The 112,809-nt window shown below is 43.1% G+C and overlaps 10 protein-coding genes and 1 long non-coding RNA gene across 12 annotated transcripts in view; 2 read left to right on the top strand and 9 right to left on the bottom strand.

Moving 5' to 3' along the window:
* Positions 1-3,151: 3,151 nt before the first annotated feature.
* tc2n (tandem C2 domains, nuclear) lies at positions 3,152-10,418 on the bottom strand (the record flags this gene model as incomplete). The annotated part of the gene is made up of 11 exons (XM_080850665.1): positions 3,152-3,262; positions 3,470-3,669; positions 4,064-4,178; positions 5,997-6,188; positions 6,849-6,956; positions 7,481-7,581; positions 8,030-8,105; positions 8,768-8,853; positions 9,651-9,818; positions 10,057-10,242; positions 10,349-10,418. 11 exons carry the CDS (start codon positions 10,416-10,418, stop codon positions 3,152-3,154), a joined length of 1,413 nt encoding a protein of 470 aa, XP_080706791.1.
* Positions 10,419-11,100: 682 nt separating this feature from the next.
* fbln5 (fibulin 5) lies at positions 11,101-20,219 on the bottom strand. The gene is made up of 11 exons (XM_080849594.1): positions 19,830-20,219; positions 19,570-19,624; positions 19,309-19,357; positions 18,914-19,201; positions 15,538-15,660; positions 15,233-15,349; positions 14,748-14,864; positions 13,776-13,898; positions 13,236-13,362; positions 12,618-12,813; positions 11,101-11,989 (listed from the first exon to the last, which is right to left on the bottom strand). The coding sequence occupies exons 1-11, from the start codon at positions 19,871-19,873 to the stop codon at positions 11,828-11,830; spliced, it is 1,401 nt and encodes a 466-aa protein (XP_080705720.1). The 5' UTR covers positions 19,874-20,219; the 3' UTR covers positions 11,101-11,827.
* Positions 20,220-21,209: 990 nt separating this feature from the next.
* On the bottom strand, positions 21,210-39,255 carry trip11 (thyroid hormone receptor interactor 11). Its single transcript, XM_080850104.1, has 21 exons — positions 38,635-39,255; positions 37,422-37,498; positions 37,149-37,259; positions 36,665-36,985; positions 36,487-36,555; positions 35,713-35,878; positions 34,720-35,004; positions 34,430-34,470; positions 34,222-34,320; positions 33,762-33,971; positions 30,614-33,637; positions 30,165-30,305; positions 29,672-29,853; positions 29,270-29,433; positions 28,704-28,807; positions 28,477-28,576; positions 27,424-27,505; positions 27,182-27,296; positions 23,906-24,028; positions 23,615-23,753; positions 21,210-22,778 (listed from the first exon to the last, which is right to left on the bottom strand). The coding sequence occupies exons 1-21, from the start codon at positions 38,771-38,773 to the stop codon at positions 22,567-22,569; spliced, it is 5,904 nt and encodes a 1,967-aa protein (XP_080706230.1). The 5' UTR covers positions 38,774-39,255; the 3' UTR covers positions 21,210-22,566.
* A 2,897-nt stretch (positions 39,256-42,152) lies between these two features.
* On the bottom strand, positions 42,153-48,845 carry golga5 (golgin A5). The gene is made up of 13 exons (XM_080850567.1): positions 48,694-48,845; positions 47,425-48,063; positions 46,577-46,771; positions 46,256-46,475; positions 45,846-45,969; positions 45,411-45,614; positions 44,954-45,124; positions 44,389-44,517; positions 44,140-44,238; positions 43,650-43,869; positions 43,233-43,338; positions 42,804-42,867; positions 42,153-42,680 (listed from the first exon to the last, which is right to left on the bottom strand). Exons 2-13 carry the CDS (start codon positions 48,053-48,055, stop codon positions 42,600-42,602), a joined length of 2,244 nt encoding a protein of 747 aa, XP_080706693.1. The 5' UTR covers positions 48,056-48,063; positions 48,694-48,845; the 3' UTR covers positions 42,153-42,599.
* Positions 48,846-49,554: 709 nt separating this feature from the next.
* Positions 49,555-61,071, bottom strand: rtf1 (RTF1 homolog, Paf1/RNA polymerase II complex component). The gene is made up of 18 exons (XM_080850550.1): positions 60,926-61,071; positions 59,595-59,705; positions 56,234-56,387; positions 55,269-55,473; positions 54,941-55,064; positions 54,642-54,753; positions 54,408-54,549; positions 53,881-54,058; positions 53,626-53,708; positions 53,318-53,405; positions 53,120-53,227; positions 52,400-52,477; positions 52,082-52,203; positions 51,886-51,943; positions 51,572-51,649; positions 51,276-51,377; positions 51,077-51,191; positions 49,555-50,987 (listed from the first exon to the last, which is right to left on the bottom strand). The coding sequence occupies exons 1-18, from the start codon at positions 61,007-61,009 to the stop codon at positions 50,881-50,883; spliced, it is 2,049 nt and encodes a 682-aa protein (XP_080706676.1). The 5' UTR covers positions 61,010-61,071; the 3' UTR covers positions 49,555-50,880.
* A 739-nt stretch (positions 61,072-61,810) lies between these two features.
* ndufaf1 (NADH:ubiquinone oxidoreductase complex assembly factor 1) lies at positions 61,811-64,300 on the top strand. Of its 2 annotated transcripts, none has more exons than XM_080850702.1 (5): positions 61,811-62,049; positions 62,171-62,707; positions 62,867-63,052; positions 63,149-63,223; positions 63,399-64,300. In XM_080850702.1, the coding sequence occupies exons 2-5, from the start codon at positions 62,201-62,203 to the stop codon at positions 63,537-63,539; spliced, it is 909 nt and encodes a 302-aa protein (XP_080706828.1). In that variant the 5' UTR covers positions 61,811-62,049; positions 62,171-62,200; the 3' UTR covers positions 63,540-64,300. The 2 variants fall into 2 exon arrangements, with proteins under 2 accessions (XP_080706828.1, XP_080706827.1); XM_080850701.1 differs by having other exon boundaries at positions 62,167-62,707.
* On the bottom strand, positions 63,865-67,113 carry nusap1 (nucleolar and spindle associated protein 1; the record flags this gene model as incomplete). Its single annotated transcript, XM_080850700.1, has 12 exons — positions 63,865-63,956; positions 64,158-64,269; positions 64,356-64,475; positions 64,577-64,740; positions 64,986-65,149; positions 65,326-65,403; positions 65,503-65,615; positions 65,785-65,877; positions 65,979-66,147; positions 66,286-66,462; positions 66,598-66,663; positions 67,039-67,113. The coding sequence occupies 12 exons, from the start codon at positions 67,111-67,113 to the stop codon at positions 63,869-63,871; spliced, it is 1,419 nt and encodes a 472-aa protein (XP_080706826.1). The 3' UTR covers positions 63,865-63,868.
* Positions 67,114-67,663: 550 nt separating this feature from the next.
* Positions 67,664-70,453, top strand: oip5 (opa interacting protein 5; the record flags this gene model as incomplete). Its single annotated transcript, XM_080850669.1, has 5 exons — positions 67,664-67,892; positions 68,107-68,173; positions 68,290-68,412; positions 69,832-69,913; positions 70,041-70,453. The coding sequence occupies 5 exons, from the start codon at positions 67,664-67,666 to the stop codon at positions 70,110-70,112; spliced, it is 573 nt and encodes a 190-aa protein (XP_080706795.1). The 3' UTR covers positions 70,113-70,453.
* Positions 70,454-70,760: 307 nt separating this feature from the next.
* LOC308374528 lies at positions 70,761-75,484 on the bottom strand. The gene is made up of 3 exons (XR_013968872.1): positions 75,347-75,484; positions 74,867-74,952; positions 70,761-74,762 (listed from the first exon to the last, which is right to left on the bottom strand). It is a non-coding gene; the product is annotated as an uncharacterized lncRNA (long non-coding RNA).
* Positions 75,485-76,451: 967 nt separating this feature from the next.
* On the bottom strand, positions 76,452-87,120 carry chp1 (calcineurin-like EF-hand protein 1). Its single transcript, XM_080850014.1, has 7 exons — positions 86,787-87,120; positions 83,471-83,543; positions 81,845-81,925; positions 79,337-79,464; positions 78,979-79,040; positions 78,212-78,334; positions 76,452-78,019 (listed from the first exon to the last, which is right to left on the bottom strand). The coding sequence occupies exons 1-7, from the start codon at positions 86,851-86,853 to the stop codon at positions 77,966-77,968; spliced, it is 588 nt and encodes a 195-aa protein (XP_080706140.1). The 5' UTR covers positions 86,854-87,120; the 3' UTR covers positions 76,452-77,965.
* Positions 87,121-110,118: 22,998 nt separating this feature from the next.
* Positions 110,119-112,809, bottom strand: part of runx3 (RUNX family transcription factor 3) — a gene marked incomplete at both ends in the record, with an annotated part of 54,860 nt that continues 52,169 nt past the window's right edge. The window contains one exon of the mRNA XM_080850350.1: positions 110,119-110,639. Within this exon, the coding sequence (XP_080706476.1) occupies positions 110,119-110,639 (521 nt within the window). The remainder of the gene's footprint in view (positions 110,640-112,809) is intronic.

Below are 112,809 nucleotides of genomic sequence, written 5' to 3'. Positions count from 1 at the left end.
CTGAAAGAATTGTAATGACGACACAAGAGGCAGACCGCAATGTTTTCATTACACAATGTTCTGGGTACAGCATGGTGTAAGGTAGACATATTAATCTGCATTCTTGTCACAACTATGTTGGAAAAATGTTGGTAGAGTAGTGAAAAAAAAGGAGCTAAAAAAACAGTCTGCCACAGTCTTTTGTTATCTTTTATATATCTGACGATCTGGTTAGAACAGCCTTCCTTACAAAACTGACACCTCAGCATGTGCCCAAATGAACAAGGTAAAACTGCCCTCCTTCAACACTGGATGGCAGTATTTGTTCAGTGCATTCTGCTGCACCATGTCAGATGAAGTGCGTTCAACTTTACTGTTCTCTATGAGTTCCCCTCACTTTCATGTTTGTCACATGTATACATAAGACCGCTCAGAAAATGCATGTTGGGATGTTGGACTCAATTGAAATTCAAAAGTTTTGTAAACACATGCCTTTGATGATAATAAGTCATAAGGATTCCCACAAGTGCAAATGTGGGAGTCCAGGAGTATTTAACACTTACGATCTACAATGTACTTTACCATGTTTGGTCTGTGTTTGTGTGTTTGTGTCTTTGTGCATTTGTGCCATGGGGTCTGTGTTTGCACATCTGTGTATACTAACTCACATGACAGCTTTCGGACATGTTTGTGCATCCGTTTTAATTGAATTCTTCCCTCCACGGCGACTCTGTTTTCCATTCAGTGGAGCATGTAAAAAAATCCATATCCTGGAGATGGCAAGGCCTCCAAGGAACTCCCACTCAGACCTCCTGGTCCGCTGATCCCCTTCAGATGAAGGCACACCGCTGGGGCTGACAGCTGGAGCCAATGGGAGAGAGGGAGCCCTCTACCTACCCTCTGTGAGCAGAGCAAAAGGTCAGCGGTGTCAACTAGGAAAGACTAAGCTGTTATGGGAAAACCCTGACTGTGAAAAGGTTTAACTGGAGGGTGGGGGAAAGGGCCCAAATTGTCTCTCAGTAGTTTAAGTTCAGACCTTATAGTCCTTAGACCTTATTTTTCAGAGAAGGGAATGTGTTAAGCCGTATAATCCTCTAAAAATGTCTCAAACCTATCAAGAGCTCTCTTGGTGTTTTTCTTTTGTACTTCGTTACTTTTATATTTTGATATGATCTCATGCGACTTGTGCCAGTCATTTGCCAAGACTGGCATAGATGGTTAATTGACTCCCAGATCATGTAAACATCTGAAAATGCCGCCAGGAACTCCCCACGCCCCACCTTTCCCCAAACACACTGACTCAGCTGTCAGATGAAGGAGGCACGCTGGAACTGAAGGCAGTGCAGACGTGTCCAATAAGGTGTGCCCTGCATGCGTCCTACCTGAGTAACCATTAACCTTGATCAAACACTGCTTACGTAAAAGAAGCTGTCTGGCAAGAAAAAAAGACCAGGATGTGGAATGGGGTACTCATAACATTGCTCATATGGAGAAAACCATTGCTATGGTGATCTCCTACAAATACTGACACACACGCATGCACACGCACACGCACACGCACACACACACACACACACACACACACACACACACACACACACACACACACACACACACACACACACACACACACACAGAGTAAGTTAAAGCTGTAAATTCTGCTATACCTCAGGACTGAACATCCATTTAAGTAGGCTGACAATGAAAATATCAGTTAATTATTGTAGATTATTCCATTGTAGAGTGCCGGGCTATACAGTGCATGCATATATGAACTCCATCTCTCGCGTGTAAATGTTGTGAGTAAATGCATCTTGTTTTAGTGTACACTCCTTCCACCAGGGCAAGGTTGAGTATTCTTTGGCCTGAAATCACAAAGGCCATTGTGGTTCTTCAGACAAAGGTTTTGCAAGACAGCTATTGTAAAGACAGAACACAGTTGCAATTGGACAACCCCATTAAGCCGTGGTGGTTTTCCACCAGGAATCCTTCACCGCCTCAGAAATGGCTTTGGTACACTAAAGAAATGATGTAATAATGGGGTTGTTGTTAAGACAGGTCACTTAAAGTGTTTTCTTTATTGTATCGTGGTAATGAACATTTGACATGGGGTAGAACAAATATGAAGCAAAGACAAAATTGTTCCCACAGTTTCTGAAAGTAGGCCAGAAAAAAGTGTATGTTGTGTTTAGTGTTTGTTCAGGAGAGAGCACCCTTTTCTTCGTACCCTCCATTTCTAGAGGAAATAATGCATTCCTGCTACACCTTAGGTCATGCTTTGTTCTATATTTGGGAACATCTGATTCCTATTCAGTTCTGTTGCGTCAGTTTTAATCTACTTTATCCATCAGTAAGTATTTACCCTGTGTACGGTGAGCATATGCATCAACCAAACCTACTAATACAAAAAATACAAAACACAAGTAAAACTACAACACCAACAGTTGCTTAAAATGCATTTAAATTATATAAAAAAACAGACAGTGGTACAGTGTTTATGAAGGAGGAAATGAAGGCAAAATATAATATTACAGTATTTAAATATTCTTTGTTTCCATGCTTCATAAAAAAAAAAAAAAAACAGCAGCAATGTTATAAACATCTCTAGCACAAATATAATATAATTAACTTTGGTCTAAGCGTCTGCAGGAATGCTGAAGCCCATATGCTGGGCTTCATTCTGTGAGTGTCCGTCAATACCTCAAACCTCCCACAAACACATCTTATGTAAGGTAACACAGCTGATGTCATGGGGCCAGGCTTACATGTGGCACTAGATCAAACTAAATATTCATAACATACAATGTCTGTGAAAAGCACCACAGAGCGAGCCATTCATAGAATGTCTAAAAATGTTTTATTATACTACATAAAGCTTCAACTGTAGTCAGACTACTACAAATGCTAGCTGGGCTACTGGACTACTGTAGTACAGAGTAATGGTAAGCTGTGGCCCTGTGTGGAAAACAGCTATCATTCCCTCTCTAAGGTATTGGCCCTTAATGCTGGCCATACTATGTTCTACATCATTAAACTACACAGAACATTTACTGTGATGCGAACAAAGTCAGTTTATATAACATAGCTGTGTTGGTGATGGCTAACGTTCATTTTCCATGTTTTACGAACTAGGCCCACTGTGGGATTTTTGAGGATAAGCGCCCTAGGCAGGTCAGGGAGCTGTGATTGTGTGCCAGTCAGCTACCACTTTCTCAGGGTTGACCATGGTATCCCTCCACTGCTCTACTGCTGTAGGTGAAGGGCTGCCATATCCCAGATGAACCTGCAGAGAGAGTTCGACACATTTAGCACCCTCTTGTAACAAAGGTGTTATCCAGAACAGAGAATTTTTTTTGGTTGAGACAACCTTCTGGGCGCTAACATAGTATGTTACAGACATAGTATGTTACAGAATGTCAGATACCGTCACTGCAGTTGTAAATGTATGCTTACAGACCATGGGATTACCATGCCTGCCAGCTGTCCTCACCTGTCCTAGAAAGTGTCTGCGTCTGACCGACGTACGGCTGTAGAGTTTCGTGTAGATGTGAAAGGAGGAGTCCGGCCCCCTTAGAGGGAAGTGGAGGGTCTCCCCCCACTTCACCTCCCCCCCAGACAACTTCAGCGCCCGCGTCTTCCTCTTGGTCACCAGCAAGTCCGGTGAGTGCATCTCCGCCTTGACAAAGAAACCTGTTCCAAGGACGGTACAAAAACAGCTCTGTTATAGGTGCACGTGCTTGATACAGCAATTATTAACTAATGGTTCCTTTTAATGATTTATAACCCGGAGTTAAGATAACATATTTTCTGATTGTCTGGCTGATGGCCATTAATTCTCTATAATGTGACACCTACAAAGTAAGTTTTGCCAAGCTGTTGAAAAGTGAGGAATTCCATGGTTGAATAACATGTTATTTTAATGACAACATAGAGTACATACGATGAAATCATAATGTTTAAAATCGTTTAATCATTGTTATGATTAAAATAGTGACAGACGTCTTGTAAACAAGGCGGGGAATCCCCCCTCACGTGCAAGCTGCCTGACTTGTGACTGTGGCGTGCAGTGCAAGACGAAACTCACTCTGGCTGAGCGGCGAGGAGGAGGAGGGCAGGTTGTGGGCAGACAGTACCTGCAGCTGCATGCGCCCGTTGACGGGCTGGAAGCAGGTGGTCAGATGCACCTCGGCATGACACGTCTGAGGAGAGACAGAGCCATGAGGTCACACTCAGGAATAGGAGAGGAAGTCACATTTCTGGACAGACAGCACTACACATAATGCATAGCTAGTACTGAGAGTAAACCTCAGAGAAGGTTTCCAATTGCATTAGTGGTTCAGTGTTCAGTGTGAGTTGTCTATTAGAATTTAAAACACAGATCTGACTAATCTGACTAGCTGAAATACACTTAATGCACTCAGAAGTATTATCACCTCCAGACATGCTCACAAGTAAGGTCTGGTTTAAAATAGACGCATTATTCAAATGTACAGACTAGTAATGAATGTAAACCCAAAGACAGGGGTCGCAGAGCGTGTTCCGAGCAATGGACCTCCAGAGGCTCGGCACATTATGTTGCCCCAGGAGGAGGCAGGGGCAGGTAGGACAAAAGCCTCCTGCGGAGAATAGGGTGATGATTCACCCTCCAATTTCTGAGCTGCATTTAGAGGCCATTCCCTACGACTCTGCAATTTCAACTCAAGTCTTGCTATTATCAACCAAATCTCTCGCTGAATGATTCGTCTGACCTACTTTTAGTTTTCCACCATAGGAGCTTGGAGGCTCATTTAATAAGAGGGGGGAAGAGAGAGGGGCAAACATGAAAGGTTTGTCACTATTTTTATCCTCAATATAATCTCTAGGTGTGTAACTCAACATTTAAAAATCAACACAGATGGTTGATGTGTTGAAGTGTTGAGGCTTCCTTGTGGGAAAAAGCCACAGTAAATGGCACCTGCTGGGCAGTAGTGATACAGCCTGTTCTAGTACAAGTGATGTACTGTTTTGCAAAGACAAACAGGAGTTTTACGAGGAGCATTTTAAAGCACTAAGGTACAATGACCGTAAATAACTGTGATGTAATAACTTATCACAGACAGATTAATGCTAGTGTTTAAAAATACAATCTAATTGTCGTGGTATTCTCATAGGAAAAAAATATTTCATATTGTAATGTAAAAGCCGCATATCAAAAACCTACTGCAATACACCAAAGATGAACTAGACATGTATCTACATAACACATTCAAAATGCTGTTGATACATCACTTAAAAATATTTCATATACATTGTACATATTTGTAATCTCTTTTGTGTGTCCTAACTGCATTATATAGTGCAAGACCTTTAACTTGTCATCTATATTGAACAGGCTAGAACTTACACCATGCTCTCAACATTTAACCCCTGGACATTTCACAAGCTACACCACTCGGAAGTCTACAAAGGTGGAAGGGAAGAAAAAAGTAATTTTCCAAGCTACCACACACTGGAAAACCAAATGCTTCCACAGGAAGTGAATCAGGCTAAAATGACGTTGAATTTGCATTTTAATGGCCAAACCAAGGGAGCAAGTGACCCTTCCCATCACGGATGACATTCCCTCTTAAGTATACTGTTACTAAGCAGCTACAGCCAACCAATAGAGTGCATTGACCTAGACCAAGCAGGAAGCGAAAGCACAAGAGCGTGACGTTACTCGAACAGAACCAAGCTAATGTTCTGATGCACCTGTAAACAGCCATTTGCTCACATGTGAGCCTCTACACCATTTTCAGTGCCAAGAGGAGCCCTTTGGGAAGATTATACAGCCAAATTGAGTTTGGACAGAGCGATTTCAAAAAGAAAGCTGCAGAAAGTAAGGGGAAGCTTTTAGTGTGGAATGTATGAGCAAAGGGTAGAGCTGATACTAAGGTGTGCAGTAATGGTCACTGGGTCTCGAAGGCCCTTTTTTTCTTTGGTCTTAATCACTTTCGACCAAAGAAAAACAGATCTGATTTCAAATACCACAGACTCACCCGGGACTTGGAGGGAGGCCTGAGCTCCAGCCAGTGATGGGTCTCCGTTGGGCTCAGCTGTCTCAGGGAGAGGACACACTCGGCCAGAGTGTGCTTGCGCGGCGTGTGTGTCTGCAGCCGCAACACCAGCACAGAGCTGCGCAACTGCTGCAGTGGCAGGGCGAAGACAAAGGTCTCCATGAGCACAGCATCCTGGGAAGAGTGAAGGAGACAGCAAAGGAATATTACAAAAAACACAACCCTCCATGACCATCAATGACCATCCAGTTGCTATAACCATGCTAAGCATGTCTTAAGGCTAGTTGACTCGAAATGAAATAACAAATAATAGTAGGTTGTACCATAAAAACACTGAAATATCCATGTGAAAAACAGCAGAAGCAGAAGCAGACCCAGTTTTCCTTTCATTCTACAGCCACTGTAGTAATACCACGTGGCGGTCTTGTTACATAAACAGCAATTTTCAACTCGTGTTTTTGCACGTGTGCTTATCGCCACAGATTGCAGTTTTATATATTTGCATTGGAATGAGTGTAGTTATTTCTATTGGATATTTATAAGAGTGATCAGATAAGAGTGATGAAGACAGGGGACGCCCAAAGTACCTTGAGCAAGTCACTTCCGTTGCTTAACTTAGTAAATTACTTAGCAATTAATTAGCAATGTTCAAATTCCAAAATACATTATGTAAATATTTGTTGTAGGACTGTTTTTAGTATTTGATGTTCCCTCGAACTAGCTCAATGGTTCACCCTGAGAAATACCCACCTGTAACACCTATATTTGGGACAACAATGATTGATGATTAACTAAGTCATTATGGGGTTTGTGAGGACATGATTTTAAACTTACTGGACATCCTTCTTTAAGGGTGCTCTTAAACTGCACTGGCTTGTCCATGGTGATGACTCCTTTAATCCCAATCTTGTGCTCAGAGTTCTCCACTGGGATGTCTTTACACTGATGGGATACACAAAAATGCATACCTAAATGACACGACCAATGACATCAATAACATTTTCATACAGACTCATTTAAACATAACATAACTCATGGCACATCTTCACAATCAAAAGAGGCTGTTTGTGTGGAAGTCATTTGCAGTTTAAGATGCAGGAAATATTATCTTTCACTGTAGTTCATATACAAAAAAAAAAAGCACGCCCCAAAAAGTCGGTCTGATAACAATACAGAAGAATAGAAAACTACAACCCTCCAGGAGGAGAGAGCAAGACACAGACAACCACACATATCTCATCAGAGATGAGATGCAGGTCCAAGACCCAGATTCCCGGAGACAGAGGCCCCATTGAAGGGGTGAGGGAGAGGGACACAAAGGAGCGTTTCACTGGGGAAACACACACAAATACACACACACACACACACACACACACACACACACACACACACACACACACACACACACACACACACACACACACACACACACACACACACACACACTAGCTGGGCTGTAATCCTACCTGGACCAGGGTGATCCACACCTGCTCTAGGGCCTCCTGGTAGCTCAGCTTGACACACAGCTTGCCCAGTTCCTTCTCATCTCCAGATAAGGTGATGGACTCTACAGTCAAATCAACAGAATATTATTTATTGTGTTGGGTGTTTCTTTAAAAGAGAGTGTGTGTGTGTGTGTGTGTGTGTGTGTGTGTGTGTGTGTGTGTGTGTGTGTGTGTGTGTGTGTGTGTGTGTGTGTGTGTGTCTATCGCTGTACTTCCTTTCAGGCATAGGAGCAAGAAATTCACCCCAGGGCTATATTTAACTCTAGGTGTTATGAGTTTGGGCTCTTTGGAATGGCAAATTAAATTGCCATTGTCATATTGTAGCTTGTGTTGTGTGAGTGTGTGTGTGTGTGTGTGTGTGTCTGTACAGTTCCACAATAATGAAATGATTAAACAAATTAATACATTTCAAATAAAATAAACAAACTGTATATTTAGTAAATACTTGGTTTTGTGGTTCTGTGCTTTCTGGAGAAGACTTGTTTGTGGGTATTGGCCATGAGTGGTTACCTAGGCTACGGCTGCTTCCAAAGGAATCTCTCACGGAGGATGTACTGCTTGGGACACTGGACACTGAGTCGTATCTCTGGAAGAAAGCCAACAGACATCACATTAAGTCAAGACATTTACACATTGCAATTAAAGGAGTTCCATGGAAAGGAAAAACACACAGGAACATTAGCCCAAGATACAGTGAATTGCAGTGCAGGGCTGTACAAGAGTTTAAACAAATAAGGAATAGAATTTGTTTGTGGCATTTCTGGAGGCGTTAAGGTATTGTAATCACATTGACGTATGTCTTTGAATGGGATATTGTTAGTGTTATCGTGCATTTGGGAGGGGCAAGCAACACAACGCCTATCCAATATTCCCAATAATTAATGGAGAGTTGGTGACAAGCTGACTCAAAAACCTTTCCATAACAAAACACAAAGGAACCTCACCTGGAGACGCCCAAACACATGCTTTTGTAAAAACTCTTTACATAACATCTCAGTGATTTAGAACTCTTTCATCTCACACGTTGCTGCCTCTTATTATTTATTTAATCGGAAATGTTTTCTTGGCATAGAGAATAGGGAAAATGTGACCAAGTACTGTAAACAAACTCTCACGGAAATTAGAGGGCTTTTAAATAACAGAGGGGGGAAAGGTTGAACAAACCTGGGCTTTACATAAAGTATATTTTCATCTGATGATGTCTGTGTTGTGTGTTCGGTGGGTGATGAGGAACATGAGTGAACTCACCTGTATGTAACTGTGGGGGTGATTATGACTAGACAGGTCATACAAGGAGCTGCTCAGTCTTTGCCTCACATTTCTCAGGTCTCGAGCTGGAAGACAAACAAAACTGTGAGGCCTTTACCTCAACAACATGGTCCTAGAAAAAAAGAACATTTAAGTAGTGTTCTTTACCCAGTTCCAACCTGTGCACCAAGGGATTTTAGGGCAAATAATTTGTTTTGTGTCTACTTGTAGCCATTCCTTTGCTTTATAGATTATTAGATAGCATATTATCTTTATACTCTGCTCACTGGAAACACTGTAAGGGTATTGGCAGTATGGCACTACTGAGCCCATAACATCTGAATGCCTGCTCTTAAGGAATGTGACTTACATGGACTTGTGGCCGAGAAAAAAAATCTGACTGGTTAAAGTAGAAGGTCAAAATGGTCAAGTGATTAAATAACCATATTACAGATGGATAGAGTGCCTCTTTGTCACAGTGTGATGGCAGAGTGTGGTCATGCTTTTCCCCATGTGTTTGCCCTGGAATCAGTACATTCCAATCTTTTGTTCAAATGCAAATGCAGGTACAGGAACTCTATTGGAGGAGTGTTTTCCCTGGACTGCCCATTCCCACAAGGAACAAGCTGATATCTCAAGTGTAAATAGCATACCAACCTGACTACAATGAGCAGTGCATCAGACACACTAAGGAAACAAATATTCTACAGCAGCTGTTTATGAGCATGACAGACAGAAGTATTTTTTTTTGTAAAAGGTACTTGACATTTCTAATAAGAGCTTCATGACACCAGGTCAGAACGAGTATGAGTTTGCTTGGCTAGGGATGTATGAAGTTGAAAATAAGAGGGATAGGCAGTTATGAGAAAACTGGTGCTGTTACCTGAGGTTGGACTACCATCTTGGTTTTCCAAGATAGACCGTCGGCCAGAACCAGGTGAGATGTGATTAACCATCTGGCCAGGGTGAATGGTTGAGTCGAGGTCGTAGGCTTTGTGAGTGGTCCCCAAGATCTCAGCTTTCCTCTCAGCATATGCACTCCTGGCTGTGTCTATAGTGAACATAGCAACATAACATGAGTATGCGGGTTCGCTTTGTATTGCCTTTGAATGTTATCAGCGATCTATGTATTCAGAGTGACCATCAAAAAACATCTGCAATATGAAACATCATAGTAGGCTTTGTCTGTGTTGCAAGGCTTTTATTCGGTTGATAAAGGTATAGGTAGGCTACCCCAGAAGGTTTTAGATGAAATATACAAAGAATTTTAGAATTTGAAAAACACGTACTCAGTTGTCCAGTCTGGTAACTGGCGTAGCGGGAGCCCTGGGGTTGGATATACGAGGGCTTGAAAGTGGGCAGCACGAAGGGCACCTCTTTACCATCCATAGGAAGTTTGGACATGAGGTAGTCCTCGGATACTCCAATCCCCTTCTTAACATCTTCCTGAACAACTACTGGGTTCGATTTTATAACTTTGAAAAATAATGGTATTAAATAAAACAATTATTAAATTATAAAGGTTATGACAGTACTGAGGTAAAAAACGTATAATACTTTTTGTTTTATTGGCGCACTTACCTTGAGGTTCAGGTTGCTTCCCTTTGGATCGGAACACGATGCAACAATTTTTGATGCACTCTGTTGCCATGATAGACAAATGCAGTGTCTATAGTGTAACAGGTTCAACAAAAAGTACGTTATTACTACTTTTAAACACAGTGTGAAAATAATAATAGAATCACTGTATTAAAATATTTTCTTTTCTTTCCTTCCCAATGTTATTATATATATGGCTATACCGAGCAGTCAAATATGATACAGAATGAAGAATAAGCCGTAAATACCTGCACCGCTGCCTCCGCCGCAGTTACCAGTGAAAGCAGGTGGAATTCAGAGCCACCTTTGAAGAGTCCATTACATTGAACAACTTTTTCTTGCAAATACTGGGTCACTGCGCCCGCCGGTTCACTCACTGGTGAGGCACTTTGGTCAACATAAACGTCACCAACGCGCTCAACAGAAGGCGTGCCTCTGGTTTAAAAGGAAATATATAGACTTTCCACTGAACCAGAGCTGAACCCAATTTTGAATATAGTTAAATATAGTCCAAAATATTTGATAGAGGAAGAGAGGTAGAGATATTTTAAGAGGATTTAGGCGTATGACAAGGCCCAAGGGCAATCGGTGTGGCTGAAATATCAATGTATTTAGTTAACAATGGGAAGACGCCAGAGTTAAAACAAGAGTCAATCAACACTAATCAAAAACATAAACCCATTATTCAGGTCAAGTACATCTTTATTTCACTGACCAGGCTCTCTGTGGGGTTGTCATCAAATACAAAATGTAAATAATAATAATAATAAAAAAAAACAATATACAATTGTTCACCACTTGGACTAAGCAAATGAACCTCTACACAGAAAACATTATTACAATCTGAATCATGTCAATGAAATGATGCATCAATGAAAGGAAAAGGCCTTTCAAGTTCATATTGACTACTAATGTTTTACTATGAGGCCACTGCCAAGCAAAGCCAAATTGTTAATAAGCTTTCACAGTTCGTTTACCCAAAAGGTAAGGGCTTACAGACATGGAGGCACGTCCCGTGTATGACAACACGAAAGAATGAAGTTATACATCAATGGCAAAAATTACAAATTTTTGGCTTCTCATAACTCTTAAAAAAAAAGCAGTTTGAGGTGTGGGGGTAACAAACACAAACAAACTTATGTTACTTATGCATAAATATCTTTCAGCATAGAAGATTAAGTGCTCTTGAGCAGGCAGCCATGTAATACAGTGTCCAGTTGTTGGGAGACTGGTGCGTCCCCAGCACTCACACTAACATTCTCACTCATACATTCACACAAAGAACATAATGGTAGTTGAGAAAAAAAATGTAGATTAATATATCATATGGACAAACTGAACTTCCAGATTTGGAGTGTAGGACCAGGTCCTGGCAGAGTTACAGACTGCAGTTGAGGGAACAACGTAGAGTTGTGAGTGTTAAAGGAGAACAGGGAGGTCAGACACACACAGAAGTGGGCATTAGAAGGCGTGAGCTGAGACGTATATTGTGAGCCGGATGATCGAGCTCCCTCGGAAGTTGATCACGTTGTTGACGGTGACCATCTCCAGGTCCAGGACAACTTCTCTGGGCCCTCGGATGGGTCGAGACAGCACCAAGGTGGCACTGACATTGCTGGTTTGCTGTGTCATAAGAAATAAAGTAGGGTGATCAGTACTTGTGAAATCCCCTACCACAGTGCACGTGTACCAGCACTGTCAACACCACTGCCACATACAATTTATTTTAGCACTCAAATACACTTCCTCAAATTTACACAGCCAGCTAGTTCCTCCTTGTCAACCTGACATCCACAAACACAGTTGGGGCACGAGCACAAAACACGCGACCAAATCTCAGGGTCAAAGTGTTCTTTTGATGCTGCTGCTTGCCTAAATGACTAATTATTTACCATTTAAATAATAAATATAAACCTTGACAAGTTCCCTTTTGTGTGGAAATCTCACTGATCCTCCTGAAACACTAAACGTGCTGACGACTCCACCTCCTGGCCAGTGCATTTAGTGCACGACTTCATATATCAGAGATTGCCTTACACCAAATCACTCACAGAAATCCCTGACGACATGGAAAAGCCAACAGTAGGGGTCATGAAAGATTCCAGAGGATATGTTATCGCCTCTCAAATTCTACAGAAGCTAAACATCCTTAGCAAAGGTAAACACCCTCCATAATCAAATTGGCTCCTTTATTTAAAGTTGTTTATGTTTCACACCAGGTGCATGAGGAGTGACTTGAATGTGAAATTACCCGCATGTAAAATTCTCGGCCTTCATTGCCCGACTTGATCTGGAAGATGTAGAAGGCCCCAGGGTAGCGTGTGGTGGCCTGCATCTGGAAGATGTCTGCGGGCACACTGCGACCTGAAGACAGGTCCATGTGCCGGTACAGGATAGTAAAGGCCTTATTCCTGCAGTCTGGGTTCTCAGCCGAGCACATACACTGACTGAGAAGAGGAGATAGAGAAAGAAAGCGATATTAAGTTTTGAACACAGTGCTTGACAGAGGTGGAGTTATTACATATTGTTATCTATGTCATGTTAAATTAAGCAGTGGCTGAAACTAACAGTGACAAGAAGACTCACTTTTAGAACAAGCCTTAAAAGGTTTTACTAAGAGGCTTCTGATGGATGATATGAAAATATATTTTCAGGTCTATATTGGTTGGTTAAGTAGTTCTAGTCCTAAAGAAACAGTCTAAGCCACAGTGTTGTGTGGAAAAAGTTGTATGGAGAATCCAAAACTGGAAATAAACCATGTCATACATATTAACATACGTGTGAAAAAAAACAGGGCATATCTATCAATGTATGTTATTAAATTCATATACACAATTGGCGTGACTATGAATGTCCAGAGAAAACTCACTTGTCACCAAATTCAATGTAAGGCGGGTCACATTGTAAAGGGTCCAGGCATGTATAGCCTCCCTGGAAATTGAAACACACTTGTGCTGTTGTACACGTGTTGTTACCAGTGTCACATTCATTGAGGTCTTCAGAATCAAACACACAACAATAAAGGTTGGATTAATCATCATCATCAACATCATCATCATCATCATCATCATCATCATCATCTTCATCATCATCATCATCATCATCATCATCATCATCAACAACAACAACAACAACAACAACTTCTGCAACAAGACCACCATCAAAATGTATTTCTGGGAAAAAATTAGCAACTATTTCAAATGTTTTGAATCACAGATTATCTGGAATACTTTGTGATTGTTTATGTTGCTCAAAGAATAAAAATAAGCTGCTTTCAACTACCACATTCATGCACTTTGCTTACAATTTTACCTAAACTCTCCCCAAAGCAAGGTTGTTAAGTATGGCATTTAAGATCATAAAGACCTGTTAAATGAGGTGACATGATAGTTTGGTCAAGGTTTTTTACCTTCACAACTTCTGCCATCTTCAAACACATAATACCCAGGTGGGCATATACAAGAGAAGGAGCCGGGGGTGTTCACGCATGTGTGCTGACACAGGAAGTCTGAGAAGCTGCACTCATCCAGATCTGCAAGTGAAATAGCACTGATCAGAAACAGACTCTAATGAGAGCAGTCTGAAGCTTTATGAGAATAAAAGTTAATACAGAGTTAATACAAAGAAGTTAACACAGATGCTGATGTATAGTTATTTCATTCCATATGCTTGTATACTTAAGACTTATTAGGCAAGGTTTCTCAATCATTCGTCTGAGGAACCCCTGCACCTATCTTCTTTCCATGGTCCACCAACACTGACTGAACTCATCAGTGCTACATCTGATGAGCTGAATGCTTGATTTGGCATATCAGTTGTAGAGGGGCAGACAGATTAGAAAATCTTTCATTGGGAATATACGTATGATTGTTAAAAAATTGGGTTAGGTTAGGCCCGCCACATACAGTTGCCTCAGCCCTAAAAATAGAAGCTTGTTCATTACAGTTCTACAGTGGAGAAATATCTTTTTAATGAATAAATGTGATAAAAATACATATAAAAAATGCAAAGTTTTGATAAAGTGGTGACTGAGGAGTCATGTCATTAGAGTGAATAACTGCCTTTCAACATCCCTCCACTTTTTCTCATTCTTGCCTCTATTTTTGGACAATCTGCATGCCCAAAGGGTTGCCTCAACAGCCATGTGTTGCTTCTGATAAAAAAATGAGCACTGGGCAATCTCTCTCCTAGTTCTCATGCCTTTTTTCATACTTATCAACTCAATAATGTAGCTCACTCACTTGGATCGCTTGGCTTAAAGCAAACATCAAAAATGCCCTGTGTGCGCCTTTCTTGGCAACAGGCTGACACTGAAGTTGTTCATGCCGTTCAATGTTAGTTTTATGGCGTCACTACAGAACGGATCAAAATGCCAACTCACCATTGCAGGCAGTGCCATCAGACCCTAGCTCAAAGCCCTCGTCGCAGTTACACATGTAGGAGCCGTAGGTGTTGAAGCAGGCGTGGGAGCATGGCTCCTCCTCACACTCGTCAACATCTGTGCAGGGAAACAGGGGAGGATGTGGACAGGGAGTGGGATTGGAGCAAATTAGGATTAGATTACTCTAGTCACCACTTAAAACTGCACACCTCCATGTGTCATGATAAATACATTAGATATCGTGTTGTTACAGCATATTGGTATAACCATCCATACCATTGAATGCCAGGTGTGATTCTATTGTCAGTGATAGCCACAGAAAGTATTGGTTTTCATTTGTACTACTTCAAAATCAAGGATTTATAACCACACATGGATCTCTCGTGTCAGGGATTTACACTAACATGCCAGTAAAAGGGCCAAGAAATGTCAAATGTGTGTGTAGGTATGTATGCATGTGTGTATTTAAACGTTTCTGCTCTCACCTGAGCAGGTCCTGCTGTCAGGGTTGAGCAGGAAACCGGGGTTGCAGGTGCAGGAGTACGACCCGGGCACATTGGCACACAGCTGCTGGCAGTAACCATAGCGACACTCATCGATATCTGGACACCAGTGAGATGGGTTGTGGTGAGGACAGGGTAGGGCGAGGCGAGGGGAGCTGAACACACACAAGCTTCTGAAGACATCGAAGGCATTTCTCAAAACCCAGCAAAACAATACAGCTCAGCCTGACAGGCCATGCATGCTGTGTGGTACCTCCACCCGGTGTTGTACCAGACAACACTCTCACCTTGACACTGTCCACTGACCAGCCAGTAGCCTTCTGTACAGGAGCAGGTGTATCCTCCATCTGTGTTGAAGCACACTTGGGTGGGGTTGCACTGGTGAGTGTTCGCCTCGCACTCATCAATGTCTGCCGATAAGGAAGGAAGAGAAGGGTCTGAATTCAGCAGTGGAAGTCAGCAAGTAAAGTACATCAGTGTTCTTGCCAAGTTTCCCTCGTTCTCTGCATGCTTTGTACACAGTGGTAGGAATAGCTGTATTAGCAATAATAACAGTAGTAAGACTGTAGTTGTGTTGTATCAAGACTCCTGTGTCACTTATAAGTAGAATTGGTGAAAAGTTGTAAAAATTGAAATGTCAAATGTAATGGACTTTGTGCATTCAGTAAGTCATAACCTAGGTCCTTACTCCCCCCCCCCTTTAGCAGTTCATTACAGCATCATCTGTACATTTCCTTATGTGGCTATCGACACAACTCAAATTCCTGCCAACCGTTCATGGTTCTCAGACAATGAAGTCACACATATAACAAGGATGGCGGGGGGTGGGGGTGGGTGTAGTAAGAGAACATGGCGTGGGAGTGTAAAATCCAGATAATTACTTTTGTTTAAACAAGCAGCTGTGATGCTGACTGATGCTGGAGGCCCGCTTCAGTGCCAGGATAGACGAGGCGGGTGGACTGGGTCTTGGTGGGAGCGGAGCAGTACAGGGGCAAAGAGCAAAAGAGAAGCCGATCCGTACAGTAACACAGTGCAAGCACCTGTTAGCACTTAATGGCAAACAAGTGCCCCGTATGGCAGCAGGACCATCTGGCCCCCATGTGTACTACAACGCGAATCTCTAGAGCCTCTTTTTGGGAGCGTTTCAGTTCATCTCCTTTTATAGGCTAAATAATGACAAACAAACCAGCAGAGCCTGCTGATATGCCTGACAGCTTTGAATTAAGAGATATGGAGCTTAAGGAGAGATGGGAGGAGAAGAGAGACAGATACACAGGGATGAGACAGAGTTAGAGCCACTGAAAGAAAGGAGGAGCAAGCGAGAGAGAGAGAGTAAGTGACGTTAGAATGAGTGAGTGAGTTTCAAGAGAGACATGAAGACAATGAGAATCAAGAAGGAAGGGTTGGTAATGAAGCACTTTTAGTACGTTAGCGATAAAGTTAAGTTAGCGCTAAATGACCTTAATGACCATTCAAGTTCCTCCCTTACACTGGACTTGAAAAGAAAACACTGTGTGAAAATATTCCCTGCAGATAAGGATCACCACTGTTGAGTGGTTATGCCAATGCAACAACAACTGCAGGAATACGACCCTCAGAAATGGGCTTTGAGAAATGGAGCTGAGGCAATGTGGCCACTAAGATAATGCATGAGAATGGCTACATGCTTGTGTGCACAATACCAGGAGGTCTCTGTCAAAACATCAGTTGCTTATGAAAGGAAATACATAATACCTACCACCAAACTAAGTGCCAGCCATTATGAAGTTACATGACTATTTCCATTAGCCACTGGGCAGACTACTGACATCATTTTGGCGGGTGGAAAGACATTAAATATGGTTTATTTAAGCATGTCTGAACAATTAAGAATACACAGTACGTTTACTGTACATATACTTCAGCCAAAGCAGAGGCAAAAAATCTAACAGAGCATTTCAGTAATTATGCGTTCATGTGAAGGGCGCTGTTAAATCTGTGGACAGCAGCTAAGTAAGTTTGGGTTATGTGTTAAGCCAGTAAATAAGAGAGGTAGGTTTTATAAACACACTGACACCTGGATGAAGCCAAAGGAAATATGCTGGCATCACACTGGGGTGGATTTTGCACATGATGCATGAAGAGCTCTATCACTCCCCACAATTAACCCAGTGAAAAACAAGCTGAGTCACCCACGCATAAACCTGTCTAGACTGGCAGTTACTGAGCGTTTCTCCACAAATACAGCAATACTGTGAACAAATAAAACACAGGTCTACAAACTATTGCTACAGAAGATGAGGTTGGACTTGAAGGTTAGAGTTTACTGGCCTATGGAAACACCTGACCCCCCCCCCGCCCGAAACAAAGAGGTGGCTGTGCCTGGAATAGGTAGAGTGATTGATGATACAGCAGGTCAGTCTCGAAGCCCCCTTGCCGAATTGCTGCATCACTCGTCAGCCCCTTAGGCTAACCAAACACCTTGAGAGGGCTGGGGTCTCAAGCCCCCTTCCCTTTCAGCTCTCCCACGCTGCAATGGTTTGGCAGCCGGTGAGGCTACAGTTGGCAACAAATGACCTCATTGCTGGCTGTGGCCACCAGAGATGCTGAAATAGCACTTTGATTCTTGTGGTTAACCCAAACATAGCTTATAACTAGGATCTTGGACCACAAAGACATAATTATTCGAGTCAAAGCTAGGAGTCCTCTTTTGGAGTAACAAATTACATCAGTTTTCCACTTACTCCCAAGCAATGCCTGATCTGATTTAAATTGAGATAATTATACCCTAATAGGCATAATGTATGTCCATTTTAAGGATATGTCCCTTTTGGGCAACTCTTAATCTCCAAGTAAAGTGCACCAGAACTGAAAAAGAACTTATGTCAGTCTGTGTTTACGCTGGAAACCCCTGCCTCAGACCCAATCAATCTGAAACTCACAGATGAAAACAGTTTAAACTGGACCGGCTATTTACGTTTCAATACGTTTTTTTGACTTACTAGAGTTTGTGCACTGGAGGACACAAAACACCACCAGTCACCCACATGACCAAATGATGAGCACAAAGACAAGATATCCACTCAGAGTAAGTATTCCTCAATTGAGGTCAGATAATATTGGCTCGGGGGAACCTCTGGGTATTTGTTTTGGCATTTAAGCAACCACATCTACATCTTGGCAAACGTACCAAAGAGCAGCCAAGCCCTCTGTGAAAGTACTGAAGCAGTCCCTCTGGCCCACTGCCCCACTACCGCCACAGGTATGACGAAATTACTGAGCTGTATTTTGATGTGTCTGTGCACGGTTTGTGACCAAAAAAGGCCCTCACAATCCCGTTGATGCTGGGAAGTAGCCAACACAAAGCTCAGCATTAATATGATCTTGTTTATCTAGAGACGGGGATACATGATAAGGATCAATCCCTCAGACAAACAAGAGTTCTGGGCAGAGCCATTGAAGGAGATTCCATGTGCAATGCCAGAGCCCTTGGTCCAAAGAACCACATGGGGCTCACATGGGGCTCTTCCTGGCTTCGAGACAGGCTTCTCCAGGGAGAACAAGTGGAAGAGACCTGCCGGAGGCACTTCTGCCTTTTATCTACAATCTGTGGGACAACAAGATCTTTGCCATCGTTTAGGGTCAGAGAAAACGAGAGGAAATTAAAAACTTGGGTGAACTCACCAATACAGGTGCCATCCTCTCCGAGCGTGTAGCCAAGGATGCAGGGCGCTGTGCGGCTCACTATGGGGTAGCTCGGTGCCACGGGCCCAGGAGGTGGTTGAGCAAACTGGGGCTCACTGAAGCCCACAGATGTCTCGGGGTAAACTGGCTCAGGGTAGGCGGGGGCCTCTGGCCTGGCATAGGACTGCGTATACAAGCTCCGGGGGAGACATAAGTAACCACCTCTCTGATTGACACAGCGCATATCCAGACGACAGGCATCTGACACTGTCCGGCACTCATCAACATCTGTGTACAATGAAGGATGAGTGAAAAGTCCATCAAATCAATTGCTGTATCGAAAGAGAACCACGCAAGACATGACTATGAGAATAGTAAACAATTACGAAACTCACCAATGCATTCCCTGGAACGCCGGTCATATGTGAAACCTTCAGAGCAAGTCTGAAGAGATAGAAAGACCAAGCATGCTCAAGGATACAAGGAATATTGTTCATCACAGAATGAATGTACTGTAGAAATGTTAAACTCATATAGGACCTTCAGTTTCTCTAGAGCACATTGACAGAAAACAAATACTATGCATTCAAAGAAAACATATTACTTGACATTTTAAAAACTTTTTAAAGAATGAACGTTTCATTTTATTGACATACCTGACCTTTTCCAGAGTGAATGCAACATAATGCAAAAACAAGAACTGTCAGCATTCTGCAAGACAATGAGATTGGTAGTGCTGAATGAGACTTTATCCCATTCATTTCCTTTCACACACGAATCACATAAATCACACTTGAAAACACGGAAAACGTACTTGTTTATGGACCTCTACGATCAGCTAAGCCTTTTAACTGTTTGATTTTTTTTGTCTCATGAACGAACACAGTTTCACACTGAGCGTTTGGGTTTTCCTTACCTCTCATATGGCGGGGAACTCGAGCCACGTATTGCAAATAACATGTTTTTTTTATGAATCCTTGGGATCCCCTTTGAAAGCACGTTTAAAGCAGCCCACAAATTCCGTGCTGTAAAAAATTGCAGAAAAACCGCACTACCACCACAGACGTACAGGATCAATGCGTAAAAGTGGCGTCCTCGCCTTCCCAAGTCAGCGTGTTAACGCGAAAACCAACACCTGGCTTTGGTTAGGCTCTCTTTCGTCGACCTAAAGCAACAGTGCATTGACCAAGTAAAGGGGGAGTGTCTTACAATACGAACTGTTCTGTTTCTAGACACTCCGTACTCTCTGCAGATTGTTTAGCAATGCAAATAAACGGGGCCCCAGAGTATTTTGACAACAGCTGGATTCCATCAACAGTTAGACATCCCCCTTTGAAGGAAGTGCACAGCCGACACTCATTTGACCACGGCAGTCGTTGCGAAAAGACTTCATCCACGCGCAGTGACGGGAGGGTCTGATTCCATCTGGTAATGTCATTAAAGAAAATTCCGCAGGGCAGTGTCCGAAATGTAGGCTATTTAATGGAATCTCGGCCACCTGCTATAAGATCACCATAGAGCGCTTTACCGAGGAAAAACATTCCCTCAGAGACTGACCACACTCAGCGTTGAGGTCAATGGCCTACAGTCTCGAGAGGTTTTACATCCCAAAGACATTTGGGGACTTATCTCACAGATATTACTGAGAGGCCGTAGTGTTTTTGAATTCCAATTATTTATGCCTTACTGCTTTTAAATACTGAATTCACGTTCAGGCCTGGATTGGTGGATCAGATCAAGAGATTCACATAACACATCAATCAATGGACAAGAACGTTTTAAATGTCAAGCTTTCATATTATGTTTTGAATCATGGAGTTATTTGTTCACATCATCAAACTGAGATATTTTAATTTTGGTGTGTGGACGTACTGTAGGCTACTGGACAATAATGAAAATTGGTAAAGGAGATGGCTATGGGGCAAATAGAGAGATTAAGGCAATTACAATAACAGCAGCACACATCTCAATAACATTTTAAGATGGAGGATCTCATCAAGGAGCAAGGATGCACTTCCAGTAAAGAATGTCAATAAACAAAAAGTTTCAACTCCAGATCTGTTGATGTGTTATCATTAGCTTAGTGAACTGTGATAGTCTTTTCAATTTGGGAATGTGGGAAGAATACCAGGAGGCAGATGAAAATGTTATGACTTTTGTCTTATTCATAATCATTTACACCATCATATATTAATGCTACGGTCACCAACTCCACACTCTGAAGGAAACATCTTTGAAGTCTGGCACTTGTGAGGTAAAGTAGACTTAATTCTGGGTAAGGCCTAAATCAGGGTCATCATGGGCACCAAACAACAACTAGTAAGACAAGCTGATTTAAAGAAGCTAAGAGCAAAGATTTGATGGCGGGGAGATTGTGGGACTGTTCACTTGTGTGAAACTACTTACTTAACGAAAATCTAATTTAACCTCAACTGTATATTTCTAGTTAAATATTAATAATAAGGGAAGAATAAACAGAAACAAACTCAAACTTAGATAGGAAAAGGATGTACAACAGTGTTTATAGAAGAGCTGTTCCTATTTGGCCCGAATTAACATTTTTTATCATGTGTGTCTGAAAACTTTTCAATCTGTAACCTCATCAATTAAATAAGAAGAGGGTAGTTCGCAGACAATTTGAGCTAAGAAAATGTCTCCCCAAACTATAAATTATATTGCCCAAATCATGAATACAGTGCAAATAATTCCAACCATGGAGGCATTGTGGAGTCCGTGTTTTGTAACAATATTGCCTTACACAGCTCAGAATTTTAAGGAGGCAGTAGAGTAACTATGAAGCTTTCCAACTCCCAATCCCATGTTGCCAATACCCACAAAATGTTTTTAATTATTATTTATTAAACAAAGAAATCTAACCTTCATCCTGTAAATGTGTTTATTTTTGTGCAGCTAGCAGACTTTGTAAAAGTACATGTTTTAGTTTTCACAAACCCAAAGGTTCATTCAATTTGATGAAAAAAGTATGATTTGCGCACTCTCCACAGTGCCAGAGAATGAAAAATATCCATCATTTACAGGTTTAACAACATATTTATATCACATTGCAAACAGAGGCCCAACATCCCTAGTCACAAAACGTTAGCCCTCATGGATAGCTGTTGTTACTGTAACACTTTGTCATATCTGGAGACTGTCTGGAGAAGAAGGGAAGAAAATAAAACCGAAGGAAAAATCAGTATGGTTTTAACAGAAGCAGTCAGCCATTTAAATCCTTCTGTGGTTTTGCCAGACGACATCAGGGGGATCCCACACCAGATAAATTGCACGATTAAAATAACTAAATAATACAAAAAAAATCCTCTTGATTATATGGTGCAGTGAAGGCAAACTTTTCAGGCCCAGACGTTTTAAACACTACAAAGCATCGCCTCAAACCAAATACCTTCTGGTTTGGCAGCATCCAGTTATCTGAAAAAGTCTTACTGTGGCCTCCCAGCAAAGGGAAGGGAACAGTCTGGAAGAACCCCAAATAGGATCACCTTTGAGGGATGTGATGTTTGCATCTGTAGATTAGAGGGTCTTACGGCATTATAGCAGTGCTATAACTAATTGTCCTGGCTTTGCTGTCCAGTCTGCATAGTGTCTTGGTTGTGATTGGCTAAAGTGCTTATACGGGCACTGTCAGGCACCACTCATTGCTTTAGTAGGTCTTTGAGCCCACTGGCTTCGGCAGAGACGGGGACGGGCGTGAAGGAAGGAAGAGAGTCAGAGATGGGCTTCATAAGCAGGTGCCCACTGCCTGCTCCAGCGCCACCTCCAGGATGGAGCAAGGGCACTGCAGCTGAGCGAGGAGCCAAGAAGGGATTGGACTCTGAAGCTCGCTTGCCGGGTCCTAGTGCCCCACCTGTTGAGGGATAAATTCATAACATGAATATAGAGTAGAACCAACTTCAATTCTATTTACTTGATTATGCAGAGCTGTAAACTATGAAAACCGTAATAAGGTGCTCACAGAGGGCAACACTAAGTGAATGGTGACAGTGGAAACCAAAAATGCTTTCTTAACCAGAAAGTTTGAGCATATCTAATTAAATCCCATGAAACTATCGTATTAAAACTATCCTGAGCCATACTGCGAAACCAGACAGGAAATAGAGCCCTACATTACATGTTATTAAAGAAACAGAATTAATTAAGATTCCTTCAAAATGTTGGGCTATTTTTGGTAGCCTATTGCTGCCAGACAATGTTTTTACCAGTCAAAATGGCTGATACATGAAAAAAGTTACCGGCCAAGTATATTTTTTACCCACCAAAAAAAAACCAATGGTTTTCATAACATTTTTGTTTGCATCAGTTATATACTACCTTAATTTAAGAAATCCTTCAGGAATATAATATTTCTCATTATATTATTAATTTATACTTGTTCAACCTCAAAATTGATTTAGATTACTAATCTAATAAACAGACAATCACTAAATAAATTGAGTGGCAGTGCGAGCTCTTACACACTTCATTTGTTTCTGACCTAACACACATGTTCATGACCATGCACATACATGCACATACATGCACACAGAACAAGGTGGAAGAAGGAGACACACACATTCTTTCTGGTGTGCAGGCACTCACTCACTCACTAATGCACACGTTAGATTATATAGTGTGTGTTTTACTTTTGATCATTTTGTAAATAAATACTTTTGATTATGGACACTGGTCTGGTTGGTTCATTACCTGCTGCTGGCGTGTTGGCGGACATCCGGCCCGGAGGAGGCGGACCTAGGGGTTTGATGTCGTAGACAGGCAGCTTAGGTGCTGGAAGTGCCGGCGTGGACTCCGTTTCCAGGAACTTCACAAACATCTCCGAGAAAGACTGTGGAACCAATACACAAACAAGACAGCTTGAAAAAATGTTTTCCTTACCACGCATGTTTTCTAAAAACACAGACTTTAAGGAATAGGTTTCATTAAGAGGGCTGTTTTCACTTCATTTCTCTTCAAGTTGACTCGTTGGGGCGCGCTCACCGAGTTAAAGCTATGAGCCTGATTCGGCCTCTGCGGAGTGTTGGGGACACTCTGAACTGCTCTGCCACCCAGCCAATTGGACATCCAGCCAGTCACCCCGTGCCGCCCCTCATCCTCCAGCATCTGATGGGAGATCAGTAAACATACGGCACATGCTGTTAATGACACGCTAAAAACATTTCGGCTAGAAATTCTTTGATCTGATGAGGGTCATGAAATAAAATTCAAACATGCAGTTTGGTGGGTTAGGAAGGACATTTTGAATAACCAATGGCCTCCTTGGATTAGCTGTGGTACATGTACTTTATTTAGATGCAACAAATGTATTAATCAGTCAAACAAGCAATACAAACCATACCTACAAAAGAAAAGGATTACCTACATCCTGACAAACTTTTGTATTGGTACATTTAGCCTGTAGCAATTTTCTTTCTTTTTCAGGTATCTGATTCTTTGCATTCCCAAAAGCAAACAAGACAAAAGAGAAAAGGAAAAGCAAATGCTGTTAGCATTAGCAACAGTTGCTGCAAAAAAAAAACTGGAGTTGACTTTACTGAGGACCCATGTCCAGCAGGGAGACCCTGATTGAATCACCTCTGCCTCAGTGTGGCTGTAATGAGCATTGCCTATTAGTTAATACATAATCAAACATACTCACTTATCTTGGAAAGCTGTTATAAATGGACCAAAATAGAGCCAGTGTTTTGAGATACTACAATGACTGTGTAACCTACAATGGAATGCTCACAGGAATGCTGAAGTCCTCATTATACAAGACCAGATGCCGCTTTGGCTAAATGTATCAACCAAAGAAGGCCAGAAATGTGTCTTTATGATGAACCTCAATCTTTGCCAGTAAAAATGAGCTCACAAGTCTGTGTATATTTGTTTAAGAATATCGTAAAGACGTTTTTCAGACAACTAGTGAGAATTCTTTAATCCTTCTAAGGTGGCAGATGTGCATGAACAACATACAGTTGTCTTCCTCTGTCTGTTTGATTTAACCACTCCGTATGATACTCTGGGATCAAACCTGGAATATCTTGGGCATGAGAGGCAGGAATGCTAGCAAGGAGGCTAAATCCATGGGTGCTAGCAATAGGACTTACTAACCAAAAAATTCCAAGCATGTGGGCTCTGTATGGGTTTGTTAACAATAGAAGCTACATTATTTACTTGCAATACTTGCAAAGAATAAATCTGTACATGTGATAGTTGTTTGGGTGACATTCAAACACAAAAAATGTTTTACTACGCAGCAGCTCCTGCCAGCTATGTTCTCAAGGATGAGATGAAATGTTTTTAGTGTTTTCTGTAAAGCCATTAGCTGTTATTGGTTCTGATTTACTGGTAAGAGAGAGAAGCAGCTGGCTTTCAGGAAGATAAGGATCACTAGGAGGAGTTATCCTCTCTTTTGACCTTGGTCCCTGTACCACCCCCATGAGAAATATTTGCAAGCACAATCATCACCACCGTCCCTAGTCACTGCTGGTGGGGGAAAAGAGCGGGAAGGACTTGACATGGATACCCCAACATCCATCCAAGAAACGCCTCCAGAGAAATTCAACAGAAATTATTGGAAAACAAAACAAATAATGACTTCAACCTTCTTGGTGGGGAGAAAATATCTGCTGTTCTTAAAAGAAAAGAAAAAAGCATCTGGAAAAAACAAATTGTACGGTAGGTTTCTGGGTCAGGATTTTGAAACAGCATTTGAGCTGTACACACATCTTGGAGTGGAAAATTGCAATAGTGAAGGGAAGAGTTTGATGGAGGGGAGTGAAAATACTCTCAAGAGAGCAGAAGTGTAAAAAAAGCCTTTCGAAGAATTGTAATCACATTTTGCAAATCTGTTTTTCTTTAAGGCAGTTGGGTAATACGGCCTAAATAGCTGGAAGCTGTCCCATCAAGCCTCAGCCGTAGATTCACAGAGGCTGAGGAAATGCTTTTAAAAGCTGGGGCTGGACTCAGATGCTCCTCCCTACGACTGCTGCAGAGCTGATTGTTTTATGATGGTTGCGTGGGGCTGTCTAGTGCCTGAGATGTGTTAGCTTATGCTAGCAATTGGCAGTTTGTGTTGTATACCGTATAGTTCCATCAGAAATACAACAGACCCCCGAAAGTAATGAAATCACCATTTAAGTCAAGGACACTTCTACAAGGTGCCAAAACAAACCGGACTGCTTACACCATGCTGCCCATCAAAGTATTTCTACTGTAATGTGAGACAATATTCCCCCAAAGTATTTGGTTTTGAGATTTCATCAATCTCCTGATAAACTCTTGGCAATGTCATATGATAGGACTCGAAAATATGCACTGCCTAAAAAGCTACTTGAATACTTTTTCAATTCTACCAAAATCAACTGTGTTTAAAGTGGCTAAGCAGACACACAGCAAAAGCTTACATCTAAGCTGTTCTGGAACATCAAAAAGGGTAGAAAGATAACGACACAGACACAAACACACACTGCTGAGTATATAAAGCTCTCAATAGAGGTCCACATTCCCATCTTATAACTGTAGCACTTCAGTCTAATGGTCTCCAAGAAACAAAAAAAATATTTAATCCTTGAAATCGAAAGGTATTAAGAGCAAGGAAAACAATGAACCCTTCCAAGGAAAATTCATCCTTGTTTGTTCTACTTCCAACATCCTAGCAATATAATGCTATTTCAGATGACCATGGTATGTTGGTGGTAATATGGTAAAATGACTTAATTTATCAACTTTTGATTGTAGTAAATTACTATTATTAGTTATGTCATAATGCTGAACAAATCATAAGTGAGACAAGTCTCTCTTGGCATGGATCCAACAAAAACAAATGACCAACAGACCCTTGACAAAGAGAGAGAGAAAATCATTTCACTCAGCTGGTAGTTGGGTATCTGTAGTAAAACACTCATGAGAAACAGGGTCCTATTCCAATCCCTTGATGTAAAGGTTGTGAGTTGTTGCTGACCTAATGGTGGTTTAATACCACAAGGGAATTGAGAAATCTCAGAAAGCACTGATTCATGCGGACGATTGATGATTGAGAAAGCACAGAAGAGCATGTTACGAAAGAGAGTGACCTCATGAGCCATGTCACAGGTCCAAGGAAACAACAGATTAAAGGACAGAGACATCAACAATGCAGGAAGAATACTGTCCAATACACGCAGAGGACTTGTCATGTTATTTAAGTACAGAGACCTTTTAGTTTTACACTGATTTAGGAAAAGTGACTCAATAATGTGTAACTGTGCGTGTGTGTGTGTGTGTGCTGCTTACGCTGTCAACCTCCTCTCGTTCCACTCCAAGGACACTACCCATGAGCCTCAGCACCTCTGAGCGCTTGTTTCTCGGTGTGTGGAAGTACCCCATGAACAGGTTCCTCATGAGTACCCTGTGGGCATTAAATAAGAACAACATCTCTTCTCCATGTGTTCATATTCACAGCATATAGACGGTCATGCCGTAATAGTTTATGCTTGTTTGTACTCATACGGCATTGAATGCAGTCTTCAACTTACTTGTCCACTCTGCCCTCAGTGCTGTTGAGCAAGTTCACTAACTTGTTTTGGGAATCTTCTAGCATCTCTTGCCTCACGCTCACTGCAAGAACAAACACACACACAAACATTCTTATCTCACAGCTCTTGCACTCTGCTGCTTTCCAGATGTCTGGTACAAGTCTGACCTGAGGGATTCATTCTCTGTCTGAGCATAGCTGCACGAAGGGACCAGGAAGACATGCCAAAGTAAAGCCCCCCCTGATCAGCACCGGTCCTGGCAGTGCAGGACAAAGCGCCCGGTCAGCCAGAGCATAGCCTTATTTAACCATTTCACACAGTGATTTGGCAGAACAAACAAGCTCAATCTCATGCCAGGGGTCTTGAGGCAGTGCCTGAGGAATTCGGCAATCACACAAGGGAGGTGTGGTGGGGTTTGGGGTGGGGGGTTCACGGTGAGAATGTCTGAGAATGTCTCGTGATGTCATTATGAGAAGTGTGATACGAGTGTGCCTTGGTCTGGGAAAGGGCAACCCTGCTGGGTCAGCAATGAGCTTGAAAGTGTGATGGATTTTTAGTTGTGTTATTCCAGCCAGCAGATAAGCCCGTCAGACCGTGCCTGCCTGTAGATCTGGAGGAAAGGGCCCGAGATTTGACGGCCATGGAGAACAGAAGACAGATCCGCTCAGGGTTTGGCTGGGTGCAGAAGGTAATAAAACATACGTGCTGTCAGTCAGGGCCTGTGAGGAATTTCCGACGCAAGCACCCCGGCCGCCTCTAAGAGCCTAGACACACGTAGCAGATGCATTCTACATTCTTTTGCCCGAGATCTCAGACAAGGAACCACTATACTCAGTTAACATTAGGTCTGGTGATTTTACACTAACGCAGGCATTTAGGCACATTTAGGCTCAGAGACTGAATTACAGAAGGTAGAGCTATGAGATTACTACATGCATGGCAGTCTTTAAGAAATGTCTAACTCTTAAAGTTAGGGAATGAATGTACATCTGTGGAGCCTAGGATATATTATGGATGAATACTGTCAAATTCAGGAGAGTAGTTTCAGTAAACCTTGCTTTTGTAGATCTTCAATCTGCTCCTCTTTGAAATCCAACTGGTCAGTCAGTCTTGAAGCGGAGTCCAGTGCAGCAGTGGCCTCATCAAGGTTCAGCTTTACGAAACACACACAGACAGACAATCATGAGTCAGGCTGCCGCATTACAGGAAATGATGCAATACCATGACAACTTCACAAGCAGCGCTGTATTTAAGTGAGCACAGTCACGGTGCTAATCTACCTTCATGGCTGCAGCTTCATCTGCAAACTTCTCTGCTTTTCTCCTCCACTCCTCCTTCTCCCTCTTGTACTTGTCCAGCTCTGCTGAGTACATGGCCTTCTCTTCTGCAAAGAGAGAGAACTAAGCATTAGTTAAGTTCATGAGACTGTTCAATTCAATTCAATTTTATTTATGTAGTGCCAATAGAAATTGAATTGGCATCGAGGCATTTTACAGAGCCCAGCCTGAACCCTGCTAGAGCAAGCATAAGTGGGCTCATCATTTCAGAGCTTTACAGAGCCCAGTAATAGTGGCAAGGAAAAACTTCCTTTTAACAGGAAGAGAGAAGGGGGTGGGGATTGCAGAAGGGAAGGGAAGAGAGGAGGAGAAGAGATAGGACACGGTCAATCAAATCAACATGACAAGAACAACAAACACATCAAGTCAATCACTAGACTATCCTGACAATTTAGTTAATTTGCAACTGTCAAACCTAAAATCAGTGTACTAGTCACTGAATACCACTGTACCTGAATATATATTTTATTTTTGGAAAGAACTTTGTCATGGGGAGTAACGGGTCTTGCCTTGCTGGAACTGCTCTAGCACCATCTGCAGGTTAGAGAGGGACATGGCGTACTGGTTGAGCTGCTCCTGGGTTGCGCGCAGCTGCAGCAGCGCCTCATCTCTCTGCATGATCACCCCATTCAGCTGCTCCTGTAGGGACTCCACCTGCAGACTGGCCTGCTGACTGCACGTGTGCACACATACAGCATTGTTAACTACAGTATGGAGACAATTCAAGACAAACACAACCTCTTCTCCTTTGTTCAGCCACAAACACTTATTTACAACCTGACGAAACTGAGTGATACACAAACTACCCTCAGCATGCAGACAACTTCCCAATACCTGGCTAGTGGCCATCAGAGGCTGTATCTTAACTTTTACTGACATGGTAACTTAAGGCCACCTCACAGCCATCTTACCTGGCGTTTTCCACTGCACTGGAGGATGATGTCAGCAATGCCACCCTACGTCTCAGCTCAGCCTCACGGTCCTCGGCGGCCACAAGCTCCCGCGTGTGCGAGTCCTCTGATTCCAGAAGGTGGTTGCGCAGGCGCCCCAGTTCCTGCTGCTGCCGCTGCTCCTTGTCCCGCAGGTGCTGCGTCTGCAGTCACACACACAACATGTTTTTGGATTACACAGACTGTGTACACAGTGACGCTTACAAACATGGTGGTAATGGTGCTTGTGATTATGAGAGAGAAAATTTAAATCTCTAATCATCTTGATTGTAACTGAAAACAAACAATGTGAAGTACATCACACACTAAATCATGCTAAATGTTTACATTTAATTTCAATTTCCTGAGGTACAACAAATTCAGGTAAATTCCATTTACAACGACAGGAAGACACCCCAACTCCATTTCAAAGACAGCATTTGGTCAGATCAGTGACTGGTGTCATCCCTCCCACCTCACTGTGAAGAGCTGTGGTGTCCATTTGCTTCTGTTTGAGTGCCAGCATCACTTGATCCCTCTCCTGCTGGAATGTCACAGCCTTTTCCTGCATGGACTTCACTTCGTTCAGCAGCTGGTTCAGTTCACCCGACTTGCCCTGCAGGACAAGATCAGCGAGTACATCTGAATATAAAAACTAATCAAAGAAAAATGAAACCACAGGAGCTTGAAATATATTTCTAACACCTGAACCTTGATATTCTGTCTGAAACCTGTTTATTTCCAGGGATTTCTTAGCTGTCTTGGAATGTGGACTTCAAAATGTAGGGAAACAAGAATTTGTTGAAAACCCTCTCATTGCAGACAGACCTACACTGTCCTTAGAGAGGCATTTTAACTCTGTGTTACCTACCGAACTTGTTGAACCTATGATTAAACCCACTTTACGCTAGATATGTGACTGACCTGTTCTCTGTCCTTGAGCATCCTCTCCATGGCAGCGGCCTTCTCGCTGGCAGAATTCCACTGGAACTCCCTCTCGCGCAGCAGTAGCGACACCTGCATGTTGGTCTCCTGGAGCGCCCGGAACTCAGACTCCTTCTCCCGAGAGCGTGCCACCACCTGCTCGTTCTCTTCACGAAGCTTGCGGGCATCAAGTTCCAGGATCAGTGCCCGTTCCTTAAGATTGGTGACTGCCTGGCGGAGAAGCTCGTTGTCGCTCTCGCGGTTCCGCAGGCTTTCGGTCGCCTGGCTCAGCTGCTCACCTTTGGACTGGATCAGCAGGTCCTTCTCCCGAAGCGAGCGCTGAATCGACTCTAGTCGCTCACGGAGCTGCCGCATCGACTCTGCCTTTCCCCGCTGTTCACCTTCGGAGGCAGCAGCTGCGTCTGACAGACGTCCGTTGTTCTCCTGCAACGTCTGGACAGTAACATTGCGTTCAGCCAGCTGGCGGCGCAAGAATTCCAGTTCCTGTCTCAGCCCCTCGTTTGTAGCTGCTGCTCCCTGCTGGCTGGGGGACTCCACTGCAACTGGAGGGGCAGCCGTTGGAGGTGGGGCCATAACCAAAGTATCGGGGCTCTGTGCTACACAATCGAGTTTCCCCAGCAGGACCTCTTTGGTACTGCTGAGCTGACTAATACTCTGCTGCACATGGACAAGTTGCTGGCCGAGAGAGCCCAGCCTTTTCTCCTTCTGCTCGTAGCTCTGGATGAGACGGGCATAGTCGCCAGACAGGCTGGAGCTGGAGGCGCTGTCGGCTGTCACCTGGCCCTGCAGCTTGAGCAGCTCCTCGTGCAGCTGTGCCGACTCGTGCTGCATGTTCTTCACTGTGGTGATCACCTGCTGCTTCCACTCCTCCATCTTCTTCACCTGCTGCTTCAGCATGTCACGCTCTTGCAGCAGCTCCTCAAACTGGTTGCTGCTCACGCCTGACCCGCCACCGCCGACCGACGACGCCTGGAGGACAGACACCAGCGTCTGACACTTCTGTGTAAGCGCATCAGTCTCAATGTCCTTCTCACGGATGATGCGGGACAGGTTCTGGATGGTCTCACGGAACATCTCCTGGCTCCCCGTGGGATCGCTGGAGCAGGAGATCCGCTGGTTCTCCTGCTGGAGCTTAAGGAGAGCCTGCTCCTTCCCGGCTACGATATCCATGAGATGGTGGTAGTCAGAGCGCAGCTGGCTGTTCTCCCGTGTCTTCTCATTGAGCACAGCGAGGACTTGCTCCCGCTCTACCGCGTAGGCCTGCAGCTGCTGCTGGAGGAAGAGCACGTCCTGGCTGTGGCCCCCTGCACCACTCATGGACACCCGAGCGTGGAGGGTCTGGATCTCCAGATCCTTCTGCCTCAACATCTGAGAAAGCCTGCCCATCTCATCATGGGACACCACCAGCTGGTCCAGCTGTTTGGTCAGGGACAGGTTCTTCTCATTCAGCTGGCTTATCTCATTCTCTTTCTCCTTAATGCCCTTCACCAGTTTCTCGATCTCCACCTTTGAGAATTCGTGCTTCTCATCGCCATTGTCCCTACTGAGTGACTGGGTCTTGTCGTCCTCCTGCAGGATATCCCTGCTAGGTGGGGACTGGAGCGGATTCTCTGCGGCCTCCTGGAGGTGAGCGATCTCCTCATCCTTGGCTGTGATGAGCCGCTCGTAGTTGAGGGTGGTCTGTTCATGCCGTGATCGCGCTTGCTCCAGCTCACTCTGTTGGACCTGCAAGGCATGCTGGGCCTGGAGGAGAGTGCTTCGCTGCTCCTCCACTGCTGCCCTCAGGGACTGTGCTTCCTCGTCAAGCCGATCACGAGCGACTCTTAACTGGGTAACCTCTGTCTCTAGCTCCGTGATGATATCTAATGTCCGGGGTTCAGACATCGGTTGCGGCCGGCTTTGTTGGTCCTTTAGTCTGTCGATCTCCTCCTTCAGGTGGCTGTTCTCCTCTTTCATAACACCTTGCTGCTTGTCCTTTTCCTCCACCGAACGTTTCAAGGAGTGGTTCTCCTGATTTGCTCTGGCAATGGTCTCGTCCATCTCCTTCTGTGTCTCTGCTGCCTTAGCTTTGAGCAACTCCGCAAAGCCATCCTTCTCTTGCAGGAGCTCAGTAAGCTGCTTCTGCCCTGCCACGGTGATGGAAAGCATCTCGTTGGTGTCCTTGTGGTCAGCTGTCAGCTGCTCAATATCTCTTCTCAGCTGACCAATTTCCAGGTCCTTCTCCTGGTTGAGTTTGACTGCCCGCTCATGCTCAGTCTGCAGGGCAGAGGCATCCATGGACCGGGCTCGACTCAGTTCCTCAATGGTCTGCTGGTATTGCTTGGACTGGCCAGAGAGGCGCTTCTCGGCTTGGGTCAGCTCGCCTTCCAGTTGGCTTTTCTCCAGCTTAAGCGCCTCGATGCGGGTGTCCTTCTCCAGCACTGTCCTGCTAAGGCCTGCCTGGCCATCCCGCACAAGCCTACTTAGCTCCTCCACCTTAGCCAGCGCATCTGTGCCTTCTTCCTTCAGCCGGCGGTTCTCCATTTTCATCTCATAGTCCTCGGATTTCACCTTCTCGTGGGAGTTTCTCATCTCCGCCAGCTCCGTCCTGACCTCATCCAGCTCCCTCTCCTTGTCGTCCAGCTCTTTTCTATGTACCTCTGATTCACCCTCTTTCTCCCCAGCTTCGCCCAGATTGTGCTGGACCATTTCCAGCTCACTCTCTCGTTCCTTCAATGTTGCTTTCAGCTCGGAGGCCTCATGTCGAATCTCTTTGGCCTGCTCTTGTGACTTGCTCAGTTTGTCTCTCAACTCCTTTACTGTTGCCTCCAGCTGTTGCTTGCCCATGTGTAAATCATTCAAGGTAAAGGCACTCTGGCTGAGTTTCTCCTTCATAGCCTCAAGTTCTTCCTGCAGCGCCCCCTTCTGGTCCTGAGCTGCACTGAGGTCTGACTGCAGATGGATCATCTCATCATCAGCTTCAGTTCTCTGGCGGGAGAGCTGATCCTTCAGGGCAATCAAATGCTGCAGAGACAAAACACATACTTTTGCGATGCAATTTACAAACAGAACAGATATTTTTGATATAAGCAAGCAAAATATTCAAGTGCTAAATGAAAAACGTAAATGTTACTGTGACATGACAGACCTGTGTGGCTTCCTGGTTCTGCCTATCCAGTTCATCCAGCTCTGCAGTTAGTGTGTCCTGATCCAGTTGGGCTTGAGTCAAAGCCTGCTTCTCCTTCTCAAGCTGGGCCTTCAGCTCTGCCACCTCCCCCTGCTCCACACCCACAGACTCTCCAACCGTAGCCTCTGCTGCTCTATCCTCTGCAGTCTGCAGTCTTGCTGCTAAGGTATGCTACCGATATGGACGAGGGAAAACAAGAAGTCAGTTTATATTGATCTGGAAAGGGCTTATTAAAATGCACGATGATGGACAATTAAATAACTAAATAACAGCAAAACTGCACAGCACTCCATGGAGAGGGTCAGATTTAGGTTTCTAAACAAATGTCTTCTCATTAATCACCATCTGCATTCTTGGGTATCTTCTAAACTTGGTCAGCATAGCCTCATCAACGGACATACACACAGATATGAGCACCCACCATTTCTTTTTCCAGCTCATCCTTCTCAGTTTTCAGGGTTCCAATTATTGTGTTGAGCTCCAGGATGTCTGCATGTTCAACCTCAGTCTTAGGCTCACTCTGAAAAGAATATGTAAATAATACGTAAAATGCCAGCAGCATAATAGAAATCGCAACAGCAGAAAAGACACTGTGAATAAAGACAAGGAAAGCAAGTCCACATACAAACCTCAATGAGATCTTTTAACTTGGTTATCTCTTGCTCTGCCCCTAAAACACAACAAAACAAAATGGATAACTCTTATTTATCATATTCCTAAAAAGACGGTAACCTCTTTTCTGAAACCAGACCTGTTCATTATATCAAACTAAATAAAAGGGTACAGAACAGTCAGCTAAAAGAACAAAGGAAACCAAACTTCAAGCTATGCTGTCTACTGTGTAATGAAGACACTGCATACTGAACTTGAAATGGTACTGATTAACTGAAACAAATCTGTAGTTTTTCCCCCATTTTACCATTGAGTGCCTTCTTTAGTGCCTGGATCTCTGCATCCTGCTGGGCCTTGAGCATGGCCTTGCCCTCCTGCTCTTGTACGCGTGCCTGCAGCTCGGACACCGAGCTCTGCAAGCGGCTATAGTTGTGCATCAGCTCAGCGTTCTCTGCTCTCGCTTCCTCCCGCTCCTGCTCTAGAGCGGCCCGCTGACTGGCAGACTCCTCCAGGCTGGCCCTCAGCTCGAGTAGCTTGTTGTCCTGATGCTCGTGCCCTGGAGGATTGAGGGATGCTGGGCTGAGGTCGCTGTCTGCGATAAGAGATGATTGGAAGGATGAGAATAGATCTTACACACAAATTTAAAAAAGCAGCTGCCAGTATCATTGGTGGTCAACTAAAGTCACTGTTAACCGGCTGACAATGTTTGCTGCAGAAACTGTGCCTTTGAAATATTTGGTTTTGAACAACTGGGACAAAACTTTATAAATCAGAACCACACACATTGCATTCCAAAAAGCCTTCTATGCCATTGTGTTCCTGTGCTGTTCTCATGAATATAGGAATTCATTTATTATTCAAGTTATGTTTACATTGCTTAACATCTAATAGAAGCTTCTGCTTATGTTGTGAAGGAGGAATGTGGAGATCATTGTGGAAATAAGTTCACCCTAAACAAATGAGCTGAATCTCACAACAACAGTTTTATTTTTTTAAATAACCCCGAAAGATTCCTAGAACTACTATGATGAACTTTAAAAACTGGCCTATGAAGTTATCAGAGTGGTAATTTAGCAGTGGTCGCATTGGCGCCAGCACACTTAGAACCCCATGAAAACACTCCCACTTCTGCTAATCCACAATTTCACACCTGAAATACATTTAATCTCTTCTAAATCAGTACTGAGCATAAACACAGAAGAGGTCTGAAAGGACGTTTTCAAACTGTCCTTTAACCATGTATATATATATGGCTTCAGCACTATGATCCATTCCAAAGATGCTCCTCATAGGCTCCTACCATGCTGTATCTGTTCCTCCAGCTCCTCGATGCGCTCCTCATATTCGGCCAGCTCCTGGCGGTGTCTGCGTGTGACCTCGGCCATCTTCTGCCGCTGGACATCCTGCAGCGCCGTCAGCTCATGCTGGTGCTGGTCTACCTCATGGCCCATAGACTCCCTCAGTTCCTGAGAACGAGAGAATAGAACAGAGAGAGTGTGAAAGAGCACGAGTACGAGTGTCTCAAACAGATATGTCATTGTCACTTTGTCTCTGACACAGACCAGATTAAAGACAAATCTAACAGTTTAACAGGAGGAAGTAGTTTTGTGTCTTCAATTCCAGTTACACGGGTCTTTTCAAAGCAAAATAAAGCATATGACCGCACTAGGATGCATTAACTATCAGGTGTGCCACATGATTGTATTTTCAAGTCGGATCTCTATGAAGCCCAAGAACAGATAGGGTGGTTTGGATTGCCTCTGGATGCCAGTGTGTGAACAAAAATGACAGATATCTAGATGTCCCAAGCTTGCAAGATGTTTTCATTCCCTTTCCATGAACACTTATCAATTGCTGTCTGTCAGGAGTAACATAAAAAAGTATGGAGATCTTGCATTCAAAAACCTGCAAGAATTTTATTTTTAACACTGAAGAGTAAATCTGATCTGGGAGTTCTGACCACTGAATTGAGGTATAAAACAGCAGGCCTTAAATGGCCTAACAACAAGACCCTTATATAGGAGCTGCTTAGTTTCTCTAACTAAATAGTGTCATGTGCCTCGGATGCTCAAACCTTGATAATCCTCTGCAGCTTCAGCATTTCGCCCTGGTCTCCACTTTCTCCTCCTGATGTTTGGGAGGCCTGAGTTAAACACAACAGCGACGCTGTTATCACCAAAACGTATATAAATATTCCACTGATGAATGGGACCTCTGACTAGGGGAGGGGCAGGAACATGGGCATGCTCTACCTGGGCCGAACGTCTCCAGTGGGACGCCTCTGCCTCCAGCCGGTGCACCTCGTTGGACAGGCGGTTGATCTCCTGCTGGGACCACAGCACGTCGCTGAAGTCCATCTCGTCACCATGGAAGCCCTGGTGGGCACCAGTGGAGTGGCGCATGAAGGAGGAGGAGGAGGAGGTGGTGCCGGTAGCCGAGGTTGTCACAGGAAGCAGGGCAGGCTCTGAGGAGAGGGAGGAGCCGGAGGCGGCTGCATGATGGGCTGAGCGCTCCAGCTTCTGCATCTCCTCCTGCAGGGCACTCTGCCGAGCCTTGAAGTGGCTGATTTCCACCTAATCACACACACACACACACACACACACAAACGCACACATTATTATCTCTTACTGTGCCTGTACTTTGATTAAATGATATGTTACACACTGCAAAACAAACATAATAAACAGGTCTTCACAGCCACTTCTTGTTGCCTAAGTCTATATAGGGACTGGATACCTCTTTCTGTTGCAGGATGGTCCTGTATTCTGTAGACAGCTGTTTATTCTGCAGCTCAGACGCTTCAAACCTTTCCTCCAGTTCTGCATGGATCTTTTGAAGACGGTCATACTGCAGTAGGACAAACACGACACACAAACACACATGTAAAAAGCCCTTCCCAACACGTACACATCTCAGAGAGGCATCTAAAACAGGCACGGCTATATTTAATAACTGAGATATTCTGAAATGTGTTCATATTTAACACTAGAACATAAAAGATCAGCAGACCTCAGATTTCTGTGAAGCAGAGGTAGCTTCCAGGTACTCCAGTCTAGATTTGGACACCTGCAACTCTGTGGCAGCATCTGTCAGTGAGAAAGTCATGCAGTGTCATGCAAAATACAACATCATGTTATGACATTATTCCTGTAATGTAATTAGCATAATGGATTGTGTGTTTGTGAGAGGAATGTGGGACAAATGACAAAAAATTGTCAAGATGCCAGTCTTATTTACATTACTAAAAATACATTCATCAGGCTGTGACACTGTCCCTTTAAATCGTGGCATGCAAGAGCAATGTGATCTGTCTGAAATCAAGTTAGGAGTTCTGCTACACAGTGATAGCAGTGCTAGGAGCATGTGACACCCCTCCACTCGGCTGGCTACACAAGACTGAGCCATGGGCTTAAACAACACAACCAGCAGCTGTTTTCATGCCTAGGCTCATGAGGTTATACACATATTAACCTATAAATGTTCAGGAATCTATCAGGTAGTGTAATTCAATTAGAGACTTTATACTTATGTGATGGAGGTAATTTGTTTACTTAGTATGTGTAGCTTTGCTTCCTCTCTAGACTAAGACTAAAACTAAAACTGAGACTAAAACTCATGTCAATAAACAAGCATTTGTATAGCCTACCAATTAGTAAACAAACGATCAATCGCTTAAAATAAACACAGACTGACGGTACCCTATCCACTAGTAAGCTGAGATTTACATTATTTAAAAGGTGCTCCACTGGTGAGATAAAATGTTTCAAATTCCTAGCGTAATGACCTTATCTTTGGCAGGTGAGTCATTCATCGCTATCTATTATAATGCTGGAATGAGATGACCAAAGTTCTCTGTCCGTGCTGTCTGTTGGACTGTGTGTTTAGTGTTGACAGGGTCAACATATTGACATAAAGACAACATTGGTTGAATGTAGGCTTCTCGTTCACATTACACCATATATGACACGTCTCTCCGCAAAGAAACCACAGGCAATCATCATTTCTTTTATTGTCTATTTCTGATTAGGTTGGGACAGGTTTTAAGAAATGTTCTAATTTATCAAGCGCAGCTGACAACTCCTAATGCAATTATTGTAACAGTTCCCAGGACGCTGAAACGTAAGAATCTGTCATCCATATGGTCGATAATGTTGCTGGCTTTGACAGCCAACGTTATTTTGCTAACTAGCCGGCTCGTCGTAACAGGTAAGGATACACTTACCTCCAACTTCCTCCGCCCCCTCCAGAAGTATGTCTTTGGTGAAATTCGAGATTTGTCCTGTAAACGACGATAGACTTCCTCCAACCTGGCCGAGTGACTGGCCAAGCCCTGAGCCCAATCCACCAAGCCAGGAAGACATGGTCGCTCAGTCAAAACAGTGACAGGCCAGGCAGGTTTGCTATCTAGTGATAGCTAATTGTATTGCTACTTTAAGCTAAGTTAACGGTGGTCCCGTCCCGTCTTTTGGCTTCCCCGACAAAGAAGAAACGGCCTATTTTCATCTGTACATGTCTCATGTGGCGCTGACAATTAAGCTCCAGGTCAGCAGCGCCAGGGCAGATGTTTTAGGGCTAGCCTCCACATTGAGAAATCATTAAGGGCGCCGGTTGTAACTTAGCTGGCTAGCAATTGCTAGCTACGTGTTTTGCTCCGTGAAGGTTCCTGCTGTAACGTTACCGTAGCTGATTCGTTGCAAAACCCAGAGCACACCAATACAGCTGAAACGGTTGAATAAAGTTGATTAGACGTAAGTGAATTGTAAAGTCCTGCGGCTTTGCGATGTCTTCTCTACAAGATAACTTTATTTTGGTTGGGTTGCACGTCGACAACTGCCACCTCGACTGCAGCCATCACAGCTGCGACGTGTACGTCAGAGAATACGTGGAATGCAATATGGCATGATGGGAAGGTAGCGGACCAACATTACCCAGTAGCCACCCCTATGCTATCCATTGCAGCACATATGGGCAATGTAGTATCGGTCTACAGAGCCGCAGATATGTATTTACCGAAGTTCTTTGGTTGTACCCATAGAAATAAACATGGGTTGTACCCAGCAGCTTCAACCCAGTCGCACTCTATAAAGACTCACACTGAATGGATTGTAGACTCCTCTGGTTTGTATAACGTTTTTCTTCATTAGAATAGCCGATTTATCGGCTCAAAATATCGCTCAACTATTCCTGAATTAAACCTTAGCGCTGATAGTGACCTTAAATGATAGTACAGTAAGTATATTAATGGTAATGAAAGTACACTTGTAGCCTACTACATCTTTACTTTAAACAGACTTAAACTGTGAGCACAATTTTATTGGAACCACCAAAACAATCACACACGCAAGAATACATATTAACTGACATTACCTAAAAACTATTAAAGAACGGAACTTTAATAGATGAAGCTTTCGAACGTTTTAACGACTTGAAGGTACCTTCTTGTTGGATTGCCTGTCTTGACTAAATGTGCAATGAAATGTGTCGCAGCACACACGTGAGACATCCACAGGACAGGAGATATGGCAACGATATCCCTTCCCGAATGTCAATAAGTTGTACATTGGCGACAGAAGCAGCACATGGCACGAGTTACTCACACTGTGTCCTACTGCGCATGCGTTCAATGCCACTGGGATGAAACTATAGGCTAGGTGCACGAAAATGCTCAGTGTGGGCTGTTTGTTTCCTGTTTAGCCAGGTGTATTTGAACCTGCCGCTATTCTGAATGTAATTAGCGTCTACACGGACCTGGTTGGGTGTTGCACCTAGTGAATCAGCGTTACGATAAAGAAGGACGTGTAGACACCAATTACATTCAGAATAGTGGCATGTTAGACGCTAATTACATTCAGAATAGCGGCAGGTTAAAAAAAAACACTTCTCAGAGTTGGGGAACATTGTCAGAGCAAAAGGAAGCAAGTTTTTCTTCCGGGACAACGTTGTACTTTGCCTGGCTGAGGTTTGTAAAAGACCATAAGGATTGAACCAAAGCCGACTGGAGGGTCTCCTAGTTCGTCTTCTCTGATGAGTCCAATTTCACAGTAGGTGCAAGACTCTGTGGCTTGTAGGCCTCTCCAGGTCTCCGTCTAACCATCAGACGACCATGTGTTGGGCAAAGCTGAAAATTGGACTCATCAGAGAAGACGAACTAGGAGACCCTCCAGTCGGCTTTGGTTCAATCCTTATGGTCTTTTACAAACCTCAGCCATGCAAAGTACAACGTTGTCCCGGAAGAAAAACTTGCTTCCTTTTGCTCTGACAATGTTCCCCAACTCTGAGAAGTGTTTTTTCCAGCAGGGCAATGCTCCATGCCACACAGCCAGGCCAGTAAAGGTGTGGATGGAGTATCACCAGATCAGGACCCTGTCATGGCCAGCCCAATTTCGAGACCTGAATCCCATAAAAAAAACTCTGAAATGTGATCAAGAGGAAGATGGATGGTCACAAGCCATGAAAAGAAGCCGAGCTGCTTGAATTCTTGCGCCAGGAGTAGCATAAAGTCACCCAACGGCAATGTGAAAGACTGGTGGAGAGCATGCCAAGACACATGAAAGTTGTGATTTTAAATCAAGGTTATTCCACCAAATATTGATTTCTGAACTCTTCCTAAGATAAAGCATTAGTATTGTGTATTTTAAAAATGAATATGAGCTTGTTTTCTTTGCATTATTCGAGATCTGAAGACACTGCATCTTTTGTGCTATTTTGACCAATTGTCATTTTTCTGCAAATAAATGATCTAAATGACAATATTTTTATGTGAAATTTGGTAGGAATGTTGCCAGTAGGTTATAGAATAAAACAAAAATGTACATTTTACTTTAACACATACCAATAAATAGTAAAACCAGAGAAACTGATAATTTTGAAGTGGTCTCTTAATTTTTTCCGTGGCTGTATATATATGTATATGGACCTGTATAGGAGTCCAAATCCTGTAATGTGGAAAGTGTTGTGAATGAAGACAGTGACAAGGTACAGTTTGCAAGACAACGGGTAGGGCAAACCTGAGGAGTCGTAACACCTGCAATACAATACGCATCTTTTTCTGCCTTTTCCCTGCTTCAAATCTGCACACAAACAACATGGATCGCTCTTTTCTCTGATGAAGCCCCCTTCCGACTGTTTGGGACATCTGGAAAATTGATCGTCTGGAAAAAGAAAGGCGAATGCTACTATGAGTCCTGTGTCGTGCCAACAGTGAAGCATCCTGAGACCATACATGTGTGGAGTTGTTTCTCATCCAAGGTAGTGGGCTCTCTCACAATTCTGTCCATAAACACTGCCATGAATAAAGACTGCTATCAAAATGTCCGATTGGGAACTTGTGGTCAATCCTCAAAAAGCGGGTGGACAAGCAGAAGCCCAGAAAATTGTGATAAACTCCAAGTACTAATAAGGCAAGAATGGATTGCCATCAGACAGGATTTGGCCCAGAAGCTGATAACCAGTATGCCAGAGGGAACAACACTGTACATACAGACTCTCTGCAAAAATGTGATATAAAGCCTTTGAAACATATGAAATGCGTATAACTGTTCTTCAGTTTACCCCAGAAACATGAAGAAAAAAAAAATACTGAAGCAAAAAAGTTTGCGAAACACAAAATTGTGTCACTGCCAAAACTTGGCCAGTCAATGGCCATGCCTGACCGGAAAAAAAGACAGTAAGTTGTGTAGTAGTGAGTACAGTACACTGATCTGTCGACTTTGAAAGTCATGTTCTCTGTCCACAGCTAGAGTAGGTCTGTTATGTTTATTAAAAGAAATGTAATTTACAGGGTGAAGAAATACAATCTGTCATGATTCAAGAGATGCGGTAGAAATTAGAAATAATTCATGGTTAAAATTAAGTGGAAAGATTACAAGAAGGGAAGATCAAATCAAAGAATTCAGAACAATGTAAGCATTCATTCTTAATTCCATCATTTACTTTGTAACTACTGTGGAAATAACATGCCACCGTTAGCGTTTCACACTGGAACAAAGGACGATCCAATGACCAGGTTAGTTTCCAGTAGCATGTGTGTGCAAATTGCAGTTAACAGCTTGAAAACAGATTCTTGAGATTCACTTCAGCAGCAACCCAATTCTCAAAGATATACTTAAATATATATATATTTCGTTTTTTCGTATCCTGTAACTCTTCAATGAGTTCACACACTCAAAACAGTTCAGTGTCCTCCACCTATCTCCCGTCTGGATGACCATGGTGCATCTCTGGTGTGTATGTCAGCAGGACAACCATGACCCAGAGATGCAGTAGTGCCTGAAAATATTAAAATGTCCACGTTATTCACTTTCATGAAGCTATGAAATAAAAATGTATCTAAACACAAGCCTTAACACAGTCATTATCATTGTTCAGGATGAACATCTAAAAGGAACTCACCATATAAAGTATCACAAAGACTCGAGCCATGGGGTAGCGCCTCAAAAATATTCCTAACCGAATACTGAAGGAAAAATGAACAAAATTGGGCCTTTGTTATGGCATTCAACCGGAATGTACCAAACATATAATTTTGTATTAATACTGGGCTTTCATTTTAGGCAGGTAATGCAGTAATAATGGACTGATGCTGCCCATATGCATCTGAAATTGATGAATACTGTTAATGTGATATAGGCACTCGTTAATAGTTAACTTTATGAATATCTGGATGCACATGGGAAGTACCCCTGAAACTGATACCACATTATGGCCCCAACAATATGTCCTACCATCTAAAACCTGTCTTTGATGGTACATATTAGTACAAAAAATGAATTTGTTGTCAAGGGCACAATTGGCCAAGCAGTGCAGTTTAATGGAACTAACCTGAAGCGATCAATGGTGCTGGCTGCCTTGCGTACTTTTCCATAGACTCCAGCACCTGGGTGGTCATGGTCAGTAAACAAAACTGGTGTGGTCCTCTGCCGTGTACCTTAAAAAGTGAATGCAAAACCAAATAAAAAACATTTGATTGCAAAAACGAAAAGGCTAATGCAAAATAAGTTATTTAATAGATCCAACTGAATATATTACAAGTGGATCATCAAAGTACAACCTCATTAAAAATGTGAATTTATTAGCTCTAAACTTTTTAATGTTTTCAAATGTAATATCCAAAGTATGTTGCTGGTCTAAACACTGATCATCCTACCATGGCCATTTTTTTTTTTTAAACCACAGAAAAATCCTGTTTAACACACACTGTTTCACAAGACTACATCTCCCATCATTCCGCATTCTCACCTGGCCCTTCCACGCCAGTCATGTTGATGGCCGACCCTCCACTCTGGCCACCCTGCACACTCTTCAGCTGCTGCTCCATCCTCTCCATCTGGAAGACCAGCGAGCTCTTCTCTGTGCCCAGAGCCTCCAGCATTGTCTGCTTCTGGATCAGCGTCTCCGTCAGCTGGTGCAGACGACTCTCCAGCTCTGCCTGGCTGCTGCTCAGTGCTTTATTGGTCAGCTGATGGGACAGGGGCACGCAGGATGGGAATGGTCAGAGATCAAACTGTGATGTTCTAGGGATATGTGACTTCATTAACATTCTCAACCTTATAGGTCACTCTAGGGTTGTGTTGTTGCAGAACATGTTGGAATTGAGGTTTCAAAAGACAGAAGTCAGATGGATCCACAATTGTTTATCTAAGTATATTTTTACGTGATTTATGCTGGCATGTGCATACTTGAAATTAGGAATAACAGCTGACATGATTTAAGTTGACTAAGGACGTACTTGATTCCTGAGTTTTTGGATTTCCTCCTCGCGGTCTTTGACCCTACTCTGAAGGGTGCTCTTAGCACGGTGATGCTCCTCTTCCATGTACTGTATCTCCTGTGGTCCATCAACAACAACACACACACACACAGACACAAGAATATACATTCTTCATTTCACCATGGTTGGCTCCAGATATTAAATGTTAATATACATCTGACTCTATGAGACTAATGTGAACATGGCTTCATCAGCTGTTTCTCTAACCTGTTTGAAGGATGAAACCTCAGCATCCTGCTCCTGTCTGGCGCGGACCTGCTGGGCCTGCTGGTCCTGCAGCTCCTGCTGTTGCTCCCGCCAAGTCTCTGCTTCTGTCAGCGCCGCCGTCTCCAGGTCCTGACAGACACATGAGAGACACAAACAAGCCCCACACAGTCATTTTACAGTGGCTGGTTCATGCAGTTCTTGCTCCGTTTGTTCAAACAATACAATTGATTGTGCTGTGTGTTTTGTAAAGTGGTGCTGTCCCTGAATACAAGTGCAAATTTAATTTCCTGTAAGGGAGCAAAAATAATTCAATGCTGAGTGACACTATTGTGTTAATGTGACATCTTGCAGCACAACAGGAACATTATTATTAACTAAACAAATAAAGCATGAACTGCTAATATAAGCACAGCTTACATTTAACACAGCACTTTGATGTGAATGATGATTATATATATATATATATATATATATATATATATATATATAGACTATACATATATATTAACACACACACACACACACACACACACACACACACAAATAGATGGAGGTCTCTTCTCACCTGTATCTCAACCCTGAGCGTGTGCACCTGGCCCTGCAGCTTCTGGATCTCTTCTCGCTGGAGTTCCTTCTCGTGCCTCAGCTCCTCCAGCTCCAGTGCCCCCGCTGACCCCCCGTCCAGGGAGTCCAGCCCTGAGCCCTCCTTTAGACTGCTGATCAGCTTCTCTTTGGACTGAGACACACACAGGGAGGCTTTTTGAGTCAATACAGTATCTATGCTAGATAATGGCTTCAAAGAACCTTAAGTCATGTCTTTGTGAATAGCATGACCATAATAAAAACTCATTGTCTTGTACAATTTCTTCATCGTTATACACAAGGGCATCATAAGAAAAACATTTAATGATGCAACTATTGTTGTCAACACTCAATAGCATTTTCCCTCATCTTAGTGAATGTGTGAGAAAATGTGGCTGTCTACACCCTTGCTTAGGCCATGTAAGACGCACGTGTCTGACCTGCAGGATACGCGAAGCTTTATGTTTGTAGTCCTGCAGCTCCTGCTTGGCGTTCTCGACAGACACACGGGCACTCTTGGCCTGCTGCTGCTGCTCCTCAGCCCGGTGCCGCTCCTCGGCCATCCGACGCTCTGTGCCCGTTAGTGCCTCTGCAAGGGCCTGCCTCTCACCTTCTGCCCGAGAGAGACGCGCTGCGTACTCACTCTGTGGGAGACCAGACAGAGGAGTAACCTTGATGCTCACTGAGGCAATGACACTACAAATATCACATTTGTAGTGTCTTCAAGTTTCTGAACAGTGGTAGAGGTTATCTTTCAAAGTGGTAGAGCAGTTAAAAACTGAAGGACACGCAGCAGAGACAGTTATCTATAGATTATTCTTAAGGAGAATGGGAAGTCATTGGTTTTCAATGGTTTGACGTTTGTTTTTGTTCACCTGCATCTGACGGTAGCTGTCCTGTTCCCTCTTGACTGCTGACTCAGCTTCTCTCAGTCTGTCCTGGAAAGTCTGAATAGCCTGAGAGTTCACGTCGTGGCCTTCTGTATGGCTCTGCAGGATTCTGAGAATGTAAATGCAAGCATTCCCTTTAATCAACTAGTGACAACTTGGAGAGTGACATGGTGAGTGGGTCTCCAGGCACATCCATGCTTGACATGAATAAAAACAATTTATCTCACTGGGTTAATGTTACCAAGACAACTTCTGGATGTATGGCTTTCAAATCTCTTAAAAAAATCTTTATTCACTACAGGGTGTTGATGCAAACCAATGTGAAATTCCATGTATGCATGAGGACACTTATACAGCTAATATCGTTATATCTGATTGTGTATCTGGACACAAACCTTGACTTCTCATTCTGGGCTTCTTCTAAAGCAGAGTTCCGGACCTTGAGGAGCTGGTCTGCCTCGTCCAGCCGCACCTTCAGAACAGCCAGCTGCCCATCCTTGGCTGAAAGCCCCTCTGTGAGGTCATCGACCTGCGACCTCAGCTCACGGATGGTGCGATCTGTCCTGGACTGGTCAGTGTTCCATCTTTCTGTGCGTGCTCGAGCTAGATTCAGCTCTGTGGGCGATAAAGGAGATAAAAAGACATTAGCAAAATGACAACATATGATATGCGTATTTAAAATCCTTTAGTGTTGGTAGTAGCATGATTGTTTTTACCCTCCTGAGAGTCTTTGGCCCTCTGGATGACAGATGCCATTTCCTGGTTGAGGGAGGCCACTTCGCTACGCAGCAGCTGGTTCTCCAGCCGCAGGTTGGACAGCACCTGGCTCTGGGATTCCTCCACAGGGGCTGGCTCTTGAGGGGCAGGGTCCTGAGGCACAGCCAGCCCAGAGTCTGAGCTTTCTGGAGTATCTAATGGTGCGAGGGGTAGCTTGTTTTGAAATAAACTCCAATTCTTATAAATAGTTATTTTTGAATAAACATAATTTCCGCAGGCATTCTATTCCTGCAGTTCTAGAATACCTGTCTAATGGAATGTAGAATGAACACTCGAATTCTCAGTCATACTATGTTCCATGTGAAACATCAAAGAGGAGGTTAACCCAAAGGCTTTGACATTTGCTCATTCCATGATTAATAAACAATGTGTTGCATCGGATAAGTTTGTGTGCACACTGGATTCAACAGTAAGTCAACAATTGTGAACATGAAAGAAAACTGCTTGTGTCCATTCTCTTCTTTTCTAAGTCTTTAAGAAGTGCTCCTGTAGTTTATAAGTGCACCATAGGGAAATACTCTTTCTGGCCACTTATTTGGACAGTGCCAGCCTTTGCTTTTATGACTTACACATGATAGAAATTATACATATATCAGACAATTGAAATATCCATAAAAAAGGAGCCACAAGAACACTATCCATACACGTAATATAATAACCACAATGCAACATATCAAAGATTATAAACATGCACTCACAATAAGACACAAAACTAAGCTTTTAAAAGATGGTTATGACAAATCGTTTTTTTTTTTTTTAATGAAGAGTCCACTCAAAACACGCTCACCTTGGTTCTGATCTTTGACAGAGCCATCCTCAGTCTTTACACTGTGGATGCTGGCAGACAGCGAGCTGAGACTTGAGGCTCGAGACAGGCCCCTGATGGAGGTGGGAGTGGAAGGGGCAGATGGCACTGCCAGGGGGTCAGCGGAAGCCACAGGGGCTGGCGTCACCTGTTCAGGAGGGCCTGCCACTCTTGGGAGCTCTTGCCTAACATCTCGCCTCTCGCCCTGTGGTGGGTCTGAACTGTTCAGAAACTTGAAGAGAAGATCGTCATCTACATCCTCAGCCTTCTTGGGTCGGACAAAGGAGGCCTTGGTGGAGCTGCTGCTAGATGAACCCAGAGGAGTGACAGTGGACACGGTGGTAGAACCTGCCAACAGTGTGGCTTTGGATTTTTTTATTTTGTCTGCTGCTGTCGAGATGAAGTCATGAGAGGAGCTCTGGTATTCGTGCGGAGTGTCTGGTGCTACTCTGCTGAAGCCAGCATTACTGTACTGAGATGCTTCTTCCTCATCGTATGACGAGGGGAAAGAGGACTTGCGACCTTGCTGCTTAGTCAATGCAGTGGCTGCCCCTTGATCGACCTTGGTCAAGAAGTCCTCAGCCTTTCCAGCCAGATCGGTAAACCAAGACATGCTGGCCCCTGGTAAAATAAAAGGTAAAAACTGTCTTCTATGATAATTTCTAATGTAAATTCAACTTGCAAGATGTTGACACAATCATCAGCATGACACATCGTTAACATTGATGAGACTTCTATTAGGCACATATCTTCACTGCAGCAATAAAAGAGACAAACAGATAATGATGTTACAACGTTAAGGTACTTCTCCCAACTACAATGCAAAGTAACCAGTGCTAGCTGTCTTTTCCAAGTAAAGACACACGCTGAATAATCTTACACAAATCCTGTGTAGGTAAGTAGGAAATACACTCCCTGGAGAGTATGGGTATCTTTTGGGAATACGGTTAAATAGCACGTTATATGCGTTTAGAAATGGTAACCTACGAGCTTACCAGAGCTGAATAGCATTTAACTAGCTAGCATAGCTAGAAAAGAGAAAAGGAGTGTTCTGCACATGCCGCGCTAAGCTATTTTCACCACTTAAGCAGAGCCCTTATAGAGGGTTTGCAAAATCTCAGTAAGGGCTTTTCAAAGAATACCGATAACTGTCTAACATTCTTTAACCTGATGAACAAGCTTCCCAAACACTGTTTCACAGCCTGGTTAGCCTTGGGCTTCCATGACACAACCATGCTAACGTTACCCTACCTTTGCCGATGATTTCTTGTGAAGAATAGCTGCAACGAGGCTTACAATCTCTAGGATTCAATCTAATTAAATGTCATGATTTTGGTTAATCGACATATACTGTTAAGTTCAAAAACTAAAGTGAGAGTATCGTATCCCTCGGTATTTTTCACCCCAGACCTCTACGTCCCAAATCCTGCTTGACGTGGACCAGGAACTTTAAGAAGGACCCAAAACAAAGTGCCCTACGAAGTGCCTGTTTTTTTCTGCCCCAGAAGTTAGCAATCCTTCTAATCTATGCCATTCACAATGTAATATTTGTTAAGTCAATGGTCATTTGTTTTATGGCAATGGTAAGGGAATTGTGGTAGCGTTTGTATCAGAGTTTATATTCACGAATGCATTAGTAGGTAAATAATATGACTTTAATAATAATAAATGACACACACCCTCCTGGCTACAGCCAATAGGAACATGTTTAGACATAACCTGTCAATTTGGTTTGTTAGTGTCATGTGTGTTGTCCTCCCTGTGGGTGCCTATAGCCTTAACATTAGTTTGTGCCCATTAATTAATGACTTACAACTATTTTGGATATGTAATAATTACTGACATCAGAATAATGGTTTGATGTCTATTCATTTGTAATTTAAAAATAAATAAATAATATGTCTGAAAAGAAACCAAGTTTATTCTTTCACTTCTTTCTTCAGTAAGCCCAAGCTCCAGAAATGTTCTGGTAGTACACATCATAATGTGATAGGCTTCAATTCATAAGGTGCTTAGGTACATCCTACCTGCATACGTTATCTGACAAGAGATGGAAATAAGACAAAGACAACCAGATACGAAACAGTGCCTTTTTATTCTGTTGCACTCACTCCAAATCGCATATTTACATGGCATGCCACATCAACACAAGACCTAAGGACACAATCCATAACACTTAAAACCTGCCCTGTGTGTGAGAAAGAAATGAGGGCATGAAAATGGAGACACAGGACTATCTTTTTTTTTTTTATTTAAGAAAAAAAAAAAAAAAGGGAAACAATTTTCAGTACCCCAAAGAAGTTTTATTGGTACAGTTTTCATTATACCGTAGGGGAGAAAAAGAGACATAGTCCCATATTCTTTTTCAGTTTCCCTTTCCCAAAGGTAAACCGCATGTCACTCTTTCAAAGTGGGATGAAAAAAAAAATACACTGAGGTTAAATTACAAAAAAGAACATTCATTCCAGGTCAGGTGTTTTGGGTGCCAAAGAAGAGCCAAAGTCTTATGAGCATGTCCTTCTCCTAAAATGAATGCACAAGCACAGAGCCCCTCTCAAAAGTGGACAGGATATACAAAGATATGAACCTATGAATATGCCAATGAGGAAAAAATAATTAATATATTTTATATATATATATTTATACGATAAAAAAAAGGGAAAAAAGAAATAACTACGGAAAAAAAACACAATTCCAAGGACGACTCTGCACACAACGCAAACAGTGGACAGCCTTTTCCCCTAGAGTTATCCCATTAAAAGAACATTTACCATTTTAATTTTTTTTATTTAATATATCCTCTCACTTTTGGGCTGAACAATTGCTTGCACGCAGTCACACACTCTGAAAACTGATTTCATGAACATCCACACTCACATACACCCTCAATACTTTAAACTGTTTGTCCCATGAAATGCTCACACTTTCTTTTCACCCTCTCTCTCACACACTCACACACACACACACACACACTCTCACATAGTACACAGTCTCCTTTTATGCGCACACACACACGCATACACACAGAGCATACAGTCTCCTTCTATGCACACACACACACACACACACACACACACACACAGTCATACTCTTAGCTGTTTAAGTTTCTCTCACATAAAGAACATACATCCAGACACACACTCTTAATTTCAATCACACAAACCATTCATTTGTATGTATGCAGAAGTGCGCGCGCGCACGCACAAACACACACAGTCATACTCTTAGCTGTTTAAGTTTCTCTCACATAAAGAACATACATCCAGACACATACTCTTAATTTCAATCACACAAACCATTCATTTGTATGTATGCAGAAGTGCGCTCGCTCGCACACACACACACACTCACACAGGGGTATCCTTCGCCTTAGTGCCCCAGCTCCTATGGCTAACGCATGCAGGGTGAATGAGGAAGCAGGGGGTGGGGGTGGGGGCTTCAGATGAGTCCCCGCCTCTTCTTGTAGTCCTCCAGGTTGAGCGACCGGCGCGGGGCTCCATCTTTTACCGGCAGAGCGTTGGAGCTTACCGACAGAGACTTGGTCTCTGTGTGACAGGAAGAAGGAATGAGTTAAAATCGGCTATCCACCTTGTATCGTTTCTATACCCGTTCCAAGACAGACAGCAAGCCTCACCTGCGCTGGGGACCTGAAGGTCGATCTTCACGTCAAAATCGTGGACTTTGAAGAGGTCTTCTGAGAGGTCGCTTGTTGTCTTGGTGATATCTTTGTCTTTCAGGCTGGGCAGTCCCTGCACACACCAACAGAACTCATTAAGTCACCCAGTATGGTTGCCTAATGTTGGTAAAAGATGTTGCATGAAGTAACAGCTCACCGCTAAGTTTCTGTCTAGGTTGTTCTCATCCAGTGCTGAACCGGTACCATACTTCTGGTTCAGATGTGCGATGATGGCGGCATGAACTGTTGGGTCTCTGGCCTGTAAACCAGTAAAAAATGTATAAAGTACAATTAGAAGAATTGTTTCTTCATGGATGGACAGAAGACGATGCAGAAAAAAACAGAGGAGTAGAAGAAAGAGGATACTTCATCCTAAATAAATAATCCATCTCCACATATTCTAAATGTTTTGGAGTCTCTCCAGCATCAGAGAGCTGTTGCGTGGACACTTACGTTGGACACCATGGTGGGCTGGCACTGCCTCCTTGTGAAAGGGTCCATCTGCTGGTCCTTGTTGTTCTGGCCTTCAGCCTTAAAGACAGAACCGCACTTTGAGTTAGCACAACCATCTCTGTTCCTACACACAAATGCCCATATTGGGCAATTTTCAATCTGCTTAGAGGGTGCTTCACTGAAACCAGCTTTGGTAAACTAAGACATTGTCCCTGATTTGACTATGATGGTGCATGATCCTTTGATTATGCATTTACAAAAGATTTAAAGGTTTCACACACAAAGTTGCTCAAAGGCATAAAAGGTATACTCACCACTAGAGCTTTCTCAGACTCCACAATATTCCAACTCCGATTCCTCTGATTAATATAGCTGCAACAATACAGGAACAAAAGAGACACAAATCCACAACGAGTAAGCAAGAGTGCTAGTGAAAGATGAGGTTACTTTTTTTAATGCAAGCATTACAGCAGTAGTTCCATCTGCCAACGGACCGGTCAGGCGGTTTACCTGATGGCAGAGATGTTTTTGGTCCTCTGCCTGTCAAGGGCCTCCGCCCTCTCCTCCAGCGTGTTCATCTGGTCTTGGATCGATTTAGCTTTCTCCCCCTCCCCACTCTCTTCTGCCATAGCCTACACAATATGAGAAAAACATCTGCGTTACCAAACCCACTCTAATGGAAGGCTATTTATCAACATTCATTTCTATGATTGACTGAGCATTACATGAGAAGTCAGATGGTGGGCTCTTGGTGCAATGCATTAACAAATGTAGAAAGAGAGACAGGAATTGACAAGAAGATTGATGAGATAATGACAATCAACCAACCTTCTCTTTCAAGAGTTGTGTTTTCTTCATGGCATAGTTTGATGGAGCCTTTCGGAATCTGTCCTTCTCTTTCACTATCTGCAAGTAGGGATATAAATAAAATAAAATTGCACATTCCACAGGCTTTTCTCAAGGACTACACACAGGCTCTAAATAAAAGGGTAGTGCTATCAGGATTAAACACACACATTTTTGTGATTAATGTGAAATACTGAATGTGTAAGAAAAAAAGAAAAAAAATCATTTCTCATTTTTATAATTTCTGATAGTGCATATTAAATAGTTAAAATATATGAGTACATTCAATGTACGCCTGACAATGTACACAGAGCTTGGTTGAATTCACAAGCTTTGAGCACTTCACCTTACAACCAACTCAACAGGTTCCACACCACATTCTAACTACTGACTGGCTGACCCAATCACTAGCTCCCTCCAAAGTATCTCCCTGCCCAAAAGTAAAAAAAGTCTCTCCACACGTTGCATTGTACACATATAACAAGTATGCTTTTCAAGCTGACAGTCAATTTTGATGGCCTTGATGATGGTTGGAAATCTGTACTTCACAGGAGAGGTATTGAACAATAGTTTTTGAATTGAAATATACTTCCTTTGTGTTGATTCTACATTTAAATATATATAACTACAAGCTTCAGTATAGTAAAAAAAAGTGTACTGACTGATGGCAGTATAAAAGACCCATGTAGAACATGAACTTACATCTTCAATGTCTTTATCATTGAATTTGTGGTTCTGTGCTTCTTTGATGCACTGTTCCTTTTTGGCAATCTCATCCAGAGTTGGGACTTGCATACTTGCGATGATCATCTGTGCAGGACAAACCATCACAATTAGACTTATGGGAACATATACCCGCAATTCAGAGGCCCACATAAACTTAATCATGACCCAACCTACCGCTTCTTTCCATTTCATGAACTCGCTTTCTGTGAACTCTTGATTGGAAACAAACTCGAGCCGAAAGACCCTTGTGTCGTTGCCATGACTGTAAAAGATAGATATGAAGTTACACAACCCAGTGCACATAAGCAGAAAGACAAATCATGATGCAGCCAAAAAACGCAAGAGAGAGCATGAAAAGTGTCCACTTGTACATGTGTCCATTTGTCCAAGTGTCCATTTGTACATGAAAGCCATTGCAAGACGTTGACCTTTTCTGAAATTAGAGTGGAGACAAAATCCATGGAGACGCCGTGAAGGCTTACCGTAGTTGCAGGCCTTTATTTGTTCTTGTTGTACCCAGCTGGTAGACCTTTGCTGTTTCAACCACATCAACAATTTCAGCAACCTATTATGCAAGGGAGAAAAAAAAAGAAGAATAAAGGAAATCAATGTGATTCAGATTCAGACAATTATCCCATTGACATGGCAGTTGGTACCTTAGGTATTTCCTGACATAAAGCTGGCAAAGATGGTTTACTTTGAAATTGAAAAAAGAGCAGAGAAGTCTTGTTCCTCACCCTGTATACAGGTTTGCTGCTGCTGTTGCCGATGCCTATTCGTACGAAGCAGCCGGTCACGGTTTTTGCAAAGAAGGGCATGTGGCACCAGCGCTCCAACTTGTGTCGAGACAGACGGATACGATGCAGCTCTTCAGGGAGGGACACGGGTTGGGACTTGGGAGTCGATTCTTCTTTCCTGCAACATTAGGGATGACAGAAATGGCGCAAAATTAAATACAAGAATCTACTATATATTAACACAGGAACTAATTCAGTGTAAAGGATGAACTGAGGATTTACAGAAAGAGTAAAATAACTTTCTAACAGGTGTGAAAATGACAAAATCCCCTTTCTTATTTTTTATGCTCTGCTGGTAAACTCTTTTGCTTATTCTTTTAGTTGTGTGTACTACTTGATGTTGTTCAAGGAAGCCCCCACTGTATTTATCAGAAGCTATTATGAAACCAACAGATTTTCTCCCCATATATTACTATTGCAACAATGAACCGTGATACAGAATGGAATCTACAAACTGCTTTACTCACTCATCTTCCTCGCTACTTGATGAAGAATGTGAGCTGCGGTAACTCTTCACTGATGACTTGTCGTCTTCTTCTTCCTCTTCCTCCTCATCATCGGAGTAAACCTCGCTGGTCTTGAGAGGCTGCCGTTTGGCCAGGAGCTCAGCTGCACAGAGAGGTCAGAGCCTCTGTCAAACCTCAGTGACAAACAAAACCCCAACAAAGAACCAAGGCGGTCATCTTGCAGATTAGACTCACCTGTCCTGTTCTTTTTCTTCTCTCTCTCGGCCCTAAGCTCTTCCATGGCCTGGGACTTCTTGTCCAGCTTCTCATCTCGCTTAGACCTTCGCTCTTTATTGTGGGACATTACCTGTACACAAGACAAGTCACGTCAACAAACTCCACGGGCAAGTCATCTTAACCACACTGGTAAAGACAATCAAAGACACCAGAAATATTCTTTGAAACACATTCTCATTTTGTATGACCAGACCTTTGCCAACTTCACCAAGGACAAATTTACCAATTGCCGGGAGGGGGGGAGGGGGTCTACTCACCACCTGAGAGTCTTGAGACTGAGACCTGTCCTGTTTCTTCTTCTCCTGCTCTTCCTCCTGTTTTTTCTTTTTCTCTTCTTTTTCTTTCTTCTTGGCCTTCTTCAGTTTCTGCTTGATTTCAAACCTGAGAGACAGAATTTCATCACGGTTAGTAAGTCCCCCTGCAAAACCCAGGTGGATTTCTCTCTGACGCCATAGACATTGCAATGATCTCTTAAAAGCCATGCCTACTGCAAGACCATGGGTTCCTCCCTGTTAGCCATGGCCTGAACATGCTTCTACTGATCTGAATTCGATGCTATACTTGGAGCGCTGCAGCCAGCCTCACCTCCTCTTTAACACCTCTCGTTTCTCGATACGGTTGAAGAGCTCCTGCTCACGCTCCTTCTCCGTCATCTGCTCCAGCCTCGCCCGGTCCTCCTCGTCCCCCATCAAGTCTTCCCCGTAGCCATCGCGGAACTCTTCATCCTCTGAAGACGAGTCTGAGTCTGAGCTGGAGGATGAACTGTTGCTATCCGAGTCAGACACCTCTCCTGGGGGAGCACAAGAAACACCAGGCGCAGTGAGATGTGGGAGAAACGACACAGGAAGCAAAACAAAGTGGTCTTTGACTGAGCAAGTCTGTGAGAAGAGGCCTGTTTGTCAAACATTTTCTGGCACTTTCAGACAAAGTGTAATAGTACATAAATTGTGGCCATTATGTATGTGAACATCAAATTCCACAAAAATTATACAGGCTATGTTCTGCTTTCTACTGTGTTCCAACAAGTGCCAGATCCATGGCCAAACTCATCAATACACACCAGGACCACAGACTGCATTTTTGTACATATTCTCGTCTAACCAGCTCAGCAGGTAAGGCAAAACACTCTCACTTTCTATTCCAACCAAACTGGTATTAAGCCAAAGCATATTTATTTAACTCATACTGTGTTCAACTTTGATTCAGTTTACAGCCCAGCTATGATCATTTGCTCGATAACATGTCAATCTCAAAGTGGCAGCCAGGCTATTAAAGCAGGGCTGTTTTGAATGATTAGGTTGGAATTACTCCTCGCAGACCCAAATAAAACAGGTGCATAACAGGTGCATTACAGCATCAACAGTTTCAGATACCATGTGCATGACAGCACAACACTACAGAAAGTGTCCCACTGCAATAGGACACTATAATAATATACTCCCAGATGACTACATAATGCTTGTTTTTCAAGCTCACTTCGCAGTAGCCCTGAAACCCATCTGTTTTTTGCTGTCTGTGGGAAAAGTTGGAGTCGCTACAACTGGCCATACCTTCCTCTGGTGCTGAACTCTCTGCAGAGCTGTTGCCATCAGAGCTGCCGGAGGTTGCCGCCTTGTTCACCTTCTTTTTGGCGGTGTTCTTCTTTTCCGTTCCTTTGCCCTGTTTGACTTTCTTTTTTGCCTTGGTGCCTCCTCCGACGGTCCACTAAAAACAAAACGCACATATACACAGCACTGAGAAATGGGGCTTAACCACTTCTGTTACTGGACCTCCTCAGACACACACAAATGTGCTATGTGGAAAGTTAACTACTGCCATGTTCGGGTCATCTACTCACTGAGTCCACTGTAGAGACAATAAGCCTTTTTATAGAGCTGTTAGAATTCTCAACTGTAAATTTGACTTACTAGACAGTGCACTATACATTTCCCATGCGCACCGCAACTTGTTGTATACAGGAGATGAACATTACAATTTCTCCAGTGTACCACAGTTTTTTGCAAGGTGAATAAACTGAAGACATTCCTTACTTTAGCTACAAATGGATATGCCTTACTTATTTAATGTTACTTTTTTATTATACATTATAAGTATGTAAAAGTATATACAGTATAATAAAAATTAAATCATTAAGGCATATCCATGTAGTGATTATACAGTAAAGTACACCCTTCCAAAGTCCAACCCTATGCCCTCGTCGTGGGAGGTGGTAACGGCTCATGCCGGCTAACAGGGCTCTGGTAATGTGCGTGGGGCCAGCAACCCTATCCTAACTTGCTAAAACTTGCATTAGCGTACATCTTCACAACAAATACACATAATTCCTGTAGGCGATGACTTGTCTTGAAGCAAATTGAAGTCTCTTATTGCTCAGGAACCCTCTATGTCAACATTCATCCAGTGCAAGGGACGTATGTATGGATCCATTTTGTCTACATGCCACACCAATTAGTCTACAATTGCATGCATATGTAGCCTGTGGAACTAGTTGGTTGAGGGCACTCTCTGTTTGGACGTTTCTCTTTCCTTTCTTGCTCTTGTACCTGGTTACGTCATCATTAGGGGCTGGGAAGGGGGGAGTAATTGAGACAGGCATTTACAGATACCCGGGGGCCTTAGCCAGATCCATGCTGTTAGCTCCTGTGTTTGTGTGAGGCAGCGTTGTGGTTGCCGTGGCTCGTTGTAAGGTATGTCTGAATACGTTTCTCCTGTAGCCTTTAAGTGTGTTTGTGCCAACGTATTAAGTGAGTCTCTGTTTGTTTGGTTAGTTTGGGGGCCAATGCAGACGGGCCGTAAATCGTGGTCCCAACAACAAGATGTTCTGATCAGCAGTGAGGTGCACTAATACTGCACAGGTATGTGGAACCACACCGATGGTTTTGTTTGCACATTAGCACTATTATGTCCTTGCGGCACCGTATGTTTTAACTAAAGGGATATGTTTATTTATTACCTCATCACGGGATATGTGAAATGCATCATGTGTTTATTTATTAAAGCATCACGAAATATGTGCAAATGTGTATTATGGAATGTTAACATTTTAAGGTGTTTGTTTGTTTGTTTGTTTTTAAGACGGACGCAGCTGCACGGTGTGCTAGCTGCTGTTCTTTGGAGATTGTTTGTATGCGTGTGTGTGAGTTTGCCACTCCCGAGTGACTTGGTTTGATTTTTCCCTCTAGCCTGGGGACTGTTTGTATGTCCTGGTGAATGTGTTGTGAGTCCCAGGTTAGAGGGGTTTTCTTTCTTTCTTTTATGTTGTCCAGTGTCTTCCCCATAGTCAGCCTCCTGTACTGGTCAAGACATAACCCCTTATAGGCCCAGGGAAGCGGTCTCCGTAGTTTGAGACTCCACTTAATGACTAGTGTTGCAGTGCTGTGTAGTCCTTAACTTATGTGAGTGGTTCACTATAATTTGAGGTTTGTAGTGTGTTGCCCAAAGGGTTGTGTGCACCTATTCATGTGTGATATCGAGACCGTAGCTTCCACTAGCTTTCTTCCCCTCTCAGTGGCTTGACTGATTAACCGGCGGCTGTGACTATTCCCACCTGTATGTATTTATTGACCAGCCAGTACAACCTCCTTCATGGAATCAAATAAAGATTGTCATTTTCTACTTTTCTAAACGTACTTGTGTCTGTACAATCATTGGGGCTGAGTTCCCCTTGCTCTGACAGACTGACACTATCATAACAGTTAGCTCAAGGGGTGGCGTAGTCAGCTGTACACTAGGGGGGGGGCGCTACACATTGGTCTATACCAAAGGTCTTTTTTGCCTAGAGAGCCACTTTTACCATTTTAAATTATTTTTAAATTAACTTTTATTCAACAGTTTTTTTAAATACATTTTCCACTAGTTTTAAAAGTTATGGTACTAGTAACTTGAAATGTAAATGGCAATGGGAAATGACAGAAGTGAACAACGTTACAACGACATGAAGTTAACAATGTTAACAACACAACACTCAAAATTGAACATTAGGCCTGCAAACATTGAGGCTTTCATCATTTCAATGCAAGCGTAGGTTCGTCTTTATATTTTTCATAGCTGAGAAAGATTTCTCACATGCATAAGTGGAATCGAACATGGTTAACACATTAATACTAACACGTTGCGATGTGCGATAGGTAATGGGCATTTCATTCCAAGTTTTTTAGGATCAGAATCATTTTCAGAATCAGTTTGTCTTCGGATGGAAGCTTTCCCATGTCAGTCCACTTGTGTTTGCTCGCAAGCTGTGCTCCCTGATGTTCGATTCCATCCAGCTGATTGTTCAATGATTTGAACTTGCCCACCCAGATGTCAGACAAGGTCAGGTCGGCAACCTTAATTTCGAAATCGCTGATAGAAACACCAGGGATGCCTGATACGTTTTTCCCTTTTAGAAATTTTTCTGTAGCCTATCTACAAACGTTTTCTCGATGACGGAAATGTAGGGAAATCTGTGATTTTGTTTGATATTGGCATGAAAAGCAGCCGCGGATGTAACAATATTGTGCAGGTTATGGTTACATGCTATGGTATGAGTCAGGTGAGGTGGAAATTTTAATTAAATCACTCAGATAGATCAACGTATTTGACAAGAAGGCTTGTTATTTAAATATCAGTAGAATTGACTGTTTTAGCCTTCTACTAGGCCTAGGCTGATCCATTGATTACACGTTCCCCCCCCCCTATTTTTCTCCAACCCATTTTGTCCCAGAGCCCTGGCCGTCGGCAAAAAAGCCAGTGGTGGCTCGGGAGCCACATGTTCCCGACCCATGGTTTATACAGACAACTGCATTCTATTTACAAAACAAGTGCTGCTATGCCCAGAGTTGTGCAAATCTTGCAATATCAAGCATGTTCAGCTTGTTTCAGACGATATAAATATAGGCTATGCAAAATGAGCCAAAAGGTGCTTCACTGTACCTCATCGTCGCTATCTGAGGTCTCAGAGTCGGATGAGGCGGCAGGCTTGCTGACAGGTTCCTCCTGTTCATCTGTGTCTACCCTCTTTCGCTTGGCCAAGGAAAGTAGTTCCTGACGAAGACAAACAATTTCTCAAACAATTCTCAGCAACTGCAAAGCTACCGGCACACACATCATTTGTGGATACACACTTTTAAATGGTAGGTAATTTCAGTGTATTGACATCTGACAATGAGACATAGGATGTGTATACAAAATACTCATACAATATATATGCATACCATGAGCAAGCACACACAATCCTAGTCTGCAGAGAACATATATATACACTACGTTGGTATTCCAGTTGAGCTGAAGTAAAAGGTTTTCTTGCTACTGTTAAAATAAATGGCAGAACTTCTGAACTGCGAAGATTTGGGTCAATCAAAGGTGTCTGTACATAACATGCCATAGATGAATGTTATGTACAAGATAGGCTTAATACATGTCGCAATCAAAGCATAACAAATATACTATGCTAGAAGTACAGTATACAAATTAACTTCCAAACTGAACAGGTTATAATGGGCAGGGTCTCATGATATGATGAGGATAAATTATGCGTCACCTGTAGACAAAACAACAGAAGGACAATGTACCTATTCGTAAACAATAAGTAAGAGGATAACTTAATACCACGGAACATAAACTGTTAAACACACACCTGCAGTAATACACCTAACTAGCTGGGCATGTTACCCAGGTAAATCGCAAATGTATTGCAATACACAATGTTCGTTTTCACAGCCCATCTTTTAGGTAGCAAAATGAAAAAAACTCCTGAATACTTGACTAAACATCACTGTAAACATTGCAGAAAAAGTGGAGCAACTGGTCTTCAGCAGTCTTTGTAAGCTAGTGCTGTCCAAAGCTAGAGGGCTATCAAGTACTGTTGACAACACCGAAATAGAACTTTAGCTAGCTGTGTTCCTGACGTCATTAAACAGCTAATGTTCTAAATCCTGGACAAGCAGTTCACTAATGCAGATAACTGTCCTAACCTGTCGTCTTGGACGATCGGATAATGCAGTCGGTATGGAAATTCAAAACAAGCATTCGATGAAATGCTGTTATGTTAGCTCGCCAGGCCTGTGGCGGGTTGTTTTTTTTTCCAACTCAGGGCATCGCTAGTTGTAGCTCCACCATGCTAACTAACACTTAGCTAGGTACCTAGCTGGCTAACGTTAGCTGCGAAAATTGTTTCGCTACCATTAGATTGCTAGCGCACTCTAGCAAGCTAGCGAACTTGCTACAGAAACTAGGACAGACAATAGCAAAGACAACATCCTTACCTGGTCCAGATTATCATCACTTGCGCTATCCTCTGAGTCTGAATCAATAACGACCCGACCTTTCCGTTTCTTTACATTCACCATGATTAGCTGTTTGGCAACCTCTCCGTGTGTGACGCCTGTGTGTATTTATTAACGGCGGTAGCTCCGCAGTACTCCACACAAAGGCGCTAGAGTCCAAGTGAGCATGCGCCGGTTGTACGAGAAACACCCTACGTCACTGACGGAATTAGGCCGTGTTCAAAAAGGTCGAATACAAAGGGCACTGCATCTTGTCAGAATGGGGAGAGCTTTCTGTGAAGTCAATCTGTAAATACATTATATTTTATATTTGATAATCTACGTGAGTGTTCCCAGCCCCAACAAGTATCTGACCATCTCAACTGGCAACTCTCTATGCTGTTCATTTGACATCTGCACGTGTGCTCACCCCATTAAAGATGTGATGAATTTGAATTCAATACACTAAAGACGTCACGTTTAATAAAATAAACAAAATCTGGCAAGTTTATTTATTTTAGTAAAATATGACCTTGTCTAAAGCAAATAATTAAGGCCCTCGGTAAAGACAGATTAGGAGGGCACTTCTGCACTGAGAGGTATTGCATCCCCCTTTCTGAGATTGAACGTGGCCCACGTAGCGGTCATTTTTTTTCAGAGATGTAACATTAGTACAGTCGGAGTTTCTTCCAGCTAGGTTTATTAAGGTGACGCTGAAGACGTTTTATGTCAATCATGGGCATTGCTTTGCAATTCAAAAAAGCATTCGTCTTCCGCATAACAAAGGGACACAGTCAATAGGAACTAATCTCAGGTGTCGTGATTTTGGGGAGACAGTATTCAGGGACGGATCTGGCCAAGAACGTCATATCCTATCCGATGGCGGCCGCCGAGAAAACCTTAACTAGATAATTTCTAGTAGGGACCTTTACTGTCTATGCGAGAAACATGAAACATAACATGTATCCAAAACTGACAACTTGATCCACATATATACTAATTCACGGGACGATTTACCCTCGGCTCATAGGAAACCTATATTTTGGCCAGGTCATGAAATCAGTGACTCATTTTCAAGATCTCAAAAGGTCAGCTAACTACGAACGTGTTTGTTACAATTGAGGGTAAGTAAGGGTAAATGCTTTAAAGGCCTTACAATAATTTTCCTCTTAAAACGCATGTTTTATCTCTTGGTTTATGTACCATCTTTAATGGTACTGATGCATTTATGTATTTCCCAGACAGTGCTTAGGAAGCAGATTGGAAGAAGAGAATATGGCGATGCAAAGAACTGGATCCATTTTGTCTGCCCGACTGCTAGGGACATTTCCGAAACAACTCGTCTGGGCGTCTGCTTCACCTTGGTCTGTGATATTAAGGAATCATCAAAGCGGATATCGGCGACCTGGTCAGCCCCCGGACAGAAGATGGCTCTGGCAAAGGATTAATTTCGACTTCTCTAAGGGGTTAGATTCAGTTGAGAAACACCTGGGACTGTTGAAAGATGAGTTTCTGCAGCGCTGGGTCGGTCCCGAAGGCAAGCCTCTTGTTGAGCACATGCTGGAACAGACGCGGGTGATGTGGGAATTTCGTGGCCCACACAGTTTGAATCAGTGGATTGTCTCCTCTGATCAGGAGATTGGTGGTCGCAGTGAGATATACCTGAAACTGAGCAGAAACAATACCACCGCTCTGCTATACGGCACGCTATGCTCTGTCCCGCCAAGGGATGGAGAAACTCGATACAGTGGATACATCTCGATGCGCTCACGGCAGCCTCGTGTAGGTCTGGCATTGTATTTTATAGTTACGGAAGGTGTTATTTCTGTTAACGGTCGTCCCAGCCTCTAAAGATAAAAACCTTTTCTGCCTTATTTTACTCCAATACATGTAACTTTCTACAATGTATCAGTTGATGTTAAAAGTTCTCTTCCATCACAGGGTTTGCTTGACAGGAAGAAACCCTATGACCTGTCCAGCTTTAACACGTTACACCTGCGCATACGTGGTGACGGTCGACCTTGGATGATTAACATTGGATCCGAAGGCTACTTCTCCCATAATCATGATGACATGTACAGTTATTTCCTATATACACGGGGTGGCCCATACTGGCAAGATGTCAAGGTATGTCAACATAAGAATGCCCGCCCTCTTGTGTAGACTCGTTTTAGTGCACGTCAGGCTATCAGATGAATGACTAATGTTGTTCCAATTCAACAGATCCCGTTTTCTAAGTTTTTTATGTCCAGTCGAGGAAGAGTACAGGATATTCAGCATGGTATTTTCTTAGACAAGGTGAGTTGGGCATTGTCAATTTAGATGAATACAAATCAGTAACTATTGGAAATATGTATTATCCAGCCAATATCTTTAGTTCAGTGAAATAAAAGTGCAGAAGTTGTAAATGAGATTTAAAGTGGTTCCATGTATAAATAAATAGAATGTGGTTATGCTCCCCCCTCCCCCTTAGATGAACACCATTGGGTTTACACTGGGGGACAAAGCAGATGGACCATTCCAGCTGGAGATTGATTTCATTGGAGTGTGCAATGACCCTACCCACACTGAGGAGTTTGCTTATGAGATTTATAAGAGAAATCCAGAGGTGTGATGTGCATTGAGCACTGCTGCTGCACCTTCATAAAGACTCAATCACAGTAACTCGAATTGGCTATTTAATGAAACGGTTTTCACAATAAAAGTATCTTATACGAAACGTTTTTTTTTTTCTCCCAATGTAGCACATTTAATCTAAGACAGCCACAGACTTATAAACAAAAGTCGAATGTTTTTTTAAAAGCAAATATTTACAGTTTTGCCAAAGCTTTTGCTCAAAAAGAGGGGTAAAAAAACAACAACAACCAAACACACATATCTTTCCAAGGATAAAGGGGAAATGTACAGGGTTTCTACATGTAGAAAAGAAGTAAGATGCCAGAATTAAGTCATGTTAAGGCCTCTTCTGGCTCCAAGAATTTTCTCCTTCTTCTGCTTCCGGTCTTCTGTGTGTTTCACTCGCCGGTTCTCCCTGGGGTATCAAACAGTGGGGGTCAGATACTACTCAAACATTACTGATGGGCCCTAAAACAGTGCATACAAAACCACCTCTGCCATTCTCTCGGTAAACTGCTCTATTCTCAGCAGATCAGATCAAATCCAGGTTACACCAGCAACTGTTTTACATTGTATATTGTCATAGAAACAGATCATAAAGGATAATTTGATTCACCTTGTCTGTACTTGGTGCTGTTTGTAATTCTTCTGGTGGGACGGAACTGACGGAGCTGTCTGAGACTTGTTGAGGGTGTTGTTCTGAGTTTCTCCAAATGGCTTGAGTTTTCCTGTTCGAAGACAGATAAGAACAGTAAGCAAGCTTGCATATACTGTTTAATAAAGCCTTGAGTGAATAAAAAGACACGTAACTCACCTGTGTGTGGTTTGTAGGTGAGTGGTCGAGACAGACTGGCCTTCAGGTCAAAGGCGCTCTTGTTTGCATTTGGAGTATTTGAAACGTTCGTGTCTCCACTGAACACAAACGCTGTGGTTCCTACGAAAGACAACATTAGTTGGCCAAGTTCCATGTTGGTGCCTTAACAAGAACAGCAAAGTGCTACTAGGTCTCTACAGATTCAGTGAACACATGGCTACCTGGAGTTCTGTTGCTACTGACGACAGAAGTGTTTGCTCCAGTCTTTCCCACAGTAGTGGATTTCTTTGCTGGGGTTGATGTGAGAGTCACGTGAGAGGACATACGAGCTGGAGTCTTTATGAGAGAGCGCTTATGCTCGTTGTCCTGAGTTGTTCTGGAAAACCTGGGTAATCAATGAGTAAATTAACCTGTTTAGGTGCTTCAGGGACACCAAGATTTCATTTCACAACCAAAAACTCTCAAGACAGATTTTTCAAAGCGTTTTATCTAGGAATAACGTTTAAATTGCAGAGGGAAAAAAAACAAACATATGTAGTTATTAACATATTTAACAGATTCCATGTTCTAGGGCAGTCACTCTGCAGCTGGAGTTGAAGTGCCTTAACACTGTCTGAACCTTAGTTTTACCTGACGTTGATCTTAGTACTGGAGATGACTGTGGGTTTGAAGACAGTGCTGCCTTTCAGGGCAGGCTTGCTGGCGGAGAGCTGAGTGACTCTTCGCTTCTCTGAAACTGGCTTCTTCTCCTGGGCAGCAGGGCTGAACAGGGAACTTCTGTTCACCTTCTGCTTCTGTTGCATACATGAAAGGGACTCATATTTAACATCTGTCTGATGAGTCAAGTGTCAGTACTCCTTTAACAGGGCAAAAAAAAATTGCTACACCCCATAGGAGATATCTACAATTGCTCTTTGATTTAGTATGGATGGGAGTCTTTTTAGTGCCAATTTGGTTAGGCTTTACTTACAGCCCGAATTTTGCCATCCGCTGGTTTGGGGTTAATTTTCGTCATCACAGACTTCAGGTTGGTCTTCTCAGAGAGTGTCTGTGAGGAGAGAATTAATTATTAAATGGTTATCAAAAATAATGCAACACTAGAGCATACCACATCCAACCAAATGCTCAACTAGACAATCTTTGTTACCTTCAGTTCTTTCACGGAGTTCCTAAAAGAATCAACTTGCTGGTTCTTCCTTGAGACATAGGCATCAATGGACTCCATTTTGTTGAAATGAGCCTCGTGCAATTTCTTGAAGTCTAGAATGATGAGGACACCTCATAAATGTTCCATGGTTATGGTAATACCAGCAAAATGTAGAACTAGAGCTAATCTACAGAGTCTTTCATGTTACATGGTGCATGAGGAACACAAACAACTAAAACCAAATAAAACTACTTTTTCTCTTAAGGAATAACAGATTATTACTTGGTGTGGTTGGCTTTAAGACCAGCTTGGTCTTGGTGAGTCCAATAAGGCGAGGGATTTTGCCAGCAGGTCTGTTCAAAGGCTTCTCCTCTCCTGCATGAGAAATAAGCTTTCATGAACTGATAAATACACAAACACAACCACCAACTTGACTAGTCTTACACATTTCAATTAGGCGATATCTAACTGCTTACCCGGCACAGATGTTTCTGTATCAATCTTGTCGCTTGTGGCCTCAAGCTGTTTCTCTGGCTTGTTTTCCGCCATCACAGGAGCCACAGCCTCCGTATTTTTCATCAAGTAAGTCTTTCTTCTCTTAGAGTTTCTTCCCTCCTCTTCGGGTTTATCCAGTATTCCATCACTCTGTTTCCATATGCGCATACATTACGGGAATTAATTTTGACAATGGTTTCCCAGAAAAGACTCCTGAACCATATTCAACAATATCCAAGTCCACGAAAAACAAAGCATGTCCTCAGTTAAAAGAACGTTTACACTTACCTGCACAAGGCATGGTGATAATTTTGGATCAGATTCTGCAATATCATCATGCTTCCTTTTGGTCTTCTGGCCTCTGCCCCGACGTTTCGTCACAAAACCAGCTGGTTCCTGCACTGGGACGTTCTGGGCAGAATCACTGTTGTCCTCATCGGAGGCATTCTCCTTGACCTCATTCTCCTAGAAACATTTTAGCATGTAATTGTTAAGTCACTTAATACCATGTTGCTTAGTGTACCCATGTCTCCATTACCCAAACATGACGGTGAAAACAGCTCTCTAGATAAACGTTGCAAATGTAAAATGACATCTTACATTTTTTGGGATGTTACTCTCCTTCTGTTCATAATGTTGTTTCAATGCCTTCAGGAGCTTATCCGCCTGTAGTTGGATACAAGGTTATTAAACAGAAATTGATGGCGCGATGTAAACAAAACAAAGCCATGCTTCAGATAGCTACTGGCTCTGAGCTGGCAGCACAATCCAACTATCCTCGCTGATCTCAATGTGAACGTTTCTCGTTAGTTTGCCAAGATAATACGAATGAATACTTGTTAATCAATCCAGCAACTTAACACACCTAGGCAGCAGACTGCTATGCTGGCAATATCGAGAATAATCAAAAGCATAGGATTCAGGCTACCCTAGCCTAACATTACTTGAACTGCTAGCTATCATAGTTAACATTAGCCATCCTTCAGCTCCGGTGATGTTACGTTAAACACTTCCAACAAGTTACATGAAATTGCATCCTACCTTCAAATTTGCTTTGAGTCCAACTTCTTTAGCAAGTCGCCGCAAGTCGGCATACTTTAAAGTATCCAAATCCATTTTCTTGTCAATATTTTCACCAGAGAAACCCTAACTTGTTTGCAGATCTGCGAAAGGTGGATGCCTGCTGCAGTATGCAAAGCAAAATGCGCCCAACGGTTGGAACTTGAGCTACTTTCAAACATTACCGGTTCTTCACACTGATTGGTGAAAATCACATCTACGACATAATACATCAATGGACACACCCCCACAATCAGAAAGGTTGTGCGCCACCTCGTGGTTATTAAGTGGTATGTGGAATGCATACATTTATTTTTTAATGTTGTTTTTGACCTCTGGTCTGGGGAGGCTGATATCGTAATAAGTACTGTATATAAATGCTGAGATGTTTAATACAACGTAATGTGCAGACATACTTTTCTTGACATGTTGTTCTTTTTTTTTTCATTCGAGTATGGTATCCATCGATAGGTGGCAGTATAACCTATAGATCGGTTGTTTCCAGTCCCCAGCAGAAGAAGTAAAAGTTCAGATGAAAGCGCGGTGTTTATGGATGAAAGTCGTGAAATAAAATCGATGGCTATATGTAGCTAGCTAGCAAAATAAGATGGCATACAGCCAACACAACTCGTTTAATTCTATCAATAGCACCGATTGTTCTCTATTCAGCGTAACACTGGGGAAATTCAAGGACGTACATTTAGATGAAAGTATCAACAACATAATTGATTACAAAAGCTCTTTAGTGTTATTTTGTGCGAAATGCAATACAGTCCTGGGCGACTCTCTTGGAATATGTGGCGAATATGTTGACTTGAACTCTGTCATCTGTTTAAGTGAGTAATCTGGTAATTCTTACAACCCTTAATTAAAACATTAGCACACTGAAAACCTTAAAATTAACAGCTTGAGTTTCGACGGGGGAAGGTTGCTGCTGCTGCTATGTTTGTTTAGAAAGTAATCAGAAACGAGACTATAGCTATGAAAACCTCAATTAAGCCTAAAGGTTACAATTTAATCAGTTTTTATGTGATGTGCTCCTTCCTCCAGAAGTCACAGAAGATGTTTTGGTAAAAGGTGATCAGAAGCCCAGCCTTGAGGGCCCTCTTGCTACTTGGTTTGTAACGTTAGACTACTACTAACAATAATGGACGGTACAACGATTCAATACATACTGCCCTTGGAAGCGTTAATGCTCATAGTATCCCTCTGTCTCTTTTTGGTTTCTTTCAGTATATACAGTTCTCTTCAGTGCTCTGGCTGTTTTTCAGTTGTGGGCGGAGCGCTGCTGGCAACCCCACCGCATTTGTCAGCTTTACGCGATGTTTTTCTCCTACAGAAAGACCGCATTAATTGGTAAGGCCTTAATCATTCAGATCAGAACTGCCCCTACTCCAATTTACGTGTGTTTGTTCATTACAAGGTTATTCTAACGCTTTACTATGTTGCTTCTTACTATCATTGTGCCCTCTATGACCTGTCACTTTCAGCCATTTTTCTGTCTGTCTGAAGAATATAAAACATAAAAAACATCTCTGTAACAAAGAATCATGACCTTGATGAACTGACTGACTATATGACATCTAACGTCAGCTTTTGTCAAGACGTGTGTGCCGATCAAGACCTCCTCTTCACTCAGATCTTCAACAGATCCCTGCCGCTCTGTGAAGTCCCTTCCTGCTTCAAACACTCCACCATCATCAAAGCCTCCATCACAGGACTGAGCAACAGGCTTGTCGTTCTGGCATCTGTCGTCATGAAGACCCTTAAATGATTGGTGTTGGCCCACCTAAAGAATGTCCTGAACACCTGCTGGAACCCGGGCAGTTTGCCAACAAGTCAGTGGGAGTAGACTGCATCCTGCAGCACCTTGACTGCACTTCCAAGGAACCAACTGTTAAACCCCTGCAGTTTTCAGACGACACTACAGTCATGGATTCATCCAAGATAGCATTGGCTGGGGCAGTCAGAACAACCTGAAGCTGAACACGCTCAAATCTGTGGAGACGACAGTGGACTTTAAGAGACACCCCTCAGCACTGCTGCCCCTCACACTATCCAGCAGCCCTGTGACAACCGTGGAGACCTTCAAGGAGGTATGGTCTACCACAGGAGCTGTTCAGCCAGTATTACACCGTAGTCATCAAATCTGTCCTGTGAACATCCATCACGGTTTGGTTCGGAGCATCATAAAACAAGATGGGAACAAACTGAAGCAAACAGTAAGGACAGCAGAACAAATATTTGGTGCTCCTTTGCCCACCCCTTCAGAACATGTACTCTTCAGAAAAACAGGAAACGAGCAAGGAAAATCATTAGAGACCACTCACAACCTGGACACAATCTGTATACCGAAACTACTATACACTGGAGCAGTTTTTTTTATTCATGCCATCACCCACCTTATAAACAGCTGACCAATGTCACCTGCAATGCCATAGCTACTCTTTCTTCAGATAGTCACTTCACCCTGCCTCACATGTATTTTGTTTATAATACTCATACAGACAACTCCCATAGATGATTGTTGTTTGCGCTGCCACACAAACTTACACTTTATGTATATCGTTTGTGTAATCTGTATATCTCTTATGTGTTGTGTTTTGTCTGTACATCATTTTTATATTGTCTGTATTGCTTGAGAGACACAAACGGCCAGAACCATAATCCCTCGTGTGTTTACATACTTGGCCAATTATTCTGATTCTGTGATATTGTTATTGATATAAGTCACTGCAAGTGTCTAACACTTTTTGATCTCTCTTATTGATACAGTTATAATGTGAAGAACAGCACGATGGTCAATGGATCTACTCTCAACTTTGAGCAGAAGTCCATGGGAGGAGAGCTCTCCGAGGTGAGAAAACCAGCTGTCTTTGTGTACATGTACAGTTAATGGTGCAATGCTTTTGGGGAAGCAGTCCAGTTGGACAAGACAACATGTCACTTCCTCTTCTCCTTACTTCCTTGGGGTTGATATGCAGCTTAAACAGGAGCTGGAGAGTCAGATGAAGAGACTGGAGCTCCTAAAGGATTTGCTCTGCCGTGGAAAGTAACCAGGAGGATGGGGGGCTGAGGTCACCATCTCTGAACAAACAGCCCAACAGTCTTGACCATATCCAACATGTGGGTTTACTCAGAGATGTTGTACAGTGTTTATATTTACTTGTAGGCATGTGGGAGTGTACTTGGTTGTTAGATGTTTTATCTTTGTTTACTTTATTAGAGCTACTCTATTGTTCTGTAGCTACACACCTGGTAATTTTACATGGATGATTATTAATAAATTAGAACAAATAGGTCTATCCTGGTTAATTTTATGTAGACCTACAGTTTAAATTAGGAAAAGTATAATGCAAGTCTTACAAATTGTTATGTTATTTTAACATTTTGAGTTTACAAGTCCAAATTACAGCATTAACCAACATATATACTTTGCTGTGTTAGCTTTACTAACATTTTCCTGCGGTTTCCAACCTGGACCACAGAACTACACAGACTATAGCCTGAGCGGCTTGTGGAACTACAGAATTTGTTTATCTGTGCTCACTTAAACATATATTATGAAAATGAATAAAAGCACGCTTCAAAAAGTGATGAATTTATACTGTTGCTTATAGCCATATGATCTTCCGTTAAGAACACTGAAAAGACAACGGCACAAAAATGACAACAGGCATTTGTATGATTGGCACCATGCTGCTTTTTATTGCTACATATGTGATCCATTTTCTTCACTTTCAACAAAATGGTTAAGAGGCTCATTTTAGCATGCTTGGTGCCTCTCTTGAGTGCATAGTTTAGACAAAACCTACAGTTGTATCATTCGGAGTTTAGCAACAGAATTTCACCAATTTCCAAGTGTTCTAGTTGTGCCTTTCTGTAACATAAACTTCCATCGGTTAATAACTTTGCAAAATGACATTACAGTGAGCTACAACAGATTAAATAGGCTATTATCCAAATGTATATGTTTGGGTCACTGTATCAAATGTGCCAGTAAATGATATAAAGGACCAAGCTAAATATCGCAAAAGTGGCACATTTTTACAATTTTCAGCAATATCAACTTATTTTATGTCCAGGTTACAGCAATTGTGTGCTTAGGGTGAGGCCAACAATCATTGAGTAATTGCAGTTACATTGGCTTTTCTGTAATTTCATAAACAGTTCCTAAAATAATTAGCATCTTTCACAAATTAAAACAAGTAACAAGATACCAGAAGCATTATGGGAAATGTTCTGATTGACACAAAATTCTTTTCACAACAATGCTGTAGTCACCAATCCATTTTTCAAACAATGATTATTTGTAAGTCATATTCAAACTAAAATATTTGTCATTATTGCATGCAGCACTACACATTTCTTAAGTTGCTCCATCATGCAAACACTATTTCCACTGCATTCCTATAGACTGACACTATATTAATTCATAGTCATTTTTCACAACATAATGTCCATCATTTATCATAGAGAGGTTGGCTTTGCAATGTTATGTGGTTACAATTAATGATAAGTATCTCTCACTGTACAGTACAGATAAGGGAAGTGTTTTATGAGTCATATCGTTGTCACCATTCATCTACCAGCAGCGTTTCAGGGAGGTCCTCATGCTGACACAGGGCTACTCCCTTTGGCCATCATGGTCACAGAAAGAGAGAGCTCTGTTGCCATGGTAATGGTGGACATACAGTTTAGTGTGTTCATCCATAAAGTAACAAAACCACTACATAGGTTCTATTGCTTTTGGTTGCGATACAATGCATATTCTTTATGTGCATCTGACAATGATACTGTTTTAATGTAATTATGATGTAAACATGCCATGGACACAAGCTGGAATGCCCCTTGCATACTCAACAGGCCCTTTACATTTTCTCCGGTGGAATTTCTTAAAATATTGTTCTGTTCAACTACCAGAAAACCCAACAGCAAGCTTACTAAATTATGTGGTTTCAGTTCCTTGCCACATGTATTCTGTTGAATCAATACATCCCATAGCTGGGATTGCAAAGCCTCTCTTCACCACCATTACTAATGATACCTTACATATTCTTTTCAACATTTAAACACAATTAATACGCTAACGGTTTCCATTTCGCAAAGATTAATTTTAACCAGACCTGGCCCTAAAATCATGCATAACTCTTTTATTGCTCATAACTCTATATATGCTATGGCTTATTGTATTACAACTATTTTTAAGTCTTACTCAGATTTCCAATCATTGAGGTATTTATTTACATGACAATATTTTAATACTTGATCTCAACATTGTTAATACTCTTATAACCTACTGTTTACCTAGTGTTAAAATTCTGTGCTACTCTGGGGGGTATTCCAAGTACGTGGTTTGGTAAATAACCCGGATAAGTTAACTCATAGTAAGCAGTAAACCTCCTAAAAAAGGATCCCTATGGCTTAGTTTTGCTAGGAGAATGAAGCCGTAGGGCTCTTCTATTAGGAGGTTTACCACTTACTCAGAATTAACTTGTCGGGGTTCGTCACTTAACCACGTACTAGGAATACCTCCCTGATTTAGGCAATCTAGCTAACCTACTTTAGTAATCTACCAATTTAAGGACACATCCCACACTGAGTCTGAGAACCTTAACAGGAGGTGTTCGCAAGTGTGCAATGAAGACTGGTCCCGATTGCTTTGGGTCATACCACCAACTGCATTTAAAAATGTACACACAAGCAATCCCTCACTGACCAAACAGCTAGTATAATCTGAATTGAGGAGACAGAGTTAAAGATTTTCCATTATTAAAATGGCATATGTTCTGTGATATTTATGAGCCAAAAATTCAGCAAGGGCTGCAGATGAGTCCGAGGATAAACTCATAACTTAAACGTGAAGCTTACTGTGGCAGGCACTGCACGTAGAAAAGCTACTCTCAAATTGTAGGAGGTCTACTGCACATGCGGCAAAATATCTCCTACACAACCTTCCTTGACGGTCAAGTCTCACGTATTTGATGAAATGCTTATGACAGGCTTTTGGTACATCATGTATGACGCATACAACCCATCAAACTGCAATTTAACTAGCAACAACCAAAATCATGCCAAGCCCATAAATATGACGACAGCATTATAACATGTTTCTCTGGGACTGTGAAAATTGACATGCAAGTCAGCTGTCGGCCAGGTCAAATGTGTGGTGTCTTTATGCCTTCAGTGTCAAGCCACTACTCCCTCCTGCCTACAACTCATATCTCTTCAGACACGCCTGTCTATCTGGTTTGAGATGGAAGAACAAAGACATGGGGAGTCCCCAGTCTCTGCGCTCATTATCAAAATAATGTGGGAAAGGATGCTACATCCCGGTTGGTAACTAAAGTTTGTTCTGTCTATACTCTATACACCTTAAAATATATAAGTATATTACTAGAACTATGTTACTCAGCAAGCATCACTACCTCTCATGCATGGCCATGTATAATGTTGGCACTAAAAGCTTGCTACATAAGCATATGGGACTATACATTTCTTAATGGAAGACATTGGTGATTTTGTTGTTATTTGAACAACTCGTCACTTGTTTACAATATACATATTTATATCAAAACCATTACAGGTGTTAGGGAAAGGGAGGGGAAATATATTGCACAAATCCCATATCCAGGGTTGACCATATGGACCTAGTTCTTTCTCAAAATCATTGCAAACACGTACAACATGTACTGGTACGCATACTCAACAAACCTCTATTTTTCCTTAACCTTACAATCACCAATTCAGGGCATTTGGAGTGGATCAGAATCATGTTACCAAACAAAACGCACTATGCAATATGGATAGTGTACCTCTATGAACAAATTAACAAAATACCATCTTGGCCAGAATACCTTTCTGATATGGATGCATGTATGAGATGGAAAACGATACAGCCACACTGAATGTTAAGCTGAACGAATGAATGAATGAATGAATGAATGAATGAATGAATAGGGTGTCTACAAAATACCTTCAGAGATCAGATTAAAAATGCATGCCATGATTCTAGGATTGTCCCTAAAAGTAATAAGCATTTCTTGTTCCTTCACACTAGAAGAAGAACATGCTGTCTTTTCTATAATGCAAACTTGAACTTCAGGAAGGATGGGGCTTAATAAATTAAAATTGTCAGTATATATATACAGATTGTCAGTGAGGTAGTGAATTACTTATTGTTTGATGTCCATTACCTACTTATTCCTTTGCCACATTTTAAGTAAAAAAAAAAAAAAAAAAAGATTGGCATAAATGTACGACTGAACACAACTTTCTGATTATTGGCAGAAATTCACAACTAAAGTGTGTTTCAACATCACATGCCAGAAAAACATCCTTTGATATGTGAGGATTAAAATAAAAATTCAAGACAATCAGATCATAATTTCTTAATCCCAATCTGCTACCATCAAACTTCCACTGGTGCTACAATGTAATGTATAGACTTCTAGAAGCTACATTTTCAACAAGGTGGGGCAGCTGGATGGGCATATTTAGTTTTATGGAAATGTGATTTCTGCAGTGATCACCACCATTTCTCCCGAGCCCAGCATTTGACCTTGGCCGTTTCATCTACAACTTGATCCCTGCAGACCTGGCATGTCTATTGGTCCTCTTATGTATGCATTCTTTGTCAAGAATGAAACGAGACATCCTTCTAAGGGCAGCACAAAATTGGTGATGGGCTTTGGGATGCATTTGAGCTGTGAAAAAAAGTATTTGTTATGTGAGTTTTCTACAATATGAAATCCAATCCACAATGTGAAATTTCATTTGTTTTTAATCAAGTAGTATATTTTTTGCTTACCCTCTTCAATGTGTGAATGTTGGCCATGGTATTTATGAAATGGTTAAATTGTTCCCCCGTGAAGTGAAAAACAAGGCAATAGGGTTCTGAAAAATAAAACAGCATTTGGTCCTAAAAATTGCACATAATAATAAATAGCCTAATGTAATTAATAATGTAAGCCTACTTTTAAATACTGAGATCTGGACTTGGTGACAAAAATGACAGTACGGCTGTCGTGGATTACATATCTACATTTATAACGATTATCACTGCAACAGCAAAAAGAACTACACAAACGACTACATATGTTCAAAAACAGACCAAACAAAAACATATTTAGCTAGACAAATGAGCCATGTTTTGCTTTAAATTAGCATAGCCTCTCATACCCCTTGCAGCTGAACTGTGTGATATACAATGCAGTGTTAGGCACAGTGGTCAACAAAGGATTACAGGAAGACGTTCGTGAAAATAAAGCAAAACGTAGACTATACATACCGCTACAATTACATGCACAACGGCGTTGCTTGACCACAGGGACATGTTTGTTCGGTTCCTCTGTACAAGATAGTCGGTCCTCACGGGCCAGGCTCTTCTTTTCCCCCGGCCCGTGAGGGCTGCAACTACGCCATTACTCTCCCGTTAGGATATACCACTTGTTCTTCCGCTCGAACACATGTCTATCTAGCCTTTCGTTTAACTAAAGCCTATTGCACCACAGACACATCTGTCAAAATCGAAGGCCCGCCCTGAACCAACCCACCCACAACAGTGAATTGTACTGCTACACCAGTTGGCTACATTATTGAGTGGTCCAAGTGCAACGCGTTCATTGTCCTTACGCTATTGTGTATCAAGGGAAGATGTTCTCCCATCGTAGACGAGTGATATTGAGAGATAGAACTCTAGGGTTAATTTAACACTAAGTGCACTTTTCTACAGTATACGACAGCCAAACATTATAATACTATAAGGAAAATATCAGATATCACTTCGCCACAGCAGCCTCATTTCTCAAAGTTAAAAAGTAAAGCACATGTTCTAAATATGTTCAGTTAAATAGTGTAATCTGTATAGTTTTGGCGACATCTGGTTAAGGTTTATTTTATATTTGGTAATGTTTTAATGTTTAATTTTGCTAGGGGAAAGCTAGTGTTTTGCCATGGCAGTAGCCTAGTCTTGGCATTGGGTAAACATTTTCTAAAAAAGTTCTAAAGCCAGGTAGAAGCAGAGGTTGAAGTTTTGTGTAGGTGTGGACATCTCCCCCCTGTTGGCAAATGAGGTGTGGGGGAGAGCGAATGCAGCCTAAAGTCAAGCTTGTATTGACTGAGAACACACTTGAGAGCTATACAATCAACGGGCCACAAGAGAGCACACAAGCTTCACTTCCAGATCCTTTAGCAGATCTAAGAACTATAAACTGAGGGCGCATCATGAATGATCGTCATGACATTAATATCTTGGAGAGAGATTACTGGAATATTCAATGTCATCTGCTGATAAATTACATTGAACCTTGAACACATTTGTGAATGTGAATATCAGTAATAAAAAAATGCAATGGTTAATTCATAATTCAAGACAGTATGACATGACACTCCAAACCAGTATGGCACTTGTACTTTATTTTAATCAAAAAACATTACACCATTCATCAATGATATCCTCAATTAAGAGTAATAGATTTCTTTACATTTTTTCATTCATGTATGATTGATAAATCACATTTTTAATAAAACTAATTTAAAAGACTTTTCAAACTCTTTCAGCATCAATGCAGTGCCGCTGATAATTTAAAATCTGTGCAGATGATTTCTTAAAAGAGGACGACTCAATTCATAAATGTAGCTTCAAAAGATACATTTGCCCTCATCCACAATACACTGAGGACAACTTCCAGCAACTCAAACGTCGTCACAGGCCCTTGTTAAAGTACCCAGATCTAGTCTTTCCCTATCTACTGTAATTATATATAATATATATAAAACAAACAAGGTAATTGATCTTGACTGAAAATGTAATCTAGAATTTCATCTACTGCTAAACGATAATATAGTCAGTTCTCTGGGACAAAGTGGTACTGACCTTGATTCGTGTGGTCTGTCGTCATGTGACTACACCTGGTCAAGGTCAAACCACTTTACCTACAGTGCAGTTGGATATACTCTGTGGTGAGTCAAAGCGACTGGCAGTGAAGCAAACCTGCTGAAAGGAAATTTGACAACCACAGCCATTTGGTTTCAAGTGAAACCATGTGATCAAGGAAGGCATGGAGAGTGATAGCATGGCACTTCATTGGACCAAAACAAAGTAATACATAAATCTGGGACACAGAATTGAAGTTGGACAATGGCATTCTTTTGTTTAACTAATGGGCCCTTCATTAAAGACACAGACCACAGAATGAAACAAGAGTCCCTGGAATGCTCTGATGAGAACACTGGGGGATTGGGATGGGGTTAAAAATGACAATAGTAACAGCAGTGGCAAAAAAAAAATTGACAAATCGCAAAATAGCCCACGAGGAACGGTATCTGGAGTGATAACTCACAAGTCAGATCTGACTGAGACACAAAACAGCTCTGCAAAAGTAATGCTGTTCACTGACTGTGTTAATAAATAACTCATTCCCACTAGCTGGATACGTTTGGCCTTAAACGACAAGAGAACATTCTGCCTGCACAACATTTGCCACAACGGTGATACACATAAAGCCTTATTAGGTATTTTTGTTCCACTAAAACTGAATATGTGGTATGGTAACTTTCCACTGCTACTAGGACCACTTACATAATTACCAATGCCTGACGGAGATCTACAATAAATAAGGGTTCACACGGAGTGGAAGGTTAGGCAAGGGATAACCATGGTGATGGTCAGAAACAAAATTCCAAGGCACGCAAGTATTCCCTTTGTATCACACACAGCTGTGCAAGGCAGAGAGTCTGACCTTGCAAATGCTGAACTGAGAACAAGGCTAGCTACCAGACTTTCAGAAAGCATGTGCTGCAGGGCCCAAGTGGCCTGGCATGATGAGATGAAGGGGTGGGAAGGGGAGTTGGGTCTTGCTTTTGAACTGGCGTGGCTGAGATTTAATCCAGTCAACGGCACCATCTATTAGTGCAAGAATCGGATGCTCATCTTCTGTTCCACGTCCACCTTCTCCAACACCTAGGAGGAGGTCAAGCACATCCATCAGCAAGGTTCACTAATTATTTTATTTGTCACAGGAGAGAGATGACTGGCACGTCTAAGATACCAAAAGACTTTTAAATTAATTAACACATTTTTTTTTGTGTGCTATTTTTATGCAAAGACAAAGCCAAAAAAACTGTGCCAAGAAGGAAGTGCATTTTGGCCGACCTTGATGAACTCATTGAAGGAAATGCACATGTCCCCGTTGGTGTCAGCTTCCTGAATGGTTCTGTCAGCGATGCTGCCCAACTGTTCGTCTGAGATGTTTACGCCCACCATCATTCTTAGGACCTAAGAGAGTATAAACACAGGAGTTACAGACAGCGCAGACCCCTGAACTTCTGACCCTTTCTATGCGATGACTATAATGCTAGCGTTATGACCAAACAAGTAGTCATAGTTTAGCCTTTGGGGTGGACATGAAGCTTTCCTCAGACAGTTATTGTGAGGCACTGAACAATGTTTTACACAGCAGATAGCAGGTGATGGCAGATAAACCCTGGCAGACAGTTAATCCTCTGTCCCCAGACTGCCAGCTAAGGGTAATTGCATGGTAAGACGTGTCACTGTCCCAGCCCCCTTGACCACAGCTGCCAACTCCAGTAGTCGTAGCGCGGGACAAGAGGAGAGGAGTAACACAACCACAAAGTGACATCATGCCAGGTCTACTTGTTGTGCTGAGTAATCTACTCCATGTTTTAGATGAGATCCTGATTTAGATTTATTACAGACAATAGCTCACTATTCCCATGACCAGAAATGTACCAAAATCAACAATTAAGCTTAGAATTACAAGACAGCTTGGTTTCAGGTGACTTAGTTGTTGTGATGTGTCTTTGTTCTGAAAACAAAAGCCTTATTCATTCCCACATCCTTGAGAAGGATTCAGACCTGGATAGTCTGATCTCTTTAGCATAAGGGGGAAATACACTCACCTGTAAGAGCTCATCTCTGGAGATTTTGTCATCCCTGTCCAAATCGTACAACCGGAAAGCAACTGCAATAGGGAGGGAGGGAGAGAGAGAGAGTGTGAGAGAGAGAGAGAGAGAGAGAGAGAGAGAGAGAGAGAGAGAGAAATAAGTCAGGCATAAGGCAACTAGTGTGTGGGGTTTGTTTTGAAACTGAAGAACTGGAACAAATTTGACAGCCAGTCCTTGATGAGAGGAGACCGACACTGACATTGGATGAGGTGTTAAGCAGAAATGAATGGGACAAGCCAGTCCGTCACTTAATACATGTGCATCATTGTGGAGTGAGTGGTGCAGGGGCGTGCTGGAGAGGGGCTAAACTCACAGAGCAGCTTGTTGCTCCTGCTGTTGAGTTGTTCTGAAGCGTCCAGGTGCTTGTTCTTCTCATTGTCCTCCACGGGCCGGAAGTGAGCCAGCGTCCGCATGAACCCGCGGAAGTTCACCTGGTCCTCGCTGAGAGGCAAACAGAACAATGACTGCCAATAACAACCATCAGCTCTGAAAATATCAATGTTTGTGACAGCTTCCACTGCAGACATAAACAGTGATTTGTGCGACACATCTATGCATCTGCAGAGAGCCGTTTATCTCTGTTCATTCTTCAGACCAAGCAGCAAACCTGACAAACTCCTTTTTCAAGTCACTGCACACCTCAGTAGGGAAAACCTCATCTGTCTGAGAGATTCTCCTGATCAGCATGACTCAGGCTCTAGCCAGACAGGCCAAGGACGAAGCTGAAACCGCGCTCACATTTCAGTATTGCCAAGCAAACAACAAATCTAAGACGCCCTGCTCTTCCGTAAGGCCCTTAGGGCAAGAACGTCCCTCAGCTGTGCTGAACTAGAACCTTTTCGGAAAGTACGCGGTTGCCTGCTCAAATTAGAGAGTGGACCACTGTCAGCACGTGCCTTGATTTAAGGAGCGGATGAAGAGGCAAGGACAGGGTGGTTTACGGCTAGGGGTCTGCCAAGTGAGGCTGCCAACCCCTACTATGAGTGCAGCTCACAGTGAGTCTGATGGCAGGCAGGCATCAAGCTGTGTTAACTTCACCTTGGGGTAGTTTTACGGTTTTCTTTTTTTGCGCTTTACAGTTCTTTGGCACTGGAGCAGAAATCCATACTCTAAAAAAGGGTTCCTCTTAACCAAACAAAACAAGAGGGGGAGAAAAGCAGCGTAAACACCATAAACCATTAGACGCGATGGCTGCAATTAAACCGCCCACATGCCGGATTTTTCTGGGAGAGTAATGATACGCCTGAGGGCACGTCGTCTCGAAAAGCATTGGGCTTCAAAGACGACCATTGCCGGGATGGTCAAAAACTAATAAACAAAACGCCCAAAACGGAACATGGCACAGACCTCCAGCCTCAGTTCTGCGTAGGAGAGTGCAGACTCAGGCCTTTTCAAGGGGGATTTCTAAATAGAGCCATAGCAGCAGCAAGCAGACCACTAAATATCTGTACTGTTTTTATAGGGCCCTGGGGACTGTATGTGTGGCTATGGAAGGCGACTCACTGGGTCAACACTGGGCTTGATCTTGTTCTACAAACGGATGCTATTTGTATTTCTTAGTTACAGTGATATTCTTGTCGTTCAAACTTTAAGAATGTAAACTATTTTTTTTTTTCCATGGATGATCACCTGTCAGTGGATCACCAACTTCCTGATAGACAGGAAGCAGCAGGTGAAGCTGGGTGAAACAACATCCAGCACACGGTCAGTCAGCACTGGTGCACCTCAGGGATGCGTGCTCTCCCCACTGCTCTTCTCCCTCTACACAAACACCTGCACCTCAGGTGACCCGTCTGTTAAACTCCTTAAATTTGCAGACGACACATCAGTCATCGGCCTCATCCGTGATGATGACGAGTCTGCATATAGACAGAAGGTTGAACAGCTGGCCCTGTGGTGCAGTCGCAACAATCTGGAGCTTAACACGCTTAAAACTGTAGAGATGACAGTGGACTTCAGGAGGAGCCCCCCAGCACCATACTCAACAGTACTGTGTTGGCTGTGGAATCCTTCAGGTTCCTGGGATCCACAATCTCCCGAGACATGAAGTGGGAAATCAACATCAACACCATCATCAAGAAGGCCCAGCAGAGGATGTACTTCCTTCGCCAGCTTGTATTCTACACCGCAGTCATTGAGTCTGTTCATCCATCACTGTCTGGTTTGGATCGGCCACCAAACTGGATAAGAACAGACTTCAACGAACAGTCAGGACTGCAGAAAAGATCATTGGTGCCAACCTGCCCACCATCCAAGACCTGTTCACCTCCAGAGTCAGGAAGCGGGCAGGAAAAAAAAAATCACTGCAGACCCCCCTCACCCTGGACACAACATGTCGCAACTCCTCCCCTCTGGTAGGCGCTATAGATCTCTGTTCACCAAAACCTCCAGAAACAAAACCAGTTTCTTCCCTCTTGCTGTCTCTCTTCTGAACAGCTAACCCTCTGTGGCACTGTGAAAAATAACCAATGTAAAATCACCCCCGCAACCATATTTATTTATTTCAACCTAACTGTATAACCGTCATACACATATCACATAGCATTAATTTATTCGTGCTCTTCCTGGACTCTCCACTTTGCACTATTGTATACTTATACTTTTTGTAGACTTCTTGGACTGTTGACCATTGCACTGTTGTATTGTTTTGTGTGTTGTATATTTTGAGTAATATGTGTAAGCACAGTGAGAGCCACTGCACCAAGACAAATTCCTTGTTTGTGCAAACTAACTTGGCCAATAAAAGCTGATTCTGATGACCAGATCTGGTCCTGACCACACATGTGAGATTTCACCCCTCTGCAAACCTTTAAACACTCACCCCTCTGGAAAGAAGGCATTGATTATGCGGTCTCCTAGAGGATTGATGGCCAACTCTGGAATCCTTTGGAAGTCTTCTCGGCTGAGGGACAGAAAATGAGCATGTGAGTTTTATTAGAGTGTGTGTGTGAGCGTGTGGGTCTGTGACAGCTAGTCTGAGGGGGAGTGCTGCCAGATATCTTGCCACATCCATCAAAAAAGTCTGTGTTTACACGTTTCAACCAGATACAGTACACTTGACTGGGAAACAGAAACAAGGTAGGAACCAGTTATTGAGACAGTGTTGTGGCAACTAATGACTGATTAGGCTGAGTCACCTTGGCGTGAACCTTAGTCACGGCCACATAAGTGTTACGCCGTGTCCCCTTGAACAGCACTTCCCCTCTACAATGACAATAGAGGCATCAGCTCAATGTTTAATAAAGAAACACTACAGAGAGGACTCCGTGTTTGAACAGAAATATCTGATATCTTCCTGTTGTGACTCAAAACACAGTTATCATTTTGTTCTTTTTATCCTTCAGACAGCATGTCCAAAAAATAATAAAAACAGCGCAGGTGGGCTTTGATGAACATATTTTATTATTGTTCTTTTAGTTTTTAGTTTAGTTTGGTTTCCATTAGTCTTTCTACTGTAGGTTTCCTCTATTGATCTTTCTAGAACAGTAGAGATGAACATCTATTGACAAAGAACTTAAGTCCATCACACTCTAAATAGTGTGACGAAGTTAAGTCTATCCCTGTAGTTATGCTCTGATGAATGTCCAGTAGAACTGATCAGTTTATAAACATGTAGTTCAAAGGCTACACTCAACTCAAACCAAACTTTGAACTTGCAAAAGTATTCAGAACACAATGGTTCAGTTTATATCAACAAACTATGTGCTGCCAACTTGCAATAACCCAACTTACCCAAACACAGAAACTCAAATGAATAAGGTTTTGTTTAGACTATTCAGTCACACTTACAGATCAAATTATTACATATTTGCATACATCAAAGCACTGGAACAATTGCACCCCCTCATACTTAGGTTTCACCTAGTCACATTAGCAGGTAAAGGAGACACAAGCTACATTTCTACAGTTTTAAGTCTGGCAGCAGCTCACAGGAGTCAGGTTTGTAAAATATTGACACCAAATGGTTACTTAGGAGCCAGACAGGGTAATGATGAACACAAGTATGGTGAATACCAATGTCCTCCCATGCTGAATATGGCACAGTTACTCCTCTCAGACAAATCATGTCATCACGTCCAGCTGAAATTACCCTCCTTATCTAATATCACCAAAAGCTTATGCAAAGTCCACTGTCCATACTTCTTTGGCTAGTTGTCATTTCAAAGTGGCCACCATATTGCTCAGTCTTGAATGTTACATAAAGAGGCATGGCTGTGTTAGTTCATGTGGGACTGTGGGAGGAGGAGGAGGAGTTGAGACATATTTGATTTCATCCATGTGTAAGGCATTTGGGAGAGTGACTGTCAAGTGATGTACACTTGGTAGAGAGATAGGAAGTGTATCAGCCAGTGTATCTGAGGAAGGAGACTGTGAGTAGGTCATAGCTCATGGGTTTGCTGGATGACAGTAAGAAGTGGAGTGTTATTCAGGTGGATGCATAGTTTACCTGAGTGCTCCATTCTCTCCTTTATCTAGGCTGTGGAATCGGCTGTAGAGACGTGTGATCTGACTGTGGGAAACTGCAAGAGAAAGGAGACAGGGGGATCTGAAAGTTCATTATTTCAAATGGTACATGGGGATGAACCTTAACGCCTTAATAAAACATAATCCCATGGCCAGAGATGGGTGAGAACAGACGCCAGACAGTAAGTAATTAGGTCAGATTACTGCCTCTCACCTCAAGGGTCTTGAAGGGGAGTGGTCATAGTTCATTCACAAACATGGAAATTCAACTGGTTGTTCCAGTCCCAGAGGTAGAAATTTGACCTGGGAGATCAGAAATCTCCTCCCTCCATTTCTATTGCCTCAAATGTAGTTACACAACACAACTGCAACCATGGGTGAAACAGAACACTTTCAAGGCTTGAGTTGTGAGTGCACATCTGAAGTTGTGTACCCTGCTGTTGGTGGGGTGGCTTAAAAGTATAAGAAAACACTAACAAGACTGACAAGGCCCATGAACTGAGTTTATCAAGGTAAACCATTAGACTTTATTCACCCTAGACCATAAGGGAAGTTTGCCAGTGCTCAAACAATGCAATGATTACCTTATAATTCCCAAGCACTGTTGCCCTGAAGTATACACTGAGCGTTCCAAAGTGAGTCACGTAAACGGTTAGCCATCTGAAAAGCTAAGGCTTGATGCCACAACACTGACAGCACCACATCTGACGGCTGGAGAGGCGTTTATTTTTAACATGCTGAGAAAGTGTAGTTTTTAGCCCTTTAAAGATTTTCTACCACACTTCCAGGGCAAGGACCTTCAGCTTCAAATCAACCCTCACCATAACTGTGGGCAACTAAACATTCAGGGGTTGTCATTTCGGACGCCTCTTTTCTAAAATGTATACGTTCAAATATTTTACGATAAACAGGTACAAAGTTCCCATTGAAATGAATAGGGAAATTGTCACAACTTCAACATTCTATGTGAATTAACAACAGTCAACGGTCATCATCTATTCATCTTAAAATCTTCATCAACTGTATAACCCCTCTCTTATTCACTCTCTCCCTATCCATCCATCCATCCATCCATCCATTCACCCACCTCACTCACCTCACTCACCTCACATATGTCATTATTGCTTTGTCTCTTTTAATCTGTGGTCAAATAGTCAAAATAAAATTCCTAACCACTTTTCCTTGACCTCATGCCATTCTCCATGAGAATGAGAATTAACAAGACAGATCAGACAGAGCCGCAAACGTACAACCACTTCCGTGTTCGCTGTTTGATCAGTGGTGTAGTGTGCCCTGGAGAAGTGGGTATACTCTTATTTTTTTTTAAGCAGCCCATACAGCACAGGATAAACACCCTGTTTTGAGAAGTGGGTATACGCAATGCTGAAAAATCTTCGTATACCCTGGACTACACCACTGGGGATGATCCCCCTTTATGCAGACATGAGAAAGCCATTGCCCTATTGAAGTCAGTGGGAAACTGACTTCAATTATTTCTCTCTGGAGTGGTTAGAGTTTTTTAGGAGGCATCCATTGTAATCCATAAGTGGTTGTGGTCATTTTCAGGCAAAGGCTGTGTTCACACATGAGACAGTTAGTCAGGGATTTAGCCAATGGACAAGGCTGTGATGCTAGACTCACAGACGTGATGCCTCATCAAAATGATATTATACAGTAGCCCACTTAAAAATAAAACATGAAATGGGGGAGGGCACTCTGTCTGCATGTGGCTGGTGAGCTATTGGCCAGTTGAAGCAGTCAGGTACTTCTGGCTCTGACCAAGAAGCCACCTTTGAAGTACAAATTTACAAATCCTCCTTTTCAATTCTGTGAGACGTCCTGTTGGTAGACTAACTGTGGCAAATCAAATATTTATTATGAGATCCTAAAAGGAGAGTGGTCTGCCCTTACACTGGTTATTGTTGCTGGTGGAGATTCTCCAACATTTTGACATATAATTCCAGCGACTTAAAGGCACCCAGTGCAACTTTCGAGGCTTAAAAATAAACATTCAATTTCTAGTCTTTTTTACACGTAGTAAGTTTCAATAACTCCATACCATTACATACCGACATTCAAGCAGCAAAGATGAGACGTCGTTGTGTGGTGAGAACTGATAGAAAATCGATAACAACAACAATCGCCGCCATTTTCTTAATTTTTTTTAACCTGCAATAAATAAAGCAGGCTTCCAGTCAATGGAAAAATGGCTTCTCCCCACCGGCGATTGTTGTTGTTTACGATTTTCTATCAGTTCTCACCACACAACGACGTCTCATCTTTGCTCCTTGAATGTCGATATGTAATGGTATGGCGTTACTGAAACTTACTACGTCTAAAAAATAGTAGAAATTGAATGTTTATTTTTCATTGAATGTTTACATAAAGTTGCACTGGGTGCCTTTAATCCTGCAAGTAGGTTAATGCGCCTTGACATTAGGCATTCATTTGTTGTGAAAGCAGGCTGTACCAACTCTTGATTATGACTGCCACTTAGATGCTTCCAGGTCATTTTACTCAGTTAGAAACTTGAGGAACCTAAGCAAAAAACCCTTGCTTTTCTATATCCCCTATTAAATATCTTTCAAACGTTCTAATCTTTTATACTCGTTTTATATTTTTTCAGTTTTACTTTTTTAATTTGCAGGTACTAGTATTTCTTTCAGATACAAATGTTTGTTAATGTATTTACTACATAAACACTATGTAGTGCCAATTTGTAATTCACATATCCCAATAAGGTCAACTTCCGTTCGAATAATTCAGACTTAAAAAAACTCTGATTTTGACACAGGGTCAGTGCACTTTTTGTAAGGGTGACAGCGATGTGATGGGTTAACTGACAAAGGTAACATTGACCACAGGATGAAACTGTTAATTCAGTGCAGTTATCAAAGATTTCACTATCTCAGTAACTACATCAGGTACAAACGTTCAAGTCACTTATGTTACCGGGTGAGACGGCTAAAGGTACCTGGCGAGTTTGCTAGCTCGCTGACTAGAAATCAGTTAAGCTACCCCACACCTCAAATTAATGTTTGTGCTGACAAACGTACTCCACTTCACACAATTGCCGCAACAATAAATTACATTAACTTAAAAACAATATAGCTAAAAGTCAAGCGAAACGTAACCAGGACTGGCTGTTTAACATACGCTAAATAGCCGCTAGAAAGGTTATCTTTGCGCAACATCAAACAAGTCTAGCTAGCTAACTTGTCAGCTAGCATTCACCTACACAACCACAACACGATTAATGAATGCAAAAACATAACACCAACACAGAAACAGTGACTTACATCCAGTCTCCTTTTTGATTTCTTCGATGTCCTCCTCTCTAAGTAATGACGACGCTCTGGAACCCATATTAAAAAATAATTTCGTTCGAGTTTAGCTAGACAGCTATCCTCGCTAGCTACTTTATGCTGGTAGTTTAACGTTAGACTGCTCTGTCTGCAGGTCGCATGCAACGCTTTGGCTTAGGTATCACGAAGCTAGATACACGTTGGTGGCCACTAGTTCACGTGAAAATAACAATACCGCTCTGGTCAGTGCCAACTACTTTCCAGCCTGTTTTCAGATCCGTTTGTCTCAGTTTCAATAGCCAAGATGTAGGTCTCTGCTGATTGCCGAAACTTCCTTCTAACACCAGCGTATGAGGCGTATGGAGTCATCTTGCTCTCATTGGCTGAAAAAGACGTCTGTGGCAACTGTCCTTTTCAGGAGGGGCGTTGTCGATAGTGAGTGCAATATACCCAATGTACTTTTAACATGTTACTGATCATTGCCAGCAGCCACTCTCTAAAACACTTCAACCATTCTGAAAGAAAAAAACACGAAAGTTTGCTTGTTGAAGGGCAAATCATAGTCACATTTGAACATATCGCTCTGAACGTTACTTAAAGTCACAATAGGCCTATTGAAAATAAGATTTCCAGTTTCTTGTCAATATGAAAACAGGCTTTATCAAACGCAGGGACAAAATTAATTGTATATTGTTTGCAGTTGTTCTAAAACTAGGCTTTCTCTCCCTGTAGTCCTGGCTTACCTAGAAGGTTGGCCACAATTTCTTCCCTGTCCTGTTTTAGTTTTTTGTTGCAGTGTACATTTGACAATTCGTGGCCTTTTTGAAACACGTCAACTAGGCTATATGAAACGGCAGTATCAGAGTAAAGAAGTAAAGGCAGTCTTTCAGATGGTTCATTACAACCCAAGATACATTTTTAGGTAGGGTTGTCTACTTTTTTTTCTTCAGTGTTTTTCAAGTGAGTTGGGTTTGGAGGCCATCTAGTGGTGAAGAATATGGGCGACCAGGTACAGTTTGAGGACAGTTGTAACATGTTTACTTTTTCAGCACGTGGGTAACGTAATCAAATGAAACTCACAGACAGCATGTGTGATCAGCATGCTACATTCCAAATCTCGGTTTGTGCCTCAATCTCTGACAATAGTTATAGATAGAATTTGATTGTAGGGGAAATTAGTAACTTGTGTTTTGCGCAAAATATTTTGACTGATTTTGATGTGTTTCAACAGGTAGTAGGTCTACCAGGTGGTTGTGATCACCGATATCTGCTCTAGATGCTAGCATTATTAGCTGCTTACAGTGTGTTATATTCCAATTACCTTATCAAGTAATAGGAGAGGTTGGGTGGGCTGACTTATTCATGCCTGTTACTGTACATTTTACAAAGTGGCATGTTACAGTTGTCTTCGGCCACTGTTACAACCCTACAACAATCCCTAGGGTTGTATGTTGCATTTATCTCCAATGCATTTAGATGATAATTAGATAAAATTAAGGCACGTGTGCTTGAATTAGTGAAGTTTATATAGAGACGAGAGGTGTATGTTGCATATTTGTGTGAACAGGTAGGAGGTAACACCTGCTAGGCCCAAGGCCTCCCGCACCTCGACCGTTGCCCATTGTGCTAGCTGCGGGGTCATCCGCCAGGGACCACCATTCAAAGATGTTTCGCCCCTTATCCCGGAACATCCCCTGGAGGCGGGGCAGTGAATAGGGACGTCTCCAAGTCACCCCTCGCAGCTAGCCTACCTCAAGAGTTGCTCGATGCCTTGTTCCGCCTCCTTAACCAAAAGCCAAAAACTTGCCTTCTCTGCTTCTTCAGACAGCTATCTGGTGGCTTTAGCTCCTTGCCTCTCAGCCCTAGCTCTTTCAGTAGGCGAGTCATTGAGCTTCCCACAAACCCCCTCGTGCCAACCTCCACTGGAAAGAGTCGTGTGCTCCACCCGCTCTCCCTGCACTCTGCAACCAGGTCAGAGTACTTTGCCCTATTTCTTTCATGGGCTCCCTCAATCCCCTCCTCCCATGGCTCCTTCCTCTCCTTCCTACTTGATTTGGACCACAGAATGGGCGGATCTCCCAAGCCAAGGCCAGCGCATCCTGTCTGGACTCTGCCTACTATCTCCTGGTGCTGCAGCCTGCTCACTGCCTTCTGCACCTCATCCTCGGCCCTCCACTTTCTCCCATATAGCCTATATTAAAATGAAAGTAGTCACTTCTGACCGTTTTGAGCAACAAAGCAAAACAAACAGTGTTTTAACTGTAGGCCTACCTGGCTTCTCTTAATGTTTTAAGTTCTGAAAAAACTATTGGGAATCTTCACCAGCATTGTTTTGTTCATGGTTTTTCCAAATTTTGTCATTTTAATCTGTTTAATCTGTACATTTTAAGTGCTTATTTTTTTATGTTCTTATTGAACATCATAATCTCTAGAGGGGTGCACCACTCCCAAAATTGCTTTCATTTTAGTACAAATAAAGAAAAAAAAACGTTTCAATTCTGATGTTTAACAAGAAGATTTGACTGAAATGAAAGATGCTTCAAAAGACTCCAAAGTTTGTCTTTGAAGCTCTTCTCGTGGTCCTCCTGAAAAAAAATCCTCCATAATACCAGCAGTAGGCCTATACTATATTTGCTCAGCCATCATCAAGCTGGATTTCCCCCCGTCTGGTGGCACAGTGTGATTAAAGTATCCCTTTTCACTCTCAGACATTCCTCTAAGTGATCGTAAGGAAACAGCAGCCTGTTCCCGTAAGACCCCCGTTTCGTGCTATGGAGGGCAAAATCAACTAAACTTGAGGAGACATATTACATGCAGCTCTGAGGTTATAAATGAGAACAAAACAAACTAAGAAAGGTAACCTTACAAACAGTCCCATGCACAACTATGATTAACTATATAGAACTTCATGGACTGTCCATGGACGAGGATAGTTTTGAGATGGAGAGAGGATGTGATAATGATAAAGGTGAAGGGCGAAGAAATACTGTTGGGGATAGCTGTTGTGGAGACAGACTGCATTTAGAATTCTTTGAGGTTCAAAAGGAGGAACTACTGGACGACCGTGGGATAAAATGCAGAAATACTGCTAAATATAAAAAAGACAGTATTCCTTTTTAGATAGAAGATGAATATTTCCATTATTTCCTTTGGCCTTAAGACCCCCTCAGCCCCACCAGTGCCTGGTGTGAAAAATGTCCACATCAAAGATGATGTATAAGCATCACACACACCATGCGGTTTTTTAAAATTATTAACCACAGTACATAAACCATCTTTTGAGACAGTTTCAACAGAAACGCTTTATCTGATGCAACCTCGAGTACATCATGAGGTTGAAAGGAGGGCTTTGAGGAGGAAGGTTCACAAAGATTGTGCTCTGAATAAGCTGAGGTGGGTTTCTAAAATCTTCTATCTGTATTTTTTATCTGCAAGGGTTTCAAATAGAAATAGTGCCCACAGTCAAGTCCTCCCTTATTTTCTGCCTCAGATGCTGTTTATCTCTTTCTGAGGGAGGGTTTGTGTTCATTGTCTGATCCCTGACATTTATTATGCTGTATTATCAATACATCAGTTCACATGTCTTCCATGTGAAAGGCTGACTCTGTGACCTCTATGCATGGTGTGTCACAGTTTGAACTTCTTAAATATTATCCTCATTTAAATATTGCACGGACAAGCCATAATACATTGTTTCATTCAAAATACATAATATAAGCCCTGTTCTGATTTCATACTTTTAACATAACTTACATTTGTGGAGCTGGATAAATATTTGTTCTTGTTAAGTGCTTAGCGCAGAGGTAAACAGAGGCTCACCTGGGAGACCCATGCAATGCAGTTTGGTCTCCCCTCCTTAGTGTTACTCAATTTTGCTTAACTGGACCCACTAGACTAGGTGCTTGTTCTCCTCCAGACGGTCTGTTTACGTGACCCTTGCTTGTTTATTAGTTGATTGTAGAAATAATATTTTGGATTTAATTGGTATGAAATATATGCTTATATGTAGCAGTTCTGTGCAATAGCTTTGATAATCTAGATGTGTGTGGGAAAATGTCGGAAGTTTGTAAAAACATGGCCCGCATCATCCTTTGTCACAATTAGTTGGGAAAAGTCAAACTGACACCACAGATGTGGGCTTTCAGCATTCATGGAGGACAGAGTCTAAATTAAACTTTTTGCAGGCAAATGTTATTATATCTGCGCTCTTTTTAACAGCCAGTATTTCTTGCCGATGTCAAGACGCATTTACAGTTGATTTGTACCACAAGCTGAGCTACAAAGCCCAGTGTTCTCTTCCCTATGAACAGTTGCTGGCTGCCCAAGTGAAATATGCTCCCCGGCCCCCCTCACATGTATGAACCCACACGAGACTCCAGAGTGGGCCTTTCTGGCAGGGCTGTCAGGCGGAGTGTTGTTGTTCTTGGAAGATGTCGGGCGCAGAAATATTCCTCCATGACTACAGTACTGTAAATCCACTGGTTCCCTAATGCTTTCCATTTATTTTATCTGCCCTATACATCTTCAGGAGCTATTGGCTTTAACACGGAAGAAAGAGGATGAAAAAAAAAAGTTGGCATCCGACATTTCCTTGAAGAAACATGATGTCTGCAAAGCTCACTGTGTGTTTGGGTCCTTAAACAAGGTTGGCCTCTGTCACCCACCTCGTGCATGTTACACGGCTGGTTTGCAGGCCCTCAATGTAACTTGACTAGATCTGTCTCACCTTGGTAAGACTGGGTTTGCTGCAACAAACCCCAGTTTCTGTTTAAGATGCAATCGTGCCTAATGGCTCAAATGCATGCCTAGTGTCCTGGTGCAGTTTCCAGGTATGTTTTTTAATGAATGGATCTGGTGAAAGTCAATTGCTTTCCAATGACACATATGTTGCACTTTTGTTGGAGGGTTTTGCAGTTTAATTGAGGTTAAGATAGAAACAAATGTTTCATGGGATGAAGTTAAATATGTTAACAGCATCAATACAGGAACAGACAGTGTAACACTTTCACCTCTGGTGTCATAAAGTAATCAAGCAAAAGATAACATTTATGTCATTAACATAAAACATGCTCTTTCATGAATTGCCTCCAAACTCGGACTCTTAAAATTATAGACAAAGCCTCTCTCTCACTCTCTCTCTGGCTCTCTTGCTATAGCCATTTGTTGTACTGTCTTATATAGTAGACAACTAATCACAGATCAACTTTCAGCCTGCACCGCACCATTGCAAGAGCTCTAAGACTGAGGATTACACTCTTCCCCCAGCTATAAAGCATGGGGTGAGGTGGTTTGTGTGTGTATAGCTTATTTTCAACTGATTAAAGTGTGGGCGCGGGACGCGTGCAGTGTGGCGGAGTGGTGGGGAGCCCGGCTGGGGAGGGGGCCCAGCCTTGCATAGTGTGGCAGGGCTGTGGTGGCTGTGGCTCCGGGTCTGGGCTGCCACCCTCTGGGTCTCCTTAGGCCTGTGGCTGAGGACAGAGACTCAGCTGTTACACATTATTACCACAAGGGGGAGCTCACTTCACAGCAAGCCCAACACTGGAGGAAGCGCTCAGGGAAATGTATTCAGGATGGTCATCGTTACTGAAAGAAGCGAGAAGGAGAGAGAGAGAGAGAGAGAGAGAGAGAGATGGTGTTGTGTTTGTAAGGTGAGTAGTGGTTTTAGGAGGGGTTTGTCAGGGATTGACATCAAGGACCCTGATGTGTACAAGGTTTGTAGCATGTGTAATGTTCCAGTGTTGATTTTTGCATGCTTTCTGTGAGGTCTGTGTTTTGTTATATTGACTCTGTCCATCCTCTGGTTGAGGGGTGTGGGCCTGTGTGGGTATGGATGTGTGCATGTGTGCGCATGCATGTAAGTGTGTGTGCGTGATCGGGTGGGCTTCTGTGTGCTTAAGTGAAGTTGCAGGTCCCCCTTTTTCAGATCCGTGGCACACCACAAGGAAAAGAGGTCTTTGAAGTGCAGGGTCTGCCATCCATCTCAAACTTGCCTGCTTTCATTTTGCGCCAGCTACTGCAGAGGCCAGAACTATTAAAGGCAAACCTTCTGCCCCCCACCCCACCCCAACACATTTCCACTCTATGGCTACGGCTCTGCATTACTGTATGGCCGCTGTGTGTTTCCATAGCAAAAACTACCCCCGGTTCCTCTGTTGATCAGACCACTTGACTGGACTAAAGATAGGCGGCGTGTTTTTCTAGTGGCTGGTCTACCCACGTATTTTTGTTTCATATGTTTTAGCTGAGCATAAGGGAAACCAGTTGTGTAGCAGCAGACAGACCTGAAGGCTGGAGCTTAGCTGATGAGTTAGCATCAGAAAGCCTTAAGTTAAGCTAAAATTCAGGGCAAGGCAATCGCAAACTTGTACAATACACTACAAAGGAAACAGATGAGCTGCAATGCAGTTTGACAGTAATAATCTGTGCGAAGCATGGATGAAATGGTTAGTCCAGGATCAGTTTTTACTTTTGCATCCCTCACTACTGAGGCATTCCATCCGTTGCCTTCTCCCCCTCCTCACCTCCTCGCACCCTTATTTTCCATTAAGTTTGCTTGTTGTCATGTCTTTAGAGGTGCTTGCTTTACTCACCAGGGTCTATAATTGTAATGGAAGTCATCCCGTTTAAAATTAACACTCAAGGAAGTGCAGAACCCTTCCTATTGATTAACCTGGAGAGCTCAGCCTCGTAGACACATGCACAGAGCCTTGGCAGTGATGGGAGAGAGGCCTGAGTCCTAATGGCTTTTAGGCCTCCATTAGCCCCAGCCTGTGGTATTAAGTAAGCTCAGTAACAGCAGGCCTCTGGCAGAACGCTTTACACATTAAGAGGAAAACCGGCGCTCCTGCTTCTTTAGGATGAAGGCTGCGCAATGTCGGCTTTGAGCGTAAGTGTCCAGTACTGTAAGGATGGAGGCCGACATCTTTTTTAGCTGAGCTTTTACACTACGGAGTGAGTGCTGGTAGCGACATCTTTAGTCGCATCATACTGTGGGTGTAGATCCTGTACAGATTGGCTTAAAGCGGCGTTTCTTACTGTTTCACAATTTAATTGTGGTGACAGCCTTTTTGCCCACAGAGAAGGAGATTTACTATTTTATGATGTGAGTCTGATATGATTTTCTTTTACAGGGTATAGAATAATGTTAGCCAAGTCCTTGGTTCCAGGCAGCAGACTCTCAGGATAAACGTAGAGTACGCCATGCTGGATTTCTCTCTCAAAGGGGCTTTCCATGATTGTTACCAACTGAGCATGACTGCTTCTTGATATCTCTCTCAAAAAGACTAGCTTGTGAAGTGGATCTATAAAGGGTGCAGCTGTGGCTGATGCCTTGATCTGATGGTAGCCTACCTCAGTTTATAGCTAATGTTGTGGCTATGTCGGGGTGACAGCTGGGGAAACGGCGGCTGAGAGAAGAGAGAGTTCCGTAGAAAGGAACTCTGCTGTGTGTGGTGATCCGAGAGCAGCATTAAACGCAACCACCAGAGTGGAGCACAAAGTCCGGAGCTGGCGGCGCTTGAAAGCTGGGGTCGGAGGCTTGGGTTTTGTTGTTCACGCTGGTCTGGGTCTCGTTTCCCAGAGCAGTGCATAAGGGGACAAGCTGATTATGGACATGCGGGGACAAGCTGATAAAGGGTCCATCCCAACTGGGGAAAATCACAAGCACTCCACACATTGACCCGGGGGAATAGCTGTAATTAAACCTCCAAATACCATTTGACCAAATGATCATTTATGGTGGTATTGGTTGTCAGCATGTATCTGACATGTTGAATGACACACATGGAGTATGGTTGTGTCAGCCCTAAACACAGAGCCTCTATGTGGATTATCTTGGTTTATAAATGTTCTATTCCTTGTTATATTTTCAGCACAACCCCGATAAAGATAGTTGCATGAGTGTGTGTGTGTGTGTGCCTTTGACATTCTTTGGTGTCTCCCTGTTCACTGGCATATACTCAAAGTAGGTGAGTTAGTGTGTGTGTGTGTGGGTTACTTTTCCATCCCTGGTTTGTCGCATTTCATCCTTACAGTCTCCTAGCCCTTGCCATGTTCAGTTGTCTGTGTGACTGACAGACTTTTTCCAGTCCAAGACATTTGCCACCACACCAGGAAAACTGTGGCTGGGCGCTCCCCTATTCTGGAAGCTTCCCCTGTGTTCTCTCTGCTTCAGTGCTCCACAGACGTCCTCTGCTATGGAAGCCCCGCAGGGACACTTTGAGCAACTGAACCACAGCGCATACCCGGGCTTGGAGCTTGGGATGGAATAATATGGCAAAAAAAGAAATTCACGTTGACTGTAAAAATGGAGCCTGATTCTTCATCAAGCGTGGGCCCTATGAAACAGCTCCGTTTACGGGCCCCAGTGCGCTTGGGCCATCGTTGGTTACGGTGAGAAATCAACACCTCGGCTCTCTTGTGCTGAGGCGTTTCAGCGCTTGTATCCAGTTTCCGAAAGCACACAGCATGGGCGCAGTCACGGTCTGCAGGCAGGGTGTGTGTGTGTGTGTGTGTTTATGTTGGGGAGCCCATTCAGTTCCCGGCTATCCCCTCCCTCCCACCCTCAGCTGTGGGCATCATTAGACTACCCTGCATTGAAAGCTTGGTTCATTTGGGGACTTTGAAGAACAGGGGTGGCCCATGGCATTGGTGACACAGGCGACATAGGCTGTCACCTAGGGTGCAAAAAGCCAGAGGGGCATTACATTTTTACGTCCCTTTATGTTTTAGGTTTTTTTCTCCCGACAACTAGAGACTTTTGTTGCCCTTCTACTCAGCTGCTGAGCTTAAGCCCATTGTTATGTATAGCCTCTGTGCTGCCTGGGCACACTACCCCTTCGAAAGACATTGTGTCTATGTAATGTGTGATTAAGGGACGGCTGGTCTGGACGGGTGTATGTCATGGCTCGCACCATGATAAACAAGTAGGCTACCAAAACACGAGACCATTGTGTGCTAAATAACCATGTGCCTAACGAGTTTCTGTCACATCAACAATGAGAGGTATATAATATTACCCTGTGTGACAGGCTGTGTCCCCAGTTTACACATAGGCTAAGATTGCACCCAGCCAAGGCTATAATGTCTGCTGCAGCCTAAGAATGTAACGTTAGCTACTTGCACTGATCAGGGGTGTGTTTCCCAAAAGCATTGTTGAACAACTATCATAGATGGATGATAGAGAGACTATAACTTGAAAACTCTCTCTCCATGGTTACCATGGTGGTTGGTCAACTATGCTAAACATAGTCCAGATTAGGCTACCTTTCCCCCTCAAATGTCTGAAGATGGCCTCAGACGAGCCTATATAATCCTGAGTGAAAAATGGCTGTATTTCTGCGTTTAGATGTTGCCTACCTAGATGAATCTCTTGATGTCATCATCTCCAAACAATCAATCCTTTTACAGTGTAGTCAACAATGATGCTTAACAAACCTGTGGATAATCCCTGATGTCTGGTTGAGGCGACACACCTTCAGGCAGGTGATTTTCGGGTAATGGCTTGAGTGTCTGAAGTGATGAAAGGAGAAATGCATGGGAACCAAAAAAGGAGACATCAAAACAGAGATAGCCTTTCATCCCCACCCCGTCAATCAAAGCAAGTGTGTCTGTGCGCACCGTCGCTGTCACTGGAAAACAAGTGTCCTTGCGCTGACTAAATCCTGTTTGACAGCATGGGATGAAACAATGGGGGGACGAACAATGGCCTGGCTTGAGATCTGTGCAACTCGCACTCTCTCTCCCTCGGCCTTGCCGAGACGCTACGTCTTATTTCCTCTGCGATTACTCATGGCTGGTCTGCTTCGCCATGTCCTCAGACTTGTCCCCTCCACGCGAGGACTCTCGAAAAAGAAAAGGCTTATGTTGCACGTCGCTGACTGGTTTTGATTTCTGGAGACTGGAACCCTTTAGTGATAATGTCATGAGACGTCTGTGTTTGCCCCGTTCTGTATCTGAATAGTGGGCTCCATAGATGTGGCGGTTTATGTGTGGGGTTTGACTTTGACCTTGATATGTGAGATATTCTGTGAATTTATAATTGTATCTGATACTTTGTATACTGTATGTGTCTTAATGTTTATGTTCTTGAATTTGTGTGCAAGGGAGTGAGTTTGCATAAATGTGATACACACATCTATGTCTATGTCTATGTGTGTCTGTATTTATGCACTTGTGTGACTAAATGTCTCACTCACTCGTGTGTGGATGTGTGTGTGTGTGTGGTGTGGATGAGTGACTAGGGAGGGCACATGGGCATTTATTCGACTGTATTCAAGTCCTATTTCAGTGATGGGAATCCAAGGTCTGCCAATAAACAGCTTTTAAAGACCCTAATGGTGGGCCCAGACTGCAGAGCCACCCAAGCGTGCTAATCGCCCGCAGTGGCCTGAGACTCCTGCACTCTGTGCGCGCGGGGGCCGGAGGTAGGAAATCAAACCTATTAAGGGCCTATTTAAAGAAAATTGGAGGGAGGCCGGAAAAGACGGGGGGCTTTTCCAAAACCTACATAGGAAAAAAAAGGAACCCCGTTGCCACTCTCACGTGGAGGCTGAAGGTGGTTGCAACAAAGAAATGGACCAACTCTGAACAAACTATGCAAGGCTGTTTTCAATGATCAGTTTTGTCTGATATAATGGCAGCTTGGAGAAGGGCAAATGTTTAGGTTTGATCAATGGTAAATGCTAACTTTGCATGTTGTGTTACTTCTATCATACCACACTTGTTTTCCTCTTCCAAAACCAGGGTTCATTACTTTTCACAACCAGTCAAATTTGGAGAATTAATTTGACTGATTGATATTGATTTCTCCAGAATTTCAACTCACTCAACTCAGCTTCCCAGCCTGCCCTGAGGAAACAGCCACAGACCTCAGGCTATTTATTGAGAATCTAAGAGACCTCGCTGTAATCCTGGCTTTCTCACTAAGCCACCAAGCTTTCTGAGCTTTTCTCCCTCTCCCACATGGCCGTCCATTTCTCTGCTTTCTCCCAGGGCCTGTAGCCTACCAGAGCTCGGCACTGCGTGATCAGCACCAAACATCTGCAGAGATGGATCATTACTGGGAGTGCAGCTGGGCTCTGTGCTCTGTCACAAACCCACCCCTTGGTGTGGAGGTCCAGCCCACCTGGAGTCTAAGAACCAGCACCTCATAATAATGTATGCCTGAACGAGAGAGAGAGCCAGGCAGAGGGCCACGGGAGCCAAACCCTTAATCCGCCATGGCTCTACCTCGCTAGCTATCACCTAGTCATGGGGACCTCATGAGGCTGAAAAAAAGGAGGAGTTGAGGTAAGGAGGAGGATTCGAAACTGAGTGTTTTCTCACCCAGTTATGTAGGCCGTGGTAGAGAACGGAGACCAGAGCCATGAGAGGGCAGATTCGCTTTCTGCTCCAGAGCATGTCTGGGAGGCGCAGTAATTGTCCCTTCGGTCTGGAGCATTAGAGCTTTTTTTCCCCTCTTTTTTGTTTCTTTTCTTTTTTTCTTTACCATTCACTCTGATCTGCCTCCTTGCTGTCATCTCTCAGGAAAATCCCCTCATCATTAGCCAGCCGCTCACACTGCCTGCCTGCCTCCCTCGCCAGGCCTCCGTCTCTACCTCCCACAAGCAGGCTTTGTTCCCTCTCCCATTTTATGCTTTTTATCTCCCCACTTAAGAGCAATTATTCCTAAATATGAATTCTTTCGTACAGACTAAGCCATTGAAAGAAAGACATTTCTTTTTCTGCCTTCATCTTTTCTTCCCCTCTCTGTTCTGTGCCTCATGGGCAAAAACAATGGAAAAAAAACTTTTCTGTCTTGAGGTGTCTGATTTCTGGGACAACAGGATACACACACACACACACACACACACACACACACACACACACACACACACACACACACACACACACAAACAATAGATACACACCTTAGCCAAGGCTGATGTAATACGATAGGCCATTAAACTGAACAACACAATATGTGGGTGGAAAGACCCCTGAGGATGGGCATGGGGCACAGATTAATTATGGGAACTGATGCCCTTTGGCCCGTGCCTGTCAGACATGTGGGTGGCGGGGCAACTGGGGTAAAAATATAAAGAGGGGGGCATTAGATAAGGGGGATAAGATGCCTTTGCTGAAAATGGGTGAATAAAAGTTAGAGAGAGAGAGAGAGAGATGAAGACAGTTAGAGAAAGACAGACACTCTTACACCTTCATACAAGCACACTCTTCCCAAGTGTCTCACACACACACATGTACACAGCACTTATCCATATGTACGAGAGCAGCTACATTTGTTTAAGATAGATAGACGTTAAAGTGTTACAAGCCTCTGAGCCACAGACATGACATGCACAGTAGTTTCAGAGACCTGTTTTACAGGCAGCAGTCGTCTGCAACCAGAAACCTCTTCAAAGAGTGACTGCGGTTGATTGGTAATAAACTCCAAGGTGTCTCTCGGATGATCAAGAACATATCTGAAGAGTTGTTTACCCCGAGGCCATGGACCTAAATAGGGAGATGAAATTAGAATGTCTAAGCGACTCCAGATAAAATGGGTGAGGAAAAAAAAACAAAGAAAGATATTGATGGTGCGATAACAGTTGTAGACAGACTGGAAGAGATAATCTGAGAGTAATTTGCGAGTGTGAGAGGGAAAGAAGATAGAGACAGGAAAAAGACAGAAACAAGGGAGGAGAAAAGAAACTGAGACTAAAAGAGCTTGGGGAGAAAAAAGAGGAAGCTTTTTTTCACTGTCAGGCACAATGGAGTGTTTTTACCATGTTCATTCTCACTGTACTTAAATCAAGTTAAAAAAAACGACTGTTTACGCTCCTCCTCGGTGTTCGTAAACCTTAACAGCTGAGACAGAGACACACATTGTACACAAACTCAGGCTCTTGGGCTAAAGACGGCTTAATGACGCTGTTGTTGTTTGCTGTTAGTGGGCTGCCCCGTGGGGCCCAGTTTGTTTTGAACGGTCAGACTGAGTCATCCATGATGAGAAGCCATGGACCATTAGGTCTGTGGACCACCGCTGAGTCAATGAGACTGGAGGGCAGTGAATGAGGGAGAGAGAGAGAGAGAGAGAGAGAGAGGGAGACAAAGAGATGGAGAGTGGTGGAGAGAGAACTACTAAGAGAGGAAGAATGAGGAGGAAATAGTGTGTGATTTAAAACATAGTAAAAGTTAGAGAGAGAGAGATGAAGGCAGTTAGAAATAGAAAGACAGACAGAAAAAGAGAAGAGGGAGAGTCTGAGAGAGTGAGTAAGACAGAACGAGAAAGACAGAGACAGAGAGAGAGAGAGAGAGAGAGAGAGACAGGAGTGAGAGTGATGAAGAGAATAGACAAGCAGCTGTTTGGAAGCGGTCTCAGCCTTGTTGGCACCAGCAGGGGAAACAGACACAGATGAACGTGTGGCTTTCCTGCCCTCCTCAGTGTCAGGGCGAAGGATCGGGGGCTTGCTTTTACTTGTGCTAAAACATAGTCCTTGTCTCTTATCCATACCACCAGCTTGGGGGAGATGAGACGAGGACAAGTATAAACTGCCCCGTTTATGGCACTGTTGAGGGTTTTTAATGACCACCATGAGGTTGGTGGAACTTGCTTTCGGCACAGCATGTTAAGCTCAGCTCAGTGTCAGTAACAGAGGCACAGACACAGGCAGTATACACTGATGTCACAATACAAAATTCTCAGACAGTATTAACAAGAGCTTGACACAAGAGATTTAAATGCAGGTTTCCGAGTTCAGGGTTGGAATGAAGTGTTCAAAGTCCTTATTGTCATGGGGGAAAACTGGTTTTGAAACAAGATGTTTTGGCGGGCAGGGACCTCTAGCGCCTCCTAAAGGGCATTAGCTGGAAGAGGTGATGAGCAGGGTGAGAGGAGCCAGTACGGTAGAGAGATAGAGATAGAAGGGGGGTCAGAAACATGGCAGATGAATTCATATGTGTCAGGATAAGCATGCTATCCTACATGTTGCAATTGTACACAATACATACAAACATAAAGGTGGTATATACATGGCACATACAACATTGATAGTGGATAAAATGGGGAGAGAGCATTCAGATGTTTAGCTTAATGGGTATACAGTGTGCTAAGTAGCGCAATGAAACAGAAAACTATGTTGATAGTGGCTATTATTTACATTATGGATAAATAAGCTTGCACTAAGTCTGTAGGTGTATCATGAGCAGGGTAGAATTGATGCATGACAGTGTGGTGGGGATGGGAAGGTGTAGAGGGCTTGCAGAATCCCACAGTGGATACAGTCTAGTCTAGGAGGGGAAGTAAAGAAAAGAGAAAAAGTGAGCTGGCTCGGATGGCTAATATGCGTACGGGATCCATAAAGGCCCTCTTGCACAACACAGCATGCGCTGTCTATTACCCAATTTAATTGATGTTGGGAATTTTACATATGTTAGTTTTGATGAGTTGTTATGGATGAGGTAAGTATGCTCTCAATGATGGCTGTGTTGAACTGGAGAAGGAGGCTTCGATTAACTTTTTTGAGCTGTCTTAGGAAAAACAGTCTTTGCTAGGCTTTTTTGGTAATGTGGCCTTGGTCTGTGTTGATGTTCCATTCGAGTGTTTTTCTGATGTGGGTGCCAAGAAATTTGAATGAGTCTGTGATTATTATGGGTTCTCTTGAAACGTGCATGGGGGTTTTGAGATGGGGCCTGGGCCTGAAATGTATAAAGAGCCCTTATGTTTTGGGTGGCTTGAGCTGGAGGTTGTGCTGGAGTTCTGAAGCAGGAGTAACTGCTTGGGGCTATGTGCTGACGGTATGGATCTTTTGGTATGGATCTTTTGTTGTCCGTTATGGGCCCAATTATGATTGTGTCGTCTGCATATTTAAGAATGGTGACTGAGCCGTGGTGGGATGTCAAGTGATTTGAGTAGAGGGTGTGAGGACACAGCTCTGGGGGGCACCTGTGCTGAGGATCACAGGGCGAAATCAAAGGCTAGACATCTTAGCCCTCCATTGTCCACATGAGGCTCTGGATCCAGTAGCAGATGCAAGGGTCAATATTCATGTCCAGCAGTTTATTGAAGCGATTGTCTGGGTTTATTTTTATTGAAGGCAACTTATGCGGTTGTATGTGCTGTGTGACTGTAGGTGTTGTAGTGTGTGGTGAAGGGGCTCAATGAACAGCATCCCCAGCAGACCTGTTGGTCTTAAATAGATACGTATCCATCAAGGGGGAGGATTTCAGATAGGAAAGAATGATATGCTCAAATGGCTTCATGACCACAGATGTTAGTGCAATTGGTCTGAAGTCATTACGGATCTTAGTTGATTTTGGCACAGGGGTTAAGGTTGAGTCCTTGAAGCACTGTGGAACTGAACACTGGTGGAGGGAGGTGTTGAAAATGTCAGTAAATATCGGAGCCAGTTGAGCTGCACAGTGTTTGAGTACAGCTGGACTGATCCTGACTGAGCCAGCTGCTTTCCTCTTGTTGATTTCCCTGAATGCTGCCCTCACCTCCTCCTCATAAATGTACAATGGAGGGGGTGTCACAGTATTTCTACAGAGTCACAGTATGATGGCCAAGTGAGGTGAAAATGGCGGGTCTGATGGTGATGACAGCATATGAGGTGAGGGAATCCTTAGTTCAGGGGGTGAGTAGGGAAGACTCATTCCCAGAGCCAGGGGCTGCAGGCTGACTTCACTGGAGACCCCATTCCCAGAGCCCAGGTCCACAGGGAGCCCCATTTCCACACACCGAGTGAGAGTGTGTGGGTGTGGGGGAAATTGCCCCCCCCCCTCTGTTCTCATCCCCAACACAGCTAATGATGGGAGGCCCCCAAAACGTGCTTACACAGAATCTCTCTTTCTCTCTCTCTCTCTCCATCCCTCTCTTTTCCTCTCTCTTGCCATACACACACACACACACAAACACACACACACACACACACACACACACACACACACACACACACAGGGAGAGGGCGATTATAGGCTTGTGCTGAAATATAGACTCTATTCTCCGAGGGTACTGTTATCGTCGTTATCGAGTTTTTTTTTTGCATGTGTGTAAACAGAAATGCTTTTGTGGATTCTCATGAAACATTGTGAGAAAAGTGTCCCAAGACAAAACAGGAAACTGTTTTATTTCTTACTTTGGGCATTTACCCATAATTCTATGATTTATGACAATATTTGCACGAGTGAAACATTTGTGTAGACCTGAGGTCATAATTAACATCAGATGATTCCTTTACATTTCTAAATTTAGGAGATATTATTTATATCAGTTGGGAAAAATAAACATTCTTAGAAACATTTTCCTTTATTTTGAGGCAGACAAAGACAAAGACATGAAAATATACATAATAAGAGATGGAATTTTTTTTATTTCTAGTGGTTCTGAGGTTCACGCTGCTGTAGAGCCGTTCTGTAATGTTAAGCTTGTGGTGCTGCCATCCTGGTTAGTGTCCCCCGACTTCACAGCCCCACTGGGAAACACATTAAATGTATTTACTCCACTGGATGTTTTTACTTTTCTTTTCTCCCCCTTACTTCCCCAGGCTGTGGAATGATTTATTTATTTGTATCAGCCCCTTCCCTAGTACTGACATTTCATTTTATCTGAGCACTTCTCTCATTTCTGTGGCCGCTGAGGCTGCATAAGGTCACAAGCATCACTGTTATGTGTTGTGTGTGTCACGCGCTATTTCATTGCATTTCAGGTCATAAGTATGTTTTCCATGAGAGGAGTGTGCCTAAATGTCAAGCCTTCTCTTCATGTGTGATGCCTTTAGCAAAAACTGCTCTTGTCACGCCAATGCTTTAGAAAGAGAGAGATTGAGCTTTACACTCCTGAGAGTAGCAGTGCTGTGGGAACACAAGGAAGAGTGCAGAGATGACCAGCGGTTTCTGAAGGTTTACTGAGAAACCTTAACTGGCTGCTCATAAAGATCCTCTTCAGTGTCACTGTTTCCCTCGTGCATTTGTTTTCCTCTGCCCGGTCTACTCACCCATCTTATATCCTGTCCCTGTTATTCATTTTGGCATGCCCTTTTTGTCCTCATTTATCCCTTCATCTTATTTCTCTTTTCACTCTCTCTCTCTCTCTCTCTCTCTCTCTCTATTTCGACGTATCTCTCTCATAATCTTGTCCTCTGCCCCCCCCCCATCCCTTCCCCACAGGCCGTGATGTGAGAAGTGTTGCATCACGGTTCTCGTAGCCCTCTGGCCTCTCTCGCGGTCACTCTGTGGGAACCGTGATTTTGGACAGCAGCTTCGTTTCCCACCAAAAGAGTCCAGTTAAAAAATAGTCCTTCTCGTAGGCACCCGAACCAAACCGGTTCTGGCTCGCCGGGTCTTCTCACGGAGCGCTGGGAGGAGAGGGGTCAGTCCAGGCACAGCGCTCCTAATGGCTTTCTTATGCAGGTACCGCTGGGCCGCCCCGACCCAGGAAGTGGTGTCCATGAGAAAGAAGGAGAGCGCTTTAACGATCGACACTATTTCCAGAATACAGTTTTTTTCCATCATATTACTCACTGATGCTTTGGTTCCCATTTCCTCAAATTAGGAACAATTGCTGTGACATAATACAGTGATGGAGGGGTGAAAACCCAGTGGTGATTATAATGTGGATCCCAAAGGCTTTACAGTCCATAAGGACAGCAGTTTATGGAAGAAAATCATTCAGCTAAATTAAACTGATCTATTGCATTTGGCTATATACAGTGTACGTGTACGTGTACGTGTACGTGTACGTGTACGTGTGCGTGTGCGTGTGCGCGTACGTGTATGTGTATGTGTATGTGTACGTTTATCTGTCAGTGCACATGTATCCATACATATGCACATACGGAAGGTAAGAGTATTCACTCCTGCACAAAAGAAGTGCATCCAGTTGACTTATTGCGAACATGAGGGCTCCTCAGCACCATCGAGATGGACAGCATGAACAGAGAGTGCAGGGAACGGATCACAGGAAAAACATCATGACAGCACAGAACACTGGGGGGCTCTGGGATGTGTGTGACAGTGGCAAAGGCCAGATGGAAGCACTCTGGTCCCCATATGTGTATGTGTGTGTGTGTGTGTGTGTGTGTGTGTGTGTGTGTGTGTGTGTGTGACAGAGAGAGAAGGTCTCACGGAGCCACAGACTCCAGTGTGTGAAGAGAAGTGGAATTCTCCTGAGCCCTGTGGCTAATTGAAAGCTTACCATCATGTCTTTCGTGCTCCACTCCCTCCCCAGCACAGGCAGTTTGAGACAACTGGGATACGGCGATGAAAAGTCAGGAAGTGTTTCGACAATCGAGGCTAGAGATGTTACAACACGCACTGCATACGCCAAACACCAGTTTCGGGGCCGTGTGGAGGACTCCTACGAACTTCAATATTCCGTCTATGACTAGCCCAGTTCCTCAGAAGTGCCATAACAGTTTCGGTGAAACGAAGAGAAGTTTGGGGTGAATTCACAGCCGACAGTATAGCTGAAATGGAATATGGCACGTCAGAGGCCACCGTGTAGATTGATCATGACCCTTCTGTCTTATCCAATGCTATCATGCAGTTCTGTGACAGTGCCTCAGTGGGTACAGTGTTGCTTATGACTGCCTGGAGGGGCTGTGCTCCAGTTAATTAAATGCAGTTCTTCTCTCGCACGCGTGGGTCCGTCCCAGCACTTTGTTGCTCTGCCAAGGCTGCCCTTCTGACGAACACAAAGCGCCGCCGATGAGAGGAGTTTGAAAGATGGATAATATGAGCCGAGAGAGAGAGGGAGGGAGAGAGGGAGGGAGAGAGAGAGAGAGAGGGAGAGAGAGAGAGAGAGAGAGAGAGAGCGAGAGAAGGGGAGATAAGGACAGAGGGAAAGGACTGGATGAGACTCAAGAGCAGTGTCAGATTTAGGGGACTGATCTGAGCTCAGGGGGATAGGAGCGTGTAATTGGGAGAGTCCACTTGATTGAATGGAATGGTAAGAATCAATGCTTACGTGGACTTCAGATTTCACAAAGAGTTACCTACACGGCCAAGATTAAAACGCCCAATCCAAACACCTCATTACTGCACTTCGGAATGCTGCGGCTGGAATGTCCAGTGCCGTCCCGCCAACTCGGCTGGTCACCACAAAGCCCTATCCCCATCACTCTTAAGAAATATGAAATATTTTTGAATGGAAAAATAAACTGGACGCTGGAAAAGCGGGATGCGGGAGGCTTTTCCCCCTGCTTTCTGGGTATTTTAACAAGTGACAACTTGCTGACATGGGTTGAGTGGACGTGGTGGGCTCGGTGTCAGATTCCAGAAGTGAGTTTTTATGGACACCGGGGGTTGCCGCTGCCATGTGTTGACAGCTGTGTCGTCTGTACCACGCAGCAGTGATGTGGCACAGTGGAATTAATAGGAGGCGGGTGGATTATTTAAACAGCAGGTGTAAGGAGCCCTGCTGATATGCTGATGAGAAGCTTGAAATCGTAATTTAGAATGATGAAAAGAGTGGGCTATGGATCAGTCTGGAAGTTTAACTCTAGTCATATTTGTGTTTCCAGCTCTGGTTTAACTGATGACAACCCAGGGGAATTCCTCGAGAAGGTTTTTCATCAGCATGCCATCACTGCCACCAAAACTTGTCACTGTGGTACCCATATGAGTACACAGTACTGGGATCTTGCAATATTGAATTTCCCAAACCCAGCAAAGCTGTCCTATTTCATTTCCATGAGGCAGAAAATGATCAACAAGTCTTTGTATCGTCATCGGTATAGTTCATTTACAGGCAAACACAGACTATTTCACTGCTTGCCAGAAGCCTTGGAGTGTGCATGAGTGAGTGTGCTAGCTGTATGGGCTGGTGTGTTTATGTAGCGGTGTGTTTATGTGAGAATATGGAGTGAACACAGGCAGTGTCAAGTCTGATAAACATTTAAAAATGAACTCAGTCTGCAGGACAAATGCTTAGGCTTAAGTTAAATAAATAAATGAGTAAATGTGTGGCCATGTGGAAGTGACTTGTATCGCAAGAAACAAAGCACATAGGAGGCAAGTAGTACAAGCATAATTTTTTAATTAAAAGTTTTTTTTTAATTAAAATGCATCAAAACAAAACTACAATATTTGCTCATATCATAAGCACGGGGTATCACATCAACAAAATGACAATGTACATTGGTTGAGAGGGAGGACGTGTTCTTTAGGGAGAATCCATTGTGCTTTAATGTCCCAAATGCTATACAATTATAATCTAGTTGTGCTTCTCGTCCTTGTTAGCTAAGCTTCACAGAATGCCATGTTGAAGCCAAGACACTTCAAATTGAAGGCCTGCCACATCTCAGAAAGCATACAATGCAAAGGTTACCAGAACGTTTCAATACAAAATAAATAATCACACCCCATCTTTGGATCTGTTGTCGTGCCATACGGCTTTTGACATGGCTTCTCCATTTACCTTCACTTCATAACAGCAGAGATGGCAAAAAGTTCAAGCACAGCATGTGATTGTCACAAAGCACAGTCTTAAATATTCCTTATTGAATAAGATTAGATTCTTTAGACCTGATTGTTTGAAAGACATTGTGGACGATTTGATGGCTAACCACTTCAAAGGTTTAATTGTCTCTGCATTTGACTAGTCTAGTCTGCCCTATTTGCTATTTACACAGTGATTTAGGAGTGGGAAGGCAGCTTGTGCTCTGCTAGGCTCATAACAGATGTCCTGTGATGATTATCCTCCAGAAGGGCACCTGTACCCGTCTACCCTCTCTCATCCCAGGGCCCACACCCTTGCCTCTGGTGGACCTGTAACACGTGAGACCTGACTTCATGTCACAAGTGCTTCCCTCCCTCGTCGGCTCAGATCCTCTCCTGTCCTTGCTATCATCAGTTACAGCATGGCCCCTACAGAACCTGCCATTAGTGATTTGCAAACTACAATGGGGGAAAAGGGGGTAATCAGCCTCAATAAAGGCTTCAAAGGGCCCAACAAATCAAAATCAGACAGAGGCACCTTTGGGCCCCCGTAGTGCGGAGGCATCTGGCCAGGGGGTTGCCCCGTGGCACCCAACAGCATGTAAGTGGATATGCGTGTAACACACACCCACACACACACACACACATACACTCATACACACACACACCCACACACCCACACACTCATACACACACACACACACACACACACACACACACACACACACACCCACACACACATACACTCACACACACACGCACACACACACACACACACACACACACACTCACGCACACGAACACACACACACACGAACACACACCCACACACAAACACACACACACACACACACACACACACACACACACACACACACACACACACACACACACACACACACACACACACACACACACACACACACATACGTACACACACTCACACACATACATACATCAGGTGTGTTCTCTTCAGTCCTTTGCCACCCCTATCCCCCAGGCAGAAGGATCAGGTGAGTTGGAACATCGGCATGGGAAAGCCCTTCAGGGTTGATGGTGGTGGGGGTGAGGGAGTACCTATTCACACCTGGAGTGCATTTAGTCCCTATGCATGTGTGCCGCTTGTCCACTTTATCCAGCCCATTGTGTGCATCTTGTGGCTACGTTGCATGGTGGGAAATGACTAATGGTGATTTGCTTTTTTTTCAGCACGGCCAATTATCGTCTGGAGTTTCAAAAGCTCCAAAGCACTTCAGGGAAAATAATAATAAAAAAAAGACTATGGATGCATGTGCTGTGGGCAACGTCTGTACTGCGCGGTGTGATTACCAGGGGATAGTGTGGCAAAACTAGGCCGACAGTCAGTGTGACTCGTGAACAGGAAGGATGGGATGGGATGGCGTAGTCAGTTTTGCATCATCCCTCAGTCAGGCTGCTTCCTATTAGGATAAGCCAAAATGGGCATGGGTTTAGAAAACTGGTGCTTGGATTTCTGGGGAATTTGTGGTTATACACTAAGGCTTGGCTAGAGAAGAAAGCGTGAAAAGGGCTATTTTGTGGTTCACAAAGACCTTTTTTTTTCCTTTTTAAATAACACTTTTAGTGCATCAAAGCTAAATCAGAAAATAACATTACGTTAAAAACATTTTTGTTTTTATAATTTAAAGTAATATATTACAGTAGCAAAACTTGTCATTTATATTAAACAAAAAAGAAAGAAAAAGAGAAAAAAGACATGAAAGTAGATCAGGACAGATTGACCCAGAAACACACAGGAACACAATAATTAGCTCAAATAAATACAAAAATCCCACAAACATTATTCAGTTAAAAACAAACCATGACAAAAAGTAGAAATTGCGATACCAAAACAGAGTAAATCAAATTTGACAGAAAATGTGGATTAGTAATAAAATTAAAAATTAAATCCGTGGGCCGTAAATTATTCATACTTATGGGGAAAATGCACGAGACTACACTCTCTCTGGTCCTTAAATACTTAAGAGTGTCTATTTAACCCGTCTTGTAAAAGTGACTGCGCTCTTATAATATTCTTATGTTACATATCTCTGTGCTGCATGAGGGATTTGGACAAGAACACAACCCAGAAAACTGTGCCCTGTTACGGATGAGGGTGTGTGTGTGTGTGTGTGATCTTAATAGCAAATGCATAGTGAGCAATCTGATCTGTTGCCTAGTGACTGCTGGCATTCATGGCAGGAGAAGAGGCATTATCCTGGAGAGACATTAGAACTCCCCCTGTTATTCCACCTTGCATCTAAATAAGTACAGAACATTGGCATGGAGACAACGGTTCCATTTCATGTGACAGATCAATGGATCTTCCACCACAGCTGAAGAAACACAGTCAATGATATAATTGTCCTGCTGCAGGGATCCTGGAAGGCAAAGCATTTTGGCAGATGCAGTCTTTGGTTAATTCAGTTGTCAAGATATCGCAAAAGAGTTGCGGATATATTACTATGGCTGTTACTCGCACCATTTCCATCTATATACAGTTTATTGATACCATCTATCTTTCTTTTGCTGTTGCTGTCCAGACGAGTCAAGGCGCTTTGGTCAAGAGGACAGTCACAAAGTTTTTTTTTTTTTCAATGGACATCATGAGTATTTGAAACAACTCAGGATGCAAATGAATCGTTCCACCAGATACTTTGAACCGACACAAAGAAGCACAGTGGGGAAGGCTAACAGACAAACTGACACACAAAACATGCAGCATTATTTTTGGTTGCTTTTTTCTTTCAAACATTTACATAATCAAACTTCTGCGTTCAAACTAATTTCTCAGCACCTCTCTCTACCTCTCTACTATTTAATCTCTCTCTCTTTCACCACCTCCTTCTCTTCCTTCTACAGTCCTGCTCCTGGCCCCAGTGTGGCGTGGGGGTCAGTAGGGCCTCCACACGGACTCGTCCATGCGGCCCGAGGCGGTCATGGCGGTGGGTGAGTTGCTGTGGCTGCCGTCTGCGTCCACGCCGTCGTTCTGGCTGCTCAGGCTGGGGTTGCCCATCAGGCTGCCGCTGCCCCCCGACGCCCCGGTGCAGGAGCTCAGCATGCGGGTGGGCGAGCGCTCACCAGCCCCGGAGCCCGCCACCCCGCCGCCTGCGCCGCCCGCCGCCACCATGGAGAACTGGTAGGAGCCCGAGCCGGTGCCGTAGTACAGGTGGTAGGGCGAGGAGTTGGTCTGGAAGTGGGAGCTCTGGTTCTGGTTGCCTGGGTACGGCGGCGGCAAGTAGGTGTGGTAACGGGACGAGGGCATGCCTGTAACGCTCAGGCCGCCGATGCCCGTGCTGGACGGGTTGGCTGAGTAGGTGAAGGCCCCGGGGTAGTGCACGTGAGGGTCTGGGAAGCGCGGCAGCGGGGACAGGGAGGACGCAAAGGACCTCTGAGGGAACAGGTCGGTGGTGCCTGAGAGAAAACAACCAGAGAGGGGAAAAACAGAACGGCGTCACATTAGCATAATCGCTAACAGTAGTGAACACCAGCTGAAGGGAGAAGCTAAACACAATGGAATTTGTAGGAACGTTGCTGAAATGGAAATTTGAAATAAATTATAATGCAATACATCTTAACACGAAATACATAATACAATACATGAAATATATATATATTTATATATTTATATTACATTTTCAAACAGAAACACCCACACCCTACCCTTTTCATCCAAGTTTGGACTGACAGAGAGAAGAAAACACTCAAGCGACAGCTTTGTTCTTTGTCGAGCTCAAACAATAATACACCAGAAACAAAGACAACATGTCACAAACTTGTATAAGATGGTGGGAGGTGTGGGAATTGTTAAAAATGTTGCAACATTGAAATGCTCACATCAGGCATCAAATCAAAGGAGGCTTACGCAGACAACAGATTTATGGCAAATCTGACTGGAAGAACGTGTAACTTGATAATAGGAAGTCAGGGAAAGCTGTCAAAAAAGTCTATGGGGTCCCACATCAAAAAACCCAAGTGTCCTTATGTGTAGCCAACAGTGACAGTAACTGAAATAGATGACTGTCAACTAATCGTCGCTGTCACCCAGATGTCCTGCCAAACAAGCCTGAGCAACATAGTTTCTCCCCATTGAAGCTGAAAAGCAGGCTTTGTCTGCGCAGACGACTCACAGTAAACATTGATACTGCATTTGGCAGCGTGTGCTCCTTCATAAATCATTTAGGTTCGGTGTGAGTATGTGCATGTGTGTAAGAAGGCAGAAGTGTGTAGGTGTGTGTGTGTGTGTGTAGGTGTGTGTGTGTGTATGAGTGAGGGGAGTGTGAAAAGACATTTGGACTGCCACCATTTATTAGTCTACCTGTCTGGAAAACTGCTCATTAAATCTTGGGACAGATAGCGCTCACGGTGCCTGCGAGATCACTCACATTTGGCATTCCATCGCTTTATATTCACACAGGGAGCGAATGAGGTGAGGCCCGGCTGCCTGAGGGGTTGAGAGAAACATGCCCCAACCTGGAGCCCAAGGATGTTTAACCATCAAGCCAGTAATGAGTTACATTTTACGACTTCTATGGAACTGCTAACGCAAACAACCTGCCTATGCCAATGTGCTGACTAACCACTGTGGGATGCTAAAGACTGTATTTATCATGTGCTGTTAAATATGTAACTAAAGTACTCATCCAGCACAGGGGACAAGGTGAAACTGCTCTCTGCTGACCCCTAGCTGAAGTCTCTGGGAACTGCATGGAGGAAAATGTCTAATGGGATTGTGGTAACAGGATTGTTATATGGAGAAGATGGTTCTCTTTTATTGGCATCATCTCAACGACAATTTGTTGATTATGTGCATTGTCTCAGAAACTCGACAACTGCTCTCATTTTTGGCTCCTCCTCACCCAAGGAGCGCATTTCACTTCATGGACTTGGCTGTTGGCGGGGATTGTGAATTCACCGTCATGTGAGCGATTCTTCAGCCATTGAGTTTCAGCCTCTTATGGCACCTCTCCCTGTCTCACTTACAAACTCTCTCTCTCTCGCTCTCTCTCTCTCTCTCTCTCTCTATCTCTGTCTTGCTCCATCTCTATCTTTCTCTCTCTCTCTCTCTGTCTGGCGAGCCTAGGAATGAGAGTGTGGTGCAGTAACAGGTAATTGAGGTCTGGACATGGTTTGTATTTCATGTCCTGTGCGTCAGTGACCAGACATGGGTCAACATGAGCGCAGGTGTGATGTGTATCTCTGCACCTGTGAGTTTTATGCCGTCACACATGCACACGTGCGCACACACAAACACATACACACACACACACACACACACACACACACACAGAGACACACACACACACACACAGAGACACACACAGAGAAACACACACACACACACACACACACACACACACACACACAGACACACACACACACACACACACACACACACACACACACACACACATACAGAAAAAAAACAAAGATTACACAAACACATACACACACACACACATACTCAAACATAAGCAAATATCGATACAAACACAGACAGTGCAAAATCACACAGACACAGACACAGACACAGACACAGACACACACACACACACACACACACACATACACACACACACACACA

Source organism: Sprattus sprattus (assembly GCF_963457725.1).
Source record: "Sprattus sprattus genome assembly, chromosome: 13".
Taxonomy (NCBI): domain Eukaryota; kingdom Metazoa; phylum Chordata; class Actinopteri; order Clupeiformes; family Clupeidae; genus Sprattus; species Sprattus sprattus.
This window is presented reverse-complemented; position numbering and strand designations above follow the sequence as displayed.

What these genes read in the sequence shown, in the direction of transcription:
- fbln5 (XM_080849594.1), bottom strand. Translation starts at nt 19,873, where the DNA reads ATGTTATTTGCAATACGTGGCTCGAGTTCCCCGCCATATGAGAG. An exon ending in TGATGGCACTGCCTGCAATG is followed by an intron (nt 13,899 to 14,747) that starts GTGAGTTGGCAT and finishes TTTCACTTGCAG; the next exon opens with ATCTGGATGAGTGCAGCTTC. An exon ending in AGATGGCAGAAGTTGTGAAG is followed by an intron (nt 13,363 to 13,775) that starts GTAAAAAACCTT and finishes TTGATTCTGAAG; the next exon opens with ACCTCAATGAATGTGACACT.
- trip11 (XM_080850104.1), bottom strand. Translation starts at nt 38,773, where the DNA reads ATGTCTTCCTGGCTTGGTGGATTGGGCTCAGGGCTTGGCCAGTCACTC. An exon ending in CTGCTTCACAGAAATCTGAG is followed by an intron (nt 37,260 to 37,421) that starts GTCTGCTGATCT and finishes GTCCTACTGCAG; the next exon opens with TATGACCGTCTTCAAAAGAT. An exon ending in ACTAAAGAAGGCACTCAATG is followed by an intron (nt 34,471 to 34,719) that starts GTAAAATGGGGG and finishes GTTGTGTTTTAG; the next exon opens with GGGCAGAGCAAGAGATAACC.
- golga5 (XM_080850567.1), bottom strand. Translation starts at nt 48,055, where the DNA reads ATGTCTTGGTTTACCGATCTGGCTGGAAAGGCTGAGGACTTCTTGACC. An exon ending in GGCCAAAGACTCTCAGGAGG is followed by an intron (nt 46,476 to 46,576) that starts GTAAAAACAATC and finishes TATCGCCCACAG; the next exon opens with AGCTGAATCTAGCTCGAGCA. An exon ending in AGGTTTCATCCTTCAAACAG is followed by an intron (nt 44,239 to 44,388) that starts GTTAGAGAAACA and finishes GATGGACCACAG; the next exon opens with GAGATACAGTACATGGAAGA.
- rtf1 (XM_080850550.1), bottom strand. Translation starts at nt 61,009, where the DNA reads ATGGTGAATGTAAAGAAACGGAAAGGTCGGGTCGTTATTGATTCAGAC. An exon ending in GTGATGATAATCTGGACCAG is followed by an intron (nt 59,706 to 60,925) that starts GTAAGGATGTTG and finishes TGTCTTCGTCAG; the next exon opens with GAACTACTTTCCTTGGCCAA. An exon ending in AGTCTGAGAAAGCTCTAGTG is followed by an intron (nt 51,650 to 51,885) that starts GTGAGTATACCT and finishes TCTGTCTTTAAG; the next exon opens with GCTGAAGGCCAGAACAACAA.
- ndufaf1 (XM_080850702.1), top strand. Translation starts at nt 62,201, where the DNA reads ATGGCGATGCAAAGAACTGGATCCATTTTGTCTGCCCGACTGCTAGGG. An exon ending in CATACTGGCAAGATGTCAAG is followed by an intron (nt 63,053 to 63,148) that starts GTATGTCAACAT and finishes CCAATTCAACAG; the next exon opens with ATCCCGTTTTCTAAGTTTTT. An exon ending in ATGGTATTTTCTTAGACAAG is followed by an intron (nt 63,224 to 63,398) that starts GTGAGTTGGGCA and finishes CCTCCCCCTTAG; the next exon opens with ATGAACACCATTGGGTTTAC.
- chp1 (XM_080850014.1), bottom strand. Translation starts at nt 86,853, where the DNA reads ATGGGTTCCAGAGCGTCGTCATTACTTAGAGAGGAGGACATCGAAGAA. An exon ending in CAGGAGCAACAAGCTGCTCT is followed by an intron (nt 79,041 to 79,336) that starts GTGAGTTTAGCC and finishes TCCCTATTGCAG; the next exon opens with TTGCTTTCCGGTTGTACGAT. An exon ending in CCAGAGATGAGCTCTTACAG is followed by an intron (nt 78,335 to 78,978) that starts GTGAGTGTATTT and finishes ATACTCTCTTAG; the next exon opens with GTCCTAAGAATGATGGTGGG.